Below are 103,667 nucleotides of genomic sequence, written 5' to 3' on the forward strand. Positions count from 1 at the left end.
ATATATGATGTACCTAATCATCATCGTAAAGAAATTATAAAAAAAACACATTTGTGATTAATTTTAGTATAACACATCATATATATAAAAAGAATCTTAGTGTGAGAAAACGACAGAAGGGAAATCATTAATTGAAAGGGAAGGATGATATATTATATATGATAATAAAGGGAAGCAAAAAGAGGTATATATAAATTGGACTTGCATATAAATTGGTGTGAGCCTGAGAGACAAATATATATATAGTTAGGTCTTATTCATCACTCTCTTTTATCTGTTTTGTGTTAGAAATAAATTAAAAGAAGGTGTTGATATGTCGACAGTGGAGCAGCTCCTTGCCGATTCCTCTGAACAGATTCGCTATGTGCAATGTGGTCTTTGTAGCACCATATTATTGGTACGTACGTAATTAAGATCATATCATATAATTAAAACAGCAAGCCTTATTTAAGTAGTAATTAAATTAGTGAGTATATATATGTGTGTGTGTGTGTGTGTGTGTGTATGTGTTCATTATTATTATTATATGATTTTGTTTGATGATGATGATGATGATTTTAATTTATAATTCAGATATATTGAAGTAGTGTTAAGTATTATTTTATACGCACAGGTAAATGTTCCATACAGCAACTTGTCAATGGTGGTGAGTGTAAGATGCGGAAACTGTGCTGGTCTTCTCTCTGTCAACATGGCTAAGCCCTCTTTTATCCCTTTTGATCTTCTCACTTCCCTCTCTCATAACTTGGTATCTACACCTATGTTCCTCTTTTTTCTCTCTAAACATTTTTAGTTTTGAAATCACACTGTCAGCAGTACATGAACTCCTAATTGTAAATTATCATTACAAACTGTTTTTTTTTTTTATCAGCCAAAGGAGGGTTTTGGCCAAGAGTTTAACGTCCAGAAACACTACTGCTTGGACAGCCTCAGCAACACATCATCGTCGTCCGACCTCCTAACCTCGTACCATAACATTATTCAAAATCATGAAGATGATGACGTCATCATTATTCCACCCACTCCAGTTGTTAACAAGCGTAATCCGGCCCTTTCATTATGTCTATAAATTCTTCTCCTTTTTTTTCTTATTATTGTACATGAGTTTTTTTTTTCGAATTGTCTGTGAAAATTAGCCCCGGAGAAGAAACAGCGAGCCCCGTCAGCTTATAACCAATTCATCAAGTAAGATGTATATTTATAGTTGATTAAACTTCAAATTCAAATTAAATTACGTGTAAGAGAGGGAGAGTTAATTAAGAAAGGGTGTGAATGGGGGTTTCACATGCAAATAATTATAATTTGTATTAAAAATTAAAGATTAAGTAAAAAAAAATGCAGGGAAGAGATTCGGAGGCTGAAGGCAGAGAATCCAGCGATGGCTCATAAAGAAGCATTCAAGACAGCTGCAAAAAATGTAAGCTTTATGTGCGTAACATCGTTGGATTCATGATGACATTGATGAGAGAGAGAGAGAGAGCTGTGGTTGTTATATACATATTACTATATTTAAGCGTAAGTTAATTTTGATGTAAAATACTAATGAAACAAGTTTATATTATTATTGGTGTTGGGAGGTGCAGTGGGCTCATCTTCCGCCAGTCAATGCCGAAGGAGCTGATCACATGATGCTGAGGAAGAAAAACGTAATGTAGCCAAAGGGGGAGAGCGTCATATTAATTAACTTAAATCAGGTAATTATATTTAAAATTAGCTACCTTCATTGATTAATCATATATTATATATGAGTAGACAAAACATTAATGTTGAATAATAAATTTGAGAGAGTAAATATATGGGATTGGCAAGTATATATTTCCGGTCCCCTACTATGTTTGGTGTTTGTGTGTGTGTGTATTATGATGATTTAGAATTTAATTAAAGGTAAATAAAATTAAAAAAATAATAATAATAATAATAAAAATAGGGGTGGTAATAAGCCAACGACCACATCGAAGTCGATTTTCTTGAAATGGAATGAGACTTAAATACAGAATTTATGAATAATTAGTTCTATTCTCATTGTTTACAGTAATTAAATGGGCGGATGCCACTGAGATTGAGATTGAGATTTGAGATAATTTTCAAAGTTCAATAATGTCTTTCTTTTTCTTATTTGTTATTTGTTATTTATGATTTCAGAGTTCAAAGTGTGGTTCTTAGAAGTTATTGAAGAAGAAAAAAAAAACTCCCTTACTGCCTGTGCTTTGGATCTGCGCCCAACGACAATGAAAGATATTAATTTCATCCTGACATAAAGACACCAACACCCTCCCTCCCTCTCTCTTTTTTCTATCACCTTTTCTTTTCATTTAATATAATAATAAAATTCATGTAATGCCCCTCCCCCTTCCCTCCCTCTCTCTCTCTTCTTCTAATTTTTTATTTATATTTTTTGTATTGAATTTTAGCTTTCAATCAAACAAAGCTTAGGCATATATATATATATATATATATATATATATCTCCAAACTATATTCTACTTTTCCCATCATTCATATATTTATTTGGTGGTAATTTACAAGTGTGTACATTTTTCATTCTTTTTAAGATAAATAATCCTTCAAATATCTCCACAATGGTATGATATTATTTATTTTAGATATACACTCTCATAGTTCATAAGACATTATACTGATAGAGACAGTTACTCATACTTATATACGTAACGATTCTTTTATTTAATCAATATAAAACTTTAGTTATAGACTAGTGCTTCTCTTTTCTTGATGGCTTACCATGACAAATAAAGTATTCCCTACTTGAATGAAACAAAGATGAAAAGAATAAAAAAATAACTGAATTTAACCCATTGAAAGTTGAATCGAAAAATAATGGACCGGAAAGAAAAAGGAAAAAAAAAAAAGCAAAAAGTTACTACATTAAAGACAATTAATATTTTTCTTATAAAGCATTAATTCTTAATTTAGTATTTTGAAATAGAAATAAATATAAAAAATACAAAGAAAACGTTAAAAGAAAAAAAGAAGAAGAAAAAAGGATTCAGAGACCCTCCTTAACGGCGGCACTGGAATAATTTTTTAATATTTTTCAAAATAACTTCTTTTTTGCTAATTTTTTTCTCTAAAACTCACACCTATTATTCAACTGGTTCCACCATATTAATACTAAAATGTCAAATTATGAAAATGATTTTAGCTGATCAAAAACAAGTGATGTGGTCTTTTAATTAACTTCAACATTCTAATCTCCATCATCCGTGATTGTTGTATTAAATAAAATTCCAAATGAAAGGATATGCAGTAAAATAAAAACTAAATTAAGAGACATGCTACAAACATGGTGTGTTTTGATCGATGTTTTCTAAAAAGCTATGGAAAGAAATTAAATTAAAACTTGAAAATAAAATAATAGAGAGATGAGAATAATATATAGTTATATCTTTTTTGACCCTAGAGATAGATTTTGTAGAGACAAAGAGAAATGTTTTAGAGAGGGAAGAATTGAAAGACAAGATGTGTATAACATTACAGACAATAATATTAATTAGAGAAAAAGAAAATAAAGTTGGGAGAGAAAAGTAAAGTTTATAATTCCTAAATAAATGATAATATTTATTCAACTAGGGGGTATAAGTTAAGAGGACATAATTTCTTCTTTAAAAAGGGAATATATTATTATTATTATTATTATTATTATTATTATTATAAAGTCCGAAATTAAATATTGAGAGATACAAAAATTGAAAAGATTGGTTGATCATAAATAAAAATTAAAGACAGCACATAACAAAACCGAGTTTGAAAAATTGAAAAAGATGCTGTTAATAGGGTATCGATGGAAGATGTATTACCATTTTAAAAAGTAATAATAAATTCATGGGCACTCTCTATTTAATGAGTGCATTAATTAAAAAGCTTGACAACTTGGTGTATATAATTAAAAGGCATCACGACATACAAAACAACTTTCATTAAAACCCCTTTCATGAGTCATGACCATCTTCTTCTATTTCCTCCTTTTCGATTCAACCTATATATATCATTTTTATATACATACATATATATGCTTAATTTCTCTCATCTCATTCAGATATCGACTTTTACACTGATTATGATTTTAGTTTTTAGTTCTCTAACTACCACCTACTCATAATTATCTCTACTATTTTTATTCCCAACGTTTTGTTGTCTTATATGAGATGCATATATAACCAAACTCGACCTTAATTAATTATCAACCAATCTTTTTATTTTTTTCTTTTTTTTAAAAAAGAGGTAAATAATAATAATGTTAAGAGGAATAAATGTCCTATATCTAATGAAGGTCTTAACCTCACATCAACAATGCTTAGCATATTATTATTGCAAAACGCCATTCCAAAGCTTTAAGTTGAGAATTCTTTCTTTTTCGATGTGAATATAAAATATTATAAAGCCAATAGCTGTAAGTATGGGTTATTAAATGGGTTTGATATGTTTAGTATGATCAAAAGAGGATATTTTGAACACTTTATATTTATTTTGTCCATTTGCCTTCTTTGTTTTGTCCTTCATCACTGTAGATAAGTTTCTTTTTTTGGAAGAAGAAAAAAAAAAAGCTCATCTTACTTAACCTAAGTTTCAATAATCGTAGTATTATTAATAAACATAACGGCAAGAGAATCAAAATTTCAAAATTTTAGAACCATAAATAAAATACTATAAAGTTAAAATATTGTCTGGATGTAATCATTAAAACTCATAGGCTAAATTCATCCTTCAAAATAAATTAAAAATAACATGGAAACAAAAATTATACAAAAGGAGAGATTGTTGAGCAGTATTGAAATAATGTTATGAAATATAGAAAATGGTAAAAATAAATAAAACCAGATTACATTATGAATTTAAGTTATATAACAACTTAATGGATTGTATTAGAGTTTAAGATGGAATAAAATACATATATAAGACAAAACTTGAGTAGCAAACAACCATGTATATGAGGCATAACCATATTGAATGTTAGACTCAAATAAATGGCAAAATACAGGTTTGGTGTATAAAATTAGTCTCAGGCGGCCCATAAAAGGGCCCAACATTGCAGTCCACATAAAATGAGTCTCCTAATGCTTCACTCCCTCTCGGGTTGCAAATTTGTGAAATCGCTCTATTCATTAACCAATTCAACAATGTTCCAAGTCCAACAGGGATAAATATTAAAGACAATATATTTTAGCTCCTTTTAAGATCAACAACCAAACTGAAAAGCTACGAGAAAATATGATATTGTGTTAACATTTCTTTTTTTAAAAAAAATTATTACTGCATATGCACATGGACCAGAGAGTGATACTGGAGACTGCACTGCAAGGATATCCCTTTTATCAATTTGGTAAACAAAAAAATGTAATCGGTTGAGTAAACAGGATTTACATTTAGCATTCAGACTTTCCTCTCTCTCTCTCTCTCTCTCTCTCTCTCTCTCTCTCTCTCTATCTATCTATATATATATACTTTGTTCCAAAACAAATAAATAATAATAATAAAAGAGCTTACTTGATCAAGAAACAACTAGGCTTGAATTAATTAATCATCATCATCATCATCATATATATATATATATTGGTATTACAAATTATTAACGGGTCACCTCCGGTAGAGATATTGTCTTCTGACGATGCTCCGCTCACTCCCTGTGAATTTGGCTGTAAATGGACCCAAATATTTAACTAAGAAACAAAGAAATAACCAATATTTAACTAAGAAACAAAGAAATATATAGATGTCGATTCTTAAAATTAAAACATATTCTTATAGAATAAAATCTGCAATGTTTTTTTCTTATACCAAACTGAAGAGTTTAAGCATTTAAAAATAGTGCAGTAGGTTTGTGTGTAGGGTGAATAATTAATTAAGCTAAATAGGAATTAAATGAAAGGATCATATAGGTAAATTAAGGCCGTCACGATCAAATGACATTATTTATTTATTTTGAAGTAGACGTAGGATGAGGGATTATACCGAGGAATGGATTGGGAGAAATGGTATGGAAATATGCTCGGAAGAAGTCGGAGTTCTCTTTCTGGAGCTCCTTCCACACTGGCAGCTCAAATGAAAAAACCCCATAAAACCTTAATTTAGACAATTGAATAATAAATTAAATCTGATTCACAAAGTTAAAAAAGGATTATTTGTAATGTATGGACCTGTAAGTGTAATGAGAGGACGGATATTTGCATGGTGAGCCAATGCCTTTACGCACTCATCTCGACTCATATGAAGCAGCAAGCATCTCTCTATCAGATGCTGGACCTGCAAAATTAATTGAAATGATAAAAAAGGAAAAGCCAAGATTTTAACTATTACAATTAGTGAAAGAAAGACAAAAGCAGTACCATCCGGATATAGGCATGGGGTTGGCAATGAAAACAAGGAAGAAAGTGGTGTCTGTTAGGGCGGTACATACTATGATTTATCTATTTTATGTATACCTATATTTAGAAATTAGCTAGAATATTTGGACAAAAACCCAAATAGAATAATGTTAAGTACATTCGGCGAAAACCAAAGGACGAAATATTGCTGAAAAAACAGAGAAGATAACAAATCAAAAGCCCTCATAAGCGCCAAAGATCAGAAGAAGATATTTGTGAGCTTTTTATAGCAAAAAAAAAAAAAAAAAAAAAAATGGGAACAAGAATGAAAGAAAAGGAAGGAAGAAATATTATCCACAGATATCCAAGTGAAGGGCCAAAACAGCACAAGCAATCCAAAACCCATCTCTAAACAGATAAGAAAGTTGCAGAACGGAATGGATGGTTATTGCAAATATATATGTATATGTATATATGTATTTTTACTAACGGTGTGACTGATTTTGACAAATCTCTCCACCCCTTGCTTGGCCCCAACAATGAACAACCTCTTTAAATTCATGTCACTGCCAATAACTCATTATTCATCTACTGTATTCCAAGTGGCATTCAAATTACAACAGTACTATAGATTATTGATATAGGTGAAATTGAAATTGAAGTGATGTTGCAGATCCCATTATTTATTATACTTTATGTCAAAGTAAATTGCCCACAATAATATTGAGAGAGAAGGTACGTAGCTGCTCCACTAGTAACATACAGAAACATAATCATATGCATGCCGTGATTCAATTGTGAGGCTTACGATAAATAAGTTTTTAGTGTATAGTCATAAGCCACGTTGTCTCCTCATTTAACATACATATGAAATGGAATGGAATGGAGCTGATAATTTTTTCTTCCTTTTTTAATAATATGGAATTAAAAAGCAAGGTACAGGCTATATGCTATAGGTGGATAACTTGAAGGGTCAACAAGTAACAATCAACATATTGAGTACTGCAAGTATAACTTACTTTCTTTATTGGACAGTAGTTAACGTGAAATAACAGAGCAATTAACTGGAAAACCTCATGATCCGAAGAATTAGAGATGTTTGATCTTCAATTATATTACTGAATGCATGTCAATGGTGGTGTGGTTTTTATATGATGCGACCCACACCACATTCTTGACTGTGACTAACATTTTCTCGTTTCTTTCAAAGCCCAACCTTTTCTCACACTCATAGTCATAGAAAAGTTAAACTACTCAGCAGCAGGTGCTATGCAGACGATTTCAAAGGAGTACCTTCTCCTTTGTTGTTCCCAGGACATTCTCATCAAATTTGAATCTCAAGACTATACACTCTCCCTTCCTCTAAATCCATGTCTTAATGCCTCACCATTTTGGTAATCTTGAAGTGGGTCAACTGGATTTGGGATTATGAACATTTTGATGAATGTTGAGCAGAAAGGGCAATATGAACAATAACCTAGATCCTGGAAGAGAATTTTTTTCGCTATAACATATGTTTTAGTCCATAATGTTATGGTTGAAAACTTTCAAATAGGTGTACCATGTTTTAGTAATTTTCAGTTATACCTTTCACCTGCGAATTTAGCATAGGACCCGGGGCGAGCCTCCCTCAACTTTATCGTTTTATATTATATATAAAGAAAACTACTTAATTATTAATATTTATTATTAGCTTAGTGGTTAGTCTGATTGTTAGCCCCCTTCCTGTACAGTTTATTTTTCATATTTTCCTTTTAGCTCCCGTCAATATATTTTCTACGTCCGCTACTGCTTGCTGTTGCCATATATTCTAAGTTGAACTAAAGATCGCATAAAAACATAAAATGGCAACTCCCTCGTATGTCACTATTCAGTACTACTTCGATTCCGGAAGATCATTTAAATTCTATGCCGTTACAATTTTATTCTGATAAATGAAAACCCTGTTCTACCGACTAAAAACAATTACAAAACAAATCCTTTTGTTTCAGTAGTGAACAACGGAACACTATCAATGATAGGCTACTGCAGATGACAGAAGTTATCACCCAAAACATGCAATATACAGAATGTCAAACACAGGGATAATAGTCTTTGCCAGCAAGATCTTCACTCAACTAATGTCTATATGAATTAAAGACCAACAAGTCCTAGTTCAAATCCCCCACCATCCATTTCTATTTAAAAGAAAAAAGATAAAGAACAATAGTCTCTCCTGAAGACATCCTTCAAAGGGTAGTCTAGAGATAATTTCCAGGTCAAACATCATATCGAACAACAAAACCTGAAAAAGCGGCTGTAAGACTTAGTCGGTCTAACTCGTTTCATATTTCTAAGCAGGCAGCAGCCCGTGAAATATATTGCAGATCAAAGAAAAGGTTCAAAATAATTCCTGTGTCAAAAGAATAGGGGAGACAATATGCAGGTCAAGCTAAGGCACTTTTAAGCTTTGAGCATGTAGGAAGATAACAAAGCATTCTTTATGGTTTTGTCAAATGACTTTCACATCCATTAATCAACAATGAGAAACAGAAAACCATAAGCACTTAGAACTGAACAAATGACGCTATATAAACATCTGATGATAGTTGTATTAATTTGTTATCGATAGTGCAGGTATAGACAGAGCATTTCACAAAGGCAATTAGTTACGAGAACGGAAATCCTTCCAGCATACTAACTACATCCTTTCTTTCTAACGAACTTTCAACATTATGATAGTACGCAGTTCTGATATGTAACTCCTAAAAACTAGTAAACACTTGAAAGATGTTCGTATAAATCTGCTCAACTCGAGTCATGCGCTGAATCTTCTCTTTAAGTAAACGCCAATACCGACTCCTTCACATCACAGCACATGAACAAGCAGAAAAGGTCAACATGAGTCATGAGCATTCGTCTACAGCAGTAGCGAACCAGATCCAGTGCATCAAGTGCATCCCTAATACGGGGAAAATAAAAGCATTAGGATCTTTTCTACAACGCAAGGTAAAAAAGGTATACTTTTAACTGTTGGAAAAAACCAAGACGGAATTCAAAATGTAAATGAAGTAAAGCGTTGCACTCCCTTACCCTTCTAAATAATCGGCCTGTAGAAGATCAAGTTAACGATCCCACTTGTTTCCAATCACCTGAAAAAAATATAAACCGAAGGGTTCAAGAGTTGAGAGTAAATGAAAACTTTGGGGGTGTTGGGTAGGCAAGAACCCAAAAACAGTGGCACATAGAATGGATAGAGAAAACGGGAAAATTGAATTCTGAGAAGAAAATTTAACTCAATACTGAATATAGTTGTCCATGGCTTACCTTTCCGCAAGTGAAGCAACGCACTGGAATGATCATCTTCGCTTTCTGCTTTCTGCACAACCCTACGTGTCTAGATCCTAATTTCATCTTCACTTTATATCTATACTATATATATATATGATTTTATATCTAATCTATTATGGTGGAGCTAAATTTTGTAAGTTTTCATTGTTTTTTCTTTAATCAGTTTCAACCTACCTCGTATATAAGTATAAAAATGAGGATGAGATACCATGGTAGGAGATTGAGCAATAGAAATATAAATTAGATAGTTATTATGGAATTGGAGGTTAAGGAAGCAGCTGCAGTTGCTGGTATATTTCGATTTGGATTTGTTGGATTGGTCAATGGCTCATAGCTAACAAGGAATGAAGAAAACGTGTTTTTTCTTTTTTTCAATTAAAAAAGAAAAATTGGACAGAGAGGTTGCCCGCTCACTGCGTTGCCTTCGCCATCCCCTCTCGTCCTCTTCTCTTTCCACATGTTGGTCAACAAATTTGACCTTTCCTGTTCATATGCTGCAAAAACACACAAAACCCTTTGCAACCTTCCAACACGCATCTTTCAAATTTAAACCACTGCTTATTTGTCAACTTTTCCTTTTCGTTTGACTTATGTTCAAACTACAAAGAAATATCCATCTTCATACATATCATTCGAGTAGATAGCATTTCAAGATTTATTCTAAAATGATATAAACGTTATAAGTTCACAGAGCATGTTAGCTATAGAGTACCAAACTAATCAATTATTGCATGCAGCCTGACTTAAAATTAAGAAGTGTATGAAAAAACATTGTTAATATTTTAGATACAAACATAGATGTCAAAACTTGGAGAGGGTTTAACCCCAAATGTACATTGTTGATAAATTTTGTAGTTTAGATAGATACATCCATGCAAAATAGCAAATTTAAAATTGCACGTTGTGATTTTGTGGTGTAGGGTCGTATATATTTTGCTACTTAAATCATGAAGTCCAAATATTTTTTTTAGTATTGAATTATCACTTACTAGGGAGAGAGACTACTTTACATTTCCTTACTTACTTAGAAGTTGGGTGACTCAATCCTTCTATCGGTAGAATTTCCTCTTATATCTTCAAATATATCATACCTTATTTTTTAGGGTGCAACATCTCACAAAAAAAAAAGGTAATCGATTTGTTATAGTTTGCCATGTTGGGTGAAAGAATTATTTCGACAATAGTGTCTATAGAAAAGAAGGCAAAATTAGACAAATTTATAAAAGGATAAAAGAAAAGTATTTAAAACTGAGGGGGAGAGGAAGAAATGTTAGGAATGAGTTCAATAATTAGAATAAAATAGAAGCAATTATTAAAATTATGGATAGAACATGGTACTGATAAATATATTTTTGTTATTTAAAAAAATCATAAAATTTAATGTTTAGTATAAAAATAAGGGGTAAAGATTGTTATTAATTAGTATTTGAAAGAATAAAATAAAAGATGAGAATGAGGTATATGAATGAAAATGGAGGGTTAAATTTGAATTTATATATTAAATTAAAAAAAGAAAAGGGAATTACATGAAAATAAAGTAAAGATGGGATGAGATGAAAAGAAAGAGAAAAGAATAATAATAAATGGGAATGGGAATGGGGACTAAAATGGTGACCCGCAAATCGGGGAATGGAGATCCGTGAGCAGAGCAGGTTGTCGCTTCGCTACAAATGCAAAGGCAAAGGCAATGGCAATGGCAAAGGAAAAATGCAATTGCGCGCCAAAAATTAAAAAAAAAAAAAGAAAAAGAAAAAGAAAAAGAAAAGGAAGACGTGGGCCCGAGGCAGCGAGCGGAGGGAAGGATGCATATAATTGAATAACATAACGCAACACAAGGCCTTGTTTCCCGCCCACACCCACACCCACACCCACACCCACACCCACACCATCCTCTCCTAACTCTCCCTATGTCATACACAACCTCCTCCTAATCCTACATCCTACATCCTACATCCTACATCCTACATCCCACGACCTACATCCTTTTCCATCTCTATCTTCATCTTACCTTTCCTAACCCTCCTCATTTCAATTACTTTCATTCTCCACCATGCTTCCTTTCTCTTTTCTTTTCCATCTTAATTACTTTCTTAATTATAATTATTTCTTCTTTTCCATCTCTATCTTAATCTCACCTTTCATCTTTTTGATTTGGACATTCTTTTTTTTTTCTTATTCAAAAATATCAATGCAACTAAGTTAACCAGCTAAAATGATCTCTAATCAACTAATAAACAATAATAATTATAATAAATGAAATAATGTATTGACCTTTAGTATTTGGATGGATTGATATTTGTAAAGCTTTCGTTTGAAATTTATATTACATGAGTTCGAGACTTCAAATTTATTATTATATATTAGTGTAAGGAAAAATGTTTTGTCAAAATTGGATGGAATTATTACAAAATGGTCCCAAGGGAGAGAGTTACCGAAAAAAGAAAAGAAAAGAAAAAAAGTTGACACGAATATCTCATTCACCCTTGTAAGTTGTATATAATAATCCAAATCTGAAACTATATATATATATATATATATGAAAATAATGATATTACCAAATATTGTAAAATAAAGATGCAGGGGCAGTTACGTAAAGTGGCGTACAAATTCAAACTAAAAAGATAAAAACAAAGTAACAGTAATATTGTTTTAAAAAACAGCACCATATTCCATCCCCAACAATAATGAATATTTCTTTAAAATCAATCAATAAATAGGTAATCCAATTGGAAGAGTGTGTAGTTTAAGGAATTGATTTTATTTACAAAATTAAAATTCGAATTAAAAACTGTGTTGTGTCGCCAACGAAGCACCCAAAATTGTAATGGAAATGCAATGAAATTTGAAAGAAAGAAAGAAAGGAAAAGGGTTGGGGGAAGAAGAAGTGGATGGGGTCCAGAGTTTAAAATGTGATATTAACTTTGATCCCTTCTCTTCCCCCTTCCTTCCATCCATCATAACTTGTGTTTCCTAAAAAATAAATTAAACAATAAGGAATTATATAAATTAAAAAGAAAAAGAAAAAAAAAAAGGAACGGAAATCCGTTTGCGTAACCACTACCACCGATTCATTCATTTCATTCTAATAAATTTTCCACTCCCACCGCACCACCTCCCTACAATTCCTCTTCCTCTCTCTCCTATAATTCTCCATCTTCATCTCCATCTCCATCTTCCTCCTCATCCTTTTCGTCGGTTATCTTACCTCTCCAGAACCCTCCATCCATCTTTTCCCTTTCCTCTCTCTCTCTCTCTCTCTCTCTCTCTCTCTCTCTATACACACACATACACACACACACACACACACATATTTCTAGATCCTATTCCTCCTCCTTCATCATTTGATTCTACATATACACTCTTCAAGGTATTTCTATCTTTTATTTCTATATATACATATGTTTTCTTCTTTTCCCTATTACTATGTGTGTATGTATTGCTTATGAATTATGTGGATTGTTGAATGGCAGGATCTGGAGATGATATTTCTTCTCATCTCACACTGCCCAAATGACTTCTTCGTAAGGTAATCCTTTTCTTCACCTACTTTCATGTTTGCATCGTTGCTAAAGTCGTGCCTCATAAGGAAAACTTCCTATCATGATCTCAACTAAACATTGTTCGTTGTCAAAATTGTTTGATTGCCTGCTCCTTTATTATGCGATTCGGGTCAAACCTGCTCATCAATCTCCCAAACTTTCCACATTTAGATATCCCCACTTCTGATACACTTAAGCCTTTTCCCATTCCTTTTGCCGCGTCTCCATCCCTGCTGATGTTTTTTCTGACTATCTCTATATGGTTTTATGATTGATTCAACTCCTGCTATTTCTTCTGATCTGATCTTCCTCTTATGTTATTTCTGAATTCGTGCTTCCCTTGAATTTTATGTTTACATTTATGTTTGACTTTCTAACAAAAACGTGATGATGGGTAGTTTCTCGTTTTTCACCTATTTGGATGGTTTGTTATTCATAGTAAATGCTACGGATAACTGGATTTTATAGGAATATTGACTGCCCATTATGGGGTTTCAAATACTGAATTCAGTCCTGGAATATCATACCCGTGTTTCGTAATAGGATTTGTGGAAGATGAGCCCCCATTTTGTTTTATTAACAATGGAGCTTTTGTGGCAATGCGAAGTCTGTTCAATAAATTAATCCATCAAAGATTTTTGGTATTGGGAACCGACTCACAGAGTACTTCAAGCCTTGTTTCTTGTTTGTCTAGTGTAATGCCGAAGTAACCATAGCACAAGGTTAATTGACGTATGCATTTTTTCATTTGAGGTTGGAGCTTCATATCTCCATACTCCACTTGTACTTAAAAATTCATACTATTGTCCTTCCTCGCTGTTTTTTTCCATCAGTGATAGAATTATTAAGACTGCTGTCTCCTTTTGCAGGCAGTGAACCTTCCGTGCTGTCAGTATTTTACTTTTCTCTTTATCTGAGGTTCATTGATTCAAAAAATGTTGGGTGGCAACAATGGAAATGGTTTGCTTCCCGTTTTCCTTGATGAAAAACGAACCCAGTATCAAACTAATGCTTCTGGTCAGCTGCAGTTATTTGGGAATTGTGAGTTTTTTCTCTCTAAAATATCTGATTAACTTACTGCATTCCGAAAACTTTTATTTATTAGTATGTCTAGCCAGAGTAAATGATTTGAATAACAATGCAAGTTTGATTGGATTTGGAAGATTAATCAGATCTTGTTAAATGTTCTTCTGTTGTCCCGTCTCATAGAATTCACAATTTATGTTGTAGTGCCCGTTAGTTGTGGAATTGAGCCTGTAAATTATTTTGGAAATGAGCAAATGGTTCATATGCTTCGCCCTAACAAAAGAAGTAGGGAAATAGAAGATTTCTCAAGACAGCAGAAGCTTCAGATTTCCCTAAATTATGCTTGTCAAGATGATGCTGATCGTTCAACAACCATTAGAAACCCAAATCCTGTGTCAACGGGCTTAAGGTTATCATATGATGATGATGAACACAATTCCTCTGTTACCACTGCCAGTGGAAGTATAACAGCTGCACCTTCAATCATTTTTTCACTTGGTGATAATATCAGGACTGAGATCGACAGACAAAAGGAAGAATTTGATCAATATATTAAACTTCAGGTACTTTAATCACCTCAGAGCTTCTAGGACATTCTGCTCTTCTGGATTTTAACAAGAGTGCATGCTGCATAGGGATAAAACTAAAACAATTTGTGATATTATTTCCTTGAAGATGTTTGTGATTGTGGCCTAATTAGTTCATTAAGAGCTTCTTATTACTCTTTATAGCAATTACAATCACTTCACGCGATGCCGTAAATGGGGTGCTCATGTTAAAGTATCCTTCAATGCGGTTGATTCAATTGGGTCTAATGTGTTGGATTTTCCATCTGCCTGGCAAACAGGAAGAACATTTGGCAAAGGGTATTAGGGATATGAAGCAAAGACATACGGCTTCCTTTCTTAGTGCGATTGAAAAAGGCATCGGAAATAAACTGCATGAAAAGGATGTTGAAATTGAGAGCATGAACCGTAAAAACAGAGAGCTAGTGGAGAGAATAAAGCATGTGGCCACGGAAGCTCAAAATTGGCATTGCAGAGCAAAGTACAATGAGTCAGTCGTAAATGTCCTGAAAAACAATCTTCAGCATGCCATCTCGCAGGGTGCGGACCAAGCGAAGGAAGGGTTTGGAGATAGTGAAGTGGATGATGCTGCCTCAAACATTGATCCAAATAATTACCTAAGTGTTCCAGGTGGGACAATAAAACCTTCAACCAGCAAGGAATACATGATTTGCAGAGCATGCAAGGCAAAAGAGGTTTCCATCCTACTTATGCCTTGTAGACATTTATGTTTGTGTAAAGATTGCGATGGACTTGTAAATGTCTGTCCTGTCTGTCACTTGATCAAAACGGCTGGTATCCAAGTCTACCTGTCCTAAATTAAAAATCTTACCAAAGCGCAAAACAAATCTCGTTTTCCTTCTGTCTGTATGATATATACCTGCATTTTTTTTAATCACTAAGGTGAACGTTGAAGTTGCTCATTTGAAAGTTGGGTTTATCGTACTCGTCTTAGCATGAAGAACAATTACATTCTCTTTTCACGGTCCTGTTTCTGATCTTCAATATTGTTGTCGTTAAGAATTTTTGAACATGTATTTCGAGCAGAAGTTCCAATCAATCTGACCCACCGTCTTTTTCTTAAATTATTATTATTATTTATTATTATTATTCTAGGAGAAGTTATTCCATCCATCTTCCCGGAGTGATTAATAAGTCGAATGGAGTTCTGGTAAAAAGTAATTACAAAGGTATACTATAAATCTACCATAACGATCCTTGTGTGAGAACTGATTATAGCAATAAGCGCTTATAGTGATGGCAATAAAACACTCCTCTACAGAACTTTGTTGCATGCACTATTCCTTTTTCACCTTTGAAATAAAAGGCCAAACAGTTCAATTTGTACACCGCAAATCGGCGTATGCGATATGTCAAAATAGCTTTTGATACAACGTTGAGACACCTACTAACCGTCTCTATAAAGAGGCCAGCTAGCATTAGATTCTCCTCCTATTGTCCAGACGTGATTTCTTGCTCGCTGGTCCAGCTTGCAGATGTTCGCTGCTTGATTGAATCTAAAACACAAAGGTAAGAAGCAATGTTTAAATAACAAATGCGATCAAACGTAGAGAATAAATCATATGAATATAAGTTTTAACCTTATCAAGCTTTTCCCTGACGAGATGCACAGTTTGATTCATAGATTCGGATGCGAAGTAATCCTGTACTCAAGAATAAAGTGACATTTTCAGCCACACGAAGTAACATGCAAATACGAAGACCCAGAAACAAGAAGTTTCAAAAGCCATTATCAAGAATGTTCCTTTAATCTTCGTTACCTTTTGCCCAACCAAGTGAAAATGACATGTACATCATAAAAGAAAACTCAATAGGACAAACAAAATTTACTGTAGACAACCAAAGACTTCATGGCTCTACATCTAACAAAAGTGAAATAAAACTTCCAAAACAATTGAAGGAAGAAGATCAAGAAAATCCACCAAGTCGTGCCACAGAGGTCCTACAAAAAAGATTACTCCTCTAAACAACACTATTATTTTATCCCAGGAAAAAAGAGAGATTGTAAAAAACCTGAAACTGAAAAAAATTGAAAGTATACCAAAGAGTATACATGCATATAAAATGGTAACCTAAAAAATAGGCGATCTAGAATACTTGGTAAACCGTACCTTTGCACTTCTTGAGTGGATAGTGCAAGGCAATTATCATAGATGTGATAAAACAATACTACCTTTCAAAAACATATCGTAGAAACATAATGAGAGAAATATATTATTCTTAAGCCCTTCCGTTAGATGTCTACAGAAGCAATCAACTACTATGACAAAAAAGAACAGAGATAGCAAATGCAGGAAACATAGTTCTATGACTTGTCTAATTAGCTAATTTGATTAAGATAATAAGTCAAATTGTTAATGCCAGTTAGTTAATTCTATTGATTAGTCCAATCGTATACCGAGACTTATAAGTTACTCTCATCTTTCATACAAGTTAAGTCCCCATACTTGCTTTATTGTGGATTTTTTTTATACATAAAAGAGTTTAAACTTCAGAGAGGTTTGGTGGTTTCCCCTTGTGATAAATTTGACGTAAACCACATAAACTTATTGCACTAATCCGGTACCAGAGCTCTTGGTTGTTCCTAAAGAGGAATGACAATGAATGATCAAGAATGGAGTTGATGTTTTGGGGGTTTTCGGGGTCGAGTGATTACAACAATCTTTTTCTTAAGATATTGTTTACATCAGCTCCATCTTTGGCTTTTGTTCACCTGTCACCAAAAAAATTCTTTTCACACTTAGATGTAAAACCACATTCTCAAATGTCTATACTCTCTGAAGTCCTACACTGGATAATACCAAAATCATTTCCCCTCTAGGGTCCCCAATTCTCCTTACTGATAACCACGACACCACTAATTAAATACCACTATCCCCGTTCTACTATCCTGACTAAGATTCCCAATACATCCCTGACTAGTATTTTCACAGATGGTTGGGAGAGTCTAGACTTCTCCAATGCCTCAGGAATTTTGTGCCCAATAACATAACAAATAAAGAGAAATCATCTAGCTTCCCAATTTTGTGCTTGCAACCTATCACATTGCATTGGCCTTTCAAACCAATCTACTATGAAGCAAGGTGGTATTGGTCCTACATTGGTTAGAATGGGATAATCAATGTGGCACTTGAGTGGCTTGGCTCTCCCACCCCAATAGCTTAGCTTTTGGTGTGTGGTTCTCCAAGGTGCTTAAGGACCTGACACAATCATGCAATCTGTTGGATTGAACTCCTTGCACCCATATTGCAGCACACAGTGGAACTATGTCAAATATCATGTGTACAAGAGAAGCTTAAACTAAAAGAACACAGAATAATTGTTTCCTAGCATTGTTAATAATCATTGTAACATAAAAGATGACATGAAAAGGGAAGAAAAACTGCTACGGTAACAAACCTGGTCAGAGGAAACTCTTGTCATTTGAGAAACATGGGGACTGGAAATGAGTGCTGCATCTCCATAATTCCTACCAAAACGAGAGAGAGAAACGGAGAGAGAGAGAAACAGAGAGAGAGAGAGAGTTTAAACAAACTTGTCGAGTTTGCAGAAAATGCAAATTTTTTAATATGGTTCAAACCTATTTTCAAGAGAGTTCTTCTGTTCAAGAGTATAATTAGAGCGAGAAGGATTTGTAAGCTTTGCGGTTGTTGAACTAACTGCAGATCCTCTTGGTCTGCCAGCTGATAAAAATGTTATACATGCTTAAAAATGAACTATAGGAAGGAAACTTGCATTTCTTAACTATAACGTGGGTGGCATTGGATTGTTAAGTTGATACCTTCCAGATGTACCCAAAGCAACAAATTCCTATCTTACACACACACAGACACACACATATATATGCCAAAGCGTAACTTACAATCCAATCGTGCTAAAACTTCTCGTCTCCTAACTTCTAGCTTTTCCTTTGTATCAACCAAGCTTTCAAACTCAGGCGCATAAGAGACTTGGAGCCGATTACCAAGGAAAACAAACTCATCCAATTTTCTTTTTGCAAACCTAAAAGTTAAATTGTTATGGTCCAAACTCTGGGGGACAAATAAAGCATTCTTTGAAACAAAAGAAAAACCAGAAGAAAGGTGCAAATACCTGGCATTGGTGACCGAATGAAATTTGACAAAATAAACGTCTGTGAATTCATCACATTCTTCTGCATCCATGGGTTTACACCTGAGGAGAGTTATTGAAATTATGAGAAGCTAATCCAATCAACCATGGGGGAAGCATGTGATGAGAGAGCGGTAAAAAAGTATCATCCCATCTGAGGAATTAGAAAAGAAAGTATGGGAATTAGGAAGGGGAAACGAGAATTGAAGTTACTCTTCAAGGTTCCCGTAGGAGGAGAACAGTTTGTGCAAGCCATCTCCACAACCCAAGGCTGGGACGTTCCTCACAATCAAATACCTGTTGAATTTCAAAATGAAGAAGCTAAATAGATCTTCCTTCGATCATGCGGAGGAGAAATACCAGAGGTGGAATGGACCTTGACTCATCGCAAACTGTATAGGCGCGAACCGCAAGGGGCTCGTCTCTAAAACGAGGCATCCTCCAACAACCCGCTTTCTCTCAATTTCGATTTCCGATTTCCAATTTCCAGTTATCTAATCTAACCCCGCCCTTTTTCTACATTTGTCCATAGTTGTTTACGTTGTTTTCTTGAAGTTAAACCGTTTAGTTACCTCAATTGGCAAAATCACAAATTAAGCACACAAGGGTTCCGGCAAAACCCTCAACTGATTCGAATGCCCTAGCTTGCCTTTCGGATTGAGCGTCCTTTTTTTAAGTAGCAGTCGTTGTAGCTCTTTAGTTGTTTCACTCACAAATTGAAACTCATCAAGACCTGTGGGTCGGATTTGTCGTAAAATTCAGATCAGATGCTTGGTTTGAGGCTACGGCGTCCAACTCGAGATGCTTCTCCCGATCGTTCCCCCGAGATTTTTGTCATGATTTAGCAGAAAAATGGGTTCTCAATCGGAGGAATAAGGGATCCATGGATAAAGATGGAATTTGGGGCAACTACACAAAAAAATTCCAAAATTATAAACGAATACATAGGTTAGTTGACACTATGCAGTTAGTATATCAGTTTATTGATATACGAAATATAAAGTTTGTCGGTTGAATAGCATACTAAATATAAATATAAAAGAATCATATATTTGTTCAATATAAAAGAACCAGATATTTGAAACAGAGTAAATAGAAGTCCATCAATGACATTATCTAAGCATTTGATAAGTGTAAATTTCAAAATTATCCTGAGTGTGTTTGAAAAATGTACTTTTAAGTAAGTTTTAGAAAAAGAAATCTAGACAAAATTGATTTTCTAAGTATTATGTTTGATTTCATAAGTTAATTTAGGACGATTAAATTATTTACTTGATTCGAGGTTTAGTGATATATAAATTATGCATGCGTGTATAATTTATATAGATATATAAATTATGCAAACTTGTAAAAATTGAAAATTTAAATTATATTGTTCGAAAGTTCGAAGTTTTGATGCATATATGAAAGTTAAATATAACTCCACAATTCAAGCAAATAAATTGATATTCACCTTTAATTTTATTGCTAAATTGTTTCGTACAATGATATTTTGAGTAGAGTAAATATTTATAATACATATATTGAAAAAGAATTCAATAACGGTAAACACCTTTTATTTAGATATCTAGAATAAAAGAAAAGTATTCTCAAATAGCTAACCAACAATATTTAATATAAAAATTACTTGTCAACTAATTAAACCAAAATCAATTTAAAATGAATTAAAATTTTCCTAAAATCAATTTTAGCTTATTACAAGCACCTTCGTTTGAGTAGGAGTGATTGGTTTGGACCGTTTACTCCCAAACACACCCTAAGTTAGTAAAAAAAACCCAATCGAAGGGGTATAAGAACTTATTAACGATGTATGTGTTCCATCTGTATGCCAAGCCAGATTAACGATTTTCAGGAATTGGGAAAACAATAAAGAGAACGAAGTTAACGAGTAGAAGAAAAGATGAATATGTTGGCCCTGTCCTGCTTTTGTCATACTTTGATATCACGGAATTTAACACTGATTTTTATATAACGGTTCACATTGACAACAGAAAAATGTTGTAATTTATTCCAACGAACAAGAGAGAAAATGTTCCTCAAAATAAAAGCACGTCCTCATAGTCTAAGAAACCATAGCTCCATTTGCATATAACAAAAAATTGATAAAGATCAAAAGTTCTTCAAGGTAGAGGGATGACATATCATATCAAGGGACCAGGCGCTCAGTACCTGTGAGACAACTTTTCCTTCTCCTTGTACTGCTGTACGTACCTGCATCCATTTACAGACATGATCATGCCGTCAATGCGTGGAGATCAAAATTAAGATATGCTTCCACATGTTCATCAACCATAGCGGTATTTTCCACCAATCAATCAACTAATACAGGTCGTCTATCCTATACATGTAATGTGTAACATATACGCAAATGATACTTCAATCAAAATTCAAGAAAATAGAAGGAAAAAACATCAGGTCTTGTCTAACACTAACACCGCATTAGACATCTTTTGCATTTTGATGCATTATGCACAGTTTAGATAAGAAAGAAAATTTTAGGCATTTTAAGAAAAGTGAAAATCTTCCAGAAAGTTATTAGAAACAAGAATAATCTTCAAAAACATTAAAACAAAATAAAGATCCAAACCATTCCATTTCCATCTAGTGCTCAAAATTCTTATACAAAAGTGTTTTCTCGTGCATGGACATGCCCCAAAAAAATTATTCTTACGTCCCACTTAAAGAGCATGGATTAGTCAATACGATATCATCCAACATGAGTTTGGGATTGTTTTTTTAAACCTCTTGCCCGGATCAATCTTGGATGAGGGGATGGTACTTCTTGATGTCTTTTCTATATAATCTATATCTAAAATACTATTACTTCCACCCTATGCAATAAAGAACTAGTTTTGCTAATTACAAACAGACTAGAGCAATTAAAACTATACACATACCCGAGAAGGGTGATTAAATATCAGATTGACATGACCTAGGAACAATTTCAGTCAAGTAAAACAACGCCTATACTTCTAATTTTACTTTTTTAAACAACACAGAGCTTCCATTCCATTCCAAAGATTAAACAATCAATCAAACCTCTATGCGCAGTAAGATGAAATCTATCAAAAAAAATCCCTCAGTTCAGTAGAAATTCGTATATGCGAATATTTCAAATATGCATTTCCAGTTTGTATCTGATCAAGAAATAAAATCTCATCTAAATTGGACCCAACCAAGAGCTATCAAAATACAAACCTACCAAGCTCATCGAAAAACAAGCGATGACTTTTTTTCTATTTTTTTAAATGATAACAGCTTGAAATAAGAAAGGATGAAACCATTCGACAAGCAAACCCTAAATTCAAACTTTCAAAAATAAGAAAAATAAGGAGAAGAACGAGGAGATTAAAAAAGAATACGTGTAGGAGCCGACGACAGGGGTAATTAGAAGGGCGGCACTGATCCAGTTCTCGGAGATCTTATGGTGAATCTTGCCGGACAAGTCATTCCATAACCCTGACATGATCTTCTGTTGGAACGGCGATAAAGCATAGATCACAGCCTTCATCCGAACCGGTTGCTTCCCCATGGCAATCCTAATTCTTCTTCAAACGTGGCTATCGAATGGTTGAGGCGAATATGGTGAAGACGACGGCTTCTCGGTCGAAAGGGGTTGGCTCTTGTTCCCAAATCTAAGCCAGGCTCATTCACGAGAACTGCGTATTTCAATACTAACACTCACCGTTGGATTTTCTTCCCATCGGACGCTTGACAAATAGTATGCCGTTTTTCTTTTGTTTTTTTTTTCTAATGTAGGTTAAAAATACCAAACATTAATTCGTTATTATTTAATCAGGTACTTTAATTTTATATGGTCCTTGAATTTTAATATGTATAATTTAGCTAAATTTTCAACTATAAAAGTTACATTTTCAGTTCTGGATTTTTTTTTTATGGATTTATGCTTTCGGTCTTAAAAAATATACTTTTAGTTGTTAGGTTTATAACAGTAGTTTCAATTGGTTTTCAAAATGTCCGTTGATTTTTAAAGATAAACTTAAAGATTCTAAATTCTTGTTTTTTGATAAATTAAAAAAAAACACCTTTTTAAGGTGTGGAGTTGGTTGCAAAACACATCCACGTCCAAAATTGAGCTCTTAAACTCCACATGTGTTACAATTGACCCATAGACTTACGATAATTGTAGAGATTGGACCCATAAATGATAAAATTGAATCCACAAGCTTATACATATATTACAATTTATATAACTACATAACTTTGAAGGTCCAACTTGACTCAACTTTGACACGTCTAAAAGTTAAAATGTTTATTTTTCATAACCGAAAGTTTGAGAGCATAATTACAACTACTATCATGTTTTATGATTTTTTTTTTTTTTTTACAATTTACCTATTTTGATTGATTTTTAAAAATAATCATACGTATTTATATCTAAGAAAATAGTTTTAGAGATCAAGTGTCTTTTATAAACCATTACTCTAATTTTAAATGTCAAAATTATTTAAAATAAAAATACAATGCTATTTGATGAACTTTTGAAATCCATTTTTTAAAAATCAGACACTAAAAAGATAAATACCATTTTAAAAGTCATATATTCTTCAAAACTTTGGATTAAAAATGTTATTTTCTTAACAATTTAGTATCTAACGAAAAAAAATAATCAAAACTAGATGTAAATTTTTATTATTTTATAATTTAGATCGAATCACACTTCATATATGAGAAATAGTTTTAAATTATTATTTTGTTTCGGATATAAAATTTAAAATAAATGTATTTAAAATTTCATATTTATGTGGTAATTGGAAAGAAAAAAAAATTAAGAATTCACAGAGGTATTCTACTTTTAAATCATACATAAACCGTTTGGGTCATAAAAGTTTTTAAGTTAAAAATAAGATTTGAGATCCTTTTGAATTTTAAATTCTTTTTATCTTTCGTGCAACAACAAAACATAATTAATTTGAAATCAATTGTAAATTGGTATTTCTCGAAATCCAAACAGAGCATTAGTCAATATACCCTATTAATCCTCGACGCTAATGTTTTTAAAGAATGTGACCCTTTTCTAAAGAAACAAAGTGGTAGGGTTATTTTTATCGGTGTAGATTTAGAAAGCCGTCTTCTGTTCTCTCTGTGGATGTGGATAACTAATCATCTCTTGGTTAAAATACATCAACGACAATCCTCTTCTTTATGAACAACAATTTAAGCGCCTGTTATTCGGTCCCTCCCGATCACGGACCATATCAAACCTTTCTAAGTTGTAGAGCTAGAGCCCTTGTTCAGGTCTCTGATAAGCTTAAACTGTGATGCGAAAGGTCACTAAATTCGCTTCCTTCGTCAGAACTATTACTGCTGTAAAATCCGAATTTGTAGCCACAACATCACCGGTCCATTTACCACACCCATATTCTCGTTTGGGTCTGCATTTCCATGCTCGCGATCTCATTTACCTTAAGAATCGAGAAATCAATAAACTTATAAAACTGGGCCATCTTGACTCTGCTATTAAATTGTTCGATGAAATGCCTCTTCATGACGTTGTTACATACAATTTGCTAATTTCTGGGTGTCTTCAAAATGGGCATCCACAGCGCGCATTTGGTCTATACAGCCAAATGGTTTTAAGAGGTATTAGAGAAAGTGCGTCAACATTTACTTCAGTCTTGGGTACTTGTAGCAACATGGATTTTTTCAAAGAAGGAAGTCAAATTCACTGCAGGGTTGTTCTTTTTGGATTTACTTTGAATTTGTTTATTGCCAGCTCGCTAATTGATTTCTATATGAGAATGGGTCTTGATACTATAGCTTTGAAGCTGTTCGATGAGTTGCCGCAACGAAATATAGCTGTTTGGAACTTGTTGCTTCGTCGGTGCTGTGAACTGAGGCAATTCGAAAAGCTTCAGGGATTTTTCTCGAAAATGCAGTTGGAAGGCGTAGAGCCAAATGGTCTTACTTTTTCCTATTTGCTTCGAGGATTTGGTAACGAGAGGCTCTTAGACGAAGGGAAGCTACTACATAACCGTGCTGTTAAGATCGGATTGGTTGAATCGAATATTTTTGTTCAAAATGCTTTGGTGGATTTCTACTCTGATTGCAGAAGTTTAACAGAAGCAAAAAATGCATTTGAATGCATTCAATTAGACGATGTTATTTCCTGGAATTCGATTGTTGCAGTTTATGCAGACATCGGTTTCTTGTCTGAATCACTTGAGCTGTTTTCTCGGATGCAGTTTTGGGGGAAAAGGCCCTCAATTCGATCGTTAATGGCTCTTTTGAATTTATCTAGTCGGACAAGGAATATCCAGTTGGGAAAACAGATTCAATCTTGTGCTCTGAAACTGGGTTTTGGTCATGAGAGTAGCCACCTTCAATCGGCCTTGATAAATATGTACGGAAAATGCCTTGATATTGAGAGTTCAGTGGCCGTTTATGAAAGTATTTCTGTAAGAACTTTGGAGTGTTGCAACTCTTTAATGACATCTTTGTTACACTGTGGTGTCATTGAAGATGTGATCGAGATGTTTGGATTGATGGTTGACGAGAGAATTGGACTTGACGAGGTTACTCTGTCTACAACTTTAAAAGCACTATCCATATGTTCAGCTGACTTGAGCAGATGTAGAATGCTCCACTGTTGTGCCATAAAATCAGGCTTTGAATTTAGCTCCGTGGTTTCTTGTTCTTTAATGGATTCTTATTCAAGATGTGGTCATGTTGAGCTCTCTTGGAAAGTTTTTGAGGAAATCCATTCCCCTGGTGTCATTTGTTTCACCTCGATCATCAATGGATATGCTCGAAATGGACTCGGGAGGGAGGGTGTTGAAATTCTCAAGATGATAATCCAGAGAGGTCTGGAACCTGACAAAGTGACTTTCTTGTGTGCATTGATAGGGTGCAACCATTCAGGACTGGTCGAAGAAGGAAGATTTGTATTTGAGTTGATGAAAACCTACAGAATTGAACCAGACTGGAAACATTATTCATGTATGGTTGATCTTCTTGGTCGTGCAGGTCTGCTGGATGAGGCTGAAAAGTTGATCCAAAAGGTGCCTGAAAAGGTCAACGATGTAATCTGGAGCTCCATGTTAAGAAGTTGTAGAATCCATAGAGATGAAACAATCGGAAGGAAAATTGTAAGGTCGTTGGTGGACCTCAAAGCTGAAGATCCTGCCATTCTTTTGCAGGCTTCAAATTTCTATTCTGATATTGGAGATTTTGAAACTTCAAAGCAACTTAGAGAAATTGCATTGACAAAAAAAGTGGTAAGAGAAATTGGTCGCAGTTTAATAGAGGTAAAAAGTCATTGTTAACTTGGGACTTCTGCATAGTGGAATCAATAGCGCGGACAAACTGCTACAACTGAGTACAGTGATGCCATTGCCTGCCACCTGGAGGTTTCTTTCTTGGATCTTTGGAAGGTTAGTTTTAGGATATTGTTAATCAGTTGAATATTAGTTCACTGTTGGTTATTCTCTTAAAGATAGTGGCTTCTTGCCTCAAAACCAGCACCTCTTCCTGTGGATACATAAAACTACGAGCCGAATATAGCAACTAACTTGAGGATCCTTCCTCCTGTAGGTGTCTCATTGGATGATTATTATATCTTATCGTTAGTCGCCCTGACATCATGTTTGCAGTACTTAAGCTCGGTCAATATGTTGCAAACCCGAGACAGTCACACTTGACAGCAGCTCACACTTCGCTTCGGTATCTCAAAGCTCCTGGACAAGGGATTTTCCTATAAGCTTTAAGGTCCTTTCAGATTAGTACCTTTAGTGATGCTGATTGGGCTTCTTGCCTTGATACTCATAAGTGTAAATCCAGATTTTGTGTATTTTTCAGTGATTCTTCGGTCTCATGGAAGTCAAAGAAGTAAACAACAGTTTTGCGTTCATCTGCTGAGGCTGAATACAGGGAATTGGCAGCCACTGTCGGTGAAGTTTCTTGGCTTGTCCGATTACTTAAAGAACGAAGTACATCGAGCTTGACTGCCATTTTATCTGTGACCATGTAGCAAAAGGAGATATCAGACTGACGTCTATTCAAAGTTCTTCCCAGCTTGCTGACATTTTCACCAAGGCATTACCTTCATGTTCTTTTAAACTTCTGTTGTCCAAGATGGGAATTTTGAATATCTTAACTCCATCTTGAGGGGGAGTTTTTAGGATATTGTTAATCAGTTGAATATTAATTCTGTTATTGGTGGCTAAATCATGGCCACCTCACATTTCGTAACTCCAATTGGGTATTTATATTGCCATTTCTCACTAATGAAGATTACGGCAAGTTTTATTTTCTCTCAAGTAGTCTAATAGTAAGTAAAAGATTAAATTATCAGCAATTGCTTTCGAGCTGATATCAGGCCATTTCATTGAGACTAGGTTGCCTGATGTTACTCGATACTTAGGAAAAAGTGCTTCTGCTAATAACTACAGATAGGATCACTTTAGCCGATGAACATAGTTTTCTCCTCAGTGGTGGATATTATGAGTAGTTGCATTTCAGTTAGAGGTTTGCGTCTGAGTGGTAAATGGTTTATCTTTTCGTTGCCGTCATGGACAGTTCAGTTATGTATTTGATTTGGAAGATACCACAAACTGTAGCTATTTATTTTTTGATTTTGTTAATGCAACGTATTCTTATTCTTTCTTATTTCCATCACTGTGCAAATATTAGCTGGACGGACAAAATTTGTGGCACCAATTTATTCTCGGCTGGATTTGCAGGTTTCCCCGGCTGAGACAGAATGTTTCCTCAATGGCGTTGCATTGGAGGGTCTGTTGTCATTGGTGGTTCAGGAAGCCAATGGTGAGCAGCGTCATTGTGTATAAAATAAAAGAGAAATACATTCAACATTTACCTGAATTTTTGATTGCGCCCTTCCCCTTTTACTTTGCAGAGGACCATGTACAGCAAGAACCAGTTAAAAGAAAAACGATGGATCTAATATTGTAGAATTGGGACACCAAATACAAGTGATCTTTGGTCGAGGTATCAGCCATGGGTTCAAGCTCCAATCGAAAGCTAGAAGCATCATTTGCAATTTGTCATCACTAAGTCTGAATACCTTGGGATTTCTCTCAACTGTACAAGTCACAGCTGCAACTTACAGCTGACGAAAATTACATCCTTGGATCAACCAATGCAGTTGTACTGCAAGAACAAGATTCAAACAGGTCCGTATACTGCCTTAAATTTCTCTAATAAGAAAATTAATCACTATGACAGTATGGCTTTGTGGCGTGGTGGAAAATGGAATTAAAATGAAGCAGACTCTGCAACTGGAATGAAATTAAGTCAGACGACGTAGGACTGCTAATATAAATGGTCAACTAGAAAATTGCATAAACATAAAATTGTCTAATAGCTGTCTACTGAGGCTAACCGACTGACATAACTAACTCATTGACCGAAGGATTGATCACACATATAGAATCTATGAATATTGTCAACAATTAGCCATAATTAAATGGAAATGACAAACTCCAGGGACCAGTCATTAACAAAGCGCAATCTAAGCACTCAAGTTAAAATCATTTGACTGAGGTGATTGAAATAGACAACGTGTATTAGTAAAACCATATTACTATCAAAGAGCCTATGAACTGGGTGAGAAAAAATGAATTGGGCTTGAAGAGGATCGTGGGCGTCCCTGTCAAAACCATACTTTGAAATAGTCTTGAAGGCAAATTACACTGTCCAAGTAGGCTTCACTTCACGATTTAAGGCTAGATGCGAGTTCCTTAAATTTACACTTGAACAGCAACATTTCCGTAAAGCTTAATTTTAAGGCTGAAGGACAACGAATCCTTGTACATGAAGATAGATGAAAAGCAGATTCCTAGAAGAAGGTAAGTGAACCTTGTGGAATCGTTGGATAAAATTGAGAGTTTTTTATTTATTTTTTATTTTTAAGAACACAATAGGAGAATAATCATAATGAAAAGTAGACCACTCTTTTATTGGATTTTGGAAAATCCATGAGAAGGGAAAATGATTTTGGTAGTGCAGTGCGATCCATGTTCTTAAGAAAGAGAGAAGATTGAAATAACGAGGTTTGAGTAGGATTCATAAGCCTTAAGCTTTTTTTTAAAAGAAACACAAGCCTTAAACCTTTTTTTGCAAATCTAACGAATAGTTAAGGATTTAAAATTAGTACGGTATATACTTTTCAGTTTTAAAAACAGATTCAATATAACATACTTATAATTCTAAAATAGTGTTCTGCTCATAATCGGAACGATAATATGACGGCATCTAGAATGAAAGGTAGGCATCTAGAGAATATTATTTATCAACAAAGTTATACACCTATCTCTGTCCAGTTGATCACTACACACATTTCTTTAGTACCAACTAGTAGCTGTTATGTTGATTCTCTGATTTAGTTAGAATGTAATGATTGTTTTGATTCTAGAGATTGAAATAACTATTGTTTTGATTCATATTAGACAGTGAAACAACTATTGTTTTGATTCATATTAGACAGTGAAACAACTATTGTTTTGATTCATATTAGACATTGAAATAACTATCGATTTGATTCATATTATACATTGAAATTTTAAAACAGAATGAACTTTTTACCTATTGTGTGATGTGACTCATTCATGATTTTGACGAACTCAATGGACTTGGGAAATAAAGAGAAACGTAGAAAGTAGGCTGCCCACAAATTTCTTCCTGCTTAAGTCTCGCGAACCCTTCAGCTAAAGTTTCTATCAAATTCTATATGATATATGTGCTCTTTGTCCAATACTAGAAAATTTTTAAGAGCAAATCCTACATTTATGGATGCCCACGTCATTTCATTGATAAAATAAACTTGTTCTTTTGCATGTAATTAAGATTTATAATTTTGCACAATCCAATAGCTTGAGTGGTTGTTTTGGTTTATTTTCAATTACTTGAAAAACCATTTCATATACGCTTGTAATTTAAAACAATGAGACCGTGGTATATTAGTGGAGTGTTGGTTTGTTCTTGAGCTATGTGAATGTTGAGGTGAGAAAGAAAAAACAAAAGAACATGATGAAAATATTGAATGTGACTATAGCTTATGGGTCATATGGCTTGGCCTGTTGAAGTGTTGCTCATTAGAGAGATTACACCACACATTTATTAATTCACACTTCTGTGTCTCTTCCTAGCCCTCAGATCTTGTCCTACAGAAACAAATCTCTCTTTCTCTCTCTGTGTGTTGAATTGGAACTCTCGTCCGTGAATTCTAGCCAGCATGGCTTTTTGTATGTACACTGTGAATTGGAAGCTTAAAACTTGCACACTTCTTACACACCACCCATATGGAGACAAACCATTTTCCTCCTCAAATCTTTCAAATTGGAAAATTTTCTACTATTGATCTTTTCTTTTTCTTCTAACTGTTCTGTGTCTTGTCCTCTTCCTACCACAACTTTTTTTAGTTAAGTAAATCATAACTTTCTTTTGTTTTCACAAAAAGGTAATGCTTTTCCTTTCACTTTAATTCTTTCTCAAATGCCACTATATCTATCCTACAAAGTTCATATTAAAATGAAACGATATTACTTGGTAAAAAGTCTCGAGTGTTCTTTTCTGAAAAATGATGGGAAAAAAAGTTCAATCCAAGGAGAATGAGGATCCTTCCTCGTCTATGCCATTAATTCTCTGATTTTCTTATGCAGCATATGGTTATTAGTTATATGCTTTATAATCTTTAGATGTCAAGCCATTGGAGTTAATAATATAATATAGTCAAAGTAGCAATTAAAGAAATATCATATAGCTGACGAATTCACATGCCGGACAAAGGTTTGGCGGAAATATAAATCCGCACTTGATAGCCACAGAGAAGACGGAATTGGCATTGGAGCAGCAGCACAGCTTCAGCCACAACCGTAAAAACCTCAAAAGGTGGGAATTTTCCATATCAGTTACTTTATTCTTCGTGAATGATATGGACAAAACTTTTGTGTTTGGTTTGTCCTGACTTCAAATTCTAGAATGATCCGTGAACTCCCTTGTTCCTAAAGGAGCAATTTTTGAGATCTCTCTCTAAAACCCACTTTAAAAAATTCAAATCACAGAAACAAAAGAATAAATTCATGAAATTTTGCCATCTGGAATGTGCAATTGTTTATAGGTGAGCAGGTAGTTGGGTCAGTTTGTATTTTATTTTATTTTTTTATCATTATTTTTTAGGTTAAAAAACGTGATTTGGTGAACCTAACCGAACACATCACCAGAATCACCCCACAGACATGGTTTCTGGGTATAATGGGAAAATGAAAGCAAAATAGTTTGGTGGCTGCATCCTTTTGAATTGTTTAACGGTAGTTTGCCACGTGATAAATTGTTCTTATATTTCTTGAATATTTATTAATATTTTGTATGAATGTGACAAGAAGTGAAATGCATAAAGATAAGTGTATCTTAAAGTTCAAAATGATAGAAAATTGGCGGCTGAGTTTTGGTTCTTCTATTGGTGATCAGGCCATTTCTTCCTAATTAATAAATTAAAAAAATAAAGCAGAAGAAAACAATGGAAGCTAGGATTATTTAAAGTTATATTATATCGATTAATTAAATGAGTTCACGGGGGAAGAACACCTGCAAACCAAAGTTCACGCGCACAAAAAGACGGCTCAAATAATAATTTCTTTTCCCTTTTTTTTCTCCTTTCTTCTGGGTGCTCGTACATACAAGAGGGGCCTTTTAAATCAACGAATCAATCAACAACACACAAAAAAAATATATTACATATATTATGTATATTTTTAATTGTCTGCTCCAAAGGCTACCATAAGAATATTGAGCATTAATACCATTTTTGTGTCATTATTGTGCTAACTGATGGGTGAATCTCCACTTTTAATTGTGTCGATTGAAGGATTCATGATTTTATCCAACATTATTTATTTTCAGTTTGATGAAGCAATAGTTTGAAAACAGATGGGAGTCGAGTTATTGGTGGCATAATGCAACGGAATTTGATTGGATGACAGAGGCAGAGGTAGAGGCAGAGGGAGGAACGTTGGCGTCGGTTATAGTGTTTGGTTGTCTGTTGTTTGCAGTGGGAATGTTGGATGGTGAGCCAATGAAGAAGACGAAGATGATCCCAGCAACAGCAACAGCAGTTTTGATATAATAATAGATAATTTTTTTAATATATTAAAAAAGAGGATAGGTGTCCAGTGTGAATTAAATGGGAAGGGAGATGGAGATTCTGTTTGCTTGGTGAGCAATTACGATGGAAAATGACAGGTGGAAGACGTTAAAAGCTACCCTAGCCTTCCGGTTAAATCCTCTCTGGATAGGTATTTACAAAAGTTGTGGCTTTGGTCTGATTCAAATTTTCAAGGGGAAGGGGAGCCCTCAACAGCCACACATATCTTATATAATCTCTCATTGCCTAAACGACTTGTATTTTTATGTACCAGTTTTCCAAAATTCATTTCAAGAGAAAAAAAGAAACTCTCTTTCTTTCTCGTGCTTCAGCACTCTACGGCATTCCCATCGCTGTCAGAAGCATTTTAATGGAATTCATCGTCATGTTACTTCGTCATAACTATGCAAAAGTAGTAATGTATTAGGTTTTTTAAGTATAATTACATGAAAAGAAAAAAAAAGCTTTCAGTCAGATTTTCTCTCCCTAGGTGTGCGGACCTTCCTGCAGTTACTTCTATTACAATTATATAGAATCTCTCTTTACAATCGCATGACATTTGGACTCTTTTACAATTATCTCTGATGTTATCTACACTACACTAAAAGGATGAAAGGAAAAAGTTCCTACTTTTTACCTTCATATTATCATCCTCCTAAAACGTATTTTTCTCAAGGAAAAAAATGAACTTATTTATTTAAGGGACAGATCAAACCACACATGATCAGAGAGACGCAATGTCCTTTTGCTAATTTAGAATAAAAGGCTCGAATCTTCCATGGTTATAATTAAACTTGAATACATAGTAAAAGAAAACGGAATTTTGTCTATGCCTTTTATTTTGTAACGAATGGGTTCATCCCATCTTTAATTTAGTTTCCTCTTTTCTAATTCTGATTGTTGTTATTATAAATCTTTTGGTATAGAATTATACAAGTGAAGTCTGATAGTGGTATTTGATAATAAGATTAGCGTACGTGTTAACTATGCAATTTAATTATTGGTAGCTTGTACAGTCGTTTTTCTGGTTTCTTTTTTCAGAAAGGAAAAACATTATTGAGGGAAAACCATGGGCGCTAACTTTATTTTTGGGGAGGTGATGAAAGAAGTTTTTGACGGGTTGCTTTCTATCTATCTTCACTCCTTTATCATTTTTGTACGTTTTTAATAAATCAAAATATAAACTGATAGGATAAGAGTTACAAACACAGTGCCAAAACAGCACCAAAATAGTTGAAACGAAGAACCAGTATGTCGTCGGAACCGTAAATTTGAAGCTTTTTTTTTTCACTTGATTCTGTCTTCATCCTTTTTTTCTTTCAATTTTTTAAAAAAATTTAAAAAATTTTTTAGCAAAAAGGAAAATGTAATGATAAGAGATGAATTGAAGTGCCTATTGTAAGAGAAGGGAAATAGCAAACCCAAGCAAACAGAGGGGTTTTGTATGTTTGTAGTTAATGGGAGGAAAAAAAAAGGAAAGAAGAAATGAGAAGATTAGGCCCGTGAAGATTGCATGTGACCAAAAAGAGCTGCTGTTATATTCAGCGCTGGCCTGACCTCGATACCTTGTAGACCCACTACTCACGTGTGTCTTTTCGGCTTTTACATCACCTACTAAAATAATATTCACGACTTCGCTTCTTAACCATACAAATGATTGAACCCCGAAAACATAGCCAAACACAATCAAAGATGAACAAAATTTGCTTCATTTCCATTTCCCTATCTTCACATTTGGAGGTAAACAAATGTAGTAAAAATTTATACAAAATTACAGCACAGAAAAATTTTGCGGTGTTCTTGTGCTGTAAGAAAAGGCAATTTTATGTATAATTCTGAGTGAAAAACGATACATACATACATATATATATATTTATAAACAATTTTTATTTTATAAATAATAATAATAAATAAATGAATTAGCAGGTCCACGTTCAAATGAGGTAAAGAAGAGGGAATAGAGAGAAAGGGTGAGGGTAGCATACGTAGATGATGGTAGATGAGTGATTTAAGATGAGTTTTTAAGAGGCAACTGGATGAGTCACATGCAATGACATATCAACATGTGGCCAAAACGCTATGTCGCTGTTTTTCAGCTAAACAATTCCTACCAGAATTCACAAAAAAGAAAGCTTGCTAATTAATAAAAGAGAGCAGGAAAAACAGGGGAGATGGGGAATGAAAAAAATAAATATGCCTCAGGACATTATCAAAATGGTATGTTTGTTAGCATTTGTCTGCACAGTCTCCTGAAGCTTTTAGAGTCTCTACCTATTTAACCCCTCTTCAGCACCCACTTGCTTTGGCAGTCTCAAATACACTTAGCTCTCTCTCTCCCTCCACATTGCCACTGAAAATGAGTTCCAAAAGCTTAACACTTGTGGTTTTTATTGCTCTTCTTGTTTGGTCTTCAAACTTTGAAGCCTGCATTGCAAGGAGAGGAAAACACTGGAGACAGAACAGGGATGCCTCTGCCTCTCTATCCAAGAAGAAAGGCAGTCATAGCGGTAGCAAGAACCACCATTCTGGTGCTCATCCATCTCCACTTCCTCCTAAACCAAAAGAAGAGATCGTTCAAACTCCACCCAAGAAAGACCCCAGTGCTCGTGATGCTGCCATATTCAACGTTCTAGATTTTGGTGCTAAAGGCAATGGAGAGACTGATGACACTAAGGTACCTTCAATTCTCCCATATTCAAACTTCTTTGTTCCTACTATACAAATGATCCGAATCATGGCAAAAGAATAAGCTTCCAACAACTGTACAAACAAATAGATTTATATTGCTTGTTAAGTAGTTGTAACTTTCAGAAACTTCAAGCACATATCTTACTGCATATCTGAAAATGGACAAACTTTGGTGCTAAAAATAATATTATGAGGAAAATTAGTACAGAAAGTAATAACAGCGCATGGATCAATCCTTTGTGTTGAAAGACCAGCTTAAATCACCCCCTTTTTTGTTAACTTGTGGAATAATTCACAAGGGACAAAGTGCAGCTATTATGAACAAATAAGCAAAATGATCAAGATAATTGCGGCAAGACTAACAAATAATAGTAACATGAGAATCTAATATGTTAGGTCTTCTTTATTTATCTCCAAATTGACTTAAACATTAGTATACGGTACAGCATGAAAAATGTAATATTTCTTAATAATTATCCACTACCTATCGACATCTTGTGTAGAACATTATACATATACATATACATATACGTAGAAAAAGAAAAGGTAGGTGGTAAAGCCGGACTTCAAGACCAACTACCAGGGCAGGCGGGACCCACAGATAAGAATAGAAAATAATTTAGTTATGGCAGTTTTCTCGAAACAATAATCAAGTAATGTGGGCTTGGGCAGAACCAATAGGAAACCATCAAACGCTGGTTTTTGATACTTGGAAAATACTTGCACCATCCATTTCAGGCATTTGAAGACGCCTGGGCAGCGGCGTGTAAGGTTGAGGGATCGACGGTCATGGTTCCGGCAGAGTATGTGTTCTTCGTAGGACCCATTTCCTTCTCTGGCCCATATTGCCAGCCAGACATCGTATTTCAGGTAAACATTATCGACTCCAGAAGCTCGGTTTCCCCACAAAAGTATCTTTTACTCATCTCTAAGAAAAGTGTCTTTTATTTCTTTCTTCTTCTATAATTTATATTACAGGATGGGGAAAAAACAGTTATAACCAGCCTTGTCACATAAAATACCTAATTTACAACAGTAGAATAATAACCTATCTCTATTAAAGCCCGAAACTAAGCCTTGTTAACAGTTAACACCACTTTCAACTATTGACATCTTTGTTCTGTTGTCTATTTTTCAAATGTTTTCAATGTCAAGCCAGGTTCTAAAAATCAACAATAGTTTTTAAAAATATTATCTTTACTTTTAGAATTTGGCTACAAATTCAGATTGTTACTTGCAAAATATGAAAACCATGACAAAGAAGAAATTGCAAAAACATAAACACAATTAAAAAAACCAAATGGTTATTAAATGGGCATAAACAACCTAATTAGAGAAACTTTCAATCCCCCCTTTGCTATTATACAAGCTAATTAAACTTAATTTGCAGCTGGATGGAACAATTATCGCACCCACTGACCATCAAACTTGGGGGAAAGGACTCTTACAATGGATCCAATTTACAAAGCTGGTAGGGATTACCATACGAGGAAATGGCATAATTGACGGAAGAGGATCCGTTTGGTGGCAAGATTCTTCTTTTGATGAGCCCATAGACGATGAGATGAAACTCATTATACCCGTAAACAATACCAGAGATGAAACAAAACCAACGCCGGTAATGAATACCATTCTATATTATGGTTTTCTTCCTCAACATATCTAGTTTTCTAGTTGTCAAATGAAAAATGGAAATGATCGTAGTTCACTCCTAAAATATTTGGCAGATAGGAAGCAATCTAGAAGGGAAAATGCCAAGTATCAAGCCAACTGTAAGGATCGCTTCCTTATTAACTTCTAAGATGATTTGATTTCATGATGGCCATTATCATTCTCATCCTGTAGAATTATTGAAATGTTATGTTACACAGGCACTTAGGTTTTATGGAAGCTTCAATGCCACGGTCACGGGAATAACAATCCAAAACAGTCCCCAATGCCACCTCAAGTTTGACAACTGTGTAGGAGTCCTGGTTCACGATATCAGCGTCTCATCTCCTGGAGACAGTCTCAATACTGATGGAATTCACTTGCAAAATTCCAAAGACGTTCTAATCCATAGCACCAGTCTATCTTGTGGTAATTACGTCACTTCTAATCACCTGATCCTGTTATTAAATATTATCTACTTAAATGGTTAACAGTGAGCACGACTTAACTCTCAGGAATTGAGACAAACTCGAAGTCTCAATCACCATGGTCACTTAATAGGATAATTTGATGGATAAAATTATAGGTATTTGGGTAAAATGCGAAAGGGTCCTGAACACACGCAACCTTATCTTGTCAAGAGACTTGAGTCTTTCACTACAGCAATTTGCAACCGTTAAAAGTTGAGCTACAATCATGTCTTCCGTGTCCATAATACTTATTTTGTTTGCATCATTCAATTTTTACTGTCTCTACGGGCACATAACTTGTTTCTATCCTTCCTCCCTTTGTCTGGTTGTACTAACATGAGATCTTCATGTTGAATAATGATATCAGATAGATCCTAAATTTAATCCAGACCTAGATCCTAAATTTAGTCCAGACCTCTCCTTTTCTCTTTGATTCAATAATTCCCCTTCCATGGTATGACCCCAACCACATTATTCAGCCACATTTTGTACCTAAAAGTTACAAAAACGAGACCCATGGTAATAATGATACTGGAATATGAGTGCATACTCCAAACAATTTCGGCATATTGGTTTTGGATTTAATAGGAGAAACAAATAACAACAGTAGTGTGGATTATGAGCATGGCACATGAGAAAATCTTTAGATAAAAGTTAGAAGTTGAGCTAAACATGTGACTGATAATATTTAGTCTGATCATTTCAGGAGATGACTGTGTTTCCATTCAAACCGGATGTTCAAACGTATACATACACAATGTGAACTGTGGGCCAGGACATGGAATCAGCATTGGAAGTCTAGGAAAGGATCATACCAAAGCTTGTGTTTCAAATATAACAGTTCGAGATGTCACAATGCATGACACGATGAACGGCGTTAGAATCAAAACATGGCAGGTACTTCTATTTGAAGGAAAACATGTCACTCACAAATAAACGAGCTCTAATAATAGATCATAACAAAAAAGAAAAATTGTATAGGCCAATATTGTTAACCTTCAATATGATATAATTTCAATTCGGATGTCCTCTTGATACTCATATGCTAAAATCAAATACCTTAACAAATTCATAATCAACAACAGTCCATGGACGGTCGCACATTTTCAAATTTAGGAGGCCCCACAAGTCATCTATAATGTTAAGAATTGAATATCCTTGAGTATTGATAGAATGTCATATGATATCTTTACAGGGTGGATTCGGCTCTGTTCAGAACGTTCTCTTCTCGAACATCCAAATGTCTGAAGTTCAATTACCAATTGTAATTGACCAATTTTATTGTGATAAAGCCAAATGCAGCAATCAGACTTCAGCAGTGGCTCTATCAGGAATCAATTATGAAAGAATCAGAGGAACTTACACAGTCAAGCCTGTACACTTCGCCTGTAGCGACAACCTACCATGTACAGATGTAACACTGACTACCATAGAGCTAAAACCACTGCAAGAGCGCTATCACTTATACGATCCTTTCTGCTGGCAAACTTTTGGAGAATTGAGAACTCCTACTTCACCTCCAATCGGATGCTTACAGATTGGCAAGCCATCTAGCAACAGAGTTCAGTATGAAGAAAACGATTCCTGTTAAGTTCTAGAGTATAATAATAGATTCTTAGTAGTGTTTACGTGTGTGGTCGGCATTTGTGACCCCTTTCTATACTTCTAGATGGTTAGATAAAGCATATATTCTGGGAAGATCTAGCTCACAGGAATCTTTCCATATAGGGTTAAATATATCTGAATAATATAGTATATAGGAGTCGATGTTTAACCTCGAACTTTATAGTTAGTAATTAAAAAGCAGACGTTTGATGATGCAGATTTCCATTGTGCCAGATGCGATAAAGGTGGTTCCGTTACTACCATTTATGGTCCATATAATCTGAACATTGGCCTAACTAAACTATATCATTGAACCATCGAAAATATGGATAAAATGATGAGTCTTTGTAACAAATTTGAAAATTTTCCCAGCAAATCCAAAGATTAGCAAATGTGATCCCAAACGTGGTGAGGGTTAGCAAATTTCAGTCTTTCTAACATGAAAATGACAATTTTGAGTTTCAATAAAAATTGAAAGGATAAAACTGATCAAAAGTATATTCTAAAAAATGCTGAGTTTTAATGCAAAAGCGAGGGTATTTGAATACACCACTTCTATTGTTACTCTTTTTAACACCGCATTCCTTACCATCCACGTCGGTTCAAAAAGATAAAAAAAAATTGAATAAAACAAGAACCTCTGAAAAGATGTTAGAGGGAACTACCAGTTAATTGCTATTACTATTAATAAAGAAAAAAAGAAAAAGTCGAGTGGGTTGGGCAAACAAAAATGTTATCAAACCGACGTAGAAAAGGCTGATTTTCCCCGGCAAATCCAAAGGTTAGCAAATGTGATCCCAAAACCCACTCAAATTAAAGAAATAATCGGGGATGGTGTTTTTTTGGCAGTGGCAATCCTTCCTACAGCGGGCGACTTGGGACTTCGGCAATGAAAATATAGGAGAAAAAGAGAGAATGGGGAGAAGAAAGGAAGTCCACTCGCCCAAAAAATTAAAGAAATTTTTTTAAAAGAAATTGCACCGGTTTTTATTTTATTTTAAAATATTATTTTATTATTATTTAGAATGTTGATTAGTTGGATTAGTTTTTAGAAAAAAAGAGGTATGCTTGGCTTTTAAAGAATCCGATATATTATGGGAGTGATGCCATGCCGCAACATTATGTATTCATATTTAATTTGATTAATAGCTAATCCACCAAAATCAAAATTAATATCGAAGTTTGAGTTTCCTTGCGCAAACTTCTCAGCCAGTCTAGCTCTGTTTTTCGCTAAGCTCTTAATTCGTAGCAACTCCATTCCTTCACCAGACGAAATTGACCATGAGAAGCTTTATTTTCAAAGCCGTTTAGCGGAGATGAGCGGAAACGAGTTCCGATTCTTTTTGTCCTGCGACATCAATCTCCCCGTAACCTTTCGGGTTGAAAGATTGGAGGGTAATTTGCCTCCAGCTAAGTCATCTGATTCAGGTGCCCATTTTTAATTCTTTCAATGTATCTTGATCGTCCATATTTTTTGTTTTCCAAGTTATCGCTCGAAATAACCGGCCACCATATTTCAATTTTGACTCCTCGGACACCTATTCGGCAACTCGTAAGACTACTCGACTGCCGATTGAATTTTTGGGTGCTGGATTGCAGCATGAATTATTTTGTGTACGCTGTACTGTAGTTACTAATTTTTCTTATCTCGTGATATATTCCATTTACTTCTTCAGATATTGATTCTGCATCCGACGAGAGAAGAGCCGAGCTATTTGTTGAGTGTGCTCTGTACATTGACGGCGCCCCGTTTGGCCTCCCAACCAGAACAAGGTTCCTCCATAACTATCATTGATTTCACGATTCCTTGTATGGACATACCTTTATTCATATTTCCTCTCTGTTCTTTTAGAGATGACTTTTGCAAGCTTGTTTTTCTAACTTTCAAGGTCCCTAGGATTTCCCAATGTAATTATTTTCACATTTAAAAACACTAGAATGTCAATCAAGTGTTCTTTTCAAATTAAGAACATCATCTTTAAAAGGATTTTGTAGGATGGAATACCTCTTCACTTCATATGGTACATTTTATGTTTTAGCACCTTTTGACTTATTTATTTATTTTACTTCTATTATTTTACATTTTGTTTCTGATTGAAAATGATTATAGATCTTTACCTGGCTTTTATTGCATTGTGTTAGATTGGAATCATCAGGACCTTCGTATAGCTGGAGTGAACTCATCACATTGAGTACCAAATATCGAGACTTAACTGCTCACTCGCAACTAGCCTTGACGGTTTGCCAAATTTTTTATGATATCTTTGTTTTTGTTACATTTCCCCTCTATTTAGACTATTGAACCCCTATATTCATTGTCATCACCAACGAACATTGCTAGATTATTATGTTTATCATACTTGATGTCTTTGAAACAAATAGGGTCAACAATGTATTTGAAGTAATGGTATTGTGAATATTCTACTTGTGGTTTAAGTTTTCTCAGTTTCTCATACATTTTTAGGTTTGGGATGTGTCACGTGGGAAAGAGGAGGAACTGATTGGGGGAGCCACAATCCTTCTGTTTAATAGGAAGAAACAACTGAAAACAGGAAAGCAGAAGCTTCGACTTTGGTTAGGAAAAGAAGCAGATGGATCATTCCCAACAACAACTCCTGGAAAGGTTTGAGACTGTTACATATTGCAAGAAAAAACTTCAACTTTCAAATGTTCAAGTTGCTCTTGAATTGATCATTTTATTCAACCAAAGTTGTCTGTGTACAGGTCCCTAGACATGAGCGTGGTGAGTTGGAACGTCTAGAAAAGGTAGTGAATAAGTATGAGAGGGGACAAATTCTACATGTTGATTGGCTAGACCGCATTACATTTAAAGCCCTGGAGGAAATTAGGGAGCAAGAAAGCTCTAAAAATGGAAATTCTAAATTGTATCTGATTGTTGATTTCTCTGGGTTTGAACATCGAGTAGTTTTTCAGGTAATGTATATCTAAATTTGTATTTGTTATATTATATAGTTTTGTCATTTTTTTGTGCTCCATCTGAGTGATTAAGTATTTGATATTGAATAATTGTAGATCGGCGATCTCAATTATTGTCAGTGGCTTTATTTTATGTTGTGTATTTCCCTTTAACTTGAACAACCATGATGCATGCCTTCCCCCCGCCGTGCCCCCCCCCCAAAAAAAAAAAGAAAAAGAAAAAGGAAAAAAGGGACAAATAATAGTTGGTCACACATTCTTATCTGATAGTACTGATGATTTCTTTACTGCTATGGCATTTTTGTTGGGTTTCAAAGGTCTTGAATGTCAGTGTAGTAGGATTTAATTTTGTGAACACATTATGCTGATCCTAGGCTTTATGATATGAAGGAATCTGGAGCAAATTTCCTGTTACCCTCTCCAATAGCTTCAACAAATGAAATCGTAAATGTGTGGGACCCTGAAGTGGGGAAGTTTAATCCCTCCGAGCACAAGCAGCTGAAGCTGGCTAGGAGCTTAACTCGCGGTATCATTGATAAGGATCTAAAACCAAGCTCCAACGAGAGAAAGTAAGCAGTAAATTAAGATACCAGTTAACCACTCAATATTATTATGGTTGAACTGCCTTTTGAATTGGAGGTTTGCTAAATGTCTTACCAAAAACTGAGCTCCAACGAGAAAGTAATGAGTAAAATATTATTTTAGTTTTTCTCACTGATAACTCATCTTTCAGAACAATGGAAGTTGTTTTTCCTTCCAAAATTACAGATCTGGGAATCACAATTTCAAGTGCTCAGCAACTTTAATCTCTACATATCATTGAAAACAATTCTTCTTAAGAGTAACTGTTGAAAATAAAAGCAGAAAGTTAATCTTTTTAGACTTACTTCCAGTTAGCCTTTAGATCATGTCTTCATCTGTTACCTTGTATTCTAGGTGGAGAGTTTTTACCTGAATTGTTTAGGGTATGAATAAGATAAAAGGAGTCCGGATCACTTAAGCACTTCATGCTGTGCCTTTAGCTATTTAGATTTTAAAGATTCCACTATTCTTGATAGCTAACATAGCAGGACCACCTGAAGTTTGGGTTCTCTTATACATACTTTTGAGCAAGTCTTTTCTTGGGGGACTGTCCTTCTTGCTATTCTCATTCTTCCCTTTTCAAAATAATTCGTGTGTTCTACTGGAAATTATCTTTGACTAAGAAGAAAGGAAGTAGAGAGAAAATGTAGGCCACACACATACAAAAGAAAAATATAAACCCATATCATTAGGAAAGCCTGGACCAAATCTTCACTGAAAGTGGACAAAGTCAAAGGCCATGATTCTGATCCTTCAAGCCATTTCTACACATGTCATGCCAATGAAGGCAAAAGCCAAAAAGTAAGTCCTCTAGGTGATATCCATGATTCACTGGAGTCGAAAATTTGTATCCCTTGGAATTAACAGCACACTTATCTTTCAATGATGTTTGAAGTTTCAAGCTTCATACATTTTTATTTCTATAATTTACAAAGTATTTTCAATTGATGCCTTTTTTTAGTTATATTGCATTGTCATGTTACTGCAACTTCTTAAATTGAAGGTAAGCTGTTCTGTCCACCTCTCTTAACCCTGGATGTTCTATAAATTATGTGGATCAATTGCATATTTATTTTGTTTTTTGGTTACTATGTCACTGCAATTTTTTTATCGTTGAACTATGTTGAATATGCTCTCTTACTTTTGGTAGATCGATACAAGTGATACTAAAGTACCCACCTACAAGAAGTTTGAGTGGAGATGAAAGACAGCTCCTCTGGAAATTTCGTTTTTCCTTGATGTCAGAGAAGAGAGCTCTCACAAAGTTTCTTCGATGTGTTGAGTGGAGTGACATTCAGGTTAGCTATTTTTCAACCCCACTCCCACCATAGTCATTACTCTTTGAACTGTATTTCTCTGATCTATATATCCACGCATGAAGCCAAGTGAAATCATATATTTTTTATATTTATTGTTGTTCAAGTTCAAGAAAAGGTAGGAGTCACTCAAGCTCTTATTTCAACTTGATATAGTGGAATCTTCTTTCTTTTTCTGTCTTTTTTTCTTTCTTTCTTTATTAACTTGCCTCAATGGAGGTGAAACGTGAAAATTACTTATGCATTTTCTTGTAATTAAAAAGAAAAGAAAAGCTAATGGTCATCCAGAAGAGAGGTTTATATATGAGTAAATAATGCTGTTTTACTTGTACTTTTGGATTGATGGTTGGCATGGAGGATGGTGGTATCTCTACTCTCCCAGTAACTTTCATCCCTAGTCACCTTTTATGTCCATTTGTGTGAGTGGCGTTTTCCCCTTCTAGTTGAGGTTAATAGTTTTGATAGTGCATGAAATCTATCCATACTTACTTAATTTAGCCGCTTAAAGTGAAACTCCCATATTCTTATGTCAGGCTTATTGGTTTGGAGGAATTTTTTTTCATAAAATATTTTTCTTTTTACTTGACTAACCAATCCAGCTCTCCAAATACCCCCTTAACAAGTAGCATATGAGTAACTTTGTTTCTATAGTAGCTTTGCCTCTAAATAGATGGCCCACCCAAACTTGAGATATTTATAATACACTTCTACCTCATGGAAAATAGGTTAGAGTGAGTCCGACTGCTATTCTCTAATTCATTGCACTTTATATTCACTGTTGTTTCTTATAAAAAAAAGATATTCACTGTAGGATAATTTATGTGAGCCTAAGAAGACTTCTGCACAATCCTATCCGGATTAAATAATACTACTGAAGTGATCCTCATGCCTAATTGCATGATTTATTTATCTCCTCTTCTAAACTTCTAATAATACTACTGAAAGTTGTAGGGGATCGTATGACAACATTAGAGGGGGTGTAAAGAGTTGCTTGATAAAATTAAACTTTTAGGAGAAATTTGTAATCAAATTAAATCAATTGAAACCAGTGAAATAATTAGCAAGAAAAATAACTTAGTTGCAGAAATTAAAAATTAGATAGAAAGAGAGATAGCACTGGTGATTCTATAATAGTTCGGAAATCTATACTCCAGGCCCTATAACTTCTTGGGTATTTTATTGCAATGATTATCTAATAGCTGAAAACCGAACAGATTTACCTCTCCTTTTACGGGTTCAAGAGTCAGCCCCCAACTGTTCCTTTTGCATGTTTAGGATATAACCTATTTTGATACTTTTAAACATGTTCAAGATCAAACCATATGATCCCTTTAATGTTAGGATCAAACCACTACACTCAAATCCTTTTTCGGATTCAGGATTAAACCATTATGCTCAAACCCTTTTTGGCCTAAAAAATATTAAAGTAGGATTTACAAAGGGCGATTGGATGGATTTAAAGGAATGAAGGGTGAAGATTAAATGGTAAACAAAGGAGAGATATAAAGATGATAATAATGATGATGATGGTAATTTTTTTTATAAGAAACAATTTCATTGATATATGAAATAAAAGGGGGAATGAAGCCCAAGACCAAGGGAGTTGCATAAGATTTCTCCCGATGGTAAGAAGAGAGGAAAGATCATAAGAATGTAAAAGGGTGTTACTTTTACACCAGCTCATGACATGATAAATAACAAGGTAAAGAAACTGCTATAGGAGCTTTTCTTCTCCGTGAAAAGTTGTTTGTTCCTTTCCTTCCAAATGTTCCAAAAAAAGCTTGGATTAGATGCATCTACATAATCTTCCTCTGTTTATTGAATGAGTGACCAGTGAGCGCTGTGTCAGGGCGTCGATGGATTCATGTGGAAAGGTGACATTCCATTCAAAAGTATGAACAATTTCCATCCAAAATCTTTCAGCAAAGAGACATTGGAGGAAGATGTGGTCAGCGGAGTCAGGTCTCTCTTTCCTTCCAAATGTTCCAAACAAAAGCTTGGATTAGATACATCCAAATAATCTTCTTCTGTTTATTGAATGGGTGACCAGTGAGCGCGTATGTCAGGGCACTGATGTATTCATGTCGAAAGGTGATATTCCATTCAAAAGTATGAACGGTTCCCATCCAAAATCTTTTGGCAAAGAGACATTGGAGAAGATGTGGTCAGCGGAGTCAGGTCTCTTTATGCATATGCGACAACAATGTGGAGATACTGCTATGTAGGGCTGTGTTTCTGCAATTTGTTGCCAATATTGATAGCATTGTGACGGGCTTCCCAAATAAAGAATTTAATCTTTTTGGGTTAAACTCCTTTCATATTGCTTTGTGTAGCAGATGATTTGAAGCCGTTCTAGAACTCATAAATTGGGAGAGAGATTTCATGTTGAAGAAACCTTTTTTTGTTTTTGAAAAAGGAGACAAGTTTCTTTACTAATATAACAACTTAGAGCACAAGAGAATTATAGAATGGGAATAATGGAGAACCTAAAAAAAGAGATATTGAAGAAACCTTTCACATCCAGCCTCCAAATCCATTTATCTTTATTGGTAGTGAGTTGGACACAATGTAAACAATTCAGGTTAGAAAGCCAGTGATCAAACACGTTGTCCCTTAGATTTCTTCTAAAGCTCAGTGACCACCCTGGCTCGGGTCCCATAAGTCATCGATTGGAGCAGTCTTTAGTGTGGATAGTTGGATCTGAGAGTCAGCAGCATCCATTTATCATGCCAAAAAGATGTGTCGGCACCATTGCTCAAGAATATTTTTCCAAGAACCTCTAATGCAGCTGGAAAATTGGCATCCGGCCAAGATTTCAGGTGAGATTTACCCTGCTTAGCTTCAATGGTCTCTTTCCATAGCGTGCATCCTCATGGTAGAATCTCTAAACCCATTTATCAAGGAGAACTTTGTTTTTATCTTCCAAATTTTGAATTCCAAGACCTTCGGTAGAGAGAGGTTTAATAACTTTGTCCCAGCAAACCAGGTGAGAGCCATTTTATGTGGCATCCCCTTTCCATAGGAAATTTCTATACATCTTCTCAATTTTATTGGCCACCATGATAGGAATTTTAAATAAGTATATGTAATATGTAGGAATATTGGAGAAGAATTAGCTTGCAGCCTTTGGAGATATGTTGATTGTTCCATGATGGTAACCTTTTTTTCAATCTTTTCCACAATGGGGCCCTAAAAGAAACAGATTTTGGTTTACCAAACAGTGGGAGGCCAAGGTAGGAACGAGGCCATCGACTGATTTTGCAATTATATCTGGTGACAAGCTGACAGATATCCTCAGGAAGTGTGTGAATGCCCGGAATTTCTGATTTGTTGAGGTTAACGTTGAGGCCAGATGCCTTTTCGAAGGAATCGATGATGGAGTAGGTCATTGATAGCATCATCTTTCAATTTAGAGAAAAGGATGGTAATGATGATGATGATGATAATAAGATTTTAATAATAATATCATTTTTTTTATAAGAAACAGACATTTCATTGTAATCTCCCCCTAGTTTTGTGCTACATTTTTTTTTTTTGGTTTTCATTGAGCTTTTTCTTTATCATGCAATTGACTGATAGCGTTTGTCACTGTTTATTTGTTTACATTGACGTTTACCTTCGCTTAGTGGCAGTAATTACATTGCATCTCCGTGCATTAGCTCCCTTTCTCTGTTGATATCCTGGATGATTGAATGCATCATCATGGATTCTTGATCTACTTACTTATTTGAATCTAAAGAAATTTTGGCTTCCTTTCCTGATTCATCTTTTTTAGAAAAGAAAAAACAAAAAAACAAAATTATTGTTTCTGTGAATTTACGAGTGCAGGAGGCAAAGCAAGCATTAGAATTGATGCATAAATGGGAAACAATTGATGTCTGTGATGCATTAGAGCTTCTCTCTCCTGTTTTCGAAAGTGAAGAGGTAGTCTCACTTATTAAAATAAAACTCAATATTTTCATTCTTTACTCTTGTAATCATTGTTACTCTGTTCTTTCACATGTATGTGGATAGAGTTTTTAAGACACATAGTGCAAGCAATCGGGGGCTTAAATGCCTAGGGAAAGTTTTGTTTTATGTTTTAATTTTTATTTTTAAAATGGTTGTATAAGAGACAAAAATTTCATTATAAATTATAAAAAAGGATATATGTTAGGATCTCTTCGTTACAAGAAAAACAGCAAATAATTAGTAGCAATATCAAAGAGAAAATTACTACATCAATAACCTTTTGAGGTAGAATAATCATCTCTTCTAAGATCCCTAACTTCTATTTATAACCAATTCCTCCTACGCATGTTACCAATATATCCTCTATTAGTAGCATGACAAAAGACTACACAGAAAAGGCATGGAGACGAGGCATCTCCTCCCAAGAATGTATGGATACTGAGAGGTGCATCAAAAGATGATGTGTAATTTCGCCTGAGAAGGCAGCGTGTTGTACAACTTCCCAAAATATATCAAATTCTCTCTTTTTAATTAACACCCAATATCTAAAGAGACCAAAGGATGTTCTTTGTTAAGTTTTACAAGTGAATAATAAAAAAGGAAATTTATAGATAAATATATGATACTGTGAATAATAATATAATGATCATTTTTTTTTTTGTCTAAAAGAAGATATTGTCAAAGATATAGACTTAAATATAGTGTCTTTCTTATTTTTTTTCAAAAAGGAAAAAGAAAAAAAGAGAAAAAAAGGTTTAAGAAAAGGCTGAGGCACGTGCCTTAACGTCAATGAAAGCTCCTTGCCTCTTGCCCACTCTTTGCTCCCAAGGGCTGTGCGAATGGATATGAACACAATTGCACATTTGAGGGAGGATCACTGTGATGCTTAATTAAAGAGGTATTGGGAATTTTTCTAGTCATCAAATACTGGGTAAGATGGCGAGTATTATCTCGCTCCAGTTAGGAATTCTTCTATCTGACATTTTACTTGCAAGTTCTTATGAAAGAAATTGAAAATCTGGAAAGTGTCTTGTGTTTGCACTGAGCATCTTAGTATAGTAATCAAAATGAATTGGATAAACATATAATTGTCACCTTAACAGGTTCGTGCATATGCTGTCAGTGTTCTTGAAAGAGCAGATGATGAGGAGCTCCAGTGTTACTTGCTTCAACTGGTTCAGGCTCTTAGATTTGAGCGATCTGATAAATCTCGACTTTCACATTTTCTTGTGCAGCGTGGTGTGTGAATGCTTGTTTTCATTTTAGTTAATTATGTTGATGTATTTCAGAGCCAGTTTTATCTTTTACCATATCTTACCCAAGATTCCTTTGAACTTAACAGCACTGCGCAATATTGAGTTGGCTAGCTTTCTCCGCTGGTATGTTGCCGTTGAGCTTCATGATCCGGCATATGCAAAACGTTTCTACTGTACCTATGAGATCCTGGAAGAGAATATGATGAAGGTGCATTATAGTAGTCTCATGTAGTACAGTTATATAAATATAATACGCAAATATGCAAATTGAAGAATTATAAATTATGTTATAATGGTGGGAGTTTGATAAATTCGTGCTTGGATCTGTATCTCCCTTATCCTTTCTTTGGAGCATACAGATGACAGTGGCATGGTACCATGGGAGTGGATTAATTATGCACAATTAAATAACTAAAACTGTTTATTGCAGTTGACTGCTGGTGTCAATGGGGACGAAGATGGCTTTAAGCTATGGCATGGTTTGGTGCGACAAACTGAACTGACAGCTCAATTGTGTTCGATAATGAAGGATGTAAGAAATGTACGTGGCAATACTCAAAAAAAGACAGAGAAGCTCCGACAGCTGCTTTCTGGTCTTTTGAGCGAACTTACGTACTTTGATGAGGTACATTTATAGAATGGATGGCGCCTAACTGCGAATCTTAGAGTTATGAGCAACCTTCAGGGCCACCTGCAGGGCCTTGTTTGTACATTTTGATTCAACAAAGTTCAGTCTTAGTTAGTTGCATGATGTTTCTGGTTGTTTATATTACTAACTTTGTGGGCTTTTCTCATTCCTAGCCCATACGATCGCCATTGGCTCCAGGTGTGCTCATTGTTGGGATTGTGCCAGCAGAGTCATCAATATTTAAAAGTGCACTGCATCCTTTACGTCTTACTTTCCGAACAGAAAATGGTGAAAGCTGCAAAATCATATTCAAGAAAGGAGATGATATTAGGCAAGACCAATTGGTAAAGTTAAATGAGCTCCTTCCTCACTCTCCTGGCTCTTGCAAACCTCATTTGTCATCATGAATTTTTGGTATCTATAGGTCGTTCAAATGGTTTGGCTCATGGATCGCTTGCTTAAATTGGAAAATCTTGATCTTTACTTGACTCCTTATAAAGTTTTGGCAACTGGACAAGATGAAGGCATGTTGGAATTCATCCCATCTCGATCTTTGGCGCAGGTACCAAGCATCTCCAAAACAATTGATTTTTATTTGCAGACATTTAGTCTTTTAAAAATCCTCAGCAAGAAACTAGAAAACTGTTTCAACCTTATTCTGAGAGCTTTCTTAGTTCTCAATACTGCGAAAGGTTTGACGTACACAACCTCGAGGAATCAGGATTCTTTTAGTACCTAAAAAGAACTAAAATAGGGAAAGACAAACTAAAACACCGATACTATCTTTGACTTTAAACCGGTAATTCTTTTAGGTTAAGATTATTTACTTGGCTTATAACAATATTTAGCTTGCTTGCCGCTTGCATGATTTTGTGATAGGTCAATTAAGATGTGTTGTTTTTGTTTCTAGATACTTTCAGAACATCGCAGCATTATAAGCTATCTGCAGAAGTTTCATCCTGATGAGCACGGGCCCTTCGGAATTACAGCTACCTGTCTCGAAACATTTATTAAAAGCTGTGCTGGATATTCTGTCATTACGTACATATTGGGCATTGGAGATAGGTGGTTATTCTTGAGCTTTGTAACTTAATAGCCAACATCGAAGAGCTTAAAACCCTCGTCTTATTGACTGTTTTTGTCAAGGAAGATAGCTGAGAATTCATGATTTTCTTGATAAATTTTTAAATTGCTGAGCATGTATATGTTTCTGTATCTTCGAACTGAAGAGGGTGGCAGCAATAAGGAGGCCACCTCCGGAATGAGTTAAATTAGAAATTCTCTCATCTAGCTTTTTTAAGGACTATCTGTTTTAATGTTGGTGATTTTATTCATATCATGATATTGTTGCCAACTTTCCGCTTCTTTCATGAACGTATAATATTTCTTATTTAAAAACAGTGTATCATGAACTTTGCCTTTAGTTGGATTGAAGCTCATATTATCCGGACCCCTATCACCGGGGTTGTAGTCAGGCACTGATCTTGGTTTTATGCAGGCATCTGGACAATCTTCTCTTAAGGGATGATGGGCGTCTTTTTCATGTTGATTTTGGTTTTATCCTCGGCAAAGATCCCAAGCCATTTCCACCTCCCATGAAGCTGTGCAAGGAGATGGTCGAGGCCATGGGCGGGGCTGAAAGGTATACAAGTGTTTAGTAGTTAGCTTATATGTAGATTTTCTTTTTCCCTGAAGTCCTTGGTCCATGCACGAGAAACTAATTGCTAACCATTTGTTCCTACTTCAGCCAATACTACACAAGGTTCAAATCGTATTGTTGCGAAGCGTACAATATTCTTCGAAAGTCGAGTAATCTTATCTTAAATTTATTTCACCTGATGGCTGGTTCCAATATTCCCGACATTGCTTCTGATCCTGAAAAGGGCATTCTTAAGGTGAGTTTCTTGCTCCATTTTGTTGGACTCCTAAAACTAAGTATTTCTATTGATCTGATCTTAAAGATGGTGGTGGCACAGCTTCAGGAGAAATTTCGCCTAGATTTAGACGATGAAGCGTGTATACATTTCTTTCAAGGTCTTATTAACGAGAGCGTTAGTGCGCTATTTCCTCAAATGGTTGAAACAATTCATCGCTGGGCGCAATACTGGCGGTGAGCGAACTGTTGGATTTGAAGGTCAGAGTAGAGTAGTTTTGTAGTTATTTACAGTCTGTTTTTCTTTTCTCTGAAAAATAGTTTTAGTTGTTCGAAGTTCTCAGCCAGCAATGTTCAGCCTCTTCTTCCCCATCCCCATGCTACTCAATAGCAAAATAAAACTTCTCCATCAGAAAAGTGGCTGAGGTTCTATATTATGACACTGTAAATATTCCAATTTAAAGAACAAGGACCATGATTGGTAGCCACATTACTTATTTTTCTGTTTAATTAGGCCGTCAGACTTTACATTTATTATGTAGATGTATTTTCGTAACTTCCAATTTTAGCCAGTTGATCTTGAAAGAACAAAAGAGAAATTGAAGTGAAATATATGAATGAATTATATGTATTTCTTTTGATTTTTAGAGTATGGTAAGGAAGTATTTATATTGACAAATATAACATATATAATTAATGTATATATGTGTGCGTGTAATACTTTTCTCTAAAAAAAAATAAATATATTTTTCTCTTGAAAGAATAAGAATGGAAATTAAAGAGCAAAATTTTGTAAGAAAAAATCTGGAAGTAGGCAGGTAGAAAAAGATGGATAACTAGTGAGACGAGAGGAGAATTATTCGAAGCGACCACACATTGTGGGTATTAGTTTTTCTCACTTGCATTGCATCTAATGATAGAAAATTGTCAAGTATACATTCTTTTAGCCTTTTCAAATAATTTATGAAGAGAGAGGACTAAAGAGAAGCTACCTTTGAAAAGTAGTAGACATGAGGTGTCAGGTAAACATCAAATTTAATAAACGAAGATTATAGGACATATAAAATAAGTCAAGATCTAATGGTAGTAATTTAACACGTGGTGGCAGAGAATTGGTGTATTTTTTCGTGTAATTCTAACAGTTAACATCTTTTATCCTCATACAACTTAACAACTTTCAAGTATAAGTGTTGTATCTTTTCATGTAGAGTTGTGGTGGAACAAAATATATATATATATATATATATATATAACTTTAAGATCTAATGGCAGTAATATCTTTTAATATATAGTCACTTTTTTTTTAACTTGTAATTTTTTACTCGATTACAACTATTGTATTTAAATAAGATGTAAAACATCTAAAGAAGAAAGTGGAGAAATAAGCTTATTCTTCAAAAGTTAAAAATAGAAACAAAAATGTGTAGTGTAGGGAACCTTAACTTTTACCAATATTCGTTTGAAAAGAAGAGTTATTCACGTATAACTAAATTTTGTTTACCTTTCCAGTTCAAGTGGGAATTCCTATTTTCAAAAATGTCCACTTAAAAAAGGAGAGAAAACCTCAACAATATCAGAGACTAAAATTGAAAAAAATCTAATCACATCGACCCTATTATCATAAAATCTTTTATTATTTTTGCAAACGCCCCAAATATTTATAAACTTTATATATATTAATTTTTTTCTAATTAAGTATATTTTTTTAGACTTTTTTTTAAAATATAACAAAATGAACCAAAATATTTACAAAATATAACAAACAATCATAGTTTATCTATGATGGATAGTAGTATATCGTGGTTTAGTATAGATAAATAAAATGTGATATTTTACTATATTTGTAGTTATTTTTTAAGAAATTTTGTTATTTAAAAAAGTATCATTTATCAATGTTACAATTGAGGTCAATAGACTTTTTTCAAGTTATTTCATAAGTAAATATACAAGATGGTTAATTGATAGTCTCAAATCACCCCCTCAACTTGTTGCTTATAAGAATTGTCACATCGCTAAAATGTTATAATAATAGTGGAAACACCGATAAATTTAGTATAAGTCTAGTGAGTTTCAAGTTTTTCATCAACTTTATGTTCTTTATATTATATATATATATATAATAATACCAGAAGTTAGCTTAATGGTAAAATTGTCTTCTATATTTTTTGTTTTTACTATAAGTCCTGTCAATCAAATTTCTAGATCCCCTCTTTTAGGTTTGGCCCCTTGTGGTTAGCATCGAAACAAAATTATAAAGGAAGATCCATTCTTTTTTTATCTCTATTCGTTATTATTGGTAAGAGTTAGAACATACGCGGTTAAATAAATTGATTGAATTTTTTTTTCTGGTATGAAATAGCAATATTAATTTCAAGGATGCAACACACATAAAAATGACAAATCTATATTATTCATACTTCAAGCGACAAAAAATTGGATTTCACGGTTAAGACAACTTTTAGGTTAAAAAAAGGTCAATTTTTGCCTTAAATTTAGTTGAAATAGATCAAAAGTTTTACTATAATGATTTAGTGTCTTTGAGTGATTTATGTTTTGTTGGTCAACAACAAGTTAGAAAAGTATGTTTAAATCGTAAAGCCTTAGAATTTAATCCTCGAATTAAAACTCTAATGGATTTTTTTGGGATCTATAGTAGAATGAGATTGTAGTATAATGTAATTCAACACTTATGTTTAGATAAAGGATTGTAGGTTTGATTTGTAATACCAAATCTACTATGCTTTTGCAATTTCAAACTCAACTCATTTTCTACCATTTTGATGTTTCACGATTCCATTTCTATTATTCCTTCAATTTCTCACGCATTTCAACACTTTCAAATTCTTAATAATTATGATTGCATTTAGTCTCTAAACAACTTCTAGACGTGTTACTAGAGTGACTTTCATAAATAAGATGATGTTTTTTATTTGAAAATTTGTATATAAATAAAATGAAATGAGTCAAGATAGATGCCTTTCAGTTATATAAGTTAAGTGTGAAAATTCGAATCTCCATATCTGAAAAGAAATAGTAGGCAGATAAATTCACCTTAAAATAATATGTTAATCGTTTTATTTTTTTAAAATATGCTTACTTAAATCTAAGACAATATTTACCAAATTGTCCGATTAAAATTTGTAGTTTAGATAAATACACGTCGGAATGCACCTGTATTGTCGTTGATTTAAGGTTTCCATCTTAATCTTCCCCCGTTTGCATTTGGAGAAATGGTATTTTTAAGTTCAAACATATGCGAGTGGGAAAACTTTGCCCGAGTCGACAAAACTAAAAATCAAAATCAGATGAGTACTACTGGACACTTGTCGCCCATTAATTGGAGGGTAGCGTAACCTGGTTTCATGAGATACATTTTCGCAATTTCATCGTTGAATGACGTGGTCGGCTTTGATTGGTAGAATTACACACTGGAAAGACTTAAGGGGTAGAATCGTATTTCCGTGTACCTTGATCGCTTCTTTATTAGGCCATTCTCAGCAAATATTCTACCTCTAGCGCCATATTACGCGTTGTTCTGAAGGTCCTCCATTTTTCTTGCTCTCTCCATCCCCTTCAATACACCTCCGTGCAGCTCTCAGAGGTAATCTCAATCTTCTGAATCTCGATCTGCTTGTTTCTGAGTTACACTTCTTCAGAAAATATCTATAGACTCGTTCCATTCCGTTTTTGTGTTTCTCCCTCTCTCTACTGTTGATCTTATTTTGGAGTAAGATACTTCTAATATGTTTTCATCGGTTGTTATGATATTTAAATCGTTTTTTACAAGAATTTCAACCACTTTTACTTCTGTTGAAGGATTTCTCTTCGATTTCGAACTTTTTGACGTGTATGGCGGATCTATAGTTCCGATCTGTTTTGTTTGGGCCTTGATTGATTGCTTCTCTTAGATCCTGGTAATAGAATGTTAGTTACTTAAAGGTACTGTATGAGTCAACCAGTGCTTCGGATGATCACACTAGCGATCTCACTGTTCACATGCATTATATTATTCATTTACTCGCTTTCTTCTCCGTGCAATTAAATGCATGGTATAACTTCTCTGGATTTTTTATGCTGCCTCTTTTTTACTGTAGATTTAACCTTGCTTTTTCGAATTATCAGTGTTCTAAATAATTTCACCGATCATGCGGTTTCGTAATCTTTGACATTTCTCTTTGAGTATAATACTTTTGCTTTAGAAAAGAAGGAACTTCCGAGTTACGAAAAGAGATGGGGCTCACCTTCGCAAAGCTCTTCAGTCGGCTGTTTGCTAAAAAAGAGATGAGAATTCTGATGGTTGGTCTTGATGCCGCTGGTAAGACGACCATTCTCTATAAACTCAAGCTTGGAGAGATCGTCACAACTATTCCTACCATCGGTATTATCCCTCCCTTCCTTTCATTCTTTGTGTATAATTCTGTTTTTACGCTACTTAATAGATTGCGTAGTCATTCCAGAGGAGCTACTAGGCTTAGTATGTTTTCATTGACGTGGTTGGATTCAATGACACGTCATTTGAAACTATAATTAATTTTATCTTTTTCTGCAGGGTTTAACGTGGAGACGGTGGAATATAAGAACATCAGCTTCACTGTCTGGGATGTCGGTGGTCAGGACAAAGTATGAAATTACAAGGCTTTTTTTCGTCATTTGTTAACTGTGTACAAGCTTCTCAGTGCATTTTTCTATCTCTTGTATAATCCATTCGTGAATAACTGTCGTTTTTGCACAACCAATAAATGAAATTGTCTTTCTACAGATTCGTCCATTGTGGAGGCACTATTTCCAGAACACTCAAGGTCTTATATTTGTGGTGGACAGTAACGATAGAGACCGTGTTGTTGAGGCAAGAGATGAGTTGCATAGAATGTTGAATGAGGTGTGCTGAATTTCTGCATCATTCATTAACTTTAACTGTTGGAATTGTAGATTTAATGCTATCCTCTGTAAATAGAGTTATGATGTTTAGTGTTAAGTACGACAATTTAAACTTTAGTGGCTAGATGTGATCATATTTATTGCAATGCCACATGTATGAAATCATTTTTTTTCATGGCCAGTGAAAACCAGACAATAATGGGTTGTACATAATTATAGGCGATTTATTGTGCTTCTTTGTGCTTTGTTTGTTTTTTTCTCTGATAATCTATGGAAAATAATTTATAATTCAAAATGCTTGTGAGGAGGTCACAGTTCTCTAATGCCTCTTAGACGACGTTGGTTTAGAAGTTATAACTACGCTTAGTACTTAACAATACTTAAACAAGGATTGAGCATGGCTAATAGGACCTTAGATTTGTCGGCATTCGATTAAAAATACTAACATTTCGTGCAGCTTGGACTGCCACCCCCCATTTCCAGTCAGACAAATCGTTCCTTTATATTTCTGCCAGATAATTTATTTTACCCGTCTGCTCCTTGAATTGAATTGGTCAATTATTTTATTGGATTAAATACATGTATGTTAAGATTGAATTGCGACTGAAACTTTTTCATTTTTTTTTTCCACCTCTTCAGGATGAGCTTCGAGATGCAGTACTACTGGTGTTTGCTAATAAACAAGATCTTCCCAATGCAATGAATGCCGCTGAGATTACAGATAAGCTTGGTCTTCATTCTCTTCGGCAGCGCCACTGGTAATCTTTGTGTTCTTCCATCCATTCCATTTTTGCTTCGTCCCATACTGTTCTAAAGTCGGATGAACGTCTGTGGTGTTTATAGGTATATCCAGAGCACTTGTGCAACCTCCGGGGAAGGGCTTTATGAGGGATTAGATTGGCTTTCAAACAACATTGCTAACAAGGTACTTGCCCCCCCCCCCCCCCCCCCCCCCCCCCCCCCCCCCCCCCGTAAATTTTATGTATAATTGGTTTGTTTTCTTTAAATTTCCTGCATTTATTTTGGGTTTTATTATCAAAATTTTGTTACTCTTTCCGTTTTTAAAATTTAATTGAGATTAAGAAAATCACATCGGTATAATAACTGAAGAAGGGAGATGATAACATTTTTAAGAGAATGTCAAAAGCTTTTTATAATTGAAGTTAAATTACAAAATTAATAGTAAATAAAAGAAAATTTATTGCAAGGGGCAAAATTGCTAAAAGTATTTACTAAATTTCAAATTCTATTAATGATAAATTATTATGTCTATTATTGTCCATTAAGATAGAATATTTAATTTTGTTATATTTTATAAATATTTTATTTTATTATGTTATATTTGAAAATGTCTCTAAATAAAAAGGTTAATCACAAGTATGATTTTCAAATTTTTATATTTATGTTTAATCGGTTCTTGAACCTTAAGAGTATATAGTAAGTTCATAAACCTTTAAGATTATCTAATGATGTTTGATTTTGTAATTTTGTGGAATGATCAACTTTTTAAAGTTACGAAGTGTTAGATATAAAATTGAACTTTTTGTCTAATAAGACACAATTTTTTATCGAGTAGATGTAGGTTTTTGAATTTTAAATAAAATGCTAAATAAGTTGGATATCTATTTGACACAAAATTGAAAGCTAAAATATTTTATTAGACACGTAATCAAAAGTGTAAAAATTTATCAAATATTTCATCATATCTATTAGATAGATTTAAGAGTTTAGAGACCTAAAAATCGAGTTTATGGATTGAACTTCCTAAACCTAGAAGCAAAGAAAAATATGGTTTCAGCCTTTCGAAAATTTAGTTACTATGATTTTGTATTCTCCTAAAGTTAGATCATAAAAACTTTAAACGAATTTGTAATATTATTGAAGAAGAAACTTGGACAAACATTGGTTATAAAAGTTGAACACTATTGTAACTTTTCTTATCTTACTATTGTTTTATATCTTAAAAAAAATTATATCTATAAATATACACTGAATGGTCTAAATAGTAAATAGTACTCGATGCATTTTAAAGAACACTAAAATGGTAATGAGTTGCAATTAATTTGAAATTGTATGTTGATGAGCACTGACATGTATGTTGAATGTTGCGTGTGCAATGCAGGCATAAAAGCTGTAAAAAGAGTTGTCTTGTCGACTGGCAATCCCGGATGCAGGGATGGACGTTATCTACTTTTTCTTGTTTTTTTGGGGATTAGTATTTCATGCCTTTTCTTTAGGGATTGATCTTTCGTAGTGGTGTCGGTCTATGGTCATTATTGTAATGGTTGTTCGTGTACTCACCTGAGCTTGTGTGTTTAATGAGATGATGTAATTCAAAATTTAACCCCCTCACTTCATCTGAAATTCGTTTTATCTTTGCATTCTTTTTGAAAAATATCTACCTTGTCTTGGCTTGAAGTGGCCACAACTCGAAGTTCCTTTTCACCAAAAGTATGAGATTCATTTTTATTCAATACAAAGTTTATACTTACAAATCCATTGGATCAAAGTCATCCATGTAACATTCATTGTCCAAATCCTGTAATTTTTGGCGACCAGCTCTGAACAAAAGACAGGCAACTTCTTTAATTCCTTGTGGCCTCTGATCATTCTTCTCTATCACTGAAATTATTTTTTTCTTTATAGTTTCTTCAACAACTTCACCCTCTGATTGGTGAGGTTGCAATCCCAGAATTGCAAGGCATTCTCTTTTGAAATCCATGTCATTGGAGTATAAAACTAGGCCAGCAATCGCTTTGGCTAAATCAGGGGCAAACCTACTGATCTGAAAATGAACATAGAAGTATGTTTAGGAAGCTGCACTGAATTACTACGAGAAGCCTACAAGACAGTTTCATGAATTACATGCAAGGAACTGATCATGAACACCTAAAATCTATAGAACGCAAGCTCTTATCCTTTTTGCGTCAAAGCACTGGTCATTTGTATCATGCAAATTACTTACCAAACTTGTTGTCTTAAAAAAAAAAAAATGCCAACGTGATTTTGAAAAAGGTTCAACTTCATTGCAGCAAACAAGTGCACAAGCAAAAGGAAATATCTATAATATTTGTTGCATTTCCAAGATAATAATAATTCATCGTAACAAAATCATTTGTCAAAGATGAATATGTAGTGGCATTCTTGGTTACGCCCTCAAGAAGATTTTCACTTAAAAACTAAAAGACAATGCACTTGCTTCATGATTAATTTAGTCTATGCACACCTGACAATGAAATAGAGATCTACCTTGAGGTTATCAACACTGAGAAGAAATCCCGCATGTTTATTCTTGAAGTCTTCCAGTGCAAGTTGAACTGCTTTGCTTATGAGTTTTTTGTCCAATCGAGTCTGCTGCACCAATGGTGTGGCATTGGCAACAAGCTAAGGTGGAAAATGGATTTTAAACCATATAAAATAACAAAATAATATTTCACTATTAACCTTTAAACACAAGATTTAATGAATATTACCTTCTGATAGTAGTGGACAACAATATGAATATGAAAAGATAAGGGTGTCTTTTCCCACTTCAATAGTGCATGCCTTCTTTGATTGATAGCACATTCCAAAGTCAATCCATGACGTTTCCAGTCAATGCCTGTTAATGCCTTTAGAAATGCCTCCGAGATTGTACAAGGAACAAAATCTTTAAAAAAGAGAACCTACGTAAACATGTGCCGTAATCTAAGTTAAGCCAGAGTTGTAACAATCAAAGAAAAACCAGGGAAACACTTATGTAGCACTTGTTTCTGGAAACTTCCTCAAATAAACTTCTTATATGGAAAACTTGCATCATACTTCCTGAAGCGGAAAGAACATGAAGGAAGTGGTGTATCAGTTCAAACAACCTTTGTATCAGAGCATCCTGCTCCAAAGCAATTCTTGGTCGGATTTGATATTTCACTAATCACAACTGCTGCCTCCACTACCAGTTTGGTAAGTTTATGCTTGTCTTCACAAACCATTCCACCCCCACTCTTCAGTTCATCCCTAAAGTTCGAAATTTGGAAGAAAAATGATAAAAAAGCAAATACATGAGTGCTGAGTTGGGATAAGCTTCCCTAAACCTGGCAAAAAATGTGGAACGAAGTATCTTTGTATCTCAATAGGAAATTATTTGTTCTCTTTATAACCACCTAAATCCGGAGAAGTTTAGTCTAACAACGAGTTGGCGTAAACTGAAGTGACAAACTCACCTGTTAGGGAAACAAGAGTTGCACGTTGAACTAGATCCATGCCCTAATACATAATCCTCAAAGCCTAATTTCAAACGATCAAGGGTTGAGGCTGTAAAAGAGGAACCAGAGAACAAGTTTTCTAGGAAAACAGCATCATTACGTGACCCTGAGGTATCCTGGCCGTCAGCCACAACTTCCATTGCAATATTCTTGAAAAATTCGAAAAACTTATGAGTTCCTTTAGTTCTTAATCATCGCCATAGAAAGGTAAGGTAAATTGAAACATATATTTGTGTGTGTGTATTCATGTAGATTATTTGTTCCCTTATAGTTCACGTTTCTGGATGCATACTTATTGTACATGATACAATCTGTTATTTCTAACACGATACCCTTGTCAAGTCATGCACCATTAAGTATATAGCAATATGTGAGAGACTATATTGACCAAATCAGTCCTAATTAGGAATCCGTGGTTAAAAAACCAGATAAAGAGGGCAAAAAACTGCAGTTCCTTTTGCAGAGTTCAACTGAAATTTGTATTCAGCATATGCTATTTGAAATGTAATAGAGCAGCGATTCAACTTACTGGGACCTTTAGAATAAGAATCTGCAAAATAAAGTGAGATACACTCAGGTAAGATGTGACTATAATTCAATAAAGAGAAACATGTTGAGAAATATAAATCACATAGTTGATTTGAAACACCATGGTGCTGATTTGAGATGATTTTAAAGCTTCTCGATAACACTAGTGTAGGAAATAATAAAAAGCCAAGTTAATGACAAAACTGGTCTCCTCTTCAGTCTCTTGAAATCTTATCCCCAAATTGAGAGTCGAGAATGAAATGCATGTTTTGAGAATATAGGAGAGTATCCTAAAGCCCTCATAAACTTCCATTATAGAATTTAAAAGAGCAAAGAATATCTTTTCAATAAAAGCTTCGTTTTCACTTTCACTTTCTTTTCATTGGACCCACCCTGTTGTTTTGAATGCTTAAAAAAAAGCCAGAAAAACAAACAGTTCATTTACATTTTCTTGGTTCGACTGCATACCAATCCCCCTTCTATTCATTTACATTTTCATCGTTTTCACTATGGGTAACGGCTGGCTATCAAGTGGTTTGAGTAATGGTCACATATCCATGATAGGAGTGCAAGAGCAGTAGTTCATAATTACCCTCCACTCAAAACTTGATATTTCATCTGAGGACTGATTCATTTTGTTTTGTATAAAAGAGGCTTTCTAGCAAACTGCAACCGGCCAGTGCCCCACATGGAAGCATTGTGCATATTGACTTATCATTTTGTGCAAATAGCAACTAAAATCTTATATTCCAGCAAAGGTGAAAAGGAAGAGAAGATGTGCGAAAAATATTAAAGCGGTAAAAATATTAAAGCAGTAAAATAGCTGCCATACTGCAAACAAAATAGTTAAGATCCAATCAATTTTTTTCCTAAAATAGCAATTAGCAGTAAGTTCGGCAAAATAAAGAAGAAAGAGACCTGATGAAAGAAGCAGTTGATCTCCGCCAGCAAAACATCAACACTTTCAGAAACAGACAAACACACTTCGGTTCCACTAGTTAATTTATTTTTAAAAAGCCCGATTACTGCCTAATTCAAATAAAAATAATGAGAAGTAACCAAAAAGTTAATAACGGTTTCATACCTGAATTTCACATCATGCTTAATGTTTGATGGTAGCCACATTGGCTTCCTGGTAGCGACATTCTCTTTCAGATTCAACTGATAGCAACTTATCTCAGTATCAGAAATATCTGCAATCTCTAAATGGCCGTTAGTATATATACAGTGCTCTCAGAGTCAACATTTAAAAGAACAGAATACAAAATTTATGGGACAAAGCAACTGAAAATGTATAAAAATGTGCTAGAAGGGATGGCAAATTGTCGATAAATCAATTCTTTTTCCCATCAATTTAGAATTTCATCTTGTTTTCTGAATCTTCCGTTGACACTAAACTTATCATCCATGCTGCTGGTACTTGGGAAGTGAATAGAAATTCCATTACTTTAAAAGGGTACAAGAACTGTTGGTGAATGATTGTGAAGGATCTCTAATTCTAGGATACAGCATACGGCTATAAGTTATTGACTCTTCCTTGGAGACGTTGATGCAGATGTCAATTTCATTCTTCCCCAGTCCATTAACTCAAACTAAAGTAATTTAGAGTAAATGGAACTTACTGGTCGTTCTCACATAAACAATTCCGTCTGCAAAATACACCGGAAATGTATTAATTCATATAACAAACCCTAGAGCAGAGTATTTAAAATATTTTTCAATGTGAAGATAGATACATAATGGAGATAACTACAGCAAACGAATAAAACTTCTATGAAGTATGGTTTCCTGAATGCAGCTTTCTGAGAGGACGATGGTCGGACTCACTGTCTTAGCTTATTTGACCAAGGAGAAAATATAAGGAATCTTTTGCCGAACAATGTAGGCACCAGTTGCCTTACAGGTAAGAAGGTAACTATTATGAAATCGACAAATATCAAATATAGAAAACGTAAAGTACAGAGGATAGACACACAAATACAAATTTTCGTGGTGCCTCTAGGGCTAGAATACAGAATAATCGACTGTGACAACTTCGTACTTGGTCATTCAAACCGCCGCATAACAACTCAAGGTAGGTAAGAGAAGTTAAGTATCCTCAGGAAAACAACAAAGATGTCTACTGATAACGCAGACTAAGAAATCAATAAAACAATAACACGAACGGTAACTAAATAATGTAGAGGTATGAATCAAAGCATTTTACTATTCATCAAGTGCTGCCAGAGTGCTAGAGGAGGAAAGTCAATTACTCACCCCACGTTTCGGCAAGGATACCTTCAACGGGGCACTTTAAATCCTGAAACTCCTGTATGCAGCTTCCATGGCCGGTATCTGAAACTACATTAAAAATAATAACAACAACAATAATAATAATCAAGAGCTTTACTCTTTCTAAGTTTTATTTGTAATTTTTCAAGCTTTGGTGAAACGAACTTGACGGACTGAGAAGAAAGTCGTGAAAATATGTGATAAACCAAAATTGAGAAGGACTTAACGAGCTTACGAAATACTTCCGGAATCGCCGGCGAGAAAGAGCGTGGGAGATCACTTACTAGAGATACGAACAAGTGGAGGATCGGAAGCGGGAGAGCGTTGAAGAAGAACTGAGAGTCTGCAAAGTCGTTCGGAACAGATGCACCTCCGTATTGCCGAAGAAATTAGCTGCACTAATTAGCAAGCTGATCAGGACGAGATTTCTTTAAAATATACTCGTGCTTTGAGTCTCAGGGATAGGAAAAAAAGTAAATAAAAGATCAGTCTCAGTTCCATAAGATTGATCTTACATGTAGGTAGAGATCTTGAAGAGAAGCAAACTCCATGATTGCAGATTAGAATACTAAAACTAACTCCCGCGCTCCCGTAAATAAAACCATGCACCACGACTTCCAATTCAAATCTCATTTTTATATGCTTCAAGTCGAGCCCTGGCTTAAGACCAAACTTTTTTTATTGTAATAGGGGCCGATCCACCCTGGTGTTTGCTGATTCTTTGGCATCAATCACCTAATCTCATAATCTCATACATCCTTTTTTTAGTTTAAATAATAATAATAATTATTACAAACAATTCACTTTTCTTTTCTTTCTATATTTATTTTCCAATGGCAGTGTTCGGATAGCACCTCTGCAAATTATCTGATCATAATTTGATAATTATAAATTATTCATACTTTTTCAAAAATATTTTAATTTATTTACTAGTAGTGTAAAAGTGAGATGCACATAGACAAGAGAAACTTTAGATTTCATATTTGTCCAGCATTTTTTTTTTTTTTGTCTGTAAGAAAACAGGACTGAGACAATATTAGAAATGCTTTAGAAATAATGTTCTGTTTAATTTGTTATCAAGGACGATTCTACTTTTCAGATTACTCGAAATTTGTTGTTCTAATTTCATAGTGCATAATGGTCTTCACATCTATGGTTTCCTCCAAATAATTGGCATCCAAATATATAGTTAGTGAATGTTAAGAGAGAAGAAAAGAAACTAATCATTTGCTACAGTTGAGTAAGTTTTGACATGCCCTACAAATCCTTATCTTTATTCTTACTGTATTAAAAATGGCGGGAGGAATAGTCGTCCGTCGTTTTGGACGATTCTATTTTTTTGCCAAATTCTAAATTTGCAATATTATCCTACTTATTAATGTTTTTAATCTACTATTTGTATTGTCATGTTCTTTTATATTAATATCAATATTTAAGTTATTGTCACTTAATTTTTCTTTTTAAAAAATAATGAAAGAAAATTCTCACTTCTTCTTATGTTGTTGGTAATAAATAATAATTTTAAATTTTTTATTTGTAATAAATAAACATTTTAATTTATCCTTCCAATATTTGTTCCTTTATAATATAATAATAAACAAATATAATTTTTATAATGAATAGAGAAGGTAAAAAAATACCTACATATGTCTAGTAAAGAATATTAGGAGGATGAATAGTGTTTTTAGAAATCACATCTAACCCTTTTCCACCGAAACAAAATAGGTTTGATTTTTTGTTTTGATTTTCCAAATTCCATAAGTTAAAAAATATAATTTGTTTGTAATATAGAAAATAAATGATTTATAACATTTTGTAAGAAATAAACAACCTATGATTATTACAATAAAAAAAATTACCTTTTAAAAATCCATAAAAAGAACCATTAATGATTCTTCAATCTTTAAGTTAAATTTGTTATCCAAAGTATTTGTTTGTTTTATCTACTTATTCTTTGGGTCAACTCAAAGAAAAAATCAATTGCCTGCTAATATTTACATTTCCATTTTAAAACAGCATACTTAATGTTAAGTTTGCAACATTTCCAAAATAATTGGAGAGTGTTAGAGGTATTGAATTATTGTCATAGATAAACAAATAATCATACAATAAATTTATACTCTCTTTCTAATTCTAATCAATTGTTAATAATATTATTTATTAAAATTTAAATATAATTTATTTTTAAGCTTCTCACATTTATTACTTAAAATCATGTTTATACAACAATTTACTTAATATACAAAAGGTTAATATATTTTCTTTGTCAGATAAACAAAAATTCAAATTAGTCTATAGAATAACTTACCAAAAAAGTTCAACAATGTTATAGGAAAAGAAAAATATTATAAAAACTCAAAGTAGGTAAATGTAAAAAAAAAACACATTATATATAAAGTACTCATCAAAACTTTATTATATTTATTTAACATTGTTATTTTTTAAATTTACCACTACATAATATTTATTAATTTTAGCAAAAATATATATTAACACCGTTTTAGTTATCTAGTCTAACAAAAAGGCTTTATCCCTGTGAAAGTCGTGACCAAGAATCCGAGGCTTACTTCCAGACTTTAGAGTACAGAAACTGATGCAAATTCACGACGACAGTAGAGATGTCCGGGTAATCTCCTTTGTGATGAATAGCTGGAAAAAGTAAAATGAAAAATCAGCGGGTAATACATACAATGTGCTGCACTAAAGGGGGCTATTCATTTGGCTGCAGGGCGCCTTCTTGCCCCAGGAAATTGCTTCGCATATCTTCTACGCATTGCCCATCTTTCTTTAATATCAAGAACATTATCTAATAAGTTGCTATCAGACATTCCCTGAGAAATTTCAACATCGTTGTTCAAAACTTCACCTTTCACATCTCCCCTTATTCTTTCAGCCTCAGCAAGCAGATCAAGAATGAGCATCTCAGTGGTCCTCGTGGTAATTCCACGTAGATACCAGGAGATGGGCGGTGGTGGAACAATAGCTGGCTGAATTAGCTGTTCCAGGCTCACCCTTGACCCTACTCTTCCCTTGCCCTTTGTGCAAGCATGATAATCTCCCAAGTTTTTTGGTTTTACTGGGAAGCACATTCTTTCATCAACAAATAGAGGCTCCACTCTCCAACACCCTTCAAATCTCTTCATAAATCCAGCCTTCAGTTGCTTGAACGTCATCTAACAACATCAAATGGATAATTAAAATCGAGAAATTTCTTCTCATCAATCTTTCAATTGTGAGACCAAGTCACAACAAGATATGACCATAGGGCAGTATTCCTATTTGTGTACCTTGGATAAAACTTTCAAGTTGCAGCATTAATATCACATATTAAACTAGCAAATGTTCAAATAAAATAACACCCGAAAATGAATAGACATGTAACTTCATACATACTATGAAATCGAGAATCTGCTTTCTTCCTACAAAATATCCTAGAAACAATTTTCTTATTGTTCTGAAAAGTAGTGAACAAAAGAAGAAAGTGTCCAGTGCTTACTGAGTTATCTGCTCTGTTTTGATCTACTAGAACATGGACTGAAATGGTCCCTGACCACCAAAGAAATCTCCACAAAGCTGCTTGCTCCAGCTCAACCACCTGCCTTGAACCTTCATCTACCAAAACTCGTCTGGATATTACCTCCTGAAACAAAAATTAATCTTCCGAACTCAGCAGATGATACAGTAACAGCAAGATGCAGAACAGTAGCTGATGTTTATATATATCTCGGCTCTTCTCTAAATAGACAGAAACCAAAGTATTTTTCGTGAAATTCCAAAATAGTTTTTGTGATTGTGTATAGCATGGACGTTCTGTTAGTGTCTTCATCAAAAGTCAACTCTAGCCTATAGCTTGTATTTCTTCTTTTGTTTTGAGGTTTATAAATAACGTAGTCTTAAACTTATACCATACAAAATTTGAATATTTTAGAAAGACATCTTCCTAACTGCTTTCAGAACTTACTTATCTTCTCCCAACCAATCCTAAAATTTAACACCGCTTCAGCGCCATAACTATTAGTAAACCACAAAGGTTTAGGACTTGGAGAAATTAACATAGGTCTCCCCTCACTTCCATGATATCAGTGGCTTGGTTATTCGTTATGGCAACAGAGCAATAACAATTACACTCATCAAGCAGACATTGTTTTGATGTCTATTAAAGAAAGATGGTACGTATAAATATTTGATTCTGACAATCAATAAATATTGAATGACAATCAGTGTGACTAATAGCCAGAGTGAAAAGCGTGGAATTGAAATAAAAAGAAATCACTTACTTTTATATTCTTGAAGACCCTTTTGTTATCAGGGTCTGTCACAATATTATATACAGCGTCTGGTGGCAAACCGACATCAACTTTTACATTGAGTCTGCTAAGGGTATCTTTTGGTACACTGACCTGCAATGAGTCCCGTTTAAACTCAATCAGCCACAGTATATTTCTCTGGTGAAAAATATCTCATATGGAGACCTGATCTATTTCTTACTAACCATCACTAACAGTGAATCTTCAAGCTCAAGTGTTCAGAAGTATTTATGAGCAACTACTGCGAAATGCATACATTTAACTTAATTTTTGAAAAGCCTAAATACAGAAGCCTAGTGCATATTTACCATTGAACTAGGCAAAGAACTTCGTTTCACATCTTCCATCAATCATATTTTCTAGAATTTATATTTTTATTACAATTTTAACCATGTCCTTGAACTTTTAGTTCTTTACATCAATCACACTCATTTGGAAATAGGCACGTCGCATGCAATGAACTACTCTAACTTTACTTGTGATGCAATATTTAAAATCTATAATTTAAAAATGAATGCATCTTTTTTCGTATTTGACTTTAGCTAAAAGCCATCAATAGATTAAAATAGTAAGGCAGGAATTTAAGTGCAACAGCTTCACCCTTAGTGAACCAAATGTGTAAAAGAAAAAAAAAAAGAGAGATGAAAGTGTGATCGGAAGAACGAGACTTAAAGTTAAAGTTACAGAGTTGCAGAAAGAAAACGTGGCACTTCAAAACTAGAGTTCTGTAATTAAGGATACGTCATAATCAATTTAATGAAATCCTAACTAAAGAAGATGAAGAGCTTAAAAGAGTAAAACACATCCCCTTCCGCATGTCAATTATAGATTCACCACACATAACACTTGATTAATTGTGCATTTCACTAATTCCAATAAGTTACGATAGGAGAATCAGTTTTCTTGTTCATTGAACATTATATCTAAAATGGAAAGCATGCCCTTCTATCTTGATATTGTGGTTGTCATTGTGAACCTTTATTTGTGGAGGTTTATCAGTCCATGAAGGGTTCTCTCTCCATGCCTGTAGTTGCTTCTCCACATCAAGCTCCCAGGATGTAGAAGATCCCTTCTTTTCCCCATTTGTGAAAGGGCTCGTTGTCATTGACGTTAACTTCTCACCGTCATTAGCCAATTTCTTAAGCTGAGGTTGCAACCGAAAATAAATGAATAAACAAAATGAAAACAGAGCGGGAAAGAGAGAACTTTCAACAATAGATTTGATAATGAATTGCTTTTTTTGTTTCAAGTGAACCTCTACGGTAAAAAAATTGTAATTCAGTCTAAAATTTCCTGAATTCCACTCTATTTATATCTGTCCAACAGGCTTTTTTTTTTTTTTTTTTTTTTTTTTTTTTTTTTTTTTTTTTGTAAATATTCGTTCCAAATGAAAGTTAAAAAAATTCTTATATTTTCAGGATTACACAGAGAGTAAAATTCTAAAAATTGTAATATCACATAAGAGATGGCTAACCTTGAGAGACTTTTGAAGTTTCTGAGAAAGCTGAGCAAGAAAATTAGAAATTGCAGGATCTAATGCCTCCAGAACATCATTGCGCTCATTCTTGGAAACTTCTATACTTGTTCTCGTCATCACTAGCTCTCCAGTAAGATCCTGGAGCACATTTGATTTCAGATCAATCTGGTTTCCTTCACTCCCCCTCTGGAATTTTTTCAACGTCAAATATACTTCATAAATACATGCCGATCAGCAAACTAGACAAAGTTTCCCAATTATGACATGAATTTTGAAATTCCCAGACTTTCAGGAGTTTTGGGGTTGAAAATTTTGATTATAAATTTCAGATAAAAGACACAGCAGGTTGAGATTCAGGTAAGCTAAGAAGTAAAACTGGCCAGAATATGCTACACATCTGAGTCAGCTAAAAGTGGCTGTCGCAGAGTCGACGATGTGAAAACGGGAGAACAAAAGTCCACGACGAAGACGACTCCGTCGTGTCTCTGATTATGCACAAAGAAGGGTTGAGAAAACAATAGAGAAAACAATAGAGAAAACAATAAATTCACTCTTTAATAGGTATAAGGAATTGGACATTCATTCCACCATCGCAGCTGAGCCCGAATCTCTACCGTCGCATTCCTCGAAAATCTGAGCGACGCTGACTGCATCTTATGCTTGTGGTTGCCGGTGGGAGAGAATTGTAGAAGGAACAAGGAGGACCAAATGCCCCGTACCCCACTCCGTTAAATACCGTTTGTAAAGTTAGGTCACTGGTCAGATAAGAACACGACTTGGAGCACAAAAACGTGGTTGAGCATGGACACGTCTTATCCACAGTCCACACTTATAATTAATTTTCAGCAACTTTGTATGTTGTATATGAGTTCTTAATATTTTTAAAACATCTGTTTTAATTCTTAAGTTTTTTTTTTAATAACTTACTTTTCTGGTCGTCTTTCTGATTTCGTGAAATGATAGATAGTTTCGGTAGATTCATCATATCAATAATAAGATACAAAGTTTAGAGAATTATCTTGGTATGCTTTCTCACGTGGGAAAAAACAAGGTTTTGCACAGAAAGATCAAGAAAAAGGTTATGTGAGATGGATGATAAAATTGGGAAACTTTGGGAAACTTTGCTCTCCAGTAAAATAAGGATGTTAAAATTTTATTTCATTGAGATGGATGTCATTTCTATCTTTCATTGAGAAATATGTCATTTCTATCATCAATATTTTGATTGGGAATCCTGAACCAAATGATGATAATTTTTGGGGGGTTTGAATCTTAAAAGGCATTTTTCGATCAAGAGCGCTTATAATCTTGCAGTGCTAAAGATTCTTTTAAGGCCTCTTCGTTAAATCGGAAAATCAAACGAAAAGATCGAAAGTTTTTTGGAATTCAGATACGCTCTTCCTGAAGCAAAAATTTGTGCATAGAGAATTTTGAAAGATGTTATTTCCTCCAAGTTGAATTTATGGAAGAAGAGAATCTCTAACGATCCACGAATTGAGAGGAGATGGTTGTGCATATTATCTAGTTTGTGATTAGATTTGAAACTTGTTTTTTTCCATCCTTATGTTGGGCCATTTTTTCTTGCATAAATATTGAGGATCCTTCTGTTGTTGTGGGATTGGCTTGTGGAGAGGAGAGTGTTATTTTTTATTTGGTGGGGGAGTTTGGTCACGTCGAAACCGGTGGACCTTTCAAAGCAATCTCTCACCATTTAGAATTATGTGTTAATTATTCGTACAACTTGTATAAGAGATATTTGTTTGTATCTTCTCTATTCTGTGGTTTGCTTCCCTATTCCTTGGTGAAGTGCATGTCGAGTTAAAAATTAAATGTTGATGCATCTTTGTGTGATAATCTTGAGTGGGATGGTGCAAGCTAGATTATACGTGGTCCCGAGCCCTCGACTGGGATGGGCTTCAAAAGGTTGTATAAACACACGTATATCAACTCGTTGGAGATGAAAACTATTAAGTTGGGTGTGGGAGCTTTGTTGATGTATTTGAAGTCTTTGACGCCATTATTGACTATGAAATTTGACTCACACAATGCTGTTTATGCTTTGCTAAGTTCGGGCTGTGGCCTCTCTTTTGTCATGAATCTTTCTTGTAATGTTTGAATGTTAGCTAATGCCTCTAGATGACTAGATCTATCTCGTTTTCTAAGTGTCTGAGGAAGTATGATATGATTGTGCACTCGTTGGCCAATTTTGCGATTTCTTATGCTTGGAATTCTCTTTGGACTCTTGTTCTTTTTCCTATTCTCCGAAAGATTTTATGGTATATCTTTTGGAATGATATTTTTCTCGTATGTCTTCTCTTTTTTTGCTTTGGGCAGTTGTTGTTGTGCTTGTACCTTCAAATAAATATTTTCCCTATTATTTTAAATTATAAAAGTTAAAACCACTTGTATCTTTTACCAATTTTATTTAAACTTACGTAAACAAAATTATTTACGGGCACGTGTAACGAAACCTCCTTCTCACAATTAATCTTCCTCCTAATTTTTCGTCTTCCCCGTCTTCACATGCCATTTAGTCTTTCTTCTTTTCTCCTTTTCTTTTCTACAATTCATTTCCATCATTTTTCTTATTTTTCAATTCTTTATTTATGCCGTTTAATTTTTACATTGATTTTCTTTTTTTTTCTCATCGTTTTTTTCGCTTCGATTTCTTTCCATCGTCTTTTGTCTCTTCTTTTTTAGGAGATGTATAAGGCTTGTGTACAACAAAATAGCAAAATCGAATCTTCTAGAGTAACCAAATGTAAACGATGGTCTAAAAAATAAAAGATTGTGCTTCAAAAAAAAATTTAGATTTATGTAGACAAATGTAAACGATAGAGTAAAAAAAAATGTAAAGGATCGTGTAAAAAGAATTAAAAAATAGTGTACAACTTTTTTTTTTAAATCATTTAGATTTGGATGATCGTGTAACAAAATTAAACGATTCAATTGAAAAGATAAATTGAACGTTGTAGCCATACGATTATGTATATATACGATCGCGCATCAAATAATAACCAAATGTAAACGATTGCAAATATATTATGTTTAGATCATTTTTAATATTTTAACTATTTTATAGTTTTTTTATATTTTTGAAAAAATTCTTCTTATTTTTTTAAACCCTTGGTTAGAGCGAATAAGGTTAAATTTACGGTAAGACACGTGGTCGATCACGATTAAAGTCTTCTGGCGATCAATAATCGACGGTTGTTATTTCCATATCAACTTTATTTCTTTCCTCGAAGCTTGAGTTTGACGGCTACGCTACTCAAATCAGATCGGCTTCCCTTTTCCCCCTTCGTCTTTGCCTCCATCCACCACTCGTAAAAGGTGATTTCTAAACCCTAAAATTTTGAGCTTCTTTTATTCTTATACCTCTTCTTTTCAAATTTATGTTTCTCCTCGATTCTCAAATTTTATGGGCACTCAGCTTGCGATTTTGTGGTACTCGTTCGTTTTGCATTTTCTTTTATGATTCCCATTTAATACTAATTTACGACATTCGAGTGTGGAATTTTATATAGAGAATGATGAGAAGTACTTGTTGAAAATCAAATTCGATGATTTAATACTATTTTTTTTTAGGTTTAAGGATGCTGATAAGCATCGTTTTAGTGCGCTCCATTCCCTTAAGTCCCACATTGAGCCTCTAGTAGTTTGATTATCTTTCATTTGATTCACGAAAATTTTCGGAAAGACAAGTTATGAAAAACTATTTATGTCGTTGGATGTGCTAATTAGCATGAGATAGTTGGTGGTGCTCGGAGATTTTCCGATATTTAAAATATAAATTATAATTTGGCACTTTGCCTTTCAATATTATTGTGTTTCGTTGAATGGAAAATTTGAATTTTTTGTCCATTATCTATTTATTTTTTGTCCATTATCTATTTATTTTTTGTCATGGACATGTTATCAATCCCTGGCTTTTCCATTCACCTTGATGATATACTGATAGCGTGCGTGTGTTTAAATTCACAACTTCATTATGTTATCTAACTATATTCTTATAGACTTCATGTTGTCTAACTGTATTCTTATTGTTTGTATATTGGCACAATTAGGGATTAGGTATTCGTTATCGGGGTAATGGCAGAATCAAAACCAGGACTAAGGAAACCAGTATTTACCAAGGTTGACCAACTTCGGCCCGGCACTAGTGGCCATACTCTTACAGTCAAAGTTGTGAATACGAAGATGGTATTGCAGAAAGGTCGTCCTGATGGTCCTCAAGCCCGTCAGATGCGAATTGCCGAATGTTTAGTGGGTGATGAAACTGGAATGATCATATTTACAGCCAGAAATGATCAAGGTAAATTTCAACAATATTTGAGGAGCCTGCACCATTTGTGTTTATTTGTATCTTGTATGAAGCATGCGAACTTTCTTCTTTATGCTTACTTCTGTACGTAATACTAAATATTTGTCGTTAGTAGGTTCTTTATATCCACCTGCTGCTGGTGCATGCAAGAGTTTTCACAACCGATTTATATCATGTGTCTCACCCCTTGTCCTCAATGTATTCACATATCTCACTGTAAAAAGTTATAAGCTGTTTTGATATATCAACTTTCTACTAGCGAATATTTCATAAAGGTTGGAGACTTTTTATTGTTTTAATTAGTTGTGGACCTTTCCTTTTCAGACAAGTAACTAGATCTTTTCTCTAAATGCTGGCACATACGGAGGTTGAAATACTAAGCCGATTGAAATAAGTCATCCATACAAATATTACCTTCTAAAGAACTGAGTGCATACTTTGTTGGTTATACATTTTAGTTAGCGTAATGGCTAATAGTAATAGTTGGATAATCACTTCAATAGTTCTGTTACATGGCGATGGATTAATGTATATGTCGTACATTTGAAAGAATAAGCTCTTTGCTGAGTCTTGAGAATAATAAGTTTTGGAGGAATCATTTGTATTACTTTGATTATGATCTTATTAGGTGTTGAATGATAATATTTAATTTTCCTTTCACCTATCAAATTAAGCTTTTAGATCACTTGGTGATTTGATATGGTATCAGAGCACGTGATCTAGGACTCCCTAGAGTCCTATGTTCAAGTCTCTGCAATGTTATTTTCTTCTTCATTAAAATTGGTTTTCACTTGTTGAGCCTTATTCATATTTGAAGCCCACAGGTGAGAGAGATGAACGATATAATATTAAATTTGGATTCACCCATCAGCTTAAGTTTTTGGATCAGTTGGTAATTTAAGATTAGGGAAATTTTGGTTTTAGAAAATCCATCCATTGTAGTAAATGTTGTTTCTATCGTGACTTATTTTATCTGTTGGTTTCATATGTATATTTTCATGTTAATTGCATGACACTGAGTGCTCACTATTCTCAATACTGTATGTTAATCTAGGAAGCATGCACACGTCCAAAATGATGAAGTGTCAGTGTCGGACATGTGTCCAACGTTGATACGTCCCAACACGTCCATGACAATGAATTCATGTTGCCTTTTATTTATTAATTTCTAATTTTCGACACGTGAAGACACTGCATCGGACACACATAGACACATAAGAAACCCAAACCTTTCAAACCGATAGGCGGCGGAGATGGCTGTTGGCATTGGCATGTTTGAGATCAGCGGTGAAGGGAGAGCCTTATTAAATCTATTCCTTGTGCGTGGCTATGCGTGACTGTGTGGGAGAAAGGGGAAAAGCAGAATCGGGGGAGAAAGTGGTTGCGTGGGAGAAGAGGAGAGTAGTGAAGGATAGAAAGGGAAATATTAGGGTTAGGGGTTTTAATTTTAAATGGGCTTTTGGGCCCTTTTTAAAACTTAAATGGGCTTTTCCATTCCAAGTCGTGGGTTTGTTTCTCGTGAACAGGTTTTTCTTCTTCTTTTTTTTTTTTTTTTTTTATAATTAATGCTCTTGTATTTTTCTTTTTAATCTTTAATTAAATCAGTTATTTTTAATAATCAGTAACACTTGTATTATATATATATATTGTGTGTGTATCTATGTATATATATACATATATGTGTGTGCGTGTTTAAAAAACAGTGTGTGGACGTGTTTTGTCCTACATTTTTAGAAATTAGTGTGTCGTGTCGTGTGTCTCGTGTCCGTGCTTCCTAGATGTTAATTGCATTCCTAAGAACTTGTAAATGCTTTGGTGATTTTGGAGGAACTGTCAGCGCCTAGGACTCTAGACAGCTCCACCAAGAAATATATGGTGTGTGATTGTTATGTTTGTTTCGATGTCTATCAAGTGCATCTTAATTAACACTTGTTTCAATTATTCACATATTATTCCGCTTATTGTCCATTAGTTATATTGACCAACCTTATCATTTTTTCATTTATAGATTCCTTCTAATTATTCACTTGCCATGTTCTAAAACTTATTTTACGATAGAATCCATAATCTCATTTTAATTGTATTAGTTTAAGAGTTTCTTATCATGTGTTAATTTATCATTTTCATTTTCTATTACACTTTTTCTCCCATTTATGCCAAAAAAAACATCATGATAATAATTATTTTCCTAGAATTATAGATGTGCAATGTTCTTAAACTTGTTTTAATATAATATTTATTACCTGATTTAAATTGTATCAAATTATGTTTTTGTTAATCATGTGTTAATTTTTCATTTTCATTCTCTGTCACTTTTTTTTTGACATTACATTTATTATTCTTTGAGTAGAAGATTGTTATACTTATTTGTTGTTGCCAAGCTATTAAAATAAGGAAGAACTAAAAGAAGCTGTTGTTGTGGTTGTTTTGTTCTTTCCTTTTGAACAAGAATAGATAAAAGTTGTGAATTATTGAATGGAAAAGTGGTTAACAACACTATAACGTTGTAGTTCTAGTTGCAAAGAGAACTATTCCTCTTACATAGGCTGGTGAAAGAGGTGGACAAGAATAGAATTTTGTGCAAGCTAGGTTCATGGTATGGCAGAGGAGAATGAGTGGTTTTGGAATGGGATAGTTGTATATAGATGATATTTCTCTTAGATCAAACTCATTATTGTTAAGTATATCCGTGTTTGACTTTTACATATACCCTATCTTTGTATAGCTTATCTTTGTTCATGAGATTAGTAAATTACGTCATCTTGAACTCACTTTAAAGGTCACGAAAATTTTATTAGTTCATTGTACACGATTTTAGCTCCAAGTGATCCTTATACTGTTTGATTAACCAGTTCTTTGAGTTGAATGAGTTGGTGGACATATTTAAATGGCATAAAGTTTCCATAACTCATTTACTCGTATGTCTTTGATATTTTCTATGTAGTGGATTTGATGAAAGAAGGTGCTACTATAACCCTGCGCAATGCTAAGATAGACATGTTTAAAGGATCAATGAGGCTTGCTGTAGACAGGTGGGGCCGAGTTGAAGTTACTGAGCCTGCCAATTTCACTGTTAAGGAAGATAACAATCTTTCACTCATTGAATATGAGCTCGTGAATGTTGTGGAAGAGTGAATTTTGTGATCGTGTTCATTTTCCTGCTGCAACCTGACCAAAAAATAAAACAATCAAGCTACAAAATCACAAATTTCCGTTGGGGTACTGAAAATGCTCGCAAAAGTTCATTATTAGGGAATAGAATTCTGGAGGCCAGTAGTACGAAAGTTGATTTTCATCCCTGCAGCCTATTGGTGGAACCGTTGTTGGGATCTACAAACAGGTGGGTAATGGCTTAGTTGATGGAAGAAGGCTTAGCTGGCTTTTTTATTCTTATTTTGTCTAGTATTTTATTGCTCATGAACACGGTTTATATGATGTTTTGAACTATCAGATGACAAGACTCGCCTTGCTCCGTTAAAACTTATGTTTATTTTTATAATTCAAGGTCCATGCCAACTTAACTGCTTTGGATTTTCGAATCCAATGCTCAAATGATTTTGATTACCATAAAATGTGTGGATTTCAAATTGAGGGAATAACCGATCTAGTGTCAAATTGAGAAATTTGGAGTCTTTTTGGACTAAATTTCGTACTTAAAAATGGTTTTACTGTTGGAGGTTGGAAAGAACCGTGTCTCTAGTGTCAGAATTGACTTGGCTAAGCCTCTAGCTCTAGTGTATGTTGCAATTCGTTTACGTGTTTGTGAAGGAAGGAGATGTTTATTGTTAATCATCAATTTCGGTGGTTTCCTCCACAATAGTATATCCTAAACTTGTCTGTTTCATTTAGAATGACTGCAACTAATGTGTAGAGTTCCCAGAACTGAGACAGGAAAGCAGTGGAAGTAATTGGAAAGGCATCATAAATTCACTAGAGAATTAGCAAGGCTTCCATGAAAGTGGAGATCATATGAATGTATTTGTTTAATTAATTGCATTGCGTCTCTTTGACGTCATGCACATTCATCATTTAAAACAAAGTGTGTATATTTTAAGTCCTAATATCTCATGTCACTTACCTATCTCTTATTTCCCCTATTTCAAAATTCCTCTGTTCTCCAATACCATAAAGCATCCAAATGATTGGACGGCTAGAGGCTGCCAGCTGACCCACGGATTGCCTGCTCTATTAGTTTAATCTATCTTTTGGCTATGATCACGTTTCTACTCGAAAGCAGGGCACTCGTAGTTTCAACTGTCGTCTTTATATTTTAGGTCAACCAAATGTTTGTAAAGTCTATTGGTAGTTTCCATGGAGTTCTTAATTAGGAGTTGGGAGGTGTTATGAAAAGTTTAATACCAAGCCCTTATTGGCTTATTCTGGTCTCCTTCCACGAATCTCACGGCTGGGGAGGATGAACCAAATTACTTGTATGGCATGCTCTATTCATTCAAAAAGAAAGCAAAGGCCATGAGGCCATGATTGAAGTTCCCACTATCCCATCCACTTTGGGTGCTCCTCTTCCCTTTTTGTTATTGGTTACACGGTTGGTGGCAACACAATCGTGTAAAACTATCATTCAATTATCGTCACTTTAACAAGTGGAGTTCTCTTTTCCCACGTTAAAAGTGTGCATGTCAATCCAAAGAGTTTTTATAAATTCTCTTTTCAGAATAGAATAACCGTGTAAAACTGCCTGTCATATTGTACATCAACAAATAATTCTTCTTTCGGGCAGGCTGTAATGAATGCTGTGTCAAAACGAAAAATTCAAGCATGTGCAAGGATGCTTTGCAAAGGTTTTTATTTTTGTGGTAACAAAGCTAAAGCTACCCCCAGCAATCATAAGCTGGGCATGCTTCTGAATGCAGGAAACTTGATTTGAAAGCTCTCGGCGGGTTCTACTATTTCACTCATTCACATAATAAATACATTATCTTACTCAGTTGTCCACTTTATTTACTTCATTTGTGAAGAACACCACGTTTTTCAGTGCAATATGATCATTCTACCAATAAACAACATGCTAAACACAAAAGTAATCCAAAGACTCCAAGTTAATCAACAAACTTTTTATTTGGCATTATACCAATCGGCAAATGCAAAAATCCTTTTAATTTTTATTATCAGTGTCATATTATTATAAAAAAGAATCAAATATGGTGAAACGTTATTATCAACTGGGGAACAACTTTTTTGAAATTGCACTTCTTTTGATCCATTGGAAAGCAAAGGCAAAATTGGCTGGATCCAAAGACGGAAACTTTATGAAGAATTCAACGACTCCCACATGCTGAATCATCAAATCCAATTATAGTTAGCGACCAGTTTTCTGAAAAAGCAGATCATTTATCATCAGCACACCATATATATTTGTTTCTTCTCCTACTTTTTAACAACAACAACAATAATAATAAAAAAGAAACAAACAAATGAAGGATTTATTTAAACAATAAGAGAAGCTCACTCTGACTGATCTGATTGGGGAAAGAAATTTTGAAGAGAGGCGTTGTTATTAGAGACTTTTAGTTGGTGGAATAATGTGAAAAAACCAGGATCGTTCAGGTTTTCATTGGGGTTAAAGTTTATTGGTTTACAATCGAAAATGGAGAGGTTGTGGCATGTGAGATCACATGCATTATATTATTGTGTCAATTCAAATATTTACAATTAGACTTTGGTTTTCTTTTTTCTTATTCAGATTCTAGCATTAGAAAATCTGCAGAGTTTTTGAAAAGGGGACTCAAACCAAATTCAACACGTTGTTTTCAATTGATTTAATGTAGTTAAACAGCTATTGTTCCTTACCTAGGAAATGAAAGCATTCAAAGTTGTTTTAAGAAATTAATTGAGCCAACATCTAACTTTTTCAAATGGGTCACAAACAAAACTCTGCATCCATCATTTCATATTTATGGCAATGACATTTAATGAACACTTGATATACCCATCCCATGTGGCTGGAGGACAGTGGCAGGCAACCGGATTTCCATTGAAACAAGTCAAAATGTCGAACACCCACCATCTTTATCCCTTTCCCAGTTCCCTGTTTTTTAAAAGAAAAATTACCGACGACCCTAAATCGCATCTTTATATGTGCATTGTATTATTGGTAGATTATGTTTTCACCTAACATTTAACAAACAGAAAAAGGAGTAACAGGAGTAGGCTTAGGCGTAGTCGTGGGAGTTATCTCTCCCAAATATCCCTTTAAAGTTAAGTGGTTGGGTTGGCGTTTTGTGGGTGGAGTTTTGAGCTCGGGTGAGAACGGAATGAACTTTCAATGCGTTTTATTTTAAAATCACAACATTTCGGTTGCGTTTGCAATTTTTTCTTTCATTAAACCACATAACATGCCGGTTAACAAACAGAAAAAAGAAAACTTTCTACGTTTCTGCTTTTTAGGTTCCATGTTTCCTGTTATGATCGGCAACTATTTCTGGTTTCTGTTTCTTGACAAAAAAGAGAACTTGTTTGATAAAAGAAAAATATTGCTTAAAATGCATGCATGCATACATACATATCAATATCTATCTATATATAGATACATACATATATACGAAGCTAAATAGTGACCATTAATATTTGCTTAAAACCTGTTATATATATATATATATATTTTGCTCAATGTTAGGTTTAAACTCGCTACTTTTGATATTACACTAAAACTCAAAAAAACGCTTTGGCGAAAAAATTAATTAGTGTAAAATCCTAACCAAAGTTCAAATGTCTTTAAAATAAAAAATTTAAATAAAAATAGTATAAGCATCCTTATTAAAAATTTTGATTTTCAAAATTAATATTTGTATGTTTACCGATATAAATTGAAATAATATATAAATCTAATTATTGAATTTTTTACCGTTGATAATTAAACTAATATATAAATAGTGTAGAATTAAGAAATGAATAGTGTAAAATTAAGAAATGAAAGAAATATTAAAAAAGAAATAAAAGCAAAAGGACAAAAGACTATTCAAGAAATGAAAGAAATAAATATAAAAAACGAAAAAAAGAATCCATTAGAAAAAAATAATAAGAAAAAATCTATAAAAAGAATTGTAAAGCTTGGCTTCGAACCCATAATCTGAATGAGAAAATAAAATTTCGCATGCCTTCACCAAGTTTACCACGCCTTTATCTGTAAATGTTCTCTCGAATCTAACCCAACTTTTAAAAACATTTCCTTAAAATTTGAGAACGATATACAAAAACACAAAATCAAATAGATATAAACTCGTCTTCACTATTTAGCTTCATAATTTTGTTTTTGATTTCACCTAAAAACTTCATACTATTTATTTCTCTTCTTTATCCAATTTAAAATTTTATTTGTACTCTACAAAATAAATCGAACTCGATTTACATAATATTTATATTATTAACCTTAAAATAAAAAATAAAATTATTGTATCGGGTAGAAAAAAACTTATTTGTTTTTAATTATTCACATTCCTTCATCAATTTTTGCACGTAGGGCTTGTAAAGATAAATATATTAGATAAATATTTAGTGCGTTTCCACCCAATTGTCTAATTATAATCAAATTTAGGATAAAATTTTCATTTTTGAAAATATTTATTCTACTTATTTGTTTTTGTATAATGAGAGTGAGGTACTTTGCTTATGGTCTACAATCTGCAACTTCGGGATCGGTCGCCTTAAGCTCCCTCCGAGTCTCTACCCTTTGTACCATCACTTTTTACTTCCGTCGATTTTTCTCCGTTGGTGCCGCTAATAAATTTTTCTTTTTAGAAAAGTATATTCCAGATTAATTTTCATCCATCGAACACAAGAGCTCAAGGATTTGACAAACATAGTTCGCTGCATTCGAGATGTGTGAATAAATTAGATTTGCCCAATAAAATTGTTGGATGACTAATTTCGGGAAAAAGAAAAAGAAAGAGAAACAGAAGAAAAGAAGATAAATGGAGGTAACGCATACAAAAAAGAAAAGAAAAAGGAGACTACAGTCCACTCTCTCTATCCTTCCCATTTCCAAACTCAAATAAAAAAACATCCCATTTTCATTTTCAATTTCAATTCTGTTTCTCGGGGGCCACCGCAACCCAACCATTCCCCCGATCCCCTTCTTGCATCTTTCTCTCTCCTCTGCTATTCTGCGCCCTACCCTCTTTTCTTTTCCCCCAAATGGTGAGGGAAATTTGAAAACTACTCTAATATTTCCACTATAAATTTCTGCACACAATTACAACCGCACACCAACATTCTCAAATCTCACCCCCTCCCTCTTCTTAGCTGGAATACAAACTAAAATACAAACAAAACTCAAAAGAGAAATGCACAGATTACCCACGCTCCATGTGGTTCCCCTCTATCTCTTTATCTTCTCGCTTTCAGCTCTCAATGTAAGTCCATCTCCAATTCAGCGTTCAATTCTCTTTAATTGAGTTTTAAATCCCTCCTCTACTCATCTCTGATAGTAAATTGTAAACTGTTAGTAATGTATGTTTGGTTCCGGTGGTTTATGTTACTGTGCGGAAGCAGGTTCCTGCAGTCGGCGACGAGGATAACCCTTTTACCCCAAAAGCTTTTCTGAATCGTTATTGGAACAAGGAGGTGCGGAACGATATCCCAAAACCCAGTTTTCTCTTCTCCAAGGCGTCTCCCTTGACGGCAGTGCAGTCCGCGGCCTTCGCCAAGCTCGCAGCCGAAAATGCTCTCTCCTCTCGCCTCCCCGACTTCTGCTCCGCCGCAAACTTGCTCTGTTTTCCTGATTTATCCCCTTCTTTGGCCAAACACGACAGAGACTCCAACTTTGCCGTCTATTCCAATAAGAACTTCACCACTTACGGCACCCAAAGATCTGGTGGAATCGACTCCTTCAAGAACTATTCCAATGGTGACAATGTCGTCGTCGATTCCTTCAGGCGCTACAGCCACGAGGCCTTGGGCCACACCGACAGATTTTCCACCTACGGCACCGAAACCAACGTCCCCGACCAGAGCTTTAACACTTATGCCTCCAAAGCCATCGGAGGGGACGGCAAGTTCACAACCTACGAACAATCCGTCAATGTCCCAAATCTCCGGTTCACCACCTACTCCTCCGATGCCACCGGAAGATCTCAAGCCTTCAAAAGCTACAGCGAGAACGCAAACGCTGGAGATCAGTCGTTTGTCAACTATGGGAAACGTGGAAATGGGGGTCCGAACGAGTTCACTGGATACGGGACCAGCGCAAACGTCGTAGGCTCACGGTTTTCCAGTTACGGGACAGATGGAAATGGGGCCAACGACACCTTCACCAATTACGGCAACGATCAGAACAACCCACAGAATAACTTCAGGAGCTATGGCGAGGGTGGGAATGGAGCGATTGAAAGCTTTTCTAGTTACCGGGACCAGGCCAATGTGGGGGACGATTCGTTCCAGTCCTACTCCAAGAACTCGAACTCTGCCAAGGTCAATTTCGCAAGTTACGGGAAATCCTTCAACGAGGGTACGGACAAATTTAGTGGTTATGGTCAGAATGGGAATGGCCAGAGCGTGGGATTCAAGGTGTATGGTGTGAATACGACGTTCAAGGATTACGCGAAACAGGGAATCAATTTTGCGAAGTACAGCAATGTTAGCTCTGGGGGTGCGAAAACGTCGGTGAGCGGAAGTCTGGCGAAGAGGTGGGTAGAGCCCGGGAAGTTCTTCCGCGAGTCGATGCTGAGGAAGGGGTCGGTGATGGCGATGCCAGACATCAGAGATAAAATGCCGAAGAGGTCGTTCTTGCCTCGATCTATCCTGTCCAAGCTACCCTTCTCGAGCTCGAAGCTGGGGGTGATGAAGCAGATATTCCACGCTGGGGATAACTCTTCGATGGAGACAATGATGACGGAGACTGTAAGAGAGTGCGAGAGGGTGCCCAGCGCCGGGGAGACGAAGCGGTGCGTGGGTTCGGTGGAAGATATGATAGACTTCGCGACGTCGGTGCTGGGGCGGAACGTGGTGGTCCGGACGACGGAGAACACGAAGGGGTCGAAGGGGAACATAATGATTGGGAAGGTGAAAGGGATGAACGGAGGGAAGGTGACGGAGTCCGTGTCTTGCCATCAGAGTCTGTTCCCTTACCTACTCTACTACTGCCACTCCGTGCCCAAGGTTCGAGTGTACGAGGTGGATTTGCTGGATCCGGCCTCTAAAGCCACCATCAACCACGGAGTTGCTATCTGTCACCTGGACACCTCCGCCTGGAGCCCCGCTCACGGGGCCTTCATAGCTCTCGGCTCCGCTCCCGGTCGGGTCGAAGTGTGCCACTGGATCTTCGAGAACGACATGACGTGGACTGTAGCCGACTAATCGGAGGATGTGGCTCTTGACTTGAGAGGTTAATTTTAAGGTTAATTGCTCCTTTGCTTTTCAATTGGATTTCGAAATAGAGGTAAAAAACTATATATATTTTTCTTTTTTTGCCTTACTTAATTTCCGAAAAAGGGTAAATGTGATTGTAATTCCTGGAAGAAATGAAAGGGAATTAGATGGGAGTTGAGTGGATTTGGTTGCCATTGCCAATTGCAAATTGGATCGGTGTATGCAAAGCTAGTAAATAAACCATAGAATGAAAAGTGTGAAAAGATGAGATGAGGTGGTCCTGTTTCTATATATATGCGCTGGGCCTACATTTCTTTGTTGTGTGGTGACGGATATGCCATGAGACAGCTCACACACTTTCTTCTTGTGAGTGCGACTCTTCTTTAAACCAGTAATAGTTGGCTGCATCTTGTGCAGCCATCTTTTTCTAATACATCTACATCTAAGTTCTAACTACCGTTCGCTACATAATGCTTTTTTATGTATAATAGCACTTGATACCCTTCCCATGTGGCTGAAGGACAGTGGTGGACAACCGGATTTCCATTGAAAGAAGTCAAAATGTCAAACACCTACCATCTCTATCCCTTCACCGGTTCCCTGTTTTCTTAAAGAAAATTTTCCGGCGACCCTAATTAGCATCTTTATATGTGCATTGTATTATTGGTAAATAAATGTCTCACCTAACATTTGACAAACAGAAAAAGGAGTAACAGGAGTCGGCATAGGCGCAGTCTTGATAACGATTCTTAGATTCTTTTTTCATTTTATTTGATTTATTTTCATAATGTTAAAATTGCTTATTGATGGGAGATATGTCTATTTTCACTCTTGACCTAAAGTTTTTGTGTTCAATTTACATCTTTGATGACTTTTTACTTCTTAATTTATTTTTTTCATGAATTTTAAATTTTCATATTCTATATCTAATTTAATTTTTTATTTAGTTATATTTATTTTATATTTTATATTTATTAATAAAAATTATTGTATTATAGTTATTAGTTTTTGTGTGGAATTAATGTATTTGATAATGTTAATGTTTTGTGATTATTTTTTAATATTTAGATGAATTCTATCCATTTTATATTTTTTACATAATTAAATTATATTTAAACTAAACAAAAGCAAAAAGGTTAGAAAAATAACACAAGAAACAATAAAATAATAAATGATTATTAAACAAAATTTTGTTTGTGTTTATTTTTTTTTAAGAAACCAGAAACATGAATGGTTTCTTTTTTTTTTTAGAATAAGAAACAAAAACAAGAAAAGAAAACATTATTAAACAAGTATTAATAAACTACACATCATACAAATACTCAAGCAGAGAAATGAAATAAATGTGTTTTTTATTTTTTACTTTTTTCTATAAACAAATTCTTTTTTTCTCTTTGGAAGAGGCAATCGTGCAAAATTCATAAAGATGGTAAATCAAGTATCTTTGCGATAATAGGATATTGTTTAGTTTAGACATGGATTTTCATAATTTTCATAATTTTGCATGTGGCTTTATCAAAAAAAATTTCATATTATGTATGTCTTTTCTTTTAACCTATTTAAAATTTTGTCTATAATAACAAAATGATTATAATTCAACTGACATTATATTTCTATAATTAAACAAGAAGTAAAAAAAAAAGATTTTCACACAATGTATATTATCGAAAGAAAAAGATTATTTGCAGTTAATGATCCACAGTCATCCATTATTTTTTGCATCTATAGGTTGTAAAGATAAATATATTAGAAAAATACTTGGTTGCATTGAGTTCTCTCTTGGTGCCGCTAGACTTGTTTCTTTTAAAAAGAGTATTTTCCAGATTAAATTTTATCCATCGAACCCAAGAGCTTAGAGATTTGACAAACAGAGTTTGAGCTCAAAGATTTTACAGACACAGTTTGATGTATTCAAGATGTGTGAATGAATTAGATTTGCCCAATAAAATTGTTGTATGACTAATTTAATTGTACACGTTTTTTCATTATTATTTATCTATAAAACGTGTCCTCATACGCGCCTACTTTTTGAAAGATACGTTTCAAACCTACGCTCAATTTATAAATTTATGCTACGCTGCAATCTATAGAAATGATGCACAAGTTTTATAATTTTGGTAGTCGACCCAATAGTTCCAACGACACAGTAGTTTCTTAATAATCTATCTAATTTTGCAGTTTATATTTAAAATTTAGTTTTCTAGTGGATGTGAATGTGATAATCAGTCATGCTTGGTGTAGTGCTAATTTGAACAACACATGAGCAAACGGATGCTAATTATGCTTATTTGAAAAAGTTTTTACCGAACATTCTCAAAATTATTCAATTGCAGCAATGAAGATGGCATAGTTAGAAAATTTTTCAAATATATCTATGACAATATAAAAAAATGCATCCATTTTTTAAGTACGCAAAGTACAAAAATGTAACTTTTTTTTTTTTGTTGTTAAATTCACAAATGTAACTATTTAGTAACAATTTTTTTTTTATGTTGTATATTACATCGATCAGTAGCAACTTTTTTATGCATTGCAAGTATATCGTTCGTTTGCTATTTATTCCTTATATAAAAATTTACCATTTTGGTTCTAGAAAAGCAGGATGTTAAAATTTTGAAAATTTCATAAGCGTTTGATTTTTTAAATAAAATATATATGTGGCACCTCCTTATTTTTAGATCAAAATTTCGACATCCCTATTTTTAAGACCTAGAATTCGTTTCACCTCCCTTCATATTTTCATCCATTCTCATTCAAGCCCAAACCATTTTTTTATGCAAAATCTTGACCACTTTCATCTCATTTACCAGTTTCAAGTTAATTTAAACTTTCTATATCATTGGTTTTATATTCTCAATTTTAGCTTCTTGGTTGATAGTGATTTTGATTTAGAGGAAACTCATATTCAACATTTGTTGCTAACAACCAAATCTGTTTGAAATATTATCTCAAAGAGGATGAATTACATTTACGGCATTTACTTTGTTAAGAACTTGTTGATTTCTAATTTTTGTGTGCCTTCAGTATGCGTGATGATTAGGCTTCCTATCTCATTTATTGTCATTGATGTCTTCTAGGTTGTCTACGGCTGGAGTTCAGTTTCTTCTTTGATCGTAGTCAACTGGTTTCGATGAGCGCATTCCTACAACTCATGGCTTACATGATTGGAATTATTGCACTTCTTGATGTAAAATTTTAATTTCAATTTCAAAGTTAACCTTTGGTATCCAGCTAACGTTAATTTCCACTAAGTTTAGGAAGACTTTATGCTTGTTCATTCGAAGTTTATGTAAACATTTGAGTTTGTTCCTTTTATTCTCAGTTGTAATGGATGTCAATGAAAAGTTTTGTTCCCTTATTCAAAGGTTGGAGTAGGCGATTCTTAGACTATTGTGTATTATACCCAAGATATTCCCTTGAAAAGGTGGATAATTAATTTAAAATTTAGAAACATATATTTGCATCCCTAAACGATTATATATTTAATTTATTTTTTAAAAACAAGTATATCGGAATATATTATACAAAATGAAATTAGAAAAATTATCCATGATAATTAGTAAAAGTGTTGTGAATTGTTAGAAAGAAAATTGTTGTGAATTTTTTTTCTTCAAAATGCTGTAAATTGCTTGCTTTTCATTATTGTTGCAATATGAGGTCTTTATCCATTTTTATAAACCACTGAAATTGTTACTATGAGCTGAAGAAATAAGTGTTATTAAATGAGGAAATAATAGCAGTTTAGATTTTGATTCCAACTTTTTTCAAAATCGCTGGAATAGCAGCTGTTAAAAATTGCTATTGACTAATTAAACTTTTGTTGCAATAGACTTTTTTTCTTGTAGTGAGTTAAAGTGTAACCGATATGTAATTGGTAGAGGTTTGAACTTAACTCCCTTGCCAAAGAAAAAAGAAAGTCTAATGACAATAAATTGAAGGCATTCTCGATTATTATTATTATTACACAAAAAGGGACCACCAACACTCATTGTGCTTCTCCATAAATTCTCCCACCTGTAGTCTTTCACTGCATTTCTTGTCATAAATTCTTTGTAGAAAAAGAAAGAAAGAGCGTGATCGTTCGTAGCCTTGGTCACTCGCATCATCACCACCGTTCAAAGTATAAGACGATTCACATTTCACAGGCAACATTAAAAGTTGATTGATCACCAATTAAAATCATTTTTGTACTTTAATTTGTTACCTTCTTTTACATCCTATCCCTTTTCCTTTTCATTACCTTGTTCTCTGCTATAACTTAAAGAATTTGGTTTAGCAAGAATTCCATTTCTAAAAAAATTCCAGTTACATATAGAAAATAAAATTTATATTTGGGGGAATCGTAGAACTAGTACACGTATTGACAAGAACTCCACCTGCATTCTTCCATTATTATTAATTTCTTAAAAATCACTAGTTAACAAGCACTCCACCTGCATTCTTCCGTTATTATTAATTTCTTAAAAATCACTAGTTAATAAGAAAATGTAGAAACACAAGATTAGATGCATAGGATGATTTTATTAAAAGAAATAATAAATGAAGAAAGGGAAAAAGGGTATAGCAAATAGGGATGGCGATGAATTTACATCATTATACTTACAATATACTTCTACAAAGTACTAATACATTTATGGAATTAAGATGTTCCATAATTCTTGGCCACAGAAAGGGAGAGGAAAGGACGAAATTCTCCCGAGACTAGCTCAGAATTTACGAAGAGAGGGGATAGTCACGAGCTTTGTCACTGTCTTGTCCAAAAAAATGGAGAAAAATATTTAAAGATTTCAATAATGCAAAGTTGGATTCCTGCATTTCTATTTATTTTTCTCCTAATAAAAATAAAATTAATATTAGTAAAAAATACAAACTTCAAAAGTGATGTCTATCCAATCAAAACAAGACACGTGTGCTTTAATAGCCATTTTACTATAGTTGTATGAATTGCCAACATGAGCTCATCTTATTTTTCAAAAATTAGAGATCTTTAGGTTTAAATCTTACACCTCAAATTATATTTAAATAATACTTTTTTTTTAAAAAAAAAAATCTATCTAAGTTCTCTCTCTCCCAATCCGACCCTGCTGAGTAACAGAATAGAATTTTGAAGGTCTCTTGTTTTTATGTTATTCTTTTTCTGGTAATGACTCTTTATTACCTAATTAAATGGGCATAATAATTTTTTAAAAAAGCTATTTAATAATTTTATTTTTGTCAAATCACTTTCCACACATACTTTTTACTCCCTGTCGTCATTAGTAAGTTAAACAAGAAATTTAGATGTTCTCTTTTATATGACCATAATATTTTTCCAAAAAAAATCAAAGGTTTAACCTAGTTTGCAAATAATATTTCACAAATATCAATATATTTTATATCTACATTTTGACCTAAAAAGACAAAGTTAAACCTAATGAATGAATATTCATTGTTTCTTTCAAAACTGGTGCGATTTAATTTTCTTAAAAATTCAATAGAAAATTTAACTAAATATTTAAATATTATATTTTAAAATATAACACAAAATTAAAATTATTTACAAAATATAACAAAATTTACCAAATTTTTAATTAATATTTGAGATTTTTATTTAATGAGTATTATTTTTATTATTCGACTTTATGTATTCATCCCTCCAATCTGGAAATTACAATTTGCCCTAGAATAATTATTATATAATATGATATCTTGGCAGAATTACTAACTATATTTGGATACATCATACACATGACAAAGGAAATGAAATATGCATCTTAGTAGAAGTGAGACCTAAATTATAATATAGGGCATATATTGTAAAATAATTGTAAACATGTTAATTGTTCTAAAAAGATTTGAAATAAAAAAGGTATATATTTGAATTAACGTGGTGTGTATTTGAAATAAACTTGGAATATACTTGAAAACAAATATTTGGTATCACAAGGATAAATGCAACCCACCAAATTTAGGGATTATGAACTTTAACCAAAGTTCAAATTTTGTAAAAAGAAAATATTGTTATACAAATTAAGAACAAAATAAAATCTCCTAAATTTAATGAAAATGAATTTTCGTTCGTGACCATGTTTGACAATATTGAAAAAAACTATATTACATATTTTTCCATATGTGTGTCATTTTCAGTTTTTTAAGATAAAATATGAGGAGTCATGTACTTTTGTGCTTTATGTTTATGTATAACATTGTAAGATGCATTCTGGCCATTCTTGAAAAAAAAAAATGATGCTATTCAATGGTATTTGACTTATTGATTTCTTTTTTGCTACAAAATTTAGAAAAGGAGGGATTTGAATCAGAAATATTTTTTTGCTCGTTTTATGTAGACGTCAGTGAAACTAAACTCTTTGACTTTGGCTTATAGAATTTTTTCTTTAAAAAAAAACTCTGAAGCAAATTATAGAGTTTAGAACCGGCCAAAAAGCAGGAGGCCATAAAAAAAGTCGAATATTAAAGAAAAAACAACGTGTGTGTATATATATATATATATATATTAATAATCAAGGGTTCTTGATTTTGATCCTTAATTTGCGAGCAATTTGTGATCCTCTGGGATGGAGTGGCCCCATCTTGTTAGTGTTACATTGTTGAACCTCAATCCAGTTGATAAGCTTGAGTAGTAGAGACTGAGGAACTTTCCTGATATCCTCGTCCCCCGCTCCCTTGGTCTTCGTTATACCCGCTTCCAATGCTTTCTCTATGAACTCCATGAACCACTTTCCAGCTTCCGTTTCAATCTGCCTTCCCAGTTTGATTGTGTCGCTCAAGCTGCACCATGATGCCATTGGCATTGGCACTGGTGGCTTCTGATTTTCATCATTTTCACCACTACCACTGCTTTCCATGCCTAATTGCCCAACAGATGCTGCTGCTGTTTTCTGCTTCCCAAACTTGGTTTTCCTTTGCTCGCTTCTATCTGGAAAAGCTGCCACTGATTTGTACAACCCACACCTTCTTTTGGATAAACTTGCTTCTGGATTATTGGAGTTGGGAGAGATATCGCTTAGTATGGAGGGAGATTCTTGTTCCTGCTTGGAAGCCTGGTTCTGAGCCAATTCAGTAGCAGCTTGAATGGACACCATATCACTCACGGCCTGCATGATTTGTTGGTGGAATTCAAGAAACTTGTTGAAACAGTTGGCGGGAGCGTCGGCTTTAGCCCATTTGCTCAACCTGGAAAGCATCCTACAATTACATGCCGCAAAGTATCCATCTTAGAACAACCCAGCGATGAAAAAAAAAAGTGACAGAGAATGGTCGTAGCTGTATATAGAAGTACCTGAGGGATCTAACTAAAGCTTCCGTGGCAGTAGCACATCTTAAGGCGTGGAGGGCATTCTTCTGCGCTGTATCTCTCTGCTGCACAGCTTCCTTGCCCAGTATGCTGAGTTTTCCTGGTAAGTTGACGGGAAGAGCGGTGACGCTATCATCAGAGTCGCAACCCTTCGGCATGGGGGAGGTAGAGGCAGCTGGAGCTGGGGTTTTTTGATTTCTTCGCGAACTAGGGGGTGGAGTGGCGCTCTTCTTCACTGCAACGTGACAACAAGCCAAAGAATGAAATGAAAGATAACATGTTTCAAGGCCAACAGGCAACAGCAGCACTTGAAACTAAGTTTAACAATAACGAATAGTACCTACAGCTGAGTTGAAGGGAGTCGGTGGTGAAATCCTTGGTTCTCGCTCACACACGCTCTTGCTTCTAGGGAATTTGGATATGGTTGCACAGCTTTTCCTAAGCATTGAAGGAGTAGGAGCAGGGCTTTCGAGTTTACCCAACAGACTACCACCAAAGGAAGACCGGATTCCCTTCTTGCCCCCTACCACGGGAGACGTCATCAGGGAGCTGGAAGTTGCACGCTCCTTCACTGGGGTACACTGCTCAAAGTCCAGCGGAAGGGGCTTCAGAATTAGGGGCGAAGAGTTCCCATCTCCCAGGCTCAGCCCTGTTCCTGTTCCCCAAGAACCCCGCCTCGGACACGAAACTTTTGCCTTTGCAGCCATTGACTTATCATCACATTTCTCCCCTTTCTTTCTTAAACCCATCAGCGGCTCTGGCGTTCCCACCAGAGGGTGCCGCCCAGGGAGTGGCTTCGTGCCTTTCATCACTGGGACGGGCGACCCAGGTTCCAATTTATCCACGTAAATGAATTGACCAAGCTGCATTCTGTTGCTCAGAACGAAATCGTCTTGATCCGAAGGCAGACTCACGTAGATTGAATGCGAAGAATCGGACACCTTGATATAGAATCCATGCTTAGGCCACAGGTTTTTCTCATCCAGATCCGCTGGCACAATGTCCGTCACCTGCAACAGTGAGCTCCGGTGATCGCTTGTGGGTTTCACTCCAGAATTCATTCCATCGAGAAGCTTCACAAGAACTCCCGGTGCTAGACTCGCCATTCTCCAACTCCAAACTCAAAGAACTTCAGCAAACAACCAACCACTTGATTTCCCAGATTATTTTACTTCTGTCTCAATTACAAATAATATTCCCGGCTTCTCTCACTTGCTTGCTTTCATGGACAAGAATGGGAAAGTGGCCGTTGCCAACGGAAGCCAATCCCAGGAAAAAGACCCAACTTTTTTGAAATTTGGAATTTGTAACGTTACCCAACGGTCACATGGAGTGGACCCACCCATCTAACTCCTTATAGTTTCGGAAAATGCTCAACCCCTTTTTCTCATTCTTATAAATGGAGCGCCTTTTCCTTTGGGTTAATTAACTGGGCAATAATTTATATATTGGGCGATTTTTTTTTTTTTTTTAATTTTACATTATTCCTTTTTATTTAGTAAATTTGTTTCATAATTTCGTACAGAAAAATATTTTCGCTAAACATATCTCCCAAAGAGTAAGATATTCATAAGAAATTTATTTTTTGATCAGTACTTCAGAAGTGTTCAACCAAAAATAAGAAAATCAACCAAAAGCATAGATTTAATATTTATTTTAGGGATCGTTATAACATCTAAATTTTATACAAATATGGTGTAAATTTGACTTTTCTAATTGTCTTTTATATTATTCTTTTATGAACTTATTAGAAAAACTAGAAATACTTATCATAGAAAGTGAGTTCATTTATTCTAAGCAAAGTTGTTGGAATAAATCTTCAAGCTCACATAGTCTAATGATTTCCTACCCTTTAAAAAGTGTATCTAATAGATCAATTGGTAAATCAGTGTTTAAAAAAAACATTTGAAATATTAAGTATATACTACTGAATACTTATTAGATACAAGATAAAAGACTAACCTATTAGATACATAGAATTATAAGGACATTTGTAATTTAAGAAAAAACCAACGTTTATAACTAAGACCTAGTTAGACAATTAATTTATTTTTTGTTTTTGTTTTTGCAAATTAAGTCTAACACTACTTCAACATCTAACTTTCTTCTTCTTCTTTTTTTTTTAAATATTTATATATATATATTTTTTTATCTATATTCTACCTTTTGAAAACCAAACCAAATTTGAAAACTAAAGAAAAGTACTTTTCAAATTTTGATTTTTTCTTTTGAATTTTGGCTAAAAATTCAATTAAACTATAGATATTAGGGGATACCTTCGTCCCACATTAGTTAGAACGAGATGACCAATATGGTACTTAAATGGCTTGACTCTCCCACTCCAATAGCTTTTAGTGAGGCATTGGCTTCCTGAAGATTGGATATTGTTTTTCGAGTATAGTTCTCCAATGTGCTTCAGTACACCTAACAAAACCCCTAATTTCTTAGGTTCAGATAAACCAAAACCGAAGCAAATTGATGGGTTTGGTTTGATCTTTTATTTATTACAAACACCGACCCAAACAAGACCGGTCAAGTTGACCCACCAGTTAGGATCGGTTTTTTACACCCCTAGTTCTATGAAACCAGGTTTTATATTAAAAGTACATTTTTTTCTTGGTTTTACCACAAAATTCACATTTCATTGTTGCATTATTTTCGAATATTACTCTGTTTAAATACATTCAGATTCAGTCCCACCAAAAGTTGACCCATTCTACCGGTTGTTTACATTGTTTTCCAAAACATAAACTACGAAACGGATCAGATACTAAAAACATGCCCTCAGTTCGTTGATGCTTTCGTCTGCTTTGAACCCAAAACAGCCCGTCCAGAAAGTGAGGAATTGACTGATAAAAGCCTTAGCCCTTGTCTAAATAACTCCATTTACAAACAAAGAAACTGATATTGGTAGAGTGGGTGAAAATCCCAATTCAAAAGTGGACGTAAATGTTTAAGATGAGCCAAACTCCTAGAGCAAAATTGACGGTCCAAAATGGCAGAACTTACAAGAGCAATACCACCATGAAATCTTATAAGATTCATTCTGCAACATCTAAACCCATCCGACATTGGCAGGATTATCAAACTCAGTGACAAGGCTTCAATGGCAAATTTCCTCAAATGTCGGAACTAGCAATGTTCGGCTTAACTTGAGATAACTGTGCAAGATATAACAATAGCACACAGTTTCCTATTAGTCATATGTCATTGCTGAGATCTCAATGTCCTCTTTATCTGCAAAGCTTTTACCAACAAAAGCATATAGGGATATCCTGTACTCACTTCTGTAATGGTTTGTGAACTACAGAAAAGCATAGAGACAAACACTTCCTGATATAGGAACATCCGAATCAATTTGCAACTTAAAAACAAGCAATATAACCAAATCTTCTTCTCACAGTTCAGTCTGGTATCTAAACTGGAGGCATCAACCATGTATGTTACAGAGGTGTAGCAAATCCTGCGTCACAAAATATTATTTTTAAAAAATTAAAAAATAAGGAGTAAAACGCAAGCCCTCTGCACCTACAAGAACACAATCATAACATTTTTGTTTCTTAAATACATATTAACTTTTCATTGTTTCACATTTTTGGCTTTTCTTTGAGTATGCGAAGATGATACATTTTTTAATAACGAATTTTGTTTTTTTCCTTCCAAAAATTACAAGTTGGAAGTAAAAAGAACATTATTTGGGGATGGAGTAAGTTAAGTAGTGGCATGAAAGTTAGGATGTCAAGCTGAAAATTTTCCATGAAATTATTTGGAAATGCTGCTATGGCCGAATGTTGTAAGTTCTTTAAATATTTTAGGTGCCCAATCTCTCCAATTCTCTAAGAGAATTCTAATTGCAATATTTTGAGTACATCTTTTCATAGATGATTCATTGAAAACGATCCATTTTTTAATAACGAATTTTGTTTTTCCTTCCAGAAATTACAAGTTGTAAGCAAAAAGAACAGTATTTGGGGATGGCGTAAGTTAAGTAGTGACATGAAAGTTAGGATGTAAAGCTGAAAATTTTCCAAGAAATTATTTGGAAATGCTGCTGCAGCCGAACGTTGGGAATTCTTTAAATATTTTGGGAGCCCAATCCCTCCAATTCTCTATGAGAATTCTAATTGCAAGATGATAATCCCCCCTGCCCCTTATAACTATCAAGTATCCTTGAAATTAACCTTTCAATCTGAGACCTTATCATTACTCGCCCCCAAAGATCCACCTTGTCCTCAAGGTGGAAGTTAGGATACAACGCTTGGATAACATCCACTTTTTCCCATGTAGCATCCTCGGGTAAGCTATATGCTCCTACCGAATCAATACTTCAGCTACACACCCAACCAGCATTCTCTCAAATTCCTATTACCGCAACAAGGGTTAATTTCAAGGATAAATCCAGGTCTAACATCCTTTGGTATTGGGAGAATAGACCTATGGGCTCCAACAGCTTTCCAAATTACAGAAACGTGAAATATGGGGTGCATGTTCATACCTTTGGGTAAGGCTAGTAGATATGCTACGGGCCCCACCCGCTCCACCACTTGAAACGACCTCACAAACCTCAGAGCAAGCTTAGGATGGGTGCAACAATGTGACAATGTAGTGAGGACTCGTGGTAGGGTCTTAGCTTTAGGTAAAAACCCAATCATAGAATTCAAATTGTAGCACTCTTCTTTTAGTATTGGCATACTTAGTTATCCTTTGTTAAGTTTCGCCCAAATTCTCCTTGAGCTTCACTAACATTTCATCCCAGTTCTTAAGCAGCAAATCTATTTCATGAACTACACCGGAGTCTTTTTCACAAATCAAAATTGGTGGGGTGGTCGGCTATAAATGACTGAAGTCATGCTAGAGGTGTGTACTGTAGTGTTGTAGCTAAATTCAGCCCAAGCTATCCATTTTAACCACTATTTCAGTGTTCCCATAGCACAACTCCGTACTCCGTAGGTATGTTTCAACCCCTCGATTTATCACCTCAGTTTGACCATTCGTTTGAAGATGGTATGCCATACTTCGTCAAAGTTGAGTTCCCCATAACTTCATTAACTCCTCCCAAAACATGCTAGTAAAAATTCTATCCCTATCAGACACAATGCTTTGCAACAGCCATGTAATTGCACAATTTCACGTACAAAGGTCACAACCACTAACTTAGCCGGAAAAGGATGTTTTAAGAAAATGAGATGAGCGTATTTGGAGAGGCGATCTACCACCACTAGAATTGTATCAAACCCCCTTGAAAGAGTAGGCTACTTAGCTTGTTGGCACACAGAACATTCAGCCACAAAAGAACACACTTTGGCTTTCATTCCCTTCCAATAGACTTCCCTAGCCAACCGTCGATATGTTTTAAAGGTTCCATGATGACCTTCAACAGGGGTACTGTGATAAGCGCCCACAGTAATGGGTCCTTCGAGTACAAGCAAAGGTTCCATCGTTAGTTTGACAACTCAATACTACCGTACCTAATAAACTTGATCATGATATTATCATGCCTGAACTCGGTCAAGATAGCACTATCCTGCCTAAACTCAGCGGTAGTTGGCTATGTGGTCAACAAAGCTCCATACACCTGATACTTTGTGCACATTGACCATAGATAACTCGATGTAAAAAATGAATATGGTTTAAAGAAAAACTCTATTAGTATTTAAAACTTCTTAAAACCAATAACTCGATTTTTTTTTAAGAAATAACAATCAAAACTAACTATTCTTGAAACATAGCTTTTGGATCTAGCATTTGGTGCTTGCTTATAAATCTCTTTCAAAACTCTTTCTCATAAGTCATGCTCGGAAATAATCTATAAATCATGCTTCCGTAGACTCATGCCTTTAAACATTCATTTTGAATTTATACTCAAACTCATGCTTCCATATCATCCATTAATTGGTGAGGAATAATCATTCAGAAATCTCAAACATGCTTAGAAATATTTAGCTTTGAACTCATGTTCATAAATAAACTTAGACTCATGCTTTTAAACATTCATTTTGAATTTATACTCAAACTCATGCTTCCATATCATCTATTAATTAGTGATGAATAATCATTCAGAAATCTCAAACATGCTTAGAAATATTTAGCTTTGAACTCATGTTCATAAATAAACTTTGGAAATCATTTTGTATGCATATGTCACCTAAAAGGTAGCTAAATTCTTGGCTCATAAACTTGCCCAATTTCTTATTCTCTTGAAATAGTGCCATTTAAATCTAAATTAACCTACTGACCTTAGGAAAAATCCAAACATTGCTAAAAAATGGCAAAAATATCACATACAGCTCAAAATTGCTCAGTTAGCAAGTCTACTAAGAATGGGCGGTAAGGGGTTTCGCAGCGCGGGCAGGGTTTAATCCAAACTTTTTATCCTACATTGATGTCCACGGAAAATCACTTCATCCCTTGAATAAAAACTTAATCCAAATGCTAATCTCCTCTTAAGGTCACTATCACAACACTTAATCCAAGCTGACAATCCTCATCGATACAATAGAAAGAGTTTAATCCAAAACTTGTATTCCAATGCTACACTTCAATCAAGAACACTCATATCGTAATTTTTTTTTGTGAAATCTATAGTCCTTCATTTGCCTTTTTCCAATTTCATTTGTATAGACAAATTTTTTTCCAATATTCTTGTCCATTGAAAATCACCCCATCATTTAAATAAAAACTTCATCCATTTGGCTAATCTCTCTTAGTTCACTATCTCAACACTTAATTCACTTTGATATCATTTCTTGATAACAATGGCAAGAGTTCTTTAATCCAAAACTTGCAGTCGAATGCCACACTTCCATCCTAAACTCTTATATCCCAACTTTTCTTTTTGTGCCGTCTACAATCCTCCATGTGCCTTTTTCCAATGTTATTTGTTTAGCCAAAGGTTTTATCTTATATCCATGTTCTCAACAAATTATCTCATCTGTCAAATAAAAACTTGATCTAGCAGGCTAATGTCACTCTTAGTTCACTATCTCAACACTTGATCCAATTTGATAATAATTTCTTCCAACAATGACAAAAGTTATTTAATCTTAAACTTAAAGTCCAATACCATACTTTAATCCAAAACTCTAATATCCTAACATTTCTTTTTGTGCAATCTATATTCCTCCCTGTGTCTTTTTCCAATTTCATTTATCACCTCGTCCTTCAAATAAAATCTTAATTCAATTGTCAACTCTCACTCCTAGAGCACTATTTTAACACTTCATCCAGTTTGACCATTATTTCTCCAAACAATGCTAAGATCTTTTCATCCAAAACTTGTACTTCAATGCCACACTTCCATCTAAACTCTCATATCTTAACTTTTCTTTTTTGGCCACCTACATTCCCCTATGTGTCTTTCTTCAATTTCATTTGTATAGCCAAGCTTAATCCAAATGCTAATCTCACTCTTAAGGCCATTATCTTAACACTTAATCCAAGTTAGACAATCCTCATTGAAACAATGACAAAAGTTTTTTAATCCAAAACTTGTATCCAATGCCACACTTCAATCAAGAACGATCATATCCTAACTTTTTTTTTTGTGTCGTCTATAGTCCTCCCTTTGCCTTTTTCCAATTTCATTCGTATAGACAAACTTTTTTTCTATATTCATGTCCATTGAAAATCACCTCCTCTTTAAATAAAAACTTCATCCATTTGGCTAATCTCTCTCCTAACTCACTATCTTAACACTTAATCCAATTTGATAGTTATTTCTTGATAACAATGGTAAGAGTTCTTTAATCCATAACTTGCGGTCCAACGCCACACTTTCATCCTAAACTCTTATATACTAACTTTTCTTTTCGTGTCGTCTACAGTCTTCCATGTGTCTTTTTCCAATGTCATTTGTTTAGCCAAATGTTTTGTCCTATATCCATGTCCTTGGCAAATCATCTCATCTGTCAAATAAAAACTTAATCCGGTAGGCTAATGTCACTCTTAGTTCAATATCTCAACACTTGATCCAATTTGATAATTATTTCTTCCAACAATGAAAAAAGTTATTTAATCCTAAACTTGAAGTCCAATATCATACTTCAATCCAAAACTCTTATATCTTAACATTTCTTTTTGTGCAGTCTGTAGTCCTTCATGTGTCTTTTTCTAATGTTATTTGTTTAGCCAAATGTTTTTTCCTATATCCATGTCCACGACAAACCACTTCATCCCTCAAATAAAAACTTAATTCAGTAGGTTAAGGTCACTCTTAGTGCACTATCTAACATTTGATTAAATTTGATAATCCTTTATCCAAACAATGCTAAGACCTCTTTAATCCAAAACTTATAGTCCGATGCCACACTTCTATCCTAAAGCATGTTCTATCCTAAAGTCTCATATTTTAACATCTACTGTGTCTTTTTCCTATTACATTTGTATAGCCAAACTTTTTATCGTACAATGATGTTTATAGCAAATCACTTCATCTTTGAAATAAAAACTCAATCCAAATGCTAATCTCACTCTTAAGGCCACAATCTCAATAATTAATCGAAGTTGACAATCCCCATCTAAACAATAGCAAGAGTTCTGCAATCTGAAACTTGTAGTTCAATGCCACTCCTCAATCCAAAATTCTCATATCCTAACTTTTCTTTTGTGTCATCTATAGTCCTCCATTAGCCTTTTTTCCAATTTCATTTAGCCAAAATTTTTATCCTACGTTGATGTCCACAACAAATCACCTCATCTCTCAAATAAAAACTTAATCCAAAAGGTAATCTCACTTTAAGGCCACTCTCTCAACACTTAATCCAAGTTGAGAATTCTCATCTAAGAGTTCTTTAATCTAAAACTTCTAGTCCAATGTCACACTTCAATCTGAACTCTCGTAATGTAATATTTTTTTTGTCGTCTATAGTCCTCAATTTACTTTTTTTCCAATTTCATTTGTATAGCCAAACTTTTTTCCTACATCCATGTCCATTGAAAATCACCTTATTCTTTAAATAAAAATTTCATTCATTTGGCTAATCTCACTCTTAGTTCTCCATCTCATCACATAATCTAATTTAATAATTTCTCCCAACAATGACAATAGTTATTCAATCCTAAACTTGAAATACAATATCACACTTCAATGCTAAAACTATATTCTAACTTTTCTTTTTGTATCGTCTATAGTCCATGAGTTTTTTTCCCAATTATTTTGTAAAGCGTAACTTTCTTTTCTATATCCACATCCATATCAAATCACCTCATTCCTTAAATAAAAACTTCATCCAATTGGCTAACACTCTTAATGCACTATCTCTAACACTTTATCCAATTTAATAATCCTCTCTCCAAGCAACGACAAGAGTTCTTTAATCCAAAACTTGAAATCTAATACCACACTCGAATCCAAAACTCAAATATCCTTACTTTTCTTGTTGTTCCGTATATAGTCCTTAATGTGTCTTTTTACAAATTACATTTATATACCCAACTTTTTTTTCCAACAACCATGTCCATGAGTAATCACCTAATCCCTTAAATAAAAACTTAATCCAATTAGCTTGCATCACTTTTATCGTGCATTTTCTCAACACTAATCCAATTTGATAACCCTTTCATTAAACAATTACAAAAATTCTTTAATCCAAAACTTGAAGTAAAATATCACACTTCAATCCAAAACTCTCACATCCTAACTTTTCTTTTCACGTCGTTTATAGTCTTTCATGTGTCTGATTCCAATTACATTTAGACCGCCGAATGTTTTTTTACCATATCCATGTCAATAGCAAATCACCTCATCTCCTAACTAAAAACTTAATATAGTTGGCTAATCTCAATCTTAGTGCACTATCTTAATACTTAACACAATTTGATAATTCTTTCTCTAAACAATGACAAAAATTCTTTAATTCAAAACTTGAAATTCATCCTAAACTCTCATATCTTAACTTTTCTTTTTGGGCCGTCTATAGACCTCTATATGTCTTTTTCCAATTTCATTTGTACAACCAAACATTTTTTCCTATATTTATGTCCACGGGAAATCACCTCATCCCATAAAGATAAACTTAATTCAATTGGCTAATCTGACTCTTAGTCACTATCTTAACACTTAACCCAATTTAATAATCGTTTCTCCAAACAAAAGGAAGAGTTTTTTAATCCAAAACTCGAATATTGTTACTCATCTTTTTGTGTCGTTTATAGCCCTCTGTGTATTTTTACTAATTACATTTGTATAGTCAACCTTTTTTCCAATAATCAAGGTCATGGAAAATAATCTAGTTTTTTAAATAAAAACTTAATCATTTATCTATTAGCTATTGCAATCATTTATCCAAAGAATAGAAAGATTTCTTTAATAAAGAACTTGTAGTCCAAATTCACGCTTTAATCCAAATGTTATCTTACCTTGTCCATGTCTATGACATATCACTTAATTCACTTTGCTCCTTCATCTAAAGAATGTCATGCACAGATGCAAAATTCTTTAATTGTCCAAGGCAAATCTCTCCAAGCATTATATTAAACTTAATCCAATTGGTAAGTCTATTGTCTATATAAGGAGGTTTTATTTTTCATGGTTGATCTTTGTTTTGTATTAGGTTGTGGTCTGCTTATCTATTGTTGTCTTTCTTTTTCTTATTATTTTCATTTACTAGTAATTTTGAGCGTTAGTCTCTTTTCATTATATCAATGGAAAGTTCTCTTTCCTCTCACAAGAAAGTTAAATAAAAGTGTCTTTTAGTTGCCCTTTAGGTCCTCTGTTGCTTATTTGAAGCCCATTTTTGGTTTTTTCTTATGTTTACTTCTTTCATCTGTTCTCAAATGAAAGCTAGAACTTTTTGTTATATAAAAAAATTAGTCGTAATGAACTAAAATATTTCATTAATATTTTTATTCCTTTGTGAACTCATCTCAAGTTCAACATCCATTGCAAATTAGCTATTGCAATTTAAGTATTTACTCTCAAAACAAAGGCATAATAAAAAACACATAACAAAAAGATAACGAAGATGTAATAAACAAAACACATGGTAAGCTAACTTTTTTGTTTGTAGTGGCAAAATCTACTCAAAATGAAGGTAGAAAACAAAATTTGACCAGAAAAAAAAGTCATACAGAAAGTAAGCTAACCTTATTATGAGAAAACCAACCCATAAAATGTATTTCTAGTGAGAACTAGGCCACACGTACGGTGCTTCATGATGTCAACAGAAAATTTCTTTGGCAATGAAGTGTTAGAATGTAGCGATTGGGTGTAGGCTTCCTTTGTCGGATGGCCCCAACTTTATTCTCTCCATTTCCATCTGAAATTTTGAAAACATAGTTACTAATAAAATATTCTTTTTTGTCAAAGGAAATGCAAACAATAATGTCAAACCAAACCAATGGAAATATGGATAATTTGAAACCGCAGCATCAACAATTTGTTGTTAAAGTTTGACAAGTAAATAGAACTGGTTCTGTCTTGTATATAGTACATGGTTATGACCTATAGAAGAAAAAAAAATCTGATTTTTCGTATTTCACTTTTTAAAATAGGCAAAATCATTAAACAAAAGAAATTGTGGCGTTCACCTCTTTTATAATACTCTCGCATTTGTTGAGTATTTCCTGCTGCTCGAGAACACTAGATTGTCTAATGAAATTTGTTTTTGAAGTCCGAACATCAACCTGCCACCAACCTGAAGAGTAAAACAAACGGTCTCTTCATACCTTAAAATTTCAAAAGTAGAACAAGAATATATTTGCAGAGACAGAGAAGACAACGAGGTAAACAAAATTGACACCATTCTCCACAAAATTTGCAAAGTGGCATTGAATCAATCCTTCTGCAAAATTATAGTGCAATCGACATAAGAATAATTTGAAGAATAAATTAAAGTTACCGCATCCAAGAAAAATTAAGGAAAAAAAAGAAAAGAAAAGAAAAGGAGGGGGGGGGGGGGAATATTGTTACTTATAGCACCAATTCGTAGTATATCGTAAAAATTGAACCTTACAAACACCAGAAACACAAGCAAACTTGTAGCAACAAATTCAGCCAAGAAAAAGATAAAGACACCAAGATACATTATAGTGGTTCTGTAATAACCCAAAATCTTAACACCGACTTAGGGGACATTACCAAAACTTGATCAGTAACTAACTCTATTATCTCTAAAACTTTAGACAGATTTTAGCGCCATAACAGCCTAAAAATAAATAGTACCAATCTTACAACACCTGTTAAACAATTTGAAATTCCATGCCATTAAAAAAACAAATATTCAAAGCATCTACTTAATTAAATTCAACAAACATAGCTAAAATTAAACAATCTCGGACTAATGTCAAACTCAAATAGCATTAACCACTAAAGTCCATTACAAACTCTCAACTCAATGCCAACTGAAAACCTATTAGAATCTATGACTGCAGCAGAGTTTAAATTTTCAGGACTGAATAGACATTTGATACAACTAAAATATCTTTTAAACATGTTCTCCCTTTCCTATGCATGCATGTGTTTCATCCCGTGGGACATTTTTTTCTTTAATCTTGACCATTTGTTCACTTTTGTTTGTTTTTTTTTCTTCTGTTTTTGCATTCTTATAAATCTAACTTCGTTAAGTTTTCCAGCTTTTATTTAAAATTAATTTAGATTTACGTTTAGAAGTATGTTCAACTAAATTAACAATTAGCATCATTCCGATTGTTAGAACCATCATCTACGGATGCGTGGATTTGGAACTACTTTTCTAGAAATTTACTGCGAAGAGTGCATACAAATTGGGTATACTTGCTAAGCGGGAAGCCTCTCCGTCTGACTCCAATATGAATGTGCAGTGGTGGAAATATTTGTCGAAGTCTAATCTGCCCCCCAAAATCAAACTATTCCTACATGGTTAACCGTATTCCCCCAACAAAGCAAAACTTGAGGAAAAGGAAATTTTGTAATGACGACAATGTGTGTGTTATTGTAAGGTGATGGAATCTGAAAATCATGCCTTATTCAATTGCAAAAGAGCTAAAAAAAATTGGCAGATCGTGTTACCTGTCCTTAAAACATATTGTTGATGTTGAAGCACCTATTTGTGAGTTGCTCT

At 34.3% G+C, this 103,667-nt stretch overlaps 14 protein-coding genes and 2 long non-coding RNA genes across 45 annotated transcripts in view; 9 read left to right on the top strand and 7 right to left on the bottom strand.

The window, feature by feature from the left end:
• Positions 1-251: 251 nt before the first annotated feature.
• LOC127148510 (axial regulator YABBY 4-like) lies at positions 252-2,445 on the top strand. The gene is made up of 7 exons (XM_051082493.1): positions 252-397; positions 614-748; positions 872-1,040; positions 1,137-1,185; positions 1,342-1,417; positions 1,584-1,694; positions 2,143-2,445. Exons 1-6 carry the CDS (start codon positions 314-316, stop codon positions 1,653-1,655), a joined length of 585 nt encoding a protein of 194 aa, XP_050938450.1. The 5' UTR covers positions 252-313; the 3' UTR covers positions 1,656-1,694; positions 2,143-2,445.
• A 3,056-nt stretch (positions 2,446-5,501) lies between these two features.
• On the bottom strand, positions 5,502-6,761 carry LOC103487701 (uncharacterized). 2 transcript variants are annotated; one of them, XM_008446126.3, is made up of 4 exons: positions 6,341-6,761; positions 6,152-6,257; positions 5,967-6,044; positions 5,502-5,650 (listed from the first exon to the last, which is right to left on the bottom strand). In XM_008446126.3, exons 1-4 carry the CDS (start codon positions 6,407-6,409, stop codon positions 5,592-5,594), a joined length of 312 nt encoding a protein of 103 aa, XP_008444348.1. In that variant the 5' UTR covers positions 6,410-6,761; the 3' UTR covers positions 5,502-5,591. The 2 variants fall into 2 exon arrangements, with proteins under 2 accessions (XP_008444348.1, XP_050938451.1); XM_051082494.1 differs by having other exon boundaries at positions 5,502-5,638; positions 6,341-6,741.
• Positions 6,762-6,889: 128 nt separating this feature from the next.
• Positions 6,890-8,001, top strand: LOC127148511 (uncharacterized). Its single transcript, XR_007819539.1, has 2 exons — positions 6,890-7,054; positions 7,530-8,001. It is a non-coding gene; the product is annotated as an uncharacterized LOC127148511 (long non-coding RNA).
• Positions 8,002-8,886: 885 nt separating this feature from the next.
• Positions 8,887-10,085, bottom strand: LOC127148512 (uncharacterized). The gene is made up of 3 exons (XR_007819540.1): positions 9,626-10,085; positions 9,392-9,450; positions 8,887-9,260 (listed from the first exon to the last, which is right to left on the bottom strand). It is a non-coding gene; the product is annotated as an uncharacterized LOC127148512 (long non-coding RNA).
• A 2,527-nt stretch (positions 10,086-12,612) lies between these two features.
• On the top strand, positions 12,613-15,703 carry LOC103487699 (BOI-related E3 ubiquitin-protein ligase 1). The gene is made up of 5 exons (XM_008446124.3): positions 12,613-13,016; positions 13,120-13,175; positions 14,058-14,229; positions 14,419-14,777; positions 15,062-15,703. Exons 3-5 carry the CDS (start codon positions 14,124-14,126, stop codon positions 15,596-15,598), a joined length of 1,002 nt encoding a protein of 333 aa, XP_008444346.1. The 5' UTR covers positions 12,613-13,016; positions 13,120-13,175; positions 14,058-14,123; the 3' UTR covers positions 15,599-15,703.
• A 354-nt stretch (positions 15,704-16,057) lies between these two features.
• On the bottom strand, positions 16,058-19,897 carry LOC103487697 (uncharacterized). Of its 2 annotated transcripts, XM_008446117.3 has the most exons (8): positions 19,288-19,897; positions 19,125-19,208; positions 18,894-18,974; positions 18,664-18,803; positions 18,382-18,484; positions 18,201-18,270; positions 16,382-16,444; positions 16,058-16,297 (listed from the first exon to the last, which is right to left on the bottom strand). In XM_008446117.3, exons 1-8 carry the CDS (start codon positions 19,347-19,349, stop codon positions 16,220-16,222), a joined length of 681 nt encoding a protein of 226 aa, XP_008444339.1. In that variant the 5' UTR covers positions 19,350-19,897; the 3' UTR covers positions 16,058-16,219. The 2 variants fall into 2 exon arrangements, with proteins under 2 accessions (XP_008444339.1, XP_008444344.1); XM_008446122.3 differs by lacking the exon at positions 19,125-19,208 and having other exon boundaries at positions 19,209-19,897.
• A 995-nt stretch (positions 19,898-20,892) lies between these two features.
• LOC103487696 (cytochrome b-c1 complex subunit 8-like) lies at positions 20,893-22,601 on the bottom strand. Its single transcript, XM_008446116.3, has 2 exons — positions 22,274-22,601; positions 20,893-21,122 (listed from the first exon to the last, which is right to left on the bottom strand). The coding sequence occupies exons 1-2, from the start codon at positions 22,441-22,443 to the stop codon at positions 21,074-21,076; spliced, it is 219 nt and encodes a 72-aa protein (XP_008444338.1). The 5' UTR covers positions 22,444-22,601; the 3' UTR covers positions 20,893-21,073.
• Positions 22,602-23,954: 1,353 nt separating this feature from the next.
• Positions 23,955-32,505, top strand: LOC103487694 (pentatricopeptide repeat-containing protein At4g39530). Of its 6 annotated transcripts, XM_051082495.1 has the most exons (7): positions 23,956-26,305; positions 26,466-26,639; positions 26,730-26,966; positions 27,614-27,695; positions 27,787-28,063; positions 30,678-30,779; positions 31,791-32,505. In XM_051082495.1, the coding sequence occupies exon 1, from the start codon at positions 24,194-24,196 to the stop codon at positions 26,195-26,197; it is 2,004 nt and encodes a 667-aa protein (XP_050938452.1). In that variant the 5' UTR covers positions 23,956-24,193; the 3' UTR covers positions 26,198-26,305; positions 26,466-26,639; positions 26,730-26,966; positions 27,614-27,695; positions 27,787-28,063; positions 30,678-30,779; positions 31,791-32,505. The 6 variants fall into 6 exon arrangements, with proteins under 6 accessions (XP_016899907.1, XP_050938452.1, XP_050938453.1 ...); XM_051082496.1 differs by having other exon boundaries at positions 27,787-30,779; XM_051082498.1 differs by having other exon boundaries at positions 27,787-30,779; positions 31,818-32,505.
• Positions 32,506-34,085: 1,580 nt separating this feature from the next.
• LOC103487693 (polygalacturonase At1g48100-like) lies at positions 34,086-38,661 on the top strand. The gene is made up of 7 exons (XM_008446111.3): positions 34,086-34,705; positions 35,458-35,589; positions 36,110-36,337; positions 36,447-36,491; positions 36,591-36,798; positions 37,546-37,736; positions 38,035-38,661. The coding sequence occupies exons 1-7, from the start codon at positions 34,388-34,390 to the stop codon at positions 38,428-38,430; spliced, it is 1,518 nt and encodes a 505-aa protein (XP_008444333.1). The 5' UTR covers positions 34,086-34,387; the 3' UTR covers positions 38,431-38,661.
• An 869-nt stretch (positions 38,662-39,530) lies between these two features.
• Positions 39,531-51,475, top strand: LOC103487692 (phosphatidylinositol 3-kinase, root isoform). 2 transcript variants are annotated; one of them, XM_017044505.2, is made up of 18 exons: positions 39,549-39,839; positions 39,931-39,996; positions 40,121-40,217; positions 40,587-40,683; positions 40,909-41,067; positions 41,169-41,378; positions 41,772-41,950; positions 43,114-43,261; positions 47,108-47,203; positions 48,334-48,469; positions 48,573-48,694; positions 48,917-49,111; positions 49,288-49,458; positions 49,539-49,676; positions 50,025-50,179; positions 50,613-50,756; positions 50,862-51,009; positions 51,091-51,475. In XM_017044505.2, the coding sequence occupies exons 1-18, from the start codon at positions 39,761-39,763 to the stop codon at positions 51,226-51,228; spliced, it is 2,478 nt and encodes an 825-aa protein (XP_016899994.1). In that variant the 5' UTR covers positions 39,549-39,760; the 3' UTR covers positions 51,229-51,475. The 2 variants fall into 2 exon arrangements, with proteins under 2 accessions (XP_016899995.1, XP_016899994.1); XM_017044506.2 differs by lacking the exon at positions 39,931-39,996 and having other exon boundaries at positions 39,531-39,872.
• Positions 51,476-54,432: 2,957 nt separating this feature from the next.
• LOC103487690 (ADP-ribosylation factor 2-like) lies at positions 54,433-58,229 on the top strand. Of its 4 annotated transcripts, none has more exons than XM_008446100.3 (7): positions 54,433-54,588; positions 55,187-55,365; positions 55,537-55,607; positions 55,747-55,866; positions 56,505-56,623; positions 56,709-56,790; positions 57,988-58,229. In XM_008446100.3, exons 2-7 carry the CDS (start codon positions 55,218-55,220, stop codon positions 57,991-57,993), a joined length of 546 nt encoding a protein of 181 aa, XP_008444322.1. In that variant the 5' UTR covers positions 54,433-54,588; positions 55,187-55,217; the 3' UTR covers positions 57,994-58,229. The 4 variants fall into 4 exon arrangements, with proteins under 4 accessions (XP_008444322.1, XP_050938462.1, XP_050938463.1 ...); XM_008446101.3 differs by having other exon boundaries at positions 54,459-54,588; positions 55,192-55,365; XM_051082505.1 differs by having other exon boundaries at positions 56,709-58,229.
• A 71-nt stretch (positions 58,230-58,300) lies between these two features.
• On the bottom strand, positions 58,301-63,651 carry LOC103487691 (type 2 DNA topoisomerase 6 subunit B-like). 7 transcript variants are annotated; one of them, XM_051082501.1, is made up of 12 exons: positions 63,421-63,651; positions 63,190-63,303; positions 62,891-62,968; positions 62,257-62,283; positions 61,719-61,836; positions 61,553-61,628; positions 60,636-60,656; positions 60,065-60,255; positions 59,717-59,858; positions 59,339-59,530; positions 59,115-59,249; positions 58,301-58,650 (listed from the first exon to the last, which is right to left on the bottom strand). In XM_051082501.1, exons 1-12 carry the CDS (start codon positions 63,536-63,538, stop codon positions 58,354-58,356), a joined length of 1,509 nt encoding a protein of 502 aa, XP_050938458.1. In that variant the 5' UTR covers positions 63,539-63,651; the 3' UTR covers positions 58,301-58,353. The 7 variants fall into 7 exon arrangements, with proteins under 7 accessions (XP_050938458.1, XP_008444329.1, XP_050938457.1 ...); XM_008446107.3 differs by having other exon boundaries at positions 61,719-61,827; positions 62,891-62,974; XM_051082500.1 differs by having other exon boundaries at positions 60,642-60,656; positions 62,891-62,974.
• A 1,640-nt stretch (positions 63,652-65,291) lies between these two features.
• LOC103487688 (uncharacterized) lies at positions 65,292-70,241 on the bottom strand. The gene is made up of 5 exons (XM_008446099.3): positions 68,687-70,241; positions 68,189-68,356; positions 67,183-67,305; positions 66,402-66,545; positions 65,292-66,078 (listed from the first exon to the last, which is right to left on the bottom strand). The coding sequence occupies exons 1-5, from the start codon at positions 68,804-68,806 to the stop codon at positions 65,620-65,622; spliced, it is 1,014 nt and encodes a 337-aa protein (XP_008444321.1). The 5' UTR covers positions 68,807-70,241; the 3' UTR covers positions 65,292-65,619.
• Positions 70,242-71,836: 1,595 nt separating this feature from the next.
• Positions 71,837-76,512, top strand: LOC103487687 (uncharacterized protein At4g28440). 3 transcript variants are annotated; one of them, XM_008446096.3, is made up of 3 exons: positions 71,837-72,022; positions 72,757-73,004; positions 75,958-76,512. In XM_008446096.3, exons 2-3 carry the CDS (start codon positions 72,782-72,784, stop codon positions 76,146-76,148), a joined length of 414 nt encoding a protein of 137 aa, XP_008444318.1. In that variant the 5' UTR covers positions 71,837-72,022; positions 72,757-72,781; the 3' UTR covers positions 76,149-76,512. The 3 variants fall into 3 exon arrangements, with proteins under 3 accessions (XP_008444318.1, XP_008444320.1, XP_008444319.1); XM_008446098.3 differs by lacking the exon at positions 75,958-76,512 and adding an exon at positions 73,129-73,673 and having other exon boundaries at positions 71,886-72,022; XM_008446097.3 differs by having other exon boundaries at positions 72,000-72,136.
• A 4,312-nt stretch (positions 76,513-80,824) lies between these two features.
• On the top strand, positions 80,825-83,769 carry LOC103487686 (polygalacturonase 1 beta-like protein 3). Its single transcript, XM_008446095.3, has 2 exons — positions 80,825-81,382; positions 81,522-83,769. Exons 1-2 carry the CDS (start codon positions 81,314-81,316, stop codon positions 83,322-83,324), a joined length of 1,872 nt encoding a protein of 623 aa, XP_008444317.1. The 5' UTR covers positions 80,825-81,313; the 3' UTR covers positions 83,325-83,769.
• A 6,017-nt stretch (positions 83,770-89,786) lies between these two features.
• LOC103487684 (uncharacterized) overlaps positions 89,787-103,667 on the bottom strand; it is a 15,949-nt gene continuing 2,068 nt past the window's right edge. For 5 of the 11 annotated variants that reach the window (XM_051082509.1, XM_051082507.1, XM_051082510.1 and 2 more), the window contains exons 4-9: positions 103,616-103,667; positions 102,157-102,263; positions 101,713-101,885; positions 90,971-94,093; positions 90,616-90,865; positions 89,787-90,521 (exon numbers count right to left, since the gene is read on the bottom strand). The exon at positions 103,616-103,667 is cut by the window's right edge and continues 312 nt beyond it. In XM_051082509.1, the coding sequence (XP_050938466.1) occupies positions 89,837-90,521; positions 90,616-90,865; positions 90,971-91,736 (1,701 nt within the window). In that variant the 5' untranslated portion in view covers positions 91,737-94,093; positions 101,713-101,885; positions 102,157-102,263; positions 103,616-103,667 and the 3' untranslated portion in view covers positions 89,787-89,836. Of the gene's footprint in view, positions 90,522-90,615; positions 90,866-90,970; positions 94,094-101,712; positions 101,886-101,964; positions 102,071-102,156; positions 102,264-102,348; positions 102,411-103,615 lie in introns of all 11 variants that reach the window. The other 6 variants (XM_051082515.1, XM_051082517.1, XM_051082516.1 and 3 more) reach the window with 6 other exon arrangements.

This window comes from Cucumis melo, chromosome 3 (assembly GCF_025177605.1).
Source record: "Cucumis melo cultivar AY chromosome 3, USDA_Cmelo_AY_1.0, whole genome shotgun sequence".
NCBI classification, from domain to species: Eukaryota; Viridiplantae; Streptophyta; class Magnoliopsida; order Cucurbitales; family Cucurbitaceae; genus Cucumis; species Cucumis melo.

Excerpts from the sequence above, each read along its gene's own strand:
- LOC103487688 (XM_008446099.3), bottom strand. The coding sequence starts at position 68,806 with ATGACGAGAACAAGTATAGAAGTTTCCAAGAATGAGCGCAATGATGTT. Across the intron at positions 67,306-68,188 it reads ATAAACCTCCACAAATAAAG|GTCAGTGTACCAAAAGATAC; the intron begins GTTCACAATGAC and ends GACTCATTGCAG. Across the intron at positions 66,546-67,182 it reads GGGTCTTCAAGAATATAAAA|GAGGTAATATCCAGACGAGT; the intron begins GTAAGTGATTTC and ends TTTTTGTTTCAG.
- LOC103487690 (XM_051082505.1), top strand. The coding sequence starts at position 55,218 with ATGGGGCTCACCTTCGCAAAGCTCTTCAGTCGGCTGTTTGCTAAAAAA. Across the intron at positions 55,608-55,746 it reads ATGTCGGTGGTCAGGACAAA|ATTCGTCCATTGTGGAGGCA; the intron begins GTATGAAATTAC and ends GTCTTTCTACAG. Across the intron at positions 56,624-56,708 it reads TCTCTTCGGCAGCGCCACTG|GTATATCCAGAGCACTTGTG; the intron begins GTAATCTTTGTG and ends TGGTGTTTATAG.
- LOC103487699 (XM_008446124.3), top strand. The coding sequence starts at position 14,124 with ATGTTGGGTGGCAACAATGGAAATGGTTTGCTTCCCGTTTTCCTTGAT. Across the intron at positions 14,230-14,418 it reads GCTGCAGTTATTTGGGAATT|TGCCCGTTAGTTGTGGAATT; the intron begins GTGAGTTTTTTC and ends TTTATGTTGTAG. Across the intron at positions 14,778-15,061 it reads ATCAATATATTAAACTTCAG|GAAGAACATTTGGCAAAGGG; the intron begins GTACTTTAATCA and ends CCTGGCAAACAG.
- LOC103487687 (XM_008446096.3), top strand. The coding sequence starts at position 72,782 with ATGGCAGAATCAAAACCAGGACTAAGGAAACCAGTATTTACCAAGGTT. Across the intron at positions 73,005-75,957 it reads TACAGCCAGAAATGATCAAG|TGGATTTGATGAAAGAAGGT; the intron begins GTAAATTTCAAC and ends TTTTCTATGTAG.
- LOC103487697 (XM_008446117.3), bottom strand. The coding sequence starts at position 19,349 with ATGCCTCGTTTTAGAGACGAGCCCCTTGCGGTTCGCGCCTATACAGTT. Across the intron at positions 19,209-19,287 it reads ACAGTTTGCGATGAGTCAAG|GTATTTGATTGTGAGGAACG; the intron begins GTCCATTCCACC and ends GAAATTCAACAG. Across the intron at positions 18,975-19,124 it reads TCCTACGGGAACCTTGAAGA|GTGTAAACCCATGGATGCAG; the intron begins GTAACTTCAATT and ends AACTCTCCTCAG.
- LOC103487701 (XM_008446126.3), bottom strand. The coding sequence starts at position 6,409 with ATGTACCGCCCTAACAGACACCACTTTCTTCCTTGTTTTCATTGCCAA. Across the intron at positions 6,045-6,151 it reads TCCTCTCATTACACTTACAG|TGTGGAAGGAGCTCCAGAAA; the intron begins GTCCATACATTA and ends TTGAGCTGCCAG. Across the intron at positions 5,651-5,966 it reads TTCTCCCAATCCATTCCTCG|CCAAATTCACAGGGAGTGAG; the intron begins GTATAATCCCTC and ends GTCCATTTACAG.
- LOC103487692 (XM_017044505.2), top strand. The coding sequence starts at position 39,761 with ATGAGCGGAAACGAGTTCCGATTCTTTTTGTCCTGCGACATCAATCTC. Across the intron at positions 39,840-39,930 it reads TCGGGTTGAAAGATTGGAGG|TTATCGCTCGAAATAACCGG; the intron begins GTAATTTGCCTC and ends TTGTTTTCCAAG. Across the intron at positions 50,180-50,612 it reads ATATTGGGCATTGGAGATAG|GCATCTGGACAATCTTCTCT; the intron begins GTGGTTATTCTT and ends GGTTTTATGCAG.
- LOC103487693 (XM_008446111.3), top strand. The coding sequence starts at position 34,388 with ATGAGTTCCAAAAGCTTAACACTTGTGGTTTTTATTGCTCTTCTTGTT. Across the intron at positions 36,338-36,446 it reads ATGAAACAAAACCAACGCCG|ATAGGAAGCAATCTAGAAGG; the intron begins GTAATGAATACC and ends AATATTTGGCAG. Across the intron at positions 36,492-36,590 it reads TGCCAAGTATCAAGCCAACT|GCACTTAGGTTTTATGGAAG; the intron begins GTAAGGATCGCT and ends TATGTTACACAG.
- LOC103487694 (XM_017044418.2), top strand. The coding sequence starts at position 24,194 with ATGCGAAAGGTCACTAAATTCGCTTCCTTCGTCAGAACTATTACTGCT.
- LOC103487696 (XM_008446116.3), bottom strand. The coding sequence starts at position 22,443 with ATGGGGAAGCAACCGGTTCGGATGAAGGCTGTGATCTATGCTTTATCG. Across the intron at positions 21,123-22,273 it reads CCTGTCGTCGGCTCCTACAC|GTACGTACAGCAGTACAAGG; the intron begins GTATTCTTTTTT and ends AAATGGATGCAG.
- LOC127148510 (XM_051082493.1), top strand. The coding sequence starts at position 314 with ATGTCGACAGTGGAGCAGCTCCTTGCCGATTCCTCTGAACAGATTCGC. Across the intron at positions 398-613 it reads TTTGTAGCACCATATTATTG|GTAAATGTTCCATACAGCAA; the intron begins GTACGTACGTAA and ends TTATACGCACAG. Across the intron at positions 749-871 it reads CTTCCCTCTCTCATAACTTG|CCAAAGGAGGGTTTTGGCCA; the intron begins GTATCTACACCT and ends TTTTTTTATCAG.
- LOC103487686 (XM_008446095.3), top strand. The coding sequence starts at position 81,314 with ATGCACAGATTACCCACGCTCCATGTGGTTCCCCTCTATCTCTTTATC. Across the intron at positions 81,383-81,521 it reads TCTCGCTTTCAGCTCTCAAT|GTTCCTGCAGTCGGCGACGA; the intron begins GTAAGTCCATCT and ends GTGCGGAAGCAG.
- LOC103487691 (XM_051082499.1), bottom strand. The coding sequence starts at position 63,538 with ATGAGATTTGAATTGGAAGTCGTGGTGCATGGTTTTATTTACGGGAGC. Across the intron at positions 60,657-61,552 it reads TCAACTGCTTCTTTCATCAG|ATTCTTATTCTAAAGGTCCC; the intron begins GTCTCTTTCTTC and ends TTTATTTTGCAG. Across the intron at positions 59,250-59,338 it reads TTGTCCACTACTATCAGAAG|CTTGTTGCCAATGCCACACC; the intron begins GTAATATTCATT and ends TTTCCACCTTAG.